Consider the following 137,159-nt stretch of genomic DNA (forward strand, 5'->3'; position numbering starts at 1 on the left):
CTCTTTCAGGGCGGGCAAGAAAGATGTGATTGTTTGAAAATATTTGGTTAATGATTGAGTTTGATCTTCAACAGTAGTTTTAAGTGAAAATACAGTCGGGTCAGAACACAGGATGGCTAAATGTCTGTAAAGTTTGATAGAAAGTTTTTTTTCATAACAAGCCAACAGTCACTATAGCTTACACTGTGAAATAACAGTTTTAACTTTCTTAAAATTAAAATTTGAACCCATTAACAATAAAACCCACCTTTGTTCAGTTAAATACACTCATGAGTAATTAAGCAAAGACATAAACACACAGCGCCGATCTGTAAATGTCACTTGTAGCCATGGGGGCTGCCCAGCAAAAGTTACAAAATCTCCCTTTTATATCTTTTCTTTTCATAGATCTTACAATAACTGCCATTAGAATACTATACAAACAAAACACAAATAGCATTTGTCCAGTTTGTTTATTTGAATTGAAAAATGTCATAAGTTTAAATCAACAGTGACAAGGAATTGTAAGTCAAGAGTTTGAGTTTCATGAAATTTTCCATTTCACATTCTTTCTTTTTATCCTTCATGCAAATCAGTAACCTCAGTATAGCTCATTGAATCAGTGTAATACCACACCAGTGTAAACATAAAGCCTGTCAGTCAGGTCTGACAACCCAATCAGCTTAATTAGTAACTAGTACAATAAATACTTGTTGGCAGGTATCGAGCCAAGCAATAGTAAACTTGTGTTTATGTTGCAACTCTTGTCAAGTGTTATAGATGGGCTGATCATAGCAGGGTGACAAGGAAAAGAATCAGTTTAAAAAGACATGATTAACACTTTTCTTTAGTACCATTTTTACCTACAAAAGAACATTACAGACACTTATTTGCATGAGGTCCAAATAGATTGAGATGAATGTATTCATTTAAAACATACAGGCCAGTTCAGAGCATTAATTATTTAAATGTGGAAGAAAATATGAGTGTCTGATTGTTAGAATATACTTTTCATTGCTTGCAAATGTAATTATCATCATCTAATCATATTAGACAATATTATATTATTGGACAATGGATGGATGGATAATATGAAATTTACATTGCAAAATCATGTGTCATATGTCATAATAAAGGAATATGGAAATATAGAAATTCAATCGAGAGACATTTTGTACCATAGCCAGACTGGAATGTATGGTTTTAGCCAATTTGATTGAATTAGAATTCCTGAAAAATCACATTATTTCATTACACTGATCTTATGATCCTGATCCAAAAATCCTATGAACCCAGTGTTGCCTTAAAGCAGTCTTATTCGCTGATTTCCAACATCACTCACATTGGCATAATACAACAAGAGATGATATCAATATAACAATATATAGAAAAATAGCAAATCTCTCACTTTATGTATTGACATATTGCCCAAACCTGAAACACTTTATCTGTAATACTCCAATAGTTTTAGTGGTCCTGGCATGCACTCCTGACAAGTTTACCATGAATCGACACAAAATAAAGGTCAGGTGCATGTTGACATTAACATCTCTGAATATCATCAACATGCACCATCTAGACTTTTACATTATTTACATTACTTTAACTCCCACCTCATAAACCACCAAAAGATCCTCACAAACTAATAATTTAAATTCAGATTTAATACTGTAAAACATGCCCGTTCTAAGACTCAGAGTAAATCCAAAACAGCTCAGCATCAATATTTCGAATTGCACCTGGTCAGCTCAAAGTTGTGGTCGTTAGGTGAAGAAACAACAATGTAGCCTTTGTAACAGGCTTGTGAGTGCAATGATACAATACTCACCATGCTTTATGAGAGTCAGGAGGACAACATAGACGAGGACTTTACACTGCATGGCCGGGCTTGTCTTGAGACCAACGTCTTATCATCAGGCCCTTTCGCTGGCTTATATAGAGCTATGTGATGACAGTGGGCAGGATTGTCCTGACAGATGGATAATAAGAAATATTGTCCCTGGGCCTCACAGGAGTGAAAGGAGGCCCTTGATATGTGTGTCGAAATAAGCAAACCTTAGAGGATTGATAGAGCGAGAGGGAGAGGAGGGGAAAAGGAGTTTGATGTGCAGGGACACACAAGTGAGGAAACTGGTCACTTAAAATTCAGACGGGCCTCTAGCCAAGGTTTTGGGGCTACTTTACATTGGTGCAGTGTTGCCATGAATAAACAGAGAGGGTAATCCCACTGAGTTTATGTGGGCAAACACTCAGGCGAGACTACAAGTCCTTTCTCTCTGGGGAAAAGTTAGTGTGGTGTTGCATTTAGGAGAAAAAAGGATAGGAAAGGAAAGGATTTTTTTCTCTCTGTACAGGCCCTCTATCTTTTCAGTCAGCTCCTGCTATGATCCATTCCTCTGGTTCAAGTTAATTTTTAACCAGATCAAGTGCTTGATGTTTGAACGAAAAGGTGTTGTCCGTTTCATCCCCCTCTGAATATTCATTAACTTGATTAGCTGTTTAAATTGTTTGACTTTGCACTTTAATTGATCGTAACACACATCAGTCAGTGGACATGGGTTAATGTCTTATTTGGAGATCACACAGGATCACTGCGTCAGTTGAAATGTTTTCTCTGACAGTTCTCCTTTATGTTCCTTCTCGTTTTGACTTTGCTTTAGCTGACAACAAAAGTGAAACTTGAAAGTGCTAAAAAAAAAAAAAGAGGTGATTAATGTGTCTCATTTCCTTGTTTGTGTTTGGTTCTCTATAGTCAGATGTGACTGAACATCTTGTTCTCTCACCTTTCTTTTTCTGACACTCCTTTCATCGGCTCGAAAGATTGAGTGCACTTCAGGTGGGTTGGAGAAAAGGAGGGAAATTAGGGTTTGATGGAGGGAACAAGCGTTAATGGAAAGATTGACATAACTTAACAAGTGTGAAGAAGTTTTCATTATCTTGTTGGGACATCATCCATGACATCAGTGTCAAAATGCAATCCCTGATAATTGGAAATATGAGGAAAAATGTTTATGATTTGAATACTATGAAATTAGAGTATATAAGGTGCAATAGGCTGCAGTGTTACACACAGTAACAGAAATGAGAGTTTTGTCCTAGCGTTGTATTTTATTTTGTTAGGGGCTTTTATGGATATGCACTGGCTCCTGTTATTGTCTTATTTCTTAATTGTTTTTATTTATTATTTGGTCATTTATTGTTCTGTGTGTAAGTGTGTGTAAGTGAGGGTTGTTTTTTTATTGCTTTTATTCTGTAAAGCACCTTGTGTTACATTGTTTGTATGAAAAGTGCTATATAAATAAAGTCTGATTGATTGATTGACAAAATAAATATATTCATTTATTTATTTATTGCTGCATTGGTGTTGCAAAATAAGTATGATAATATACCACCTTCAACCTGCATCTGTCTGTCACGCTTCAGGGCAGAGAAGCAAGGAGAGCAATTATCTTGATTTGAATGTACCGAAAAACAATTTGACCTCAATTCCGGGATTCCATTGCTGTTACCTCTGCTAAGCACAGACGTGACATTTTAATTATACATCTGTTGGGCTTTGTTTGAAAACAGCCAGAGCGGAATAGTTGTTTTAAAAGGCTACTTTTATCAGTCTCTCAAAAAGAAATTTCAGAAACATTGCATTTCAAGACTACAGTGATTCTTTATTATGCTTCCTGAGCTTTCACTATAGATATGGATGAACTTCTGATAGAAATGTGAAGATTTTGAGGACCACTACTAAAAAGCGGATATGTATTCAGTGTTGGGGAGTAGTGAACTACATCTAACTGTGGCAATTTTACAGTCCAATCAGCCCTCATCACAAATGAAAAATGTACAAAATCTTTTTTTTTTTATTCCAAATGTTCACATTTGAACACACAGAACAATAAAAACCTAAATAAATAACAAAATTAACTACATGTTGGCGCATTGTAAAAGGCCAGTGCTCCTTAACACATAAAGCCCCTTTAAATGCACAGTATGTAACTTCTACTGCTAGAGGTCTCTCATTCAAAACAATAAGAAAAGACAGCGTTGGGTGATGTTGTGACAGAGTTGCCACACTGCTGTAAGCTTCACTCGGTTTCGATTCCTTCAGAGTCAGTTGTTCAGCAGGTTTTTACCAGGAGCCGAATTATCCACGGAGGTCTTCTCCTCTCCAGAACAAACAGCCCCGGGGATTATAACCAGTAAAAACGCTGAATAAAACAGCTTCTCATTTAAAATCAGAGTTTCACTGGCACTATACAGTGGACACGAGACGTCAGGGAAAGGTTGCGAGCTGAGATTGCTGCTAACCTTTGTTTTGATCGTTCCTCTGATAACTTATGAACCAAACGTTCAGGAGGTTTTTAACAGCAGCCAAATTATCCACGGAGTTGTCTTCCTCTCCTAAATAAACAGACCAGGGGATTTAAACTGGTAGAAACCAAATAAAGCAGTTTCACGTTACAAATCAGACATCCGATGACTAAAATTCTTCCTCTGGTTAATATACTTAGTTGAAAACTCTTAACTTCTCTTTGGCTGGGAACCACAATGCTAACGCACGCGCATAGGGGATATGATGTGAATGACAGGCGACGAAATGAAATGGCACGTTACCATGATTAAAATCATGTATTTCTCTATGTTTGAGAATTGCTAGAAACATTTTGGATAATGTAAATACACAGCTCAAAAGTATATGACATAGGTTTAGTTGTTTTAGACATTGGAATGTGGAAATGTTACATATCATAACTTTAAGGGAGGTTACCTATCCCAGTGCTCTATTCGTGATACTACTGTTACAGTCTATGCAACAGCCTGCAGTTTTTTTTAATATTAGAGTGTTTGATTTAGATGCACATTGAGGAGCTGCTTGAATACTTGAACTTGAATTGCATAGTTGCAGTCTAGTTTAATGCAAGTTTAGTTTAATTATCATGAGAATGCATCAGGGAAGAAAGAGATGTGTTGCAAAGGAAAGGCAGTGTGGCTTCATCGATCAATACTTTTTAAGAAGTCAATCGAATAAGTCGGATGAAGTCCAGCGACAGGTAGAAAACCAAAGTTCGAAGGATATCAATAACACAGCTACAGAGGAGGAAGAGGAGAGTACAAGAGGGGATGCAGCTGATATTGAGGTGAACAGGCCAGTCAGAGAGAGAAATATGGAGCAGAAAACTAGAGTTAAATGGCCGAGGGCAAATAGAATAGTTATCATAGGACTTAGGATGTTAAGCTTAGGGAGCTATTCACTGAGTCTGGTCCATTTTCTGTATCACAAGCTCCTTGTGTTTACCTTAAATTAGATATTTTTTAAAATCTCATATGTACGCCATGTGCAGGCTTTACTGAAAGTGGTTGGCAACGCTGCTTCTGAGATGTCATTGCAAATCATCCAGGGAATGACATGGCCCCTTCAGAGAGATTTCCTACTGAGATGTAAGTTCCTTGAGGGGAGGGAGCTGCAGTTTGTCAGCCCTCTGTGGCCTCATAATAGTTTGGGACCCCAAGCAGTTTCCTGCCTTGCCTGTTCACAAGCTGTGCATCTGATAATTAACTAGTAGTTTAACAACATTTTGCAGTAGACTGCTGGAAGTTCAGATACATTCATATGTGCATAGTGATTCAATTAGTTTAATTCCTTTTTTTTGTTGCCATTTTTGTGTGTTAAACAACTGACACTACAAACAATTCAGGGCCATAAAAGGAAATTAATTAACATTATTTCTCTACTGTAACTGAACAGCCTTTAACTGTCCCAGACCACTGTGAAGACTTAGCCAGGCAATGCATTTGTCATGCAGTCACCACCACACACTTGGCCTTTGAGTAGTGCATGTGCAAAAGCCAAGGGTGGGAGTTGCTCAACACTCACACAGAAACAACATCATGGTGGATAAGTCTCCCTAATCTCAGCATGAAGACCATCACCATGGCAAAACTTAAACATTTATTGTATACAAAACCAAAACTTGACATTCATTGCACTTTCCTATGAATAGTGAGATATTTTAGTTTTTGTGTTTCTGCATGACTTGTGAACAATAAGGCACTTGCAATGAAGGTGGAAACAGCTAGCCTGGCTCTGTCCAAAATTAAGTCAAATCCTGCCTGAAGTCTGTAAAAGAAACCAAAACCAAAACAGCTGTTCACTGTCTCAACCAGGACAAAATAAATTAACATAATACTGTTAATGAAATACCATTACACACAACCTGGCTGACTTGTATGACAGCATACTAAACAGTACACAGACTGGCAACTTGAACTATTTGCAGTTAAATTGTTTAATATTATGGCTAGTAAGTTAGTTTAATAGTTTAAAACAGAAAAAAGCCACATACAAACTCTGTTCATTCCACTTTTTTAAAAGTTGTTTCTTTTTGATCAAACATTAAGTATGTTGTGGAGTCATACAGTAATAAACTCAACAAAAAGGCATGCTGGATGTTGGTATGAGGAAAAGATTTCCTACTTTCTTGGACACAAAGTAGGTGCAATTGAACAGAGCTGATGAATGTATACCAGAGGTACTGACCAATTCTTACTATAGGTACCCATTACTCCGAACTACTGAAACAGGTTTGAGTAGGGTGTGGTGGCTTGATTATAAATAGAGTGTTTGTAGAGTGACAAAGAGCAACCCTACATCGGAGAGACTGTGCTTACTGGAAACAAAATATTAATGACAACACAGAATGACAGCCAGGACTGCACTGATACTCTTGACATGGACTGTCCTCACTGGGCAAGGTGAGCTTTTACACTGAGTTAGCAATTTATTGCACCTTTACAATCTATTTCAAACCATAAAATTCCCTTTTTTTAAAAAAAAAAAAAGCTAATGTTTAGTTTTTGTAAAGTGTTAGAGAGGTTTTCATTCAACATTAATTTTGAGGCTATAGTTAATGGTGTTGTACTTAACTGTATTTTGTTAAAATGCCTGTCTAATGATTTTCCTTTTCTTTTACACTCAGTAGAAACTTTTAAAAAACCCTCTAAATATGATGTGAATACAAGCTTACAAAGCTGTTGTGTTGTACATTATGCAAAGTATTGTACAACTGCGTCAAGCTGTTGTTTGGGACGCTGACTTGGTATAATGACTTCCCTTTTTTATGATTCACAACAAAGTAATTAACACCCTCATGTAGTAGTAGCACATGTAGATTAATTTTACTGATGACCTCACTGCATAATGACACAGCTAAAACCTAAAAATCCACTAGAATCAACTAAGGAAAGTGGTCACAGACTGAAATTATAAATTGCAGGAATATGGTTTGAGGTTACAGTATTTAAAAAAAAAAAAAAAAGAGCAACATATATCCATTACTATCACCATTACTGTACATAGTAATGATTTTATCCTGTTCTATGTATCTATAGACTGAGAAGCACCAGAGAAAACTGTTAAATTGCCATTTTGGGGACCTTTCATTCATTAGTTAACTTAGAGAAAATAAGACACAATCTTGGGATTAATTGATTTATTACATTTGAAAACTCATGTGTGAACTGAAATATTGGAAACAATCCACAAGTAACCTTGAAATTGTATATTAGCTAACTGTCTTCAACAGTGAATACAAATCAGTACAAGGAAGAGATACAAATCAATACAAGGAAGAGATACAAATCAGTACAAGGAAGAGATACAAATCAATACAAGGAAGAGATACAAATCAATACAAGGAAGAGATACAAATCAATACAAAGAGGTACAAAAACAAGCAGTCACATAAAGGGAAATTATTATGGCTATGAGATGATAACCTGTTGCTTGTTTCCTCATAACTAAAGGTGTTATTAACATTCATCGCCTGTGGCAGAGGGCACTGTAACATTTACTTGCATGTCACCAGCATTTCCTGAAATCTGCAAAATATCCACCTATGATGGTACAATATACTGTAACTGCACTGCAGCTGTAAATAAGCACCTGTGGAAATTACCGACAATGACCATTTGATTTTGTTTTGTTTGGAACATTAAGAAGACAGATACATATAAGGGAAAAGAAAAGATGATACAAAAGATACAATTAACCATATAAAACGCCTAAATGGCAGACAAATATGACTGAAATTAATCTTTCAATAAAAAAAACTGTATTGTGACAATTTAAATCAGTTAAAAATAAACAAGTTACAGTTTGCAGGTAACTGTTTTCAGTCTCCACTTCCCTCAAGGAAGATACATATTCTACAATGCAGGAAATTTGTATAATTTCATAGATCTATAACGACCACATGTAAATGTAACAAATTAAAAATATGAACAAAATACTCATAGTACTGTAAGTACAGCTCATCCAACATTCAAAAAGAGGAAGCAGCTGTAACTCTAGTGCCACACTGTGGCTGTAATTACACATATCTACTACACTCAATCAATACTCCTATCCATGGGAAGATGTGTCTGGTCTAAGACTTTAACACACATTGGAGAATATAGATTTATGTAACTGTTTCATCTCTCTCTCCTACAGGGTCAAAGGCTCAGGGTAAGTGCAGTCACATATATTCCATACAGCCATGTGAATGCTTTTGATGATGTACATGCTCAGGTCATGAACTGTTTTCAGCAACCATGAATCAAAACAGCTACAAAGGAGAAACCTGTTTAGCTTCACAAATTAATCAGCCTGACTTAACTGTATGTACTGACACACAATTGTGTATTCTCTGTCAGACTGTGGAGTGGCACCTCTGAACACAAGGATAGTGGGTGGTGAGAATGCCACAGCTGGGTCCTGGCCCTGGCAGGTCAGCATGCACTATTTGTCTGCTCACTCGTGTGGAGGGACCCTCATCAGTGACCAATGGGTACTCACAGCAGCCCACTGCATCCCATCGTAAGACAAACTAATACTCATTCAACTAAAATCCCCAAACCCTCAAAAGCAAAGTCTCACTTCAGTTCTTGTTTCATGGAAACATCAGAGCCTTCAAAGGTTCAAAACATGTGTACTCAAAGGCATAGTCTGCTTAACCCCTCGCACCATTATCACTTCTTTTGTGGTGCGCCACCCTGGACAACGCTGTCTAAGAAAGCAGTGCTGATTAGACTGAGTTATTAATGAGCCCGACTCAAGGCCTTAATTTCAAATATTAAATATAGTATTCAGCTATCTGACAGTCAAGAGGGAGGTTTTGAAAAGAAATTGAACATCTTCTATTTTAACAGTCCCTTGAACCCTTCGCTTGCTCAATTTGACCCCATCGGCTAGCTAACAAGTCCAAGTGGACGTTTGAACCAAATTTAAAGAAATTCCCTGAAGGTGATCCAGAGGTGTCCTCTTCATAAGATTGGGACAGACTAACATACGAACAAACGGACGACCAAAAACATAATGCCTCCAGCCACGGCTGTCGCTGGCCCGAGCAGTGAATTCTATTAAATCACACTTCTGCTGCTTGTCAATTTTCACTTGTTCTGACAAAAGGCTGGGTGTATACTGGACTGTGTTGTGAGGGTGATTGATTGAACTGCCTGAACAAATAAGGAACATCTTCCTTTCCCTTTTTTTTTTTTTTTTCGTAGACGTCCGCTTTTACATAATTGAGGAACAGAAATTTACTCATATACCAGAAGTCTAATTCTGATACTTGAGAATTGATGCAGCCTGTTAGTCACTTGAACGGGTGTGATTGCCACAAAAAACAGGATCCTCCTTTTTTTAGCCTTAAAAGACCAAGCCACACTGCATTCCGATCCCCCTCCAATATATAAACAATACCTTATCAGCCTTAACATTATGCTGCACTTCTGCATTTTAAAGTTACTCATCACAGATGGTGTTTAAAGATCATGTACTAAACTATTACTTCTGTCTCAAATCCTCACAACCCTCTGAAGCAAACCAGACGTAGACAGTAAGCAAGCTGTTTAATTAAAATAAAGAGCAACATCTATCCATTATTATCACCATTACTGTACATAGAAATGATTTTATCCAGTTCTATGTAACTACAGACTGAGAAGCACCAGAGAAAAATGTTAAATTGACATTTTGGGGACCTTTCATTCATTCTTTTCTGCCTGTACTGACCAATTTAATGAGTCTTTGCTTTAAATCCAGGAACGCAGCTAATAGATGGGTACTCTACTTTGGAAGAGTGAATCAAAATGGCCCTAATGTTAATGAGGTGAAGCGCACTGTGTCTGAAATCATCGTCCATCCTGACTACAACAACACGTTATTCAACAATGACATTGCCCTAATGAAGCTCAGCAGCCCTGTCACTTTCACCGACTACATCAGACCTGTCTGCCTTGCAAGTAACTCCAGCCAGTTCTACAACTCTACCCCCTGCTGGGCCACTGGCTGGGGAAGAGTCGGAAAAGATGGTGAGTTTACTTTCAGGTTGTATAGTTGGGGGCAGACGAAGCATTCAGACAACATTTCTGCCAGGGTATTTTTGTCATTTAAAATTTAACTTCTGTTTCAGTCCTAGTTTGAGCTATTATTAAATGTCTTTTTTAAGTAGTTGCAATTTTTAAGATTTTTTTTTTTTTTTTAAATTAGGTATAAATTAAAGTAATTCTCCATCCACACCTGTCTTTGTATGATACAAATCCATTGATAAACAATATTTTGGGGTTACTGAAACTAGACTGATTTCATACTCTCACTCCTGCAGAGCCCTTGGTAGCCGTTGAGAGACTTAAGGAGGTTCAGGTTCCTGTTATTGGAAACAAGCAGTGCAGCTGCAATTATCGCCCAGTAGACGAGGCAAACATCACTGACAACATGATTTGTGCCGGGCAAGAGAACAGAGGAACATGTCAGGTAAAAATAATTAGTCATTGTTGCAATACCTGATGTAGGAGGACAGACTACTTATTATGTTACTTGATATCCCTACAATACACTCCTCTAAACCACTAATCATAGTGTATAGTATTCAACACATGCAGACTTCACTTCTTTGAAGGTTTTAAAAGAAAACCAAAAGCATCTTACTCTCCTGTATACCCACATATAACGTTATACTCATTATATCCTTCATCAGCAACTTCAGCACTGAGATGTAACTATGGAGCATCACAGGATGAAACTATTTTTACTATTCAAATTTTACTGTCAGTGAGAATGTGTGAGGCTAGGCTACTCCAGTTTTATTCTGTACATGTTACTAAGAGTGTCAATTAACTGTTGTGTTTTGCCTTTTTTAGGGGGACTCCGGTGGACCTTTGCAATGCAAACAAGGTTCAGTGTGGATCCAGGCTGGCATTACCAGTTTTGGAGTACCTTGTGCATTGGCTGATTTCCCTGAGGTCTTCGCCCGAGTGTCTCAGTTCCAGACTTGGATTCTAGACCAAGTGGCAGGGTCCAGCGTTAACTTTGTGACATTCACCTCCAGAGGCCAAAATCCTGAAAACAACTTTGTGTGTCGTGCAAACTCTGCCAATTCAACGGCAGCTCCAACTACGGCCTCCATGGCACCAACCTTTGCAATTGAGCTTACACATGTTGTCATCTTAGTGTTCCTGCAACACATTTTAGCTCTATAGCACAGTTTTGCTGAACAACTTTTCAAACTGAATGCAGACAATGGTAGGCTATAAAGCCGTCCATGTTATGAGTTGCACCACAGTGCCTTAATATTAAAATTAAAATGAATAATTAAAAAATATATTAATATGAAAACTAATAATGAAACAAGGTGTCTTTTATCACTATCAGTTACAATAGGTTGAAATAAATTACTCTTTGACTCAGAACTTACTTACTAAAGAACTAAAAACTAACTAAAGAAAATTTAAATGTCTGAATTGGTATTGGTATTACTGACAAGTAATTTTTTTTTATTAATAAATACACATATAAATAAGGTGGAGAAAAAATATAACATTACTGATGTAATGCGTAGAGTAACATTTCTTTTGGTAAAGAAATTGACTTAACACCCTGTTACGGTACAGGGATGCTGTTTCTGTTGTGTTTTTGGTTTTTAGTTAGCTTTGGTAGCCAGCCTTGGTTTTCCTTTCACTTTGAATTAGTTAAATGATAACACTGATTAGCTCCTAGAGAGTCCTCCTTTTGTTATATTCTGTTTTAACCATTATCTTTACAAATTTAAGTTACAATAAACAACCTTATACCTGTTAACAACTGGGTTTTGTGTTGCGTCCCTTTCCCCTGTGAGCCGGGTTGTAACACACCTTTCCACCTCTGTAAATCATGATCATATGAGGATCCACGCTAAAAAGCAGATAGTCAAAATTAAGAACAAGCAACCAAAAGCACCACAAGCAGGGTCAGACTGGAAACTAAATTATTTTATCCCCAACGTATCACAATTTCAGGCTATTTATAACATATAGGCAAAGCAACAGATATGAAGGCAGCTCAGTGGTTGTTGCAGAATAATGGACAGACAGAATCCATGTTTGTTGTGTGTAAATCGATGTACAGGTCATCTTGCAGAATCTGTCTGTGGTTGAATATTGCTATAAACAAAACAGTGAATGTAGTTCCTTCCTCTTTTTAAAGGATTCTTTAAAAGTAAAGCTACACATACTGAATAAAGTTTTGAGTGTTTTTTTTCCTAGTCATGCACGTTTGGTGCCAATTTAGCACTGAAACGCTGTCTTCATAATTGTATTTTTAGTGTTTGGAGGCTAAAGCACAAATCGAAGTCGCGTGTGGACTAGCTCTGTTAGCTCTGCTAGCGCTAGCTCCGGTATTTTCTCCACATACTCTGTTAACACTGGCACTACATGAAGATACCTGCGAGTCTATCATGTCGCTCGTCCTCGTCAGCGGCCTCCTCCTCTTGCCCCGGGCCCTTGTCTCCATCAGCCTGAGTACAGAGTCTTTCTTCCTCTTCATCTGGCTCCGGTGGACGGTTAATATTATTGCAGCTAACGATAACGCTGACACCGGCATTGCTAACTTTAACTTATTTTTGAAAACATTTGTTAACTTAAAACATTGTGCTGCATCAGCCTCGAGTTTTTTTCTGCTTTTTTGACGTGCTCTGCTCTGCTCCACCTTTTCTTTTTGGGACCTTTATCCAGCTCATTTATATTTTATCCGTTAACTTAGCTTCTGTTTGTCTTTTGATATTCTCCGTCCTGATCTCTGACATTACGTGGATGGACGCAACCACTTGAAGGGGCCCGGGGGGAGGTGAAGTCGTCCTTCACCTGCCTGGAAGTAGGTCAATACCACTGGGCGGCCTATTTAGCACCGTGTGACCCCTAATCAAACACATTTTCCAAGAATATTTTATTCCCATATTGCTGGTGGCCTTGTGGTCAACTGGTGACCCATCCGGCATTTTCCAGATTTGCCAGTTCTAGCCTTTCTATAAGTAAATAAAACAAGAGTTCACCTGTGAGATCATCGTGAATGCACTAAACAATGGATGGGAAGTCCACATGAGTCACATGACAAATAAAATGTCATGTGAATCCACTCATCAGTTTGGATGTATTAGTTGACAGTTATTGCAATCTTAACCAATTCTTTTAAAATATCTGTTTTTAAAACAAGAATTTACCTTTGTTTGTAAAAAAAAAACATCTTACTATGCTATAATGGGAACAATCATTTTTAAGTTGGGAATCATTTACAACCATGTATTTTATATGCAAATGGAAGACACCCTAATAGGAAACGTACAACCATACATTTCAGATAATTGTAGTTTTCTTATAAAGTAAATAAAGTGTGTGTGTGTGTGTGTGTGTGTGTGTGTGTGTGTGTGTGTGTGTGTGTGTGTGTGTGTGCGCGCGTGTGTAATGATATTTGATATTAGGCTACATGTTGCTTCAGCTTCCCAACAATAATGATGTGCATTTACTCAAAATCTAATATAATTCCTGAAAGAGGAGAGGTAAGGCTTTTCTTCCCTTTTTTTACTCAAAAAGATAGTAAAGCAAAAGCTCAGTAAGAATGAAGTAAAGCCAAATGTTAGGGTAAATGCTTTATTCCATGATAACAGTTTTATACTGCACTTGGTGGAATTAGACCAAGGAAAGAATAGCATATGGTTGTGTAAAAACAGTGTGGTAATCTTCACCTGAAAAAAGGTGTTTAAAAATAAAAGGTAAGGGAATGGAGGCAGAACTTTTTTCCAGAATCTCCTGGCTACAGCAACAACCTAAAGAAAAGTTTTTTCAAACTTTCCTTTCTACCAAGATGTTGTGTTAAGATGTTGAAAGTGTTATTGTCAATAGCAGAGAGACCGTTTCATAGGCAGTGTCTAAGAGGACATGTTTTTTTTTTTGTGGTGATGTAATAATGGTGGGAAGATGGTGGAAGGGGAGCAGGTGAGTGTCCATGCTTAATAAGCGTGGTTGGCCACGAACAGTGACTCTCCACCGGCAGCGCTGCTTCCACTATGCACATATTTGCCAACGCAGGCCTGGCTGTTAGCCTGTAAGAGGGAAAAAGGACAAAGTTATTGAATGCACATTACAGTACTGAAGTTCTCTTAAAAAAATCGACTGCAGCATATGTGTAACTTACTTTATAATGACGTACTTTCATATATTATGTTTCTATATGAACATTTGTATTTATATTCACACATACCAGAGCTCTCTTGATGAACTCCTCCTGGCAAGCCTTTCCATTCTCCTTCTTGCCACCCCATGCTTTGAGGGCAGAGGCCTGCAGGGCACGGCCATAGGAGAAGGTCAGGGCCCAGGGCCTGTGCAGAGGGCACATGTTCATGGCGTTCAGGTTGATAGAGGCTTCCTCCTCACTCTGGCCACCAGACAGGAAAGTAATGCCTGTACGGGAAGATGATGAGAGGTTAGCAACACACCTCTTGAGACATTTGTTGAAACAATGTTTATACAATAAAAAATTCAATCCTTTTATAACATTTTTTTTTTTATTTTGGGTTTGCAAAGTCTGCAGATGTATGCATATCAACATGAGAATATTTTGTACGTCCAGCTTACCAGGGACTGCAGGGGGCACGGTGCGGCGCAGGGCAGTCACAGTTGCCATGGCAATCTCCTGGTTAGTGTACTTGTGTGAGCAAGAGTGTCCAGCGGTAACCATGTTGGGCTTGAGCAGGGTGCCCTCCAGGTAGACATGGTGGTCAGACAAAGCCTTGTAGACAGCAGCCAGGACCTTCTCAGTAACGTACTGGCAGCGCTTCAGGTCGTGGTCACCATCGGGGAGAATCTCAGGCTCAACGATGGGGACGATGCCGTGCTGAAGGAGGCAGGGACAAAAGTCAGAACTACTATGTTAACAAATACCGACAGCTGAGAAAGGCAAGTTGGTCCTCTCACAGCTGGGTCCAGATTTTAAGGGGCTTTATTAAATTGCTTTGTTATTTTTAAAAGCAACAACAGAGACTTACATGTAAGTATTATAGTATGATTTCTTAATTGATAAAAAAGAGGCCAAAATGGAATTGGAGTTACTCTTTCAACAGTGCAGAAGGTTTTTAATATTTGTATAATATCCACCCAAAAACCCATGCTATGAAGAGTGTAAAATTAAGAGGAAAACCACCTATCTGTTGCGTCTTACCATCTGGCAGATGCTGGCATAGCGAGCCAGGACATTGGCGTTCTCAATGATGGCCAGTCTTGAGGGAGTGGTGGGGGTGATCTTCAGCACACAGCGCCACTTGGCAAAGTCAGCACCGTCCTTCTTGTACTGGGCGCAACGCTCATACAGTCCATCGAGACCTGCGAAAGAGGGAGAGGACACACGGGATAAGTTAGACAGAGACACTACAAGATATTGATGTATTTTTCCTTTTGTGTCTAAATGTGTTCTTCGCTCACCCTGGGTGGTTGTCTCGCCGTTGGTTCCGGCCAGGGGGACAACACCTTTGTCGACCTTGATGCCCACCACCATTTTTCTATCTTTGAGATGCTGGGGGAAGGTCTTGCCACCGTCGGTCTTCTGGTACATGGTCTCGTGGAAGAGGATTACGCCACCAATGCAAGGGGCAACACGGTCATCTGCGGTGAAGAGGAGCTGGCGGTACAGCCTCCTGTTCTCCTCAGTGTTCTCAGCATTGATGCTCTGGAAGCGCTTGGCCACGCTGCCTGGAGGTTGAAGAGAAAGATGAAAACTGGGTTGTGAAGTGCACTAGGGTGTTCGCAGACCATTTTCAGTTTCGTTTTTTAGAGATTTATATTTAAACCGGGCAGCCACAACCTAATTGTGTTCCTGATTATTTTGCTCAGTTTGAATAACTTCCTCTTCACATGTAGGCCTAGTCATGTCAGCTCTGTTATCTGATTAATAGACATAACAGAGCTTCCTTGTAAGATGAAGGCTTTGTTGAAATTGTTTACCGGTGGACTCGTCTGCGGCGAGGATTCCCTTGCCGGGAGCGACAATCCTGTGAGCAATATCGCTGAGCTCCTTCTTCTGCTCAGGAGTGAGGAAGGGGTATGCGTGAGGCATCCTGACTCTGGATAGGAGGAGAAAAAAGACCAAGAATGAGATGATGATGAAGGAAACACCTGACTATGTGGGAATATGCATGGAGGGCAAAAGTTCAACAAAATTCAAACTGCAATGGTTGTGGTTCTCGAGACAATGAGAAACTGCAAAGGTGGGGGTAACTAGTACGGATGTGGTGAAGCAAGAACCAGACTATATGGTTAACATTTTCCTGTCTGTCCTCTCAAACCAGCTGGTGACTATGTAGCTGCAGTTGTTGCATCTATAACTGCTGCAGTAACATAACGCTCTTTATGTGCTGGGGTTGCACACTATTCCCCAGGCACAATGTGCAGCAGTACAAAGTATCCAGTGTCAAAGAGCCCTCCACCCTCCTCTGCCCCATCCTCCACATTTCTGACCACCCTTGAAAAATCATGACAAGCATGTGGATGACCTATTCCATTTTCTAACCTCTTATCCCTGACCTTTCTGTCCCCCTTCAATGTCCTTTCCCTCCTCATTCCTCCTCTATCACCCACCTCCTCTACACACCCCCACCCTCTCTCTCCCCTGTCTGTGCCTCCACTATCAATAGGCTGGACTAAATATACACAGTGTGCTACTGCAAAGCAATGGAAGCATTATGGCTTAGCAAGAAGACATTACGTAAAGGAGAATGTGCAGCTTCACACCCTTCACTCGTCAGAAGTCATGTAGTCAACAGGAAGGTTAGTAGCTACACCGATATGACAAATATAGAAATATACATTTATAGAAAAGAGAGCAGTCAGACTGATGAGTCAAGACCGACAACAAAGCAGTGGAAACTTTGCATCACATAAATTGTTACATAGTAAAGCAAAGCAGTCAGGTCACTTAGTGTGTTGTGTACCAAGACTACATGTGAAAATATAAAATACTGAGGGAGAAAGTGTTAAAGCCAAATGTGGACTACAGTGCAAGTGAAGCAACTCATTATTGAATAGTGAAAGTATCATTGAAAACTCGGTTTGTTTTAGTGTATCAGGGTTAGGCGCGAGTGCATCTGTCTGTGGGTTAAATGTGGCTCTGGCTGTCACAGTAACCACAAATTTAAAAAAGCATAGGAGTAGGTGGAACCTTACATCTCTAGCATGTGTGAAAAGTTATGCGCCTCATGCCTCATAAGTACAAGATCTTCAACATGTAGCACAAAAAGCCAATTAAAGCAATGCATTTATCTCATAGTTGTAATGGTCTGTTCTTTTACCTTTGAGTTTAGGAGGAGAGCTGAGAGAAGAGAGAGGGAGGGAGAAGATCCGGCTTTCGTCTGCGACACCCCCTCCAGCCCGCTGGCCCTTGTATTTATCCTCCCATTGTGACCCCTCACATTTCAGCTGCCCAGCTATAAAAAGATCAGGACGCAACCAGAGATGGCTCGTGACATTCAGAGAGACTGTGGCTGGAGTAACATGGTAGTGAGGAACCAGTGAAAGGGCAAAGAGTATCAGTGAATGGCAGAGAAAGCAACAGAGAGAGGGACAGTTACTGTACGGTGGGAAATATAGGGATATACACGTAGAATTGTTGTATGAAAGTATAGCATAAATAGGTGGGCAGAGGTGTAGAGGATATTATTTGGAAATATTCAATAAAGAATAAAGTTTCTTACATCTTCCTTAAACAAAATTATACATTGTCCGAGCACATTGCTGCAACCGGTACATCCTAGTTTAAGGCAATTTTATAAAGTGTATGTTGTAATGGATAAATACATTTTTCATACATTATACAAATGCAGTTAGTTTAAAATGTGCTGTCTCAACTGAGAAGAGCATCTTGGCACCCAGGGGTCATTTGAAAGGGTATGTGGAGGAAGATAACTGGGGTACATGCAGTTATGTACTAATAACACGCACACACGCACACTCACACACTCACGTAGAGACTTGGAGAGCATGTGACAACATTGCTAACCTGCCCTTAGAAATCCAATCCAGACACAGCAACACAGTGCACTGATCCTTGACCTTTTCTTGACCTTTCTCGATCATCAGGATAGGGTCAAGCAGGGAGCCTGGCAAAGGTTGCACATGCACATGGTTAATTTGCACAACACTTACCTCATAGTGTTCTCATGTAGATAGGTTACATGAAACCACAAGCCACAGTTATCGAAAATGCTATGATGTGACACATTGCATGTGCACCGTGGAGATGGTCAGAGAGTTGTGCAGACAACAGAACTGGAAGAGGTTTACTTCGTGTACAAATTGTGGGCTGAATATTTCAACATGCAGAGTTGGACAAAGACACAAAAAAGCAGGGTCTCTTAATTTATTTATTTATTTATTTATTATTATTTATCTACCCAGCAGACAGGGTTCAAATGTTATTCCCTTTTTTTTTTGATGAAGTCAAGATCTAAGTAATTCTGAATTATGTGGGGGTTTTCACTACTGCAAATCTACAAAATCTGTACCCAGTCAACTAAATTTCCATCCTCCATTCATCCTTCCACTGCACCATTATTTAAGTCATAGTCCAAAAACTTGATGGTTTCACATTCACAGCAGGTACATCCATAGAACATCTATTATGATTTATCTATTTCAAACTTATTAAAAAAAACAGACATAAAGCCGTCAGATAGTAAACCCATCGCTATTCCACCAACTCATAGTGTTAGTGCTCAAGTATTCTAACAGCTGGGATAGGACAATACAGAGGAAGTCAAGCAAAAGGAGAAATGAAACTTTTTATATTTAGAAGTATTGCATGGCTTGTTTGAACAGTTGTTTGGTTTATGCCTAATCTCACTATGGTAAGGAGAAACAAATAATAGATTCAGATCTATTGATATAAAATGTCACTTCCTCTCTCCCTGACTGGTCTCGCATTCAATGTGTAAAGGTAATTCCCTTCATACAGTCAACAACTAAATTTCCTTCCTGTTGTATATAGCTATATATACATTTAATCTTTATTAGAGCAGTGGAGCAGGTTGGCTGCTGGGATCCTTGGCTCCCTCGAACCCAGGCTGCGTCAGGAAGGGCCACCGGCTTGGTCAGTGTATTATGCTAGATGCAACAGAGCTGATCCTAAATGAGACGCACTTGTCATCCATCAACGTGGGAGCAAGTGACTTCTAGGATGAAATTATGAGAGGATTAGCAATGCTATTTCAGTTAGCAGGAGCGAATACTGGAAATCCTGGAAGTATTTTACCAACTGTCTTGGCAAAGAGGACGGATGATATGCATCACGGCCAGGCACAAGGAGAGAAGGCTACTAACTTAATTGGAAAAAAAATAAAGTTTTGTTTAGGCAACTTGTAAATCAACGTTATCAGCTGTGAAATCGGTGCCTATTGGGTCTGTGTCTCCTGTTCGGGGTCCGTCGTTTCCGCATGGGTCCAGGACGAAAGTATTCTTTCTCCAACCCAAGGAACGACGCCCACTTCCGTATGACGAAAGCCTCGACAGAACTACGGAAGCCCTATCCCTAACCTTAAACAACATATGTTGTGCGTCCATCACATCATTCTGGGTATATCATAATGCTGCTTGCTCTGAAACTAACTTGTAAATGAGTTCCTTCTGCTCAATAGTCGTAGACATACGGGTCTTTGAAAAATAAGATCTTGAAGGACTGAAACAGAATTAAACAATGACCATGCTTTGTGCAATCAAGTGACAGCATATAGTGTCCCCACACTAAATAGAAGGTTTGTCAATATTGTAACCCCTCCTACATGTGAGTTCCTCTAACTAGCTATCAAACCGCATGATTTCTGCAGTTTGCTTGCGACATTAACCTCTCTGACAGTAGAAGAAATACCTGTCATAGTTTCCAAATACATTCAGAGCTCAGAGACTGCATCACACTTTTTCATGGGAAGAATACAATGGACTTCATAATTACTGCTACAATATTCTTGACGGGTAAGACACGTTTGAACCTCCTGATTTTGTCTTTCGTTGTCTCTTTAAAAATATTTGTTGCCAGCAATTTTATTTAAAGACATATTTAATTTACACCGTCTTCAGCTGTGAGTTATGCATACCAAATATCATAAATTGTTATTTTATAAAAAGCAACACGACTAGAAGATTAATGACTACAAATGTAGAAAACGTAATGTAAAAAAAAAAAAAAAAAAGCCCTTAATATTGAATACAATTGAATTGCAAGTATTGTGAGAAAAGGCACCTGTTGCAGAAATTCCATCAAATATAACAGTAAAACTCAGTTATAATTAATATATGCCATCAATAATGAAGTCACTTTATAACAATTAAATGACACTAGCAAGACTGGCAAATAATCACAAGACATTATGAGAACCAATTATCAACCTATTCATTATGTACATCCTGTGGGTGGGGGGTGGGGTGGGGGTGTACTGACATTTCACCCGCTTAACAGGCCACAATCTTTAGAGGCAGACATCCTACATTATGTTTGAATGCAAATTGACCATAAAGAAGCTACAGCAGCAATTACTCATCTCTTAAAAGTAATCTTGCTGAGCCTACTAAACTTGTGACACCATGACAAATATCACAACCAACACAGCACATCTGTCCCACTCAGAGGGTATGAATAATTTACCATTTCTGCTGCCGTGTGTTTTAAACTAGCTCAGTATGTATTTGACTTGTACAATCAAGAGCAACTTTTTACTGTTTTTCTGATACAACAATGGCTACAGAAACCTAACTAAGGGTGGAGTGACAAGAAAACGCAGAACCCGAGTAAATGATGCCAAAATTGATCAATATCTGTCAGACATACTTGACCAGTGTCAGTCTGAATTTCAGTCTATTCACACAATCTCTTATTAAGTTGTTGACCATAAGAAAATATTCAGATTTTGTCAGGCAGTTAGAGTTTGTATTGTATCTGGCCAAATAAGGAAAAAAAGGAAGGCTTTACTTGTGCAATGAAAACACTCAATGTCAGAAAATCCCATATCTATCAGGAAGTCCTACATGTGTCCGTGTGAGGTAGTACACAGTATTTTAGTATAAAAACAGTCTTTTCTGCTTTTAAAGAAATATTAAGGAAGAAGAAATATCACATAGAATAAGAATCACAAGTTTACAGGAAGGAAAATAACTGGCTCAAGAATGTAATTCTGAATATATTTTTTAAATGAATAATTTTTTCGAGCTATGTTTAGAATTTGACCTTTTTTTTGACCATGGTGCTCCCTAGTGGCTTTATTAGGGAGGCAATGTATGTTATAATCACATTAACAGTCTGTTCATAGTGGTTTTAAATCAGATTCTGATCTTTTCATTTCTCAGTGTTAAAAACTGCACCTTGTTTCAACATCGAACCCGTGGCTTGGAAGTCCTGGAGTAACGGAGCCGCAGGTTTTGGCTACCAGGTGGTGCAAAGACAGTCAGAGTAAGTCAGACACATGTGTCAGAGCACTGAGGACATGAACAGATAACATTTCATAATACAGAAGATATAGGCTTTATTTAGCTACACTGTGCTCACCACGCACATTTGTCTGGTTTTCACTTCCTCAGCTTGCTCGTCAGCGCTCCCCTTCAACAGAATTCACTAAATGAAAGGGGTGAAATATACAGGTGCACCACTAGAGACAATTCATGCCAAAAATTGCCCATTCCAGGTAGGTAACTATTGATTTCTAAACATTTCAACAGAAAGTCTTGAAACTTACATGGTGAAGGTGTTTTTCCACCAAGCATGTTACTTGAATAGTATATTAGTTCCCCCCACCCCCCACCATAACTGTTTACAATTCAGTGCCAGCGTTTGCAGTCAACATGTCCCTTGGTTTGACAATGACGAGTGATCCCGCCAATCAAAACACTGTGGTGAGTTTGTAAACTACAGAGATTTCCACTACATTGTTAATATCAAGGCAGCAATCAGTCAAAATTCCCCTTAAACCTTTTAAACTTCTTGCAGCTTGAAAGTGTTGTTTAAGGTGACAGGAAAACAAATCAACGTATTGCCTGTTAATGTAACTGTGTTATCTCTTTTCAGGCATGTGGCCCGACCATCCCAAAGGACTGCAGGAGTATCACTATGTACAATGGTGTGTGCTTTGCGATAGACCCTTCAAATAGTTTTGGACCTCCTATTCCGTCTTCTCTTGAAGGTAAATGCCATATGCAGAGTTTGTGAAAAAAATACCCATGATAAAAAAGGTAGGGGAGAAAAATATTCATAATAATATATCTCAATATTTTCATGTCAACACACACACACACACACACACACACACACACACACACACACACACACACACAGGATCGTCATTGACAATGCATTCCCTAGCCCCTTCAGTAACCTTGACTGTCACCACTGCATGCCTTACCCTGACCCAACCCTAGCTCTAACCCTAAAAGCAGTCCCTTAGCCAGAGCATTCATATCCATTTAAACTTGTGGGGTCCAGCATTTTGGTTCCTACAAAGCTGTCAGACCCCACAAGCTGTTGGACCTCACAATTAGAATAAAAAAACAATTTCTGTAATATATATAGTCTGTGGAAAGAAATACCAATAATTAGCACACATTAAATCAGTGTATTATCTATAAACTGAAACAATAGTGAATAAAATTGAATGAATTTTAAACAAAAAATAAATAAAGACAACTTTGACATAAAACCTTGTAGAAATAAAGTCTCTTACCACATGTTGTCCTGGGCTGAAGCATGTCATTGTTGATCATCTTTGGCTTGTACTTTCAGAACACCTCTAGAAGCATGTCTGGATTAAATGGAACAAACAAATACCAAATATGTTCCTCCTTTTAATTCCTTCCTCTGGATTGTTATTCATTGTGAAACCCAACCCACTCACCTCCTTTGCCTCTCATCAAATATGTAATGTAAAAAAACAAACAAAACAAACAAAAAAAATCTAAAATATATATATATATATATATATATATATATAAAAAAACATTTCAAAATAACATTTACAGTAATTAAAAACACAATATATAATATTAACATAGGTGTATTAAGGCCACAACAGTCAGTGTGGGTTATCTGCCATAACATTTACTAAATTCTAAAACAAGGAATAAAGAGCAGTTGTACCACAGACGGAAAACCAACTACCCACTCACTGAGCAGAGGAATTATTCTACCTGAGAGAAATGTAACACAAACCAAAACTAACTTGAAATGAAAAAACACACTAATAAAATGTTTGACCGCAAACCATATCGCCATCAAACGTGAACTGGAGGCCACCAGCAGCAGCAGCAGCAGCAGCAGCAGCAGCAGCAGCAGCAGCAGCAGCAGCATTAGAAACTACTAGAAATGAAACTATGTGAAGTCAGTTCTACAATGAACCATGATAAAAAAGGGAATAAGAAATAAAATACCTAATACTAAAGTTTGCAAAGCTGAATTAATACATTGCAAACCTCAGCACTAGGTCATCCATCTCTTTTCGATATATATTCTATATCAGTGATTAAAAGATACAGTACCTCGGGGTGTTTGCACGCCTACAGTATCCATCAATAAAAACACAAAAATAAACATAAAACATAGTTAACGATGAAAGATATTTGGCTTACCAGACCCACAAGTGTACAAAACACTATCAGCCACATTGAGAGAGATACACAGCATCATTAGTGTTTGTGGAGGCAGCTCGCGGTCTCCACACCTGCTGGCCATGAGCCTACTTATTAGTTTGGCCCACTCACCTGATTGGCTTTTGCCACCTGCATGGTTCCTGGTGTCCCTGTGCTGCATAATGATTTTTGTGAACTTACACAAAATGAAAAGGTTATGACTGATGTAGTCACCTAGATAATGCAGGTATAATGAAAGAATTCAAAGGTATGTTAAAAGGGAACTTTCTGTAGGTGTTAAGTATCCACAGAATCTGCTTGCTGCATACATACTGTATATTTCATGTGATATATTATGTGGAAAAATGTTCAAATGAACGCTTAACTGATAATTCTATTGTCTGTCTTTGACAGATTGCCGAGCCGAAGCAGATATTGCATTTCTCTTGGATGGTTCAGGCAGCGTATCTGATCCAGATTTTAGAAGAATGAAGGACTTCGTGATAGATCTGGTCCGCACACTAATGGGAAAAGGTAGACAGGTAAAGTACTGTGTTCCCACTGTCACTTAAACTACACTCATTTGTGGTGCAGTGTTGAAGAAAATGCAATTCCATTTGTAAATATAATTCCACAATTTGTAACGGTTTCCAATATTTATGTTTCCACAATTTTTCTCCTCTTTTTTCAGTTTGCTGTTGCCCAGTTCTCTTCGTCACCCCATATCCACTATTACTTTGATAATTTTTTCACATCTGGACAATGGGAGTCTAACATTAAGGGAATATATCAACAAATGGGAGCAACTTACACAGCCAAGGCCATCAGATATGTGGTGTAGGTGCTGACATGATACTAAAGTCAGATAATGTAATGGTGGTTTGAATTGAATTGTAACAGATGTACTATATACTTTTCTAGTCCTGAAAAAACAACAAGTTTGAAAGCACTAAGAACTGTGTAGACTTTGGAAATTTCTGACTAAGGCAACTCCTACTTGGGATGTCAAAAGCTATAGTTTGTGGTGTTGTGTACTGTCTCCTGTGCAGTGGATGGGAACAGGGCTAGACATTAAAATTGTTTTATTTACATTCCTGGACAACTGGCAGAACTAAATGTGGAACATTAAGCCAATAAACTTGCATTACTGAGATAATGCACATATTTTGAAACAAAGAAACTGCAAGGTGTCAAAATTGTTCACAAATGTTGATGTCTCTAGAGATATAGTCTTATAACATGACAAAGAACACAGTAAAAAAGTGTCTTAAAAAGATATCTTTCTTGTTTAGGGAAAATATTTTCACACAAAGAAGAGGTTCCAGACCAAACGTGAAGAGGATCTTGATAGTCATTACTGATGGAGCGTCTCATGACCGGACTCAGTTGCCAAATGCAGCTCGTTCCGCTGAGCAGAAAAAGATTGTTCGATTTGCAATTGGGGTAAGTTGTTCAGTTAAGTCAAACGTGCAGAATGTATTTTCATAAAAAGGCCTTTTTTGTGTTTTATACGTGTAACCAAGATATACGGTGAATACTGTCACATGATGCTATTTGACTACTTTAAAGGCCAAATGTCCAAAATCTAATTTCTCCGATCCTGTCAATTTGTATTATACTTTCTTATATAACCAGCCCAGTTCACAAACCTTTGTAAAAAAAAAAAATTAATTTGAGAGGCGTTATCTTGGATTTAGTTTCTGTCAAGTTTAGCTTGTCTATTTAAGACCTGTCAGTCAATTTGCGAGTAATTAATACAAATGATATTTTAATTATATATATTCATTATTAAATTATATAATTTAATGAATGGCCTTTTTATGTGGCTAAAACCTTTATCTTATCAACTGTATATTAACAAGTAAACAAATCAACTCTGTTGCACAGTATAAGAACTTAAATATTTTTTCTCAACATTTCTAGGTGGGAAGTGCATTTTTTGATGTCAGTGCAAAAAATGAACTGATTACCATTGCATCTTCTCCCTCGAACGACCATGTGTTTCAAGTGGAGAACTTTGAAGCACTTCAAAAGATAAGGCAGAATTTGCAGGACAAAATCTTCTCTATTGAAGGTACAGATGATCATATTGACATTTTCAGTTGAAAATACTATACATGCGTTAGAGTCCAGTTTCATTTATTCAGTTGGAATATGTTATTGAATTGGAATATATGAAAATACTGTTATAACAAACAAGAAATGATAAGTGCTCATTTCTTTTGCTGTTACAGGATCTCAATCCAGTGGAGAGACACTGAAAATGGAAATGGCTCAGGGTGGATTCAGTGTTGCTTTTGTGCCTGGGGTAACTAAAAAACAATATACACCAGCAATTCACTGGACAATATAGTCTGAGACACACAGACACCCACTCACTCATGTCTCTATATGCCAGCCTTTGTAGCTACAGAGCAAACAGACAGCTGCACAATTTAACAGAAAACATATTTTGAATCTATAATGCATTTAGCTTATTATTTTGGTGATTTATGGGAAACATTTTCTTAAAATGTCTGTCTATGCTGCAGGCAATTCAGATGGCTGTTGTTGGTGCCAACCAGTGGAGAGGAGGCTTCCTGCAATACCCAGTCAGAGGCCAGGCGCCTTTTGAGCCTGCGTTTATAGAGCCTGACAGTTATCTGGGTATGAATAACATAATAATACACTAGAAAACATATACACGTGATTTGTGTCAGGTTTTAAAGTTATAATGGACCCAAATGCAGACCATCCAAGAGTAAGTGAAATCTGTCATTTATTAAGTGAAGGAAAAACAGAAACTTACAAAAAACCAAGAATCCAAAATACACCAGCCAGGAACAAAAAAACAGAAAAAAAAAAAAGAACAAAAGAAAAGAACAATGACCGGGAAGAAAAAGCTATTTCAAAATAAAACAGGAAATGGCAATGACCAAACTAATTTAAAAAGTCCAAACACAAAGAGTCCTTAAGGCAAACCATGACAGAGTTGTATTTGCACTGATCTACTGTAATCCTCCCACTTGTCTTTTGGACATACATAGATCAAATGTGAGTTTGTAAAAGGGACATGAAGAAGGCAAATGAGGAATAAGGAGTCAGTAATTTGAAGTAGTAGTTTATATGCAAGCATCTTTCATATCAGTCAAGTGTTTTTTTTCAGCTTACATGTATTTTATGTCACACATAAAACACTAAAAAGGACAGCATTTTTGTAAAAGAATAATCCATCTTCTCTCTCATTTATTTAATTTAAGTTTGATAAATAAAAATCACCAAAGTTAAGAAGAACACTACACCCACCACTGAGCATATTGGTTAAGATTAAGAGTTTTACAAAAGCCAGTAAGATCTCAGCAAGGATTTGCAATCCCAGGACTTGAATGTTGGGGAAAATTAGGTCTCAAACATGCAGGTCACACACTGACAAGACAAGACTATTATGAACTGGAAGGCTCCTTCAAGAAATATTGGATAGCCTGAGACTCAAAGAAGTTTTTGTATTATTTTATCTTTTTTTTTTTTATGACTATTTGCTGAAATATCTAATTTTCAACTTTTTTCCCTGCAGCGCTAATGATAATGAAAAATATAAATACATTGGCGAAATCATGATGGCTTTGACTCTCAAATTGTAGGTTACTCCATGGCAGTTGCTATAACCCGGCGAAACAGCCCACTGACAGTTGTTGGCGCTCCGAGGTATAAACACGTAGGGATTGTGATGGCAGTTGACAGTGGACGAAACCAACAATTGATTGACCCCTCTCCGTGGCAGGTGCGTGTTTACCCATAAGATAGATAGACGATCCATGTGTAGAAGACGAAAAATGTTTTCTCTTGAATAAAAAATGTTGTTTTCTTCCTTTATTTGAATTGTTTTGTGATCATTTGTTGCTTCCTACATCAGTTTCAGACTGGTGAATATTTTGGTGCAGAGGTTTGTGCAATGGATATGGATCGCGACGGCTTCACTGACCTAATCCTCATATCTGCCCCTATGTACAAGGACTCTGATAGAGAGGGAAGAGTTTACGTTTGCATGTTAACGGGTTCGGTAAATACCAGTTTAATCTAGTGCCATTAAATTAATCTATTTGTATTTTTTTTAACGCTCATGCAATCACTGACTCTCATCCTTATATTTTCACCAGAATGTTGAGTGTCGCTTAGATTCTCCGGTGATACTGAGAGGGGCGGCGTCTGACAAAGGAAGGTTTGGCTCGTCTCTTGCTGTACTGCCTGATCTTAATGAAGATGCTCTCAGTGATTTGGCAGTTGGAGCACCTCTGGAGAACGACGGTCAAGGCAGCATCTACATATTCCTCGGCGAAAGAAGAAGGGGAATCAATGATACCTACTCGCAGGTGAGCGAACTCAAAGAGCCAGCAAAGATTTAACACATCCAGTATGACAGGCCTTATGTTTGCCAAGGTACTTAAAATTTATACAATTTTAAATTCGATGAACTAAAATGCTTCCACTTACATAGAGAATTGCTGCCTCTGAAGTCCAGTCAGGACTGAAGTTCTTCGGTATGTCGATCAGTCGGAGGTCTTCTGACCAGAGTGGGGACGGACTGCCTGACTTAGCGGTGGGTTCAAAGGGCAAAGTTGTCTTACTCAGGTTAGTACAAGATACTCCTCTCATTCATTATTATGGTGTGTTTTCATCATTCTACTGTTACGCTTTCAGGAGTAACTAAACTTCCACTTTGCAGTGTGTGTGTAGAGCAAAGAAATGTTTAGTCATTGAGTCTCTTTGTACTAATTAAGGACAAAACTGTTTGTCAGTAATGGCATGAAGATACAACTGTTATCAGTTTGGTATTCTGTTAGATTATTCATCACAAAGCCAAAGTCTTTTTTCCTCATGTATTTTCCTGCTCTGTCTATTTCTAGATCAAAACCTATAGTAATGGTAGTAGCTACGGTTTCATTCAACCCAAACCAAATCCCTACTCAGCAGTCAAGCAACGACTGCAAACAACCATTGAAGAACTCTGCTGCAATCTGCTTTACAATGACCAGAGAGTCTACAGTAGCCACAGGTGACTCATTGTCCTCACTTTTTCCTAACCAAAGAGCCACTGTCCATCTGTTTAAATCCTTGTATGTGTGTACATGAGCAACATGTAGATTAAACTCTAATTTATTCCAGCTCAAGCAAGGATTAATTATACTCTAACACTGGATGCCACTCGCAAGGCCCCAAACAACAGAGCTTACATCACTGAGAACCAACAAGAGAAGACTGGATCGATTATTCTTGTCTTAAATGACGAAAAATGCCTCACCGAGAACTTCCTTATTGATGTGAGTTGTTTAACATCTTTAACAATAACATCAGGGAAACTTACCACAACCCAAAGAGGTTCAGACTGGAAAACCCCAAAAATCCTATTTTTTAAGCCCATGCTATTTTAAAGAGTCCTGCAATAAGTCACTGAATCCAGTGCAACCTTCACATCTTTGACAAAGAGTACTTCATAATTGTGCCCTCTTCTTGCAGGCTTGTCCAGAAGATGCTCTCAATGTACTTTCCAATGAGCTCAAGTTCACCTTTGATGGTCTGCCCTCTAATACAGATCTCAAACCAAGTCTCTCCCAGCAGGCTCAAACCACAACCATTCATCCTGTAAGTGACCTTTAAAGACACCCTTGTCTATTGGTCAGTTTAATACTTGCTAACAGTTCTTACACGTGGTCTTCAGAATATTAACGGAACAAAACCTAGTTGTCACGGGTTTTTGAAGTAAGTAAGGTGGCGAAGACGGGGTATAGATAAAGAACACAGCTTCACTTTGACTACTACTTTTTGGGAATTCATTTCCAAGTTGCATCACAATTGACCACTTTATATTAGCTACTTTGGCGAGTTCTACAGCGCTATGAAATGTGCAGGAATCAATATTGTAAATTTATTTGTGAGAACAGACGGACAAACTTAAACTGCAATGTCTTTGCTGTAACACTTTCTGAATAAATATGTTCACGCTCTCTTCCACAGTTAGGGTTTGAGATCAACTGCGGCAATGACAACAAGTGTGTTGATAACCTGAAAGTGGATTTCAACTTCACAAGGTGAGATACAAAAGTGACACCTAACCTGAGTGTGTGAACACATGTTTACTTTGTTCATTTCTGCAAGTACAAAGAGTTCAGACGTTTCAGTTTTGGGGTTGCAGGCACGGTAGAGAAAGAAAATAGCAGGGATGTCGTTTATCAGTCAGTCGGTCAGTTCAGGCTTAAATATCTCAACAAGATAGAACATGAATCCTAGACCTCATAGATCCTTTGTCTTTCTCTTTATCGCAACCTAGAGTTTCTAATTTGCTTTAACTTAAAAAGCTTCAACAGCTGGGCCATGACATTTGGCGCACATATTCATGTCTCTCTCAGGATGATTTATTATCATATTAGTGATCCCTTAACTTTTCATGCAGCAGTTCTTTGGTTGATGATCAAATACATTCAAAACTAATGACACTCCCGTGAGCCTCAGCTGTACTTTGTGTTTTGTGCTAATTGGCAAACGTTTGCATGCTAACACACTAAACTAAGATAGAAAACATGGGAAATGTTATACCTACTTACTATCAGTATGTTAGCATTGTCATTGAGAGCATGTTAGCATTTAGCCAAATTGCTGTGCCTACGTAGGGCCTCAGAGAGTTGCTAGCACGCCTGTAGTCTCTTAGACTTGTTTTCCTCTCCTGTCACTTTTCTCTTTTTTCATAATCTGCCAGATCCTCAGAGGTTAAAGTGGGCATTGATGAACTGTTGAATGTCACTGTAACAGTGGAGAACAGTGGTGAAAACTCCTACAACAGCCGCGTTATCCTCACATACCCAGCTGGGCTCTCTTACAGGAAGTTCACAAGTCTGCAAGTAAGGCATGAGGATGTCTGTTTCAGTTCATCTCTGGTCGGCTCCTCTCTTAGGTCATGCAGCAATTGTGGTTGATGTTTGGTTTTGTGTTTCATATAGGGAAGAATTGAGTGCAACTCATTGGATAGTGAGGATGGATTATCACGAGGAAGGACAGACTGCACCATAGACAAGCCTATTTTCAAGAGCAACACTAAGGTTTGTGTTTTTTTGTACAGCAGCATCTCTTCTCATTGCTGCAGAGACAGTCGATCAAACTGCGGAGGCAACCTGATCTCTCTCAACTCTTTCACGTTAGGCTTCCTTCATCGTGTCCTATGGGATCGAAACCAACAATCAACTTCAGAGGAGGATTTTTGTCACTGCAAATGCCACCAGGTATTGTTCAGCTGCCTGTGAATAAGCACAACACTATGCACCAAGCCTGTAGGTATTCACTAGTCAGTTAATTTCACTTCTCTCTTTTAGTGGCAATCAGGAACACACCAGTTCAAATGAGCTTTACAAAATGAGAGAGATTGATGTGAAGTACAGCATTTTCGTCACAGTTGAAAGGTTTGTGTTGTTCTGTGTGAGACAAAAGGAATTCATTTTAAAAAAGTAATCATTTTAAGTTGACACTGTATTAAGTAATATTAAAAAAGATGTTTAATATGTGTGTGTTTAATCTGTTTAGTTCCCTCAGCTACAACAATTTCACTTATGGAAAGAATGATTTGCAGAAACCAGTCCAACAATCACTTGTGGTAAAATATCTTATGATATGATAGTATCAAACATGATGTTAATGTTCATTACCTTGATTCTGTCTAGGCTTGTTTAGAGTCTTAAGTACCAACCATTTCTTTTCACCCTTTCTTTTAGGTTACAAATGATATCAGAGCGCTGAATTTCACTGTTGTGATCAAGGTGCCGGTAAAGCTCGGTGATAAAGACATCTGGGTGGATTCAGACAGTTTGCAGGTAATGATCCCAAAAATATGTCTTTTTGTGCAACTACAGCCTCATGGACGGGCAGATGGATGGACGTGGTTAAATGTAAGGACCTGTTAAACTGACATGAATCGGCTCTATTTCAGATTCCAGACTGCCAAAGAGACATGGATGAACAAGCTAGTGTCAAAGATTTTGTTGCTCAGATACAGAAAAATAAAGTAGTGGTAAGTACGCCTCTACCATCTACAGTCTGGCATGTATATTTAGAAATGTACATTGCACTGCATTACAGCTTTCTCTGCTTTCTGCCTTCTCTCAATCGCTCACAGGACTGCTCCATAGCCAAGTGCAGAGTGTTCAAGTGCACTAGGTTCATGGGAAGACTGGAGAGTAGGAAGTACAAAATCTCTGCCAACCTTAGCTCAGGATGGATAGAGCAGGTAATTGATGTGCATGTGTAATACTTAACAAGTGAAGTTATGAGTTTACATTTTATTCACATTTTAGGTGCTGAATTTGTAAGTATTTCGATTACAACTGGTCCCAAATATTACATATTTATATTATATTCAGAAATAACAATTAATAAAACTGAACATCACTGCAGATCAAGTCAAAATGCTCATCCTAAACCCCTGTATTTCTCAAACAGATTGGACTTAAGTCTGCCAAATTCCTCTTGACCAGCACGGCCAGTCTGGAGTACGACAGGAACCAGTTCATCTTCTTTTCAACAGGGTCTAATAACAACCCTCCCATTCGCAAGGTGATTACACCTTAAAGTTCTCTTTATTTGTGCTCTTAAATGAGCTTGAATTTGATCCTCATTGTGTCATTTCACCTCACAGATTGAGGCAGAGGTAGAAGTGTATCCGGAACCAGACTTCACCAAAGAGATCGTCGGAGGATCCTTGGGAGGGTTGGCTCTACTGGCTTTACTCACCGCTGGCCTGTATAAGGTGAAATACTGTATATACATTGTTTCAGTTCATTATACGGCCTCATGGAGACAATGAAGTCACTATAAGGTGTGCTACTGGGTCACCATTACTGCAAATTGCACCCAGTCAGTGTCTTTTCATTTTCAAATATTCAGCAGTTGTTCCCTCATCTGGTTTGGTTCTTGTCATTTGTTTATGATGCAGCTCTAATGCAGGATTGCAGTGTTTTTGGATAATTTTCTATATTTCTTTCTCTCAGGCGGGATTTTTCAAGAGTAAATACCAGGAAATGATTAATGACGCAGGAGGGGAAGGTGCAGGGGCTGGTGAAGGTGGAGCCACACCAGACGAGGCATAACATCTATTTCTATCCCACTGACACTGGCTGTTTCCAGATCCAGCACAATCCCAATGTTAGCCTGCTGATTGCAGCTGGTCACAAAACAACAAATCTCCAGTGGCATTTTTACTACTTTTATCATTCCTTCACTTTTGATTCATTAACTAGAGAAGAGCTTGGCTGTGTCCTGAAATCACTCCCTCAATCAAATGAAACAAAGGAAAACCACACATGTACCATGTGACAAGAGATCAAAACTAGACGAAAAGGTTGGGAACCAGATTTAAATAAAGTGGCAGAAGGTTAATGTCGTGCATTATATATATTACATGGGGAGAGATTCTGAACACAGCCCAGGTGCTTCAGGCAGGTTTTGCAAAGTGACATTTTGAACTAAACAGCCGACTGTTGGTGTACAGTGAAACATTTCTGTGTTTCTATTTCTGCTAAGTATGTATGTTAATTTATACATTTTGTATTAATCATGTGAAAAAAAATCAACACGGTATGATCGGCTGGATTCGGGTTTTCGTCACATAAGGTACTGTAAAACTGTTATGCTTAGGAGCTGCTTGCTAAAAATAACAATTTAATGCACTTTTTCTTGACAATCTGAATTGCTTTGTTTAGGGACAATTGATTAGATATGTAATATTGAGCAATAAGTATGTAGAATTTATGGAAAAGACATTTGTTTTATGCTTCATCAATATTTATTATATACTGTCACATTTCATTTGTCTGAATCATACATGACTCAGAGAAAACAGGTACAATATGATGGAATCGAGAATAAATATTATGAAAAATACTGTCCTTCATTTTTTTCCTTCAGGATTAAATGAAACATTTTGAAAAAGATATTTCCCTGTAAAATTGTATTACAGTAAAATGCCTTCTGTTGTTATAAAAATATAAACTTATTTGTAAGTGCCTCGTGATGCATTCTCTTTAGTGTGACCTGAGTATCATTTACAGTACACAATATAAACGTAAGGAAGAGTGGTCAAAGCTATCGGTCAGCTTGACTTTTGAGTGCAATAATGAACAGACCTACTATCACAACAACAGGAATATGGAAGAAATGGGGACAGTGAAAGCGAAGAATAAGGAAATTGTGAAACCTGGTGCATTTCCTGTTGTAGCTGCTGCAGGAGAGGGCATGTCACCAACTGTCTCCTTCAAGAACGACCCAAATCTTGAAGTCTTTGCAAAGACCTGAATGTCTGCACGGACTGATTTACTTCCGCTCATCGTTACAACGGCCACCTGGAACCAAGATGAGTCCGACTTGCACAGTAGAGGGCTGCCCGTATCCCCCTGCGAAAAAAAAGGATTCATCATCAGTGAGGTCCTGACACTCCTAATTCAAAAGAGTACAATGCTTTTCTTTCCCCACTTTTTTTTTTTTACCTGCTGAAGGTCCATGGTATGAGTGCAAATGTTCTCCGAATCAGAAACGTTCCCACAACTTGCCACTTGAGTTTCAAGGTCCCGAAGACCTGAGCCATCTTTATCGGCACCTAGAGAAATCCCATTTACCCACATGAGTACAGTTTGTGTGACTCATCAATCTCACCTATCAAAGATCAACTGAAATTACACTTGTCACAGTATATAAGTACAACTTGTAAAAAACACAAAACCTTAACAAATTCTTACCTCTGCTCTTACTCCCCTTCCCCCAGCCTGCCACCCAGCATGGGCTACCAATGGGGAAGGATCTGTCATTGCTAATGTCCACACATGCAGGCTGGATATAATCACTGTAGCTGACTGGTTTATCCAGCTGAAGCAGAGCAATATTGGAGCCCGCAATTTTGCTCAATGTAATGTTCACAACATCCAAAGACATCTCAAATTCCTCAAAATTGTTTACGCGTCTCTGGCCGAGAAACACGCTCCACTCCCGGACATTTGGATTGAGGCTGTAAAGAGGATAAAAGAACTCATGAGAAATACATGTCCACTGGTTAATACCTTCAATGAGTAATCAATACAAATTACTTTTATTCTTACGTAGAGAAGCATTGACCACTGGTGAGGACAAACTTATCAGCGATGAGGGTTCCTCCACAAGTGTAGACCCCATTTTTGTGGAGACTCACCATCCAGGGCCACATTCCTCCAGGCACTACACTACTGTCACCAATAGAACGACTGTTCATGGGAGCTTTGCCACACACTGACCCTTAAAGAGGATATTTGATAAATGAAGAGATACCGAAATAAATTGCAGATAAAGGAAAATAAATAATCCAAATTGTATGAGTGTAAAAGTTTTATTTGAAATATGCTTACTGGCAGGACTGGCTACACTTTGGGTGATAATAGTTGGCCTTGTTGTTGGTGAAGGTGCTGAGGGAGGAGGGAGATCAGGACAGTTGTAGATGCTGTCAGCGTCCGGCCCACTGGAGCTGAACTGGACAAAGCCTGGCTTATCAGAGCTGATGAAGGAGTTGATCCAGGACTGGTAGCGGGACACTCTGGAGTAAACTCCTGGCAGATTGGGACGAGCACAGCCAAAACCAAAACTGACTATTCCAGACTGGACCCACACGGAGCCCTGTTTGCTCACCATTGGACCTCCTGAGTCACCCTGAGGAGATGGAGAGGACACGTCTGAGACGGCGAGGAAATCCTAAACACATTTACCAACAAGTGACAAATGAAAAGAAGCAGCTGACCTGACATGAGTCTTTGCCTCCTGCCAGAACACCAGCACAGATCATGTTGTCTGTGACTGTACCGACTCCATTGAGACAGTTACACTGTCTGTTTCCCAGAACTGGCACCTCCACCTCTTGTAGAGTTTGAGGGAACGGTAAAGACACTGAGAGACCAACAAGAAGAGAAACAATTCATGCATCCACCTACACTTTATGTGACTGATCAAACTGTTTTACAGCAACAAGCAGACTCACCTCCCTCGTTGACTGCGCCCCAGCCAGTGACCCAGCTGTCAGTACCGTTGTTGAACACACTGTCACTGGCTGCCAGACACACAGGTCTGATGTAGTCTGTGAACATGACTGGTGAGGAGAATCTGAGCAGAGCAATGTCGTTGTCGCTGCTGTCGCTGTCATAGTTTGGATGTAAAATGATTCTGGCAACAGTTCTGGACACTTCATTTGGGTTTGTGCCCTGCAGGTTCTGACGGCCCAGAGAAACCTGCCATCCAGACGTACTTGTACTAAAGTCAAAGTGACAAATATGAATTAGTTTGAAGATGAAAATCATCACCAAACACAGACTGAGACACACACAAATACATCCTCTGTTATATAGTAGTTACCCACCTGGAGAAGCAGTGAGCAGCAGACACCACCCACTCTCTGTTGATGAGGGAACCGCCACAAACATGGCCGCCAGGCCTCTGCAGACTGACCTGCCAGGGCCAACTTCCAGGTGGAGCATCTTCACCTCCAACTATCCTGTTGTTCAGGGGAGCAGTGCCACACACTGGAAAACAGATCAGTGAGGCCACATGTGAGAAGCAAAGTCTGTCAAACTACTAAATCAATTAGTCAAAGAGATATTATGGAAATGATAAATAATATTTCCCAGGTTGTCACAGGGAAAGCAGATGGAGCATCTTGTTATAGGGATAATAAATCCCAGCATTAAACAGTTGGAAAACTTCAAGGAAATGTAGAATTAAAAAAAATGTCATACCATCAAGCTGAGCATGTGATTCTGGGAAAGAAGCAACACAAATGGGTTAGTCATAGTTATCTGACTATTGTAGCTTTTTCTAGGCAAACGCTCCAAAAGAACAGAAATAGATTATTTTCTTCAGTTACAATAAATAAATAAATAAATACAGTACATAAAAAGTGAAGGCTTCTGTTTATTCTCCTTTGGAATCAGTGTCAAAATGTGGTTTAAAATAAATTGTTCCTTAAATTATCCTTTTTTATAAAGACTATTTACATTGTGATCCATGACATTTGCACTTAACTGATGGTACTTGTAGCAACTTGGATTTATAAAGCTATAAAGTCATAACTAATTCTACTTCTTAATCATATTTTAATGCTACAACATGTCAGAAGTTCACGTTTCTTGCAGCCAGCTGGCAAAACAGTTTCCAGCCCGACAACATCAGTATCCACGTTAACACAGAGGGATCATTTCATGTAAGATACATTACACTATAACAGACTGCATGTGATAGATGTATTTCCATACTTACTAATTCTGGTTATTCAGCATTTAAGACAGAATAAATTGGCAGAGATAATAACTGCCAAGTAATCACAAAAGAAAACACTTGTGAAAGTGCGAAAGATTGTGGATGCTGCTGTTTATCTATGAAAGGAAAATCTGTAAATTATTTCAAGCTGGTACAACATAAGAACCAAAGTTCACCTACTGCCTTAGAATGATTTAACTAAGCTAAAGTTAAATAATTAATTCATAGTCATATCTTGAATTTCGCAATTATAAGATCAGTTGTTAACAGGATTTAATAAATTTAAGATATTGAATTAAATCAACTGTTCAGTCTTGCTTACAAATGTTACAGACATATTTGCTTTACATTCACATTTTCTCGGTTTGAAGAATCTGTTTTTCATTTCACCTGAAGAACTCAGAGCTGTGGCTGCTCCTGCTGGAACACAGTCAGTAAACATACATGGGGATAATGTTCATTTTTAAGTTGGTCTACCCACGTTTTGTTAAACAAGTTTCCCAGCATCTGCTGATAATCAAAGATGCTGAGCCGATCTAAAGTTTGACCTACCTGCAGGCAAAAGACTCGCCAGGGTCAATACGCAGAACCATTTCCTCAAAGCCATTGTGTGACTGAACGGTTTTTGTTTGTCCCTCTTTATATGCTTGGCTAGACGGGTCACCTGCCATGAGGTGTGCCCCTCCCACTGTGAGAAATATTCAACATCAATTGAGATGAACAGTTTCCTTGTTCCTTCTGCTTAATTTTTGTGGAAAAGAGACCAAAGCATTCCAGTAATGTAATTTCATACTGTTTATACACAGCTTGGAGGCCACTGTCCTAACTACAAGTCCTTTAACTGCAAGAATTAAAGGTGTTGTGAGGTTTACAACACACACACACACACACACACACACGCACGCATGCACACACACACACACACACACACGCACGCACGCACGCACGCACGCACGCACGCACGCACACACACAATTTAACTGTAGAATAAATATTAGAATTTTTAATTTTCCTTTTTTATTTATTTTTTTGATGATACCTGGAATAAAACTTGGTTATAAGCAGTGGTTTTAATTCTGCCCCTTTCATAGTCTGAGCCTCATTTAGTATCAACAGCTTGGAATGGAAAAAACAGTCAAATATGAGACTTTTGCACAACCCAGCGTGAGAGACAGCAAATACCTGACATGTCACATGCTTGTACAGACGGCAGTGGAACATTTTCACAAGAAGTGACAAAAGTGTCTGTTGTCGCTGTTTGTGGAACAATAGTACATTTCAGCTTCAGCTCCTTGGCTTGAGATTAAATGGTATTTCAGAGACAAAACATGTCATGGTTATGTAACTGGTGTCATGCTCACTACCTGTTGTAATGCAACGGTGGCAGGACGTAGCATTCAGGCTGCTCATGACATTTATAGCTCATTTAAAAATACACACATTACTAATATATCTAATCAGATTAAAAGGAATATATCTACAGTATGATGTCAATGGATTGAATAAGTAATGCGTGCTTTCATGTTGAGTAATCCAAAGTAGTCTACTCTAACTCATAAAACAAACTACTGGCATTCATCATGATTAAAAATAATTATCAGACAGGGGTAATGGGGTTTGTTGGACAGAAAGGGGTTAATCAGCTGCAGTGTTGTCATCTCAGCACACAACCAAACATGTCAAATGTGAATGTCATTCACAGATATACTTAAACATTTCTACCAGCACCTTTTAAACTACAACACATCACTGACAGCATGTATTTGACCTGTCTGTCAGCACAATGCATAAAAAAAGCTCCACAAAGGAAGAGGAATTCAGGGAGCTCCTGCTGACATGTTGATGACGTGACGCTCACGTAACAACAAACAATCGGTTTCCTAAGTTCATGTTTAAGCTGAAACCATTTCACCTCATCCATCATTTTCTATGTTTTGTTTAAGTACAAATATGCATTTTGACAGTAAGGAGAAAGACCTTTTCAAATGCAGTTACATAACATACCTTGCATACTGTTAGCTTGAAACTTGGGTTAACTTAATGGCCAATGAATTGTCATGTTCGGACATATTAATGACTTTCGTTGTCATTTAGCACAGAAAAGTGTTTAAAACACCGTTAGTCCAGCTTCCAATGAGAGAAAAAATGCACAAAACACTTTATTTTAACACAAATTCATGTGCAAATACTACTACTGTCCTGAGATGTAGAAGACGTAGATGGCCACATGCTGAAGTGGCATTGTTTTCTGTTTTTTTATTCAAGCGAGAGAAAGTAACAAAGGAATAATAATTGGAACATGTTGCGATGATTAGTTTCTACACTGCAGAGTGGATCTCAACTCACTTGAGGAAGAGAGAAAGGAAGAAGAGAAAACAGGGACAAAAAAGTGATGGGAGACTGTGATTTAAGAAGTGACTGTAGAGGACGAACTACCAAAGGAAAAAAAAATCCACATTTTGTTAAACAGGACATTTACTGTATGTAACTTTCTTGGTCTGACACGTTATCATCCGTCACAAATACTAATGTTGTCACAAAAATCTGGATGTTGTCACAGAAAATCTGGGGCCTCTTGCAGTGGATGATTAAGCTAATTAAACTCGAGAGATTTGTACATACACACCCAATGAAGGAAGTTCAGAAGTTCAGTCTCGCCACTTTATTTCAGTGGCTGGAAAATGCAAATGTCATGGTCACGATTTTACACCAGACCACTGTCTTAGGAAGAAGCAAAACACTCAACCGTTGTTTGTGATCATTATTTGAAATGAGGACAAGCAGCAATGTCATGGTGATGTGAGTATTCACACATGACAACTGAGTGAGTCACCCGTTATTAAGAGTCCTCTTAGATTTTATGGAAAATTTCTCTGAACAGAAGGAAAGTGCGTGAGGGGGTTAAGTAAAAGAGTAAATAATCATGTGAGGGTTTCAGATCATCTTACAATCAGAGAAAAAGCTAAAGTTAGACACGAATGTTTATTTGTCAGCAGGATTACACAATAACTACTGAACTGATTTGCTCCAAACCTGGTGGAGAGATGTGGCACTGGCCGGAGAAGAACCCGTGAAGACTTAGGGCAGACACAGATCATTTACTAAGAATTAGAATTTTTTTTCTCTGATGTCTGACGTATGTTGTTTGACGTTGGTCTCGGTGGAAGTCTGCGCTGGTTTTGTTAAAACAACAGTTTTTGTTGATTTTCTCTCAAAATGCCATCTGTCCACACTACAAGCCAAGCGGTATGAGGAACACTGACAATAGCCACTAAAGCCCACAGCTGACAGTCACCTCCGCTAAGGTGTAGATTCAAAAGGCATTTTGTGAAACACCCTGTGTGAGCGTTCACAGCCATCCATTCATTTCAAGTATGTGGAACGAACATGTCATGTCAAGATGTCACCTTGTCATATCATTCAATCCGTCTATTATTTCCTCACTTGATCAGCTAATTGTTTAATGTTTCAAATATAAGAAAATGGATAAAAATCCGTCCCAGTTCTCCCAGGGTCACGGTGACGTCTTTTTTTATGTCAATATTAATTTTACAAAGACATAAAGCAGAGAAAAGCGGCACATTTTCTTCTTCTTTTTCTCAAAAAATGATTGATCAATTATCACAGAATTTTCCAGATAATTGTGATTACTTAACTAATCTATCTAATCAATCTAACTTTAAGTATCAAAATAATGTTTTTCATGTCAGCTAACAGAATGCAATACGACCCATGCCTTTACACTTCCATAAGAGCTGGATATCTATTTTCTTTTTTAAACAGTCTTACTTTAGATTTAAAAAAAAAAATGTTTTCAGTTTATTAAAGATGCTTCACCCATCTACTTTCCATCATCTGCAGTGTTTATTTGCAATGTGATAATAGCATAGTAGCAGAATATTTTTGCAATAGTCACATTTTCCAGGAGAAAATGCTGTTGTAGACATTCTTTTTATGTTTTTTATCTTGTTAGTCTTTGGTTTGTTTTCTTTATTTAATAAAGTGGTTAATCAGCCACATGTTTGTGCAGTGTTGGACTCTGCAGTCTGTTAATTCAGATAAAAGAGCATTGTGGACAATGGACAAGCGGACAATGTGATTACTCATTAAATGCTCTGATGACAGACACAGCGGTCTGTGGTAGCAGAGGGGAAGTCATACAGTTTGGCTGATATCCTAAACTACTGATGTAATAACTAGGATGACTGGACAACATGATTCTAAGAAATAGAAATGATTCACATTTCACCAGAATTAACCAAATGAAAAGTTGCAGATTTATAGGTAAAAGAAGGTGAACAAAATAAAGCAAGAATTAACATATAGCCTACCGCTATCCATAAATGGATATCTGACTGGACAATAGAATTATTTAAATGTGAATGGATTTATCCATAAATGGATAAATTCATATTTGGACAAAAAAAAAAGAAAAATCATTAAAAGAATTAGAAATAGGAATCAGTTTCTGGAACACTTTCCAACCGTTTCATTGACACCTGTGGTTCTCTGTACAATGCATTATTAGATTGTCAGCTCACTAGTCAAATAATGTTGTTCAAAAGCGTAAAAGGAAAGCAAACATTTCTGCCTTTAAGTCTCCAACTGTAGTTGAGTTTCCTTTTCATCTTTTATCCTGCACTTCATATTTGTCATGTAGCTCCAGCTGTCCATCTAGTATTTGGTGTTCATAATTCTCATTCAATGCACAAAGCACTTGATAGTTTAACCAATGATGTTATTCAACTACTATAGCAAATTCAAAAGGACTAAGGTGGAATAATTAAAATATACATTCCTACATGAGTGTTGAGAGTGTTGAGCGCTTTGGACACTCTCAGGTTCACGCCCATGTCCAGCCTACACCACTATGGGTATGAGGGGTTACAGCAGCAGTGGTTTACACCTGCAGATGTGGACAATGCACCACCAATGTGCACCATCTCAGTGACAGCTTCTGCAAATTTGACACTTGAGCTACATGCAAGCAACGAGTGTCAGAAAACCCCCCCACCCTCAAGACTGCTGCAGCTTTTTTTTCAGCTATTGTTTCTCCATGTGTGACTAAAGTTCTATATTCACTATATACGCCAGCAAAGTGTGAGTTTTCGCACTTTGAGCAACTTAGCTATTGTATACAGGACGGACCTTATATATATTATCATGTGTTACTGTGATGACTGTGCAGGACTGTGCCTCTAGAGAGAGGGTATGAAGCTGCATTCAACAGTGTAACTTGCTAAATGTGATTGAGCAAACTTGTGAATATGTGACTTCAAATACAAACTTGTTCCTTGAGGCGCCTTTTATCTTAAAGCTTCTAAAAGGCCTTACTATTGCTTTAGGCTTATGAAAACAGAGTTTCACAAGACTTTTTGTTTTATCCTTGTTATTTTCAGCCATATGTGAAATACAAATACTAAAGCTGACCATCCATCACCATGAATTACATGCTAATACTGATTTCATGGCTGAGTCCATCAGGTATTATGAAATAAGACATTTCCCTCACAAAGGGTAACTGTCCTTACATCTTTAGAGAAAGCAGCCAAACAGCTCTGGTGTTATTTGAATTGAATTGAAATAATATTCTGCATTTGGCTCCATCTACTGGTAAGACTGGGTAACTGCATGACACTGTTTTTTTGTTTGTTTGTTTTTTAACCACCTAGTAATATACTGTACACTAGTGTATTCAGATTTAGGATTTATGTGGACTTCACAAGCCAGGCTTAAATCACATGAGACAACAGGTCGTGTTGAAAAATGTGTAATTGGCATCAAAATGCAAACTGATATACAAAAATCACTGCTGCTTTATAAGGTTTGTGTTCTGAAAATCATCTTACAAATCTCTGTAGATGCACATCCAGTCCTGTACCTCAAAAAAAAAAAAAAAAAAAAGTACTGTGGGAGAGAATTTACTTTTCAGATCCAGTGTGGCTTCAGCTGAGCAGAAAAAAAAGAAGGTGTTGAATTTCACAAACTAGCACGCTCTATCCAGCCTTTTCCTTCATTCCTTCAATTGCCCTCCGTCGTTTGAGGTTGGTGAAGAACAATGCAAAGTTGATAATATATGTTGACACGCAGACCATGCAGAAATCCCCCAGAACAAAGGCAAGAATAGCTGCGAGATAGAGCGAGCCGGCCACTGACACCCAGGAGGAGAAGACCAACAACAATGCTGCTTTCTTGGACAGTGACAATCCTGCAATAAGGACAAAAAGGAGGATTTCAGTCCATCAATAAAAGACACAACAAAGACAATATTTGGGAAATTCTACATAAACTATGACTGATTGCTTGACTTAACTGCAAATAATAATTTTGAGTAACAATCAAATATAATGATTTGCTTCTATCTAACCGTTTCAAAAGACAAAATATATAACGAAATATGCAATACTGAAGTATCAAGAGTTCAATGCCAGTCATGGTTCACAAGAAATGCTGGAATAGAGACAATATTTCTACCTAACAACACAGCACTGCACTATAATTTACAGAGGACAATGACAGACTAACCAAGGCCCATCTGCAGAGTGTAAAATATGATGCCAAGCAAGCTGTTGGGCTGGTTCAGAGGATTATCTTTGGCCACGAAGAACTGGACCAAACCAAAGCCACGTCCCCATCTGCCAAGAAAAGAAAGGGGAAACAGTTAGAACAGCACATTATTGATAAGATAAGACATCACTGCTTTATAATTTGCATAACAAATAATCAGACATGTTAAAATTATTTTATGAAAAGCAGTTTGACAGGAAAAGTTAAGGGATATCCACTTGGTATTCTCACAATGTAAAATAGCTGATGTGAAGCACTTCCAGAGGAATTTAACACGTGGCAACGAAAGAGGTTGGAGCTGCCATCAAATATTCACATTTCACAGTTTACAGGCAGAATTTAAAAAAAAGAAAAAAAAAGAGCATTGCTCAATAGAGAAGAGGTCGAGGTCTGTTGGTTCTGCACAACAGCGGACAAATGAAACACTGAAGCAAAATCTGGAGTAAAAAGAAATTTTAAAAAAAGAACTTACCTAGAGGTAAAAACCTTGGAGCAGCTCACAGACTCCCCCAGGTCGCACATCGCCCTGTAATCTGGGTTTCTCTCTCGGGACAGCTCGACGTGAAGCGCATAAACAGACAGAACCAAACCAAAAACGCACAAGAATATCCGCATTTTTCTCTCCCATTTAGGTATCCCCTGGTTACCAGCCGCTGCCATCTTGTTATAGACACTTTAGATTTATATCACGACTTCAGAAAGCTATAGGAGATGAATAAAAAGTCGGATTCAGGGTTTCCTTTCAAACTTCAGTAAGTTGTCCCTCAAAGTGAAGTCGACGTGTTAAAAGACAGATTCTTACTTTTGATTGGTCCAGTCGACTGTTACCGCTGCCTGTCATTGGACAGCTGCGTACAGATGTTGGACCAGCCAGAAGGGTGTCTCCTGTGTATTTACTGTGGACTTCAATCTTTCAGGCCTGTGGGGAAAATGTAAGTAGTGCCCTCACTGTTGGTGCTTCAAAACATCAGCACATAATTACTGCACAATCTGCTGTCCAAACACTGTCCCTCATGTATAATCAGTAGTAGTGGTGGAAAAAATAGGCCTACTCAGATTTACTTAAAAAGTAGCAATGCCAAAGTGTAAAAATAGGCTACTCCATTACAAACAAAACTCCTGCATTCAAAATTTTACAGAAGTTTTATCAGCTAAATAAATAAAGTTACAAAAGTCAAAGTATGCTACTCAATATGCATTACATTACTGGATATTACATTACTTCCTTACCAGTTTCAGGAAAGCTGGAACCAACCAGGCTCCAAAAAGCTCCAGGTTCACTGTCAGCTGGTTATAATTAATTTGATTATCTGGTTAAAGAAAGAAAGAAAGAAAGAAAGAAAGAAAGAAAGAAAGAAAGAAAGAAAGAAAGAAAGAAAGAATCACCTAGAAAATCAGCACCTCTAGGGAACAATAACAACTAAGATGGGTCCTGCATTTTAATTTGGCAGGGGTCTTTTATGTAGTTTATCATGCTAACATGGTGCATATTCATAAAATAAAATCAATCAATATATCAATTTATCTATCTATCTTTTCTACTGTCTACCAGGCTCTCTGTTTATGATCCAGTACTGTTGTAATTGCAATTAGATAAGTTATTAGGTCTACTTTTTATTCGTAATAGCAGTGGAAGGTAATTGGTCTACACGATTATTATTCTAGGTCCATCACACATATAAACAGTGTATGTAAGTGCTTTAAGTAATTTTGTCCAAATGTAGCTCCTCCTAAACTAGTTAACTTCTGGAAAACATCGTCACCACAACCCAAAAAACAGAGACCCTACTATCTGCGATGGACTCCACCCTCCCACCACGTCCTCTGCTCCTATTCGACAGTCTCTCGGACGTCACCTCATCTGATTGGTCCGCCACATATCACTCAAACGGAACACGGAACTGTAACGAGGAGGCGGTAGACAAAAACAAGACATAGCCGCGTTACTACGGGATTAAAAACATGGTTTCAGGTGTCGTGGTTGGTTCAAATGGTGAAAGTCTCTTCTGTTGATGAGAAGCACGTCCCCGTGATGTTGCGTTTTGGCCATATAACCGAGGAATAAATGGTTCAACGTACCTAGAAAACCCGAGCTTCAGGTAACTAGCCTACGCCCCTGCGTCAAAAATAAAGTGGGTAAGGTCTTTATCATGGAGTTAGTTTATTTAATTCCTCTGTTGTACAGAAAAGTAGCGGTACCTGAAAGACAGCTCCTCACGGACTTGCCCTCTGTCCGTTTGTAAGCAGCTGTAATGTAGACGCGTCTTTCGACCGAGAGCTACAGGTTTTGGCCACTTGACTGCCAGGCCTAACGGGTGTGAAGTCACGCCTCGTTTTTGTCCTATCAGCTCGTTTTAATGCTCACAGGTACTACATTTTGCCTCATTGTTTCATAGCTGCTGACAAAGCAAGGATTGAATATTGAAGGGACACAGGTAAATGCTGGTAACTATCAGACAGCCATGGGTCACTTTTATGTATTTCACGTTTTCCCACCAGAAGGTGCTGCAATGTTTTTTATCGACTGTGACACTTTCACTTTGTGCTGCAACTAAATTATTATTTTCATCTTTGATTGATCTGCTTTTATTATCATGTTTATTACGTATCAAAACATAGCAAAATATTCCCCATAGTTTAAAGAGTCATACAGGGCAAACAAGCAGGAAATGCTCACATTTGAGAAACTGGAACAAGATATTTTTTGGCATTTCTGATTGACAGTGAAACGATTCATCGATTATCAAATTAGTTGCCAATTCATTTTCTGTTGATCGACCAATTGGTCAATTAATCGCATAATTATTAATTATTTCACTTCTAATCTGGGCACTAATTTCAAATTTCCCCCCATTCTTTATTGCTAAATAGCTCAAGCTTTGTCAGGTTGCATGGGTGGAGTGAGCAGCCCTTTTCAAGTCAAGGCACAAATTACATTAAATTTTGTGACATAAAAAAACATGCAAACTTCCAAGGAGGGTGAATACATTTAAGAGGCACTGTAATTAACCCTAATTGCCCAGCTCCAATTGTATTTAACAGCACTAAAAAAGGATTACAAAAGTGCCAGACTTGCACACATGAGCAGTAAAAATAACATTGGCTCACTAACATTACATAACCTGTAAGATGATATCAACAAATACCTCTCACTTTTCTATTTTTGATTCTTTACAGACACAATGTCGACGAAGGAGGGTGGAGAATGTAAAAACGGTCAACCTGTTGCCATGTCACCCGAAAGAATGGCGACCGACAAAAGCAGAGAGAACCAGAACCAGCGTGGAGTTGAGGCAACGGGAGGCACCACAGACACCAGCACAACAGCAAAAAACTTGGCTTTGCTTAAAGCACACTCTCTGGATGTGAAGTTCGACGTTGGAGAGGAGTACGATGTCATAGAAACCATCGGCACAGGAGCGTATGGAGTCGTTTCATCTGCCAGGAGACGGGACAATGGTAGGGCTGATTTGATGAAGAACACACTGTAACTCATTCTGTGTGTAAATTCACTGACCTTGACAAACTCAGTTGTACACCCTGTCCTTCTATTTTTTTTTTTCTCTGAATCATTTGTGTTTCACAGGCCAGCAGGTGGCAATAAAGAAGATCTCCAATGCTTTTGAAGTGGTGACAAATGCCAAACGCACATTGCGTGAGCTCAAGATTCTCAAGCACTTCAAACATGACAACATTATCGCCATCAAAGACATCCTGCAGCCAAACCTTCCCCACTCTGCCTTCAAGTCTGTGTATGTACACACACACACACGTACACACACACACACACACACACACACACCTCAGACCAGGATAGTCTGCAAAACTCTGTAGGTTTACGTCAATGAATAACAACTACACTTCCATCAGACTATTTAAATAGCTCAGTTTTCTGCTCATCGAGAGGATTCAGTAAGACTGATCAAGTATTATTACAAAATTTGAATCTGAAAAAATGTATGAATTTGGAAATTGAAAACATGAAACTAACACAATTTGAAACCATTTCATCAGTACATCAAAATACCTCAGTTCTGATCGTCATGTGAGCAGATTGTGCACCTATTAAATGAAGCTCATCTCACTTTAACATTTCCCATGTTTGCAGGTACGTGGTGCTGGACCTCATGGAGAGCGACTTGCACCAGATCATACACTCTGCCCAGACGCTCACCCCAGAGCACACACGCTACTTTCTATACCAGCTACTCCGAGGCCTTAAATATGTGCACTCTGCCAACGTCATCCACCGTGACCTCAAACCCTCCAACCTGTTGGTGAACGAGAACTGTGAGCTAAAAATCGGCGACTTTGGCATGGCGAGGGGTCTCAGTTCGCACCCTGAGGAGTCTCATTCCTTCATGACTGAATATGTGGCAACTCGATGGTACCGTGCTCCTGAACTCCTGTTGTCTCTGAATCACTACACTTTGGCCATCGACTTGTGGTCTGTGGGCTGCATCTTTGCTGAAATGTTGGGGCGTAAGCAGCTTTTTCCTGGGAAGCACTACGTCCACCAGCTCCAGCTAATTTTGGCCGTGTTAGGCACTCCTCCTGAGGGTTTAATTGGTGCTATTAGAGCTGACAGAGTACGCTCCTATGTTCAGAGTCTTCCATCACAGTTGGCTATGCCTTTGGCCAAACTCTACCCGCAAGCTGAACCGCAGGCTTTGGACCTCCTGGGGGCCATGCTGCGCTTTGACCCTCGTGAACGGATCAGCGTGACACAAGCACTGGAGCATCCTTACCTGTCCAAGTACCACGACCCAGATGATGAGCCAATTTGTGTGCCAGCTTTCGACTTTGAGTTTGACAAGCTTCCCATGAATAAGGAACAAATTAAAGAGGCCATTCTGATGGAGATCCAGGACTTTCATAGAAACAAACAGATCTGTCGTCAGAGGTTGCAGTTCAGGCCTTTGCCGAGGGTGAACGGCGGAGCTGCAGCACAAAGCAGTAACCAGTGTAATGCTCAGGCCTCGACTGTCAACCTGACCAAATCCACATTGGTTCCCATGGCACAACACTCACAGGCAGCACAGATACAGCAGCAGCAAATGAGTGAGGTGAAATCTCAACAGCAACAAGACCGCACACCAGCAAAAGTGGGCTGTGCATTTACAAGTCAGATGCAAAACTTTAATAAGTCCACATCTCTTTTAGAAGTTGCCCCGCCTCGTGTGACCCACAACTTGCCTCTCCTCTCTAAAAATGTAAGTGTCCCAGTCGATGTGGACATGCCCAGTGCCAACTCAGACAGCGGTCAGCCAGAGACTATAGATTTAACAACGCCAGTGTCAAGTCAGGATGGCCCCTCAGAAACAATGAGAGACAGTGAGGCACAGGAGCAGCTAACCAGCAGTCAAGCTTCTCTGACTCAGCCCACCCAGGGCCAGTCCATGACCCCAGCTCCCACCAGTATTCCTGCAACGCAAGCACAGACCCTGACACCCCTACCCACCACTGTGCCTTCCCTTTCTCTCTCTGTGGCACAAGCCCAGTCACTGTCTCAGTCCCTTTCACAGTCACTGTCCAAGAATGCCAGGCCTCCTCCATGTGCAGGAGAGGGAACCAGAAAAGAAGGAGCAATTTCAGAGGATACTAAAGCTGCACTTAAAGCAGCTTTATTGAAATCAGCTCTCAGAAATAAATCCAGGGGTGGTAAGTTTATTGTATTCAATGTCTGTTTTTTTGTGTACTATTGCACACGTCATCCTTTAGCTTAATTTGATGTCTTCATTGCAGATGGAGGTACGTCTGCACTGGGCATGGATGCTGGTGGAGGAGGTATATTGTCCTCCCTGTCGTCTGTTCCAGAGTCGCGTCGGCCTGTCACAGCCCAGGAGCGTCAACGAGAAAGAGAAGAGAAGAGAAGGAAGAGGCAGGAACGAGCAAGAGAGAGGGAGAGGAAAATGAAGGAAAAGGAGAGAAGAGAGGGAAAGCAGGGGGACTCGCTGGGCGGGGTTCTGCTGAGTGACAACGACAAAAGCCTTTTGCAGCGTTGGACAAAGATGATGGACAGTCGCAATGAGAAATCTCAGATTTCTAGTAACGATGGAGCAAAGAATAAGGACTGTAATGTGACCACACACCGGGGCGTAACTATCGGTGATAACACTCAAGGTGCTCTGAACAATAACACGGACAAGGAGGTGAGGATTCAGTCTCATGAACAGTTAATCTCACAAGTCAAGCCTAACCAGCCGAGCTTGTTTCAGCCTCCCAGCACCCAGCAACCATCATTACTTTTCTCCATGAGCCAGAGGAAACCTCCAGCGGATATAGTTGTTGCTGTAAGTGGAGGGATAGATATAATGACCGTCACTGGTGGCTTTGTTAAAAACAACACGCTCAAACCTCACAATGAGAGCAACGGACAAAGTGGTTTCAACTGTTTGGGGAATTGGAGCGGCCAGCAATTAGAGACAAGGCCACTTCAACAACCACAGCAAAACAGGAAACAGCAACCTCTCCCGTCGAGCTTTCTTCAGCCACAGCTACAACCTCAAAGTCAAACCCAGCCGGACCCTCAACCTCAGTCGCAGCTGCTTCCACTGGAGAGTTTTCTGACTAAAGCTCCAACACTTACCTCCAGAGAGACAAATGGGAATGTTGATATCAGCGGCCAAAACAACCTCAACTCCCACTCGACTACAAGCGCCGGGCCGATGGAGAAGCTGTGTCCCACTGCAGGGGAGAAATCGGGGCCACAGACCACAAACCCTCTCTGTGGGGCTTTAGGAGTCCCGTCACAGCCTCATCCCAGCTTGGGATTCACAGATACAGGACAGCAAGGGCCTTCTACTGCCCCTGACATCCACACAGTAACACTGCAGCTGTCAAAGTCCCAGGTTTGTGTTTCTTTTGCTGTGTTTTGATATATTCTACTGTTCTTCTGAAGTAGGATTTGGCCTAAGAGAAGTGACAGTATATGTAATAATGGAGCACTGGTGTTGCTTTCATTATAGATGTACAAAAAGAGGATTTTCTTCTACATATATACAAGCTTTAAATGTCACAATTTTCTGCTGGCCTTGAACAGATGTGAAGGATACAAAGTACAGTTGACCTAATGTTTCCCCCCTTTCTCCTGTCAGGTGGAGGACATTTTACCCCCGGTGTTCTCGGTCACCCCTAAAGGCAGTGGCGCTGGCTACGGCGTGGGCTTCGACCTGGATGACCTTCTCAACCAGTCTCTCACAGACCTGCAACACTGTGACCGGGACAGGTGAGGTCTACAGCATGAGCTTGTTTCGATACTCTGAGTTTTATTACCTGCAGCTGTGTATTTAGTTGTAGTTGAGTAAAATGTGGCTCTGCAGCTGAACTGTGGTTCTACTTCAGCTGCAGCTAATCCAAAGAATTTTACCAGATCTTGTGTAGCTGTATGCTTTACTTTACCACCTTCTCTCTGAGGATTTCATGGTGAAAAGAGAAGTATACTTTCACATTTTTCCAAGTGTATCTTAATACTCACATGCCAATATGTACATTAAAACAATTACTGGTTACTGTAATTGTTCCTCCTTGTCCTCACTGGCTGTAAAGACATCCCTTGTTGAAGCCTTTTCTAATCTTTTAATAATATTAAGTGAATATCTTCCAAAGTTAGTCTTTTTTTTAGTACCAAAATCCTGCTTTTTGTAACTTTTGCTTACTATGTAAGCAATGAAGCAAAGAAAGGAGACCAACATGGAAATATATAAGCTGTGAGGAACAAAGATTGCCAGGGTTCAAAATACAGTGGCAACTCTTGTGCCAAGTACTTTAGAGAGATGTTGAATCAACTTTATGGTCATTTTGGCATCTACAAATGTACAGTTGAATTATACCAGTTATACTGAGAGCTGTCAGTAGGCCTAAAATAAATTTTAAAAGAAACACTTTCCAGTATTAGGTAATACACCACAAACTGCAGGCTCTAAAATGAGCAGACAGTTGAATTAACACTTAAAATAGTTTAAACAAAAACTGACCATCACGAAAGGAGGATTTATTGCAGGACTGTTATTAGACTGCATTAGTTTAAGCTTGGTGAGTATATGATTCGAGTTTGATTTTTCCAGATCAGAAACGAGAAAAGATTTTCTGTGGAATATTAGGGTTACAATCATTCTCTCTAGTCATGACAGAAACTCTTAACAACTGATAAGACCCGAATTAATATTAGTGGGCCATTCATTAATATCTTAAGGTTTCAAAGAAGTCATTATACAAATAAATTAGCTGGTGTTAGATGTGTATTAAACCCAGGTCAGGAGCAGGGTTTCATGTTTTCCCATTTCATGATTTACTTTAAGTGATTTAGTCATCGACTGCTTAATAAGCTACACTGTAAACGACTTCTAAAAGTGTCAACGCAGCAAAGTGTAAAGTGTATTTTATGAGCTTTGACCAAGCACTGAAAAACACCTGAAATTTGAACAGGGCTGCAGACACACATGACTGACTTTCAGTGGTGGGTCAATTCATTATGAAGATATTTTTGTATGATTAAAAGTAGCGCCACTCTTCATGCTTTCTCCATTTTTCTCCTCCATCAGTTTTGACTCGGCGCCCCTCTCGGCCTCCCTCTTATCTGATTGGAGCGAGGTTCACCGCATGACTCCAGCTGATCTGGAATCACTGCAACAGGAGTTGCAGCTCGGCTCTCCCATGATCCTCTCTGATACCATTCCCCCTGACGCCTGACTTTCCCTTTCCTGGAATTTGAAAAGATAACACTTGGATTTGTTTATATTTTTTGGAGCATGAAAACCTTGAATGAAGACTTATCAAATTAATTTAAAAGCTAGCTTTTTTTTAATAGGCACTACCAGTCAGACGTTTTTTACCATTATGACTTGCTGTGCTTTCTTTATAATAAAGAAATCTGTGTCATTGCCCGTCTCTGCCTTTGGATATTCAATGAACTACACTACAATTCAAAATTATCTTAATTTAATTTAAAGAAAACATTTGAAATAACACGTGGGTTGTGCACTGAAAATGACTTTTCCTAAGAACAGGTTTGTAATATTTCATGTCATGTATTGAGAGTCGAGGGCTGAAGATTCAGTCCAAATGTAAAATGATACAAACTCAGTTAGCAGGGGTTGAACAGAGCACTGAGATGATTTTAAGAATCAAATTAACAATTTATTTTAAATACAGAAGACATAACTTATTTATCTCATAATTCTGATTTAAAATAAAAACCTATCAAAGCTACTTTGACTCAAAGATCATGATGTAGAGTTTCAGCTATAAAATTAAGATTATAGTACATTTCTTGTTCAATATGGCTTCATGTGCATGTCAGATACAGTGTTCTAGTTTGATTATTCAGGATCACATTGGACTTATGTCTGATATTACTCTCCTTCATTTGGCCTGGTTTACATTCTACCTCCCAGAACTCCAGTTTTCAAAGTGGTTTATCTCTGAAGCAGGATGAGTAGAGTGGACAGACAGCTGACCAGCACAGCAGCCCTCCCACACCAGTTCCTATCAGCTCGGCCATACAGCCTGATCTCTGGTATCGTGTTGCCGATGAAGCTTGAGTAGGTAGTCAGTCTGGTGTACACACCCGGCTGGTTTGCGTGAGCACAGCCCAGTCCGAAACTCACCACCCCAGCCTGCACCCAGGTCCCATTCACCATCTTGCAGACAAGAGGCCCTCCTGAATCACCCTGGAAAAACAACACAAACGGACTCACTCAGCTTTCACCACTGGGAGGTATCAAAGTGCAGAAAAGTAGCAATCCACGTTTACCCAGTGCAGGTTCTTGTTTTGCTCATCCATACAACCATGTATTTGTGAATGTAAACAGAGCAGCACAAACAGCTGATGCAACAGTACCTGGCAGGAGTCCTTTCCGCCCTCCTGGTATCCAGCGCAGATCATGTCATACAGGATGTCCACCCTCTCCGTCGGGTTCGTCTGGTACATCTCCTGACAAGAACTCTGAGAGATGATTGGCACTTGCACTTCCTGCAGAGTCCCGACTCCTTGCAGAGGGACTGAGTGGGATACGAGAACAGATGGAGGATGGAGAACAAAAGGAGCGTGAGACTCTTGAATTTCTGCAACTGAACAGGTGGCCAGTGAGCTTTCATCTACTATATAGTATGGTTCAAAGGACATGTGACCTTTTAGTATTTTTTTGTTCAGTGTAAATCATCAAGTAAAAACACAGACATACATTCTTTGTTGTCCTGTTCTATAGTTTTAATGTTTTTGTCTTCATGTAGACATAACCAGTTCTCTTGAATCTGCGTTCTTTGAATAGTGTAGTATTTGCAATTGGATACTGTGTGTAAATATTATTTATGTGTGTATGATGTCAGATAAAAACCAACACAAGCCAACATGGATCAGAATCAACTGCACTCATCTAAAATATCCACAAGACACTGATCTTTGCACGAGAAAGAAATTCTAGGGATTGATAGCTGAATTAAATATCACAGTATTTTTCATTTGGTACATCTATAATCAAATATGACAAATGTAGGCAAAAAAGTGTTATTGGAATTCAATCCAATTGTGCTCCACAGTCGCGCAACACAACAGACTGAATTCCTCAGGTGTAAAAGCTTACGACCGCTCATATCAGTTACTCACAACTTGTTTGGCACCATTTTGAAAGCAGCATTTAATAACAGTCCGATCACGTCACGTTACAGCTCCACTGAAATTATGATCCAAACATAATGATCTCTAGATATTACTTCCTGGTGAGAGACTGGCTTCTATAACCCATCTGATATGTAGACTATATACCTCTAGCAAAGAGAGGGAGATCATTCATAGCGTATGACCGCTTACTGTTTTCTTTCTGACACTCGCCACCCGTTACTTATTTTGAAAAAGCAAAAAAGGATCATGAGGGAAAGCAGTCATACAAACATGGAAATGATAATTCATTTGCATTTACAATCCAGTCCACAAGTATTTGGACAGTTACACATGTTTTGCTCTGCTGGTTCTATGCTTCAGCACATTCAGGTAGAAATTAAATAATGGATGTTACATTAAGTGCCATGTCTCAGCTTTAAATCTAGCAGGTTCATGTCAATATCGAAAGGACTGTGAGCGAGATATAGCCCTTTGAACACAGAGCCCAAATTACAAGGGTTCAAAAAGTTGACACAACAAGGTTCCTTGGGCAGCTGTGATATTTCAACATTAGTTGTTCGTTGTTGAGTAAAGAGGTGACCCATGCAGGTGAAGCTGATAATAATTAGGCTCAAAAGAAGCATCAAAATCAGGTGGTTTGACAAAATCAACAGTCAGGTACATTCTAAAAAGCAGGTGTGGCCTGGAGGATCGAGGAGCACAAGTCTTGTTGAGCAGAAAATGAACGGCATAGTGAAAAAAAAGCCCCTTCATGACTGCACAGAAATTCAAGCATGCTGTGCAGGATGCAGGCAAACATGTTTCCATGTCAACAATCAAGAGAAGGGTTCATGACCATAACTAGCTCAGAGGATTCACCACAGAAACAGAAAGGCCAGGCTGCAGTTCACAAAAAACACACAGAAAGAAACCAGTAGAGTTGTGGAACAAAGTTCTATGGACTGATGAAACAAAAAGGTTTATCTGAAGAATAGCTCATGGCCCAAAGCCATCACCTCATCTGGTTGTTCTTGTATGGGCTGGACATGTATGGCTTCAGTGGAACAGGCACACTGGATTGCTATTTGCCGAGTCAGTCGCCTGATCTCAATTAAAACTGAGCTGCATTTCACCTGATGAAGATCAGAGTACAAGCAGAGAGACCCCACAAGAGTCAGCAGCTGAAGGAGGCAAATACAAAGCATCTGCCGACATCTGTGGATCAAAGATGTCAGGCAGTCGTTGACTGCAAAGGATTCTCCACAGAATATTAAATATGATGATTTTGTTTGACTTCATGTGCATCTGTCCAGGTACTTTTCATCACTTTCAGCACTATGTGTTAAACAGGCTTTATCTCCCAACTAAAGCTGAGACTCAGCACTTCAATGTCGCATCTATTATTTCATTTCAAAGTGATTGTGTGAAGCAAAGGGCCTGAAGAACAAAAAATGTGTAAATGTCTAAATACTAATGGTCAGGACTGTATTTCCATGCCAGAATTCTAGAAAAATAAAAAAAAGCTTTTTGGTGACTGATGAAACATTAAAGTGCTAAATAAAAGTAGTCGGCACAAATGCTAAAATGATGTAAAGAATTCAACAAGCCCTACCATCATCCCGGATGTTCCCCCAACCGGTGACGGAGCACAACATGCCACTTGGGAACAGAGTGCCAGATGCGGGCAAGCAGACGGGACGGACGCGATCTGACCAGAGTACTGGGCTGGACAGCTGCACCAGCGCCAAATCCTTCCCGCCGTGAGGCTCGCTGTAACCTGACGGGATCACCACCTGTCTCACACGATGCGATGACTGGTGCTGGTTAAAACCGTTCAGCTGGTACCGGCCAGCGTAGATGATGTAAGAGCTCACATCCGATGGACTGAAAGAAGAGGAGGAACACTGAACGGGAAGGGGAACTTGAAATGCGAAACCTTATAATTTTATATTGTCAAAGGGCATTAAATGGATTTAAGGCAGGCAGGTGTTCCTTACAATGGGCTTAATGTTTGTCATAGTCTAGGAAAAAATTGTTTCAAAAGAAAAAACAAAAAAACTAAAATCATGTGCACCTGTGCTTACTTTATTAACAACATTATGGTCATCAGACCTTCATCAGGTAAAATTTAATGAATTAAATGATAACATCTGCATTTTTTTTGTCAGTTTTTGATCTGATGCAACCATTTTTAAAATATTCTCCTTGAATAAATAAATATTGCTGAAGGGCTTTAAGAAAACTGCACTGGCCGTTACCAGGATTCCAGTAAAATGATTCAGACATCTCACTAAAGAAGCAGAGAGCCTGTGGATCGGTGCCCAGCCGTGAGTTCACCTGCTGATTTTTGTCTGGGTTGAGTTTTCTTACTTGGGGAAACAATGAGCGGCTGATAGGACCCAGGACTCTGTGATGATGGAGCCTCCACAGATATGACCGTCACTGACTGTCTGGAAGCCGAGGGGAGAAAGAGAGTGAGTCACCTCTGCATCACAGGCAAATCCCTCTCTCAGCAGGTCACTTTGTTAAACTAAACCCACACTGAACCACATATGTAGATACCCACAGGCACAACTGACACTACAGAAGACTTAGATGCTGTAAATGACGGACGTGCCCGTTTCAGAGGAACCCACCTGTATATCCACCTGCCAAGGCCAAGCCCCATCTGCTGCGTTCATCCCTCCCACAATCCTGTCCTCCATTAATGGTGGTCGGCCGCATTCTTGGGCGAAAGAAGCGAAAAAACCTACAAAAAAAACAAAAACAAACATAAATTACATTCCTGACTCAGTCACACCGAGGCAGCGGAACATCTTACAATACTACACACAAAGAAACTCACCTCTACTGCGTCAGCTGAGAGAACAAACAGTGTGTTTTATAGGTGGACAAAGAAACAACAGGAGAAGATGGGAGGGGGTGCACGATCGATACTCACCTGTTACGCACCAAAAAATAGCTGGAAACTGTAATGTCGACAACATTTTGGGAAGTTTCGCGGCAGAAAAATGTGTCCCAGATTTTACTGAAACAAAACAAGAACTTATATCTGAACGGATGTCGAGGTTTCTTTCTGTAACGTTACTTGTACCTTCCCGCTTTTTCTGATATCTTTGTGACTGAAACTCAGGCAATTATAAATTTATATTAAAACAAACCAACTAAACAAAGTTATTATATCATTGAACTGATTTGTTAAAATCCCAGATCCATGCGTTTTACCGTCGACACGATTCCTAGACGGATCAGCGTTTCATCTTACACGGTTTCGGATAATAAACGCGTAGCTCTCTATCAGCTGGCTACCTGTGTCCTCCCAGTCACCCAATCAAAACTCCTGTCCCGCCCCCATCAACCACCTGTGCCAATGAAATGAAAGGAATGTGTTGTGATACTTTACGATAAACATAACCGTCTTAAAGGGAAACTGTATTATCCTGAATAGAACTTTTTATCATTGTGTTTACTTTTAAGACAGGAGTTGTCAGAGAGGATCGCAGTGACCTTCGCTGTTCCTCCACTACAACCAAACATTATCTATGATAAGGCCTGAATCGAGTCTCTATTGCGTCTGTCTCATTTCAAGAATGTGGCCACTCTCATATATTCTGTGTATAAATTCTGTGTGAATCTTGCATTCTTTGAACATTTGCACTGCGAGCTCTTGTGTGTAACTTGTTCGCTTGCTGCAAGAATAAAAATCCTACTCTTGTGAATTTTCAGACAGTGTTCCTGAGTTTATTTGATAATTTAATCAGATTCTCTTATTCGGTAACAGGTAAGCTAAATTTTCTGCTCCACTGCTGAATTAACTGGTATGTTCCGTGTTTGATCTGAGCAGGATTATGAGCAGCGGTTTGCACATTTATGCATTTTCTTCTTCCGCGTGTTGTTTACAATCGTATCCTACAATCCAAGCCAAGTGATAACAGAGTTACTCCATGTGTTTTTCTTATTTTTCCTAAATAATTACCGGGTCAGCTTCAGTGTGGAGTTGCAAGGTGCAATGTTTTTTTTTAAATAACATGTTCATATTTTTTCTATAGATTTGCAGATTGACATGTTTGTAAGCAGTACCTCCACATTATGCTACTCGAACCTGGAGGGAAATACAGACCAGTTGTACAGGTCTCAGTTAGAGGTAAATAAACTGAGCACACACCCACAACATAAACACCATCCTGTTTATCAGGTAAAAGGCCCAGGTCAAAGGTCGAACTCTGTCCTAAATTGAGTAGATGTGTGTATGAAAGCAATAAATATGTGTTTCTGTTGTTTCCAGTGCTACATCATGGAGTTTTGTTTGTCTATAGCTGGATTTGGATCATTAACATAAGTCATTTAAATGATTTTTAGAGTGTGCCACACATCTGGGCTGAGGTTATTTTTCCTAATATGACACCAAATATTTATTCCTTCTGTCTGTCTATAAAGCTGTTTGTCTGTCTCTCTTTTTCCCTCTCTCTTTCTCTCTCTTCCCTCCCTCCCTCTATCTCTCCCTCCCACCCTGCCTCGCTGCCCCAGGCAGTGTGTCTAGTTTCACAGAGCAATTGAAGGTGACAGGGACAGAGAGAGAGGGAGAGGGAGGGAGGGACAGAGGGAGGACACATCACAGTATCGCCTGGGGCCACACAACAGTAGAGGAAGAGCGAGAGATGGAGGGACAAAGAGAAAAGAGAGGAGAGACTCACGAAAGTACTCACAGGGAATTCCATAAACAGGTAAATGGAAAAATAAAGTTACACCAAAACAGCTGAGATGTGTGTTAGTGCCAGCGAGTGTGTGTGTGTGTGTGTGTGTGTGTGTGTCACATGCATTTGCCTCCAGGTCAGCTGATATTCACTTTTTTTTTTAATCACTAACGGCATATTTGTGTGTGTGAGCCCTTTCCACTCTGCTCCTCTCACTCATAATATATGAACACATTACAGGACCCAGTCAGTAAGAGCAATTATAATGCACTCCCGTTTGTTTTTATTTTAACGACTTGATGAATATTTGTCGTGGCATTGTAACCATGGTGACTGCCTCCACCGCCGCCGCCTCCCCCTTCCCTCCCCTCCCAGGCCCCGTCCACCACCCCTTCCCCATCCCCCCTTCAGCGCTGAAAAAGCAAGGGATGGCGAGAGAGAGAGAGAGGGAGAGAGAGAGAGAGGTGACAGGAATGAACTAACAAGATGCACTAAAAAAAATGCATGTCCTGGAGCTACATGAATCTTTGCAGTGAAGCACGCGCCGTCACACACACACACACACACACACACACACTCTCACACACACATTATTGCACTCAGCACATAGGGATCACATAGGTTAAGCCACATTCCAACAACTGGAACACAATAAGATGCAGCCATGATTTCTGAATAGAGGGAAAACAAAACCAGCCAGAAAAACAGGGAGTGGGAATAGAAATGTGTGTGCAGAGTTAACATCACATTTCTAGGCTTAGTTTTTAATTAACCAAGCAGTTTTGTTACTCAGCTTTCCCTCACTTACTTTCTTTCTTGTCTCCTGTTCCTGTCCTTGCACTCAGTTCAGTAAAAATGTACTCAAATAGTACAAATTGTGACTTACACTGCCATTCTCAGCTTCTTCATGCTTCTATTTCACAACATTTCAGAGGGAAATGTTACATGTTTTACTCCGACACGTTTATTTGTTATCGCCACATTGTAGCTTTTTGATTTTCCACAAACATATGATGAGTTTATAAAACGTGAATCATCATAATAGATGAAACTACTCAAAAATACAGTAAAGTATCGAGCTCCACCTTAACCAGCTATAAGTATTGAAATGCACTAATTTGCACTGATTTTGATGCTTGATGGTGAAGTACATTTTGCTGATAATACATATATACTTTTACTTGCTGGCCTTGTACTTGTACTTGTACTTGTACTTGTACTTGGGTATTTTAACAACGGGATTCTGGCTGTTTTACTTAACTAAAAGATCTTTTTACTGCTTTTTACCTTTGAACTTGTCAAGTCCTTTCCTTTCTCCAAGGCACGTCTCGGAGGGAAGTAACAGAGGAAGAGGGGGGGCCGAGAGACAGAGCAATGGGGGCAGCGGAGAAAGAATAGCAGAGTATGAAAGAGAGAGGGAGCGACAGAGAGAAAGGGAGCGCAAAGTCTTGTCAACCGGAAATAAAACAAGCTGGCACCCTCCCCATCCCCAAGCCCCTACACCCACCCCAAAGTCACATACTTCCTCTTCACTCTCTCTATCTCTCTCCTCTGCCTCCCTGCTTCCATCTTCCATCTCTCTCTTCTTCTCCTCTCCCTTCCGCTGCAAAGAGATATATTTAAACCCCGGTTCTACTCCGCTCTCGCTCTTTGACTCTACCATACATACCGTCATACCTGCGTCATTACTTACGCCTGACATCAAACCTTGTGTGTCTATTGTGGTGGGTTTCTGTATGATGCTCCTTTAACCCGCTTTGGGGCCAGACAATGCCTTTGTTTATTGTCCCACAGCTTTAAGCTCAGTGTGTTATAGCAGCAGAACAATACCTCTGTGGTCTGGGGACAATACCCAGGTGCTCTGGGAAAAGCTGTAACTCAAACGCTGCACAGTGTTTTTAGCTCTTGTATAAAAAATAAACTGTGGTCACTTTACCTGCCCAGCTACAGCATCTTCACAGGCCCAAAACACTGGTGCAGGGCTTCTGTAACACAGACAATATCTCATTAAGAAAAGAACATTGCAAAAACATTTGAGCTGAAGCAACTGGTCAAATAATCGATTAGATGATCAACTGAAAAGTCATTTTTCAAGCAAAGATTTGTGCTTTGAGTTTTGGACTGATTACCAAAAAAGGCAATTTGAAAAAAAAAAAAAAAAACTGATATGAAGATTTTTCAATATTTCCAGTGTTTTATGAAAAACATGAATCAAAAAATTAAGAAAATAAATGAGTATACTTTTCTAAAACAGCATCTTACAACTGATACAGTCCATTACATGAATTTTGCTTATTATTATGTACACAAAATTTGTAGCTTAAGTAATTAAAAATCAAATGTAAATGTAATGTATTGATATTAGTCATCAAATTAAATACAATAATTCAATAAAAAAAAATTGCCCGTCTTTACCAAACAAACATTTGGTTATCAAACAGTTTAATGTGTTTTGATAATTAATGATACAAACTGTAAATGATCTTTTGTGTCTCAAATAAATTGGAAAATCTAAAATATAATGTAATGTTAAGCTTAATATTAATACTCTTCATTATCTAGAAATATGTTTTTACAGCATAAATGATTCTTATGATACATAACATTTTTGTTGATGTTTGACATCATATCATTGGCTCAAGCAAATAGAAAAATCAATAGAATATGTATTATTAATACTATAACTTAACATTACTGAGAAATAACTCTTAATTACATGATGTATAAACATATTTAATATTTCAGGGGATTAACCAATATAACACTGTGTTGAGCCCAATATTAATGATGGTAATTACTAATAATATTTTATTTAATATCTGCTTCTATGTGCAGTTTCAGAATTTTCCTGTAACAATAAAGTAAATAATTCAACAGTAGACGCATGTGGACATGTCAAAGCTTTATCAATGTTTTAAAAATGATTTCTTCTAAGTGTCCGAATGAGGATCAATGGAAATGAGTCTTTACTAATGTGAACGTTAAGTTTAATCTGATACTGTCAGTTGTCTGGTTGCACATGTTTTTGTGTAAAAAAAAAAAAAAAACTTGACTCGACTTGACATACTTGACCGACAATCATACTCAATACTTGTGTGCAATTTATGGCTAAAATTGAATTCCATCATCTATTTATCATCCACTATCTCTCCATTATCTGTGCTTTATGCTCCACTCTCTCGGCCTCCCCTCCTCCTCTCGCTGGCATTAAGTTCAAACTTGACACTGATGTTGACTCACTTTGTCACCCCTCGGTGGCTCTCTCTCTCTCTCTCTCTCTCTCTCTCTCTCTCCCCCTCTCTCTCTCTCTCTCTTTCTCTCTCCATCCTCCATCGCTTGGAGGACAAGAGTGCCCGCAGACGCATTTCTCTCCAGAGCCCCCCCTCTCCCTCTTTCACTCTCTCTCACCCTGTCTAACTCTCTCCATCTCTCTCCTACTCTCTCCTTTACACACACACATTATTGTCAACAAAGCTGGAGAACAAGGGACGTGGGGGGAACAGGGGAATAAAGGTCCACAGAAGAGGAGAGTAACACACGGGACCCCCGCATCATTTCACCTGGAGAATCGGTAAGTTTGCAAAAAATTGCGTCTTTTGAGTGGTTTTGTTCTGTGCTGATGTCACTTCTTCAGTACTGACTTTTAATGGAGGCTTTGGGATCGACTACGCCGCCAACTGTAGTCATAAATATTTTCTGGAATTTAATGATAAATTAATTGTGGTTCAGGGGCTGCTTTATCCAAATAATTGATGTTTGACCTTTGACATTGTGTTGCTGCAATAGTTTTTTACCTTTGTATTCCTGTCTGACTCTCCAAGGAGCTAATTTCCCCCCAAAAAATGGGAATGCAAGATAAGATGAGAGTAGAAGACAACAGCTTTTATTCATCTCAGACTTAGACACATATTTACTGAGGCTCATAATGATGTTTATGGACATACTTCTGTACTTATGTCTTATATTGAAAGTTAAATATGGGTTTGGTTTGATTGTTTTATAGGAGATTGACTGTGTGTGTGTGTGTGTGTGTGTGTGTGTATATGTGCGTGTGTGTGATGCCAGTTTGACTACATATAAATGCAGTGTCTTTTCATGCATACGCGTGTGTGCATGCACGCTCCGGCTTACCAGCAAAAATAGAGCTAAAAGCAAGTAGCATGATGAATGTCATGGCTTTCAGAGTGGCTTCTAATGTACCCCAGCTCCCCATGGTATACTAGCATACCAATGTATAACACACACACGTTACGACAGCGCACATGTAACTAACTCCATTTCTGTCTGTCATCATGAGGCTAATTCACCACAATGCCGACCATGTGTGAACTCATGCGATATGAACCCCTCCTTCTTCATCTTCCCCAACCCCCCCACCCCCCACCCTCTTTCCAGAAGGAAGCAGTTGAGGATTGAAAGGAGGGAGAGAGGAGCGAAAGGTGACAGTAAGCAGGGGGCAGATACACACAGGACAGGACTCCTTTATTTCTCTTCATGGTGTTTTGGACACTCGTAGTATGTATGAGAAGTTAACCATGCTGAACCTGCAGAGCGGCTCAAACTGGAGCGGGCCTAACAACTGGTACCATGACCCCACCGGAGTCCAGACACAACACAGCACAGGTGAGGGGAAATTTTCAACATGTCACCGCTCCCACATCATCTGTTAAGTGTCGCCAAATTCAAACCGCAGAGAGAGGTAGCTTGGCACTTGTGGCTGTCTCACCAACTTCCTGTTAGTTCAGGGCATTAATCTCACAATCTGTGACGCATCATTGGAGGAATTTTCTTGGCACTCACACATCTCTTTTGTCACCTTTCGTCTCCTGGCAGTGTCTGAGGGCTGTCTGCTGGACACGGAGGGCAGCATGGGGGGAGAGGCAGGGGGAGGAGGAGCGGGCAGAGGGGGAGGAGTCCCCGTGGAGCGGGACGAGGGCGAGGAGTCTCAGCTGAGGCTGCAGCTCAAGAGGAAGCTGCAGAGGAACAGGACCAGCTTCACACAGGAGCAGATCGAGGCTCTGGAGAAAGGTCAGGCCATGCAAGCACGCACAGCGCTCTCCTTGCTTTCCAGCCAATCGGCAGGCTCCAGAGTGTGTCATGACGCAGCTTGTCCTGCTGCTTTTTCCCCTGCCAACACCTTTGTTATTGGATTATACTCTTTATACCTTGTTTACATCTTTTTTGAAATGGCAGGGGATTTAATTATGAGAAATCACAAACATTACACAAAACAGTCAGGTGTTTTATCAGGTATTGTGCCTGACTACTGATCTGAAGTTTTTCTTTTTAGGAAGACAATTTTTTATCAATCCCTGCTAGAGACAACAAGCACTGCCACCCGTGATCACTTCCAGATGCAAATTATCCAGAATCTTAACTCTAAATATTCCAGATATGTTCCAAAAAAGCCTCTGGCAGCATATACAGCAGAGTTTTGATGATGCATCTATTATTGTGGTTGTTTTATGCAGTGAGATCTGGCCCTCGTAGCCTGATATCCACTGAGAGGGATCAGAAAGCCACCCTTGACTGGATATGGCTGCAGCAGGCCCTTGAGCTAAATAAGGACGCAATGTCCACTGTGCAGCCGAGTGGAAATGTATCACTGTGGTCACTCTGTGCAAATGACATTAATGAGGTACACTGACCTCAGTGCACGGCCAAGGCACAATAACAATCATGTGTTGACACAGACGCCAATTATAACCAAGCCAATTATAACAATTTGCGAGACAGCCTTAATTTATCGTGTCATTGTTGTTATCTCTGTGCAATATGGATTCATTAACCACGTGTTACCGGTAGGAACTTTGGTCTCTAGTTATTTACAGCGGTGGTTATCTGTTAATAAACACACTGTAATTATCCACCCTGCTGCTATTTTTCATATAACCACATCTGTTTTAAGCAAATGAGATGATTTATTGCTTTGGTTTCTCTGATGACACATTATTCACATGCTACACAAATGTTAAGCATTGTGTCACAAGTGCAGACAGTTGGATGTATAAAAGGCGTCTCTGTTACTGAACTTGAAACTTCAGAGTTCATCAGGATGACTCACACTGTCAGTTAGAAGGAGAGGCATATTCTTGTTTCCACTTGTCAACGGCACAAATGTCACCAGTTTGTCAACTATAAATTAACTGCCACAATAAGAAATGATACTCTGATACAGTAAGTCTCTGTGATGTGAGCACACTGTTGTTCAAGCAACTTCAGAATGACGAATTAACTTAAATCAAGTCTCTGTGTCTGTTATATATTATAATACACTGTACAGACAGTCACTGTACCAGCTACTACTGATGATTTTCATAGAACTCTTCATGCCAATAAGTCACACAATATAAATCCAATCCCGTTTGAAATATTCAGAATTAAAAAAGATAAACGATGACAAAAGTAAAACCTAGAAGGATTTTTTTCTTCAGTTTAGTTTTAGTCAGCCTACTTTGAAATAAAGTGCCTACGCAGCTTCTCAACTTGAATCCTTTCATTTGAACTTTCTGCGTGTTCCATAAGGATAAATAATTTATACAAAGTGCAACAGATAAATATTTCAAATACGGTTGTAAGGATACATCTCTGCTTCCTGGATTTGTATATTCCAAGAAAAGATAATTAGTGATGCTGATATTAAGCAGTAATCCCCCCCGATAAACAGGGTAATATCGGTCTAAATAATGAGATTGCAGATAATTGATATTGATATTAAAATTCATTTTCATTTGAATATAAGCAAATTTTTAAAAATGCTTTCATTTAAATTATCAGATGCACAGCAATCCAAACTATATTAACACCATGCAGGACGGGGTATCAGGCGAGCTGCTCTCCAGTAGTCCTGTCATCCTCGATTAAGACTCACACTGTGTGTTTGACATACAGCTAATATCTTCCACAGAGTTTGAAAGGACACATTACCCAGATGTCTTTGCGAGGGAGAGATTGGCAAACAAGATTGATTTGCCAGAGGCCAGGATACAGGTAGGGAACATTTCGGTCAACCCTTGAATCTTCAAACCTATAATGTTCAACCTATAACAATACAACAATACATGATGAACAGGCCTGACAGAGGTCTTTGATTGACAGGTGTGGTTCTCAAACCGAAGAGCCAAGTGGAGGAGGGAGGAGAAGCTGCGCAACCAAAGGAGGTCAGGGGGTGTGACTTCCTGTTCACAGAGCCAAGCCCCTCTGACAACTTCCTTCAACACATCTGTCTATCATCAGCAGCACGGCAGCAGTTCAGGTAAACACCTGGACACTGCACAGCAGGATGAGCCTTTAATTCTTGTCATAATTATTCTCTCCAATGAGAGTATAATGTATGTGTTCACTGGCTCGTCCGCACAGCACATCAGTAATGCTGAAATCAAGACTTTACATTTGGTCTGTATTATTTATATATTTGGTGAAAGAAATATTTTACTAGTTTATAATTACAAATCTCAGAGCTCCCCTACTTGACATTTGAAGGCAGGGAAACCATTAGAGTTTCTCCATTAGAGCGCATCTATATTACAACATTTCCACGTTGAGATGTTCCCAACACATGTGTATGTATGTGTTTGTGTGTGTGTGTGTGTGTGTGTGTGTGTGTGTGTGTGTGTGTGTGTGTGTGTGTGTGTGTGTGTGTGTGTGTATGTGTGTGTGTGTGCGCGCTCACCATCTCGCTCTGTCTCTCTCTCTCCAGGGTCCATGTTGAGTCAGGCTGAGTCGTCCCTGCCGAGCTACAGCTCCCTGTCAGTTTTCTCATCTGGAGTCCAGGTTGGACTTTCATCATTCATCAGCATCTTCCAAACTTAACCAACGCAGGGTATCACCACAGAGCAGAACCACTTTACTGGCCTGTTTATGTCAAACATACCATAATGAAAATGAATAATAAATGAATAAACACACTTACTGTAGATATTAGTACTACCATCGTGACTGAAAGGTCTAATATTAACAATAATAACATAATAATAATGATACATAATTTATTCCGTCTTATCATAACTGTAATAATTGCTGTTGCGCCAGTCAAATTACTCACAATGATAATTTATTCACAACAACTAATAATGATAATGATAAAACAAGGTAACATAAATATAATACACAAATCTGAAAAGAAGCAGGAAGAAGATTTGCTGCTTTTCCTTGTCATACAGTTTCTGACAGTAAATGAAATGTCTTTTTTTTCTTTTTTAGAGAAAACAGTTGCAGCCATATAAATTCTACAGTGATTTTTAGTATCATATTAAAAAACTTATTTCTCAAATCTTGATAATATCTTATGATGGAAGGTGATGGAAATGAGAGCTCATCACAGTTAAGATGCAAGTGCCACCTCTTTGGTTCTTTAAGCCTGTTCATTATGTTTTAGAGCCCAGCAACATCAGAAACTGTAACACCGTCTTTATAAGTCAAGATTCTCAAGCAGATTTCTCAACATTTAGAGTCCGTGGGGTCAAAAGGTTAGAAAGCTGCTTCATCAATTTCAATTTATAAAAGCTGGAGTCACGAGGCTGACAGATATTTTATTCGAGGTTTTATAACAAACTGTTTATCATCCACATTGCTTTGATCATACCGAATTATCAGCAGCATGAGAATGCATACATTTATTGTTTATGTTTTACATGAATGCACGGGCGCTTCAACTTTAAAACGGATACATAAGACAAGTCTGCTCACTGTGACTAATGCAGAAAATATTATTTAATTAATTAATGTTTTGTAATGAAAGAAAAAAAAAACCTATAATGTAAAGCAAAATTACACAGTATCAATGTAGTAAGAAAATGCAGAACAAGCTTGATAATACAATGAAGGTGTGACGCTGCTGCACTTTACTCCTACCATACACTACTCTAGCACCGCCATGTGGTTAAACTCAAATCATGCCGTCTCTGCCTCAAACTGCCTGTACAGCTATGAGTGGTGTACAGCAATGGATATATACGATTTTTAAAAGGTGGTTTTCCTAGATAATATAGTCATTTTTTTGTGGTTCAAATATAAATCTAATCCAAATCTTTCCTTTCCTTCACCCCTCCACTCCTGCGTCCACCCTCAGTCTATTTCTCCCCAGTCGGCTTCCTCATACTCCTGCATGTTACCTCCCTCCCCCTCTGCCCCGCGCAGCTTTGACTCATCGGCGTACTCCTCCCCTCATCTGCAGACTCCACCCTCAGCCAACTCCAACACCGGTGAGTGTTTCTGTGTTAGATGTGGGTTTATTTAATGGGGCGTGACACAAGTACTGTGTGTGTTAACTGACGTGGTGAAAACTGTTGCTTCAACCACAAACCGTTGTGTTTTCCTGTCTCATTCAGGGCTCATATCGCCTGGCGTGTCAGTGCCAGTCCAGGTCCCAGGGACTGAGCAGCAGAGCATGAGTCAGAACCTGGGTCAGTACTGGGCCAGATTACAGTGAGCAACAGACAGTCACTTCCAACAGGCAGAACTAAAGAAGAACGAAAAAAAGGGCATGTAAAAAAAAAAAAAAAAAGAAGTGTCAAGAAAACAATATGGGGGACACACAGGTTTAAAGGGAGCACAGGTCTGAGATAAAGAGGGGCCTCGATGAGTTGCAGACCCCGAAATGCATTAAATGTTTACAAATTCAGCCAAGAGCAGCTTTGGTTGCACCTGACGGTACTTTGGTCATACTGGTATTTGCTTAGTATTATCAGGTTGTTTTTTTAATAGTGTGTTAATCATAGGGCTGTGGTCAGGATTAGAAATAGGATCAGTTTTAGGCTGTGTTTAAGATAATAGAGTCAGGATTAGGATCAGGCAAAATGTGGGGTTTAGTTTACACTGTAGAAGTGCTACAAGTGACACTTTGTGCTATTTGAGAATTAGCATAAAGTTTTACCATATTTTATTGTGTCAAACATTTCGGTTTTATACAAAACTACAGAAAAAGGCTGGACACCTGCTTCAACCTTTAAATGAAGCGTGAGACGTGGATAAAAGCTAAGAAAAGCCAGTAAGTGGCCTTTTGAGCTGAGACTATTTTGTTACACGTTTTAACAAATTGAATCCAGAGGTGGCAGGAGACTGAGGTTTGAATTTTAAATGGTTCAGAAGATTGACCCGACAAACTCTCAGCCCATGAACGGAAGATATACCGAAATGTCTCTGAAGTTTATATTAAAAAGTTAATTAAAAAAGTGTTTTGTGAAATGTAGCCTTGAAATGTTCAAGTATCAAAAGTGGCGAATGGCAAGATCTGAACTACAACTCCACCAATGCCGAAATGATTCAGTGGTACTAAGTAAATGCCAGCAGATGTCTGTATTGTGAGGTGTAACCACAGTTTCTTGTTACTTGAGCAGCTCAATGATATTGTGATAGCTAGCTTGTTCCCTGAGCATAAGCTGTGTGAGGCTACTGTGAACTTTAGACTTGCTTATGGCAATCACTTTTACTAAAACTGAAAAACTTACCATAAAAAAAAAAAGTGTAAATCCTGCCTATTCCTGCCAGCAAAATTACACTGAGACTGAAACTGCATATTTTTGTACAGACATCTGTGTATGATGAAGATAACTGTGGAAATATTGTCAGATGTTATTGGAGGGAAGAATGTAGCACGTTGTGGACTCAAATCACCCTCAAAGCACAAGTTTCATTTGTCATAAAAACATTAATAGGAATGCACCATATCACTATTGGTATCAGATATTGTCTGGTACCAGGCTGAACATACAAATATTACAGATTATGTACAGGTATTACAGATTGTTGCCAAAAATTACAGTTAAGCAATTTCATTTTTTTCTATTTCATAAAGACAAGGATGTTGTTTTTTATCAGAGGTATCAAAAAACGAACAATCGAATTCAATTAGAGCCCCTTTTTGCTTAGTGCCCATCATCAATCACAGCAGTATGAGCAGTGATCACGGATGAATCATATCCATCAGCCAGTGACAATCAAGCATTGTAACGCACCAAACAAAAAGACTTGAGAGACTGACAATCAAAGCTGGAGGTAGAGGAGATCAAAATGAAAAAAAAAAACTGTGAAATTATTGCAACACTGTGGATACAATAGCAATGACTTTATCAACTGTGCATGACCAAAATAAGCCGCTATAGACAATCAACTATTTGCAGAAAAAACTGTTACTGTACTTTGCAGGGTTTTAACCTCTGCTCACTTTCCTCTGACTATTGGTTTTGTTGATGCATCTCAGTTCGATCTCATATGAAATGTCTTTCAACTCTTATTTATTTGTCTTTTCACTTGTTCACATAAGTCCTCTGTGTTGTTTCTGTTGTTGCTGTGTGTTGTGTTAGTACTGTATAGCTACCAAGAGTCAACCCTTTTGTGAAGGCCTTGGATCCCTTTAATGAAAAATAAAACTGTGTGTAATGAATATAAATTCAAAAGTTCTTTATTTGTGATGTCATATTACATTTTACTCACTGTCCACGTGGTTCAAGAAAAGAATAAGCTCAACTCGACTTGACAGTTTGACTAATATACATGCAGATGACGGTTATGTTTGACAAATGTGATGTTTACAATACCATTACTGTCACCATTACCCAAATAAAATGCTTTTTTAAAAAAAAAAAAAAAAAAAAAGAATTTCTAGACATGTCCATAAATCAACATAAATGAATATAGGGTTGTTACAATAAAAAGAAAATGAACAGAAATCCAGCATGTGAAATGTTGGTTTACTTAAAGCTGATTTAATTTAATTTTTATATTAACAATGAATCACATGACTACTTGAACGTAAAAGGGGTCGCTGATCGTCACCAACTCTGCAACTCTGTAGTTCCTCTGAGCTCTATGGAGCATTTTACTTTGTTTTAGCTAATTGTTTTCTTTTTCTGGTCTGCAACTTTACCACCAGTGTTTGTTTTGTTTGTTTCCAGTGAATAAATAATTTTAAAAAACTTAAGCATAGCATTTAGCAGCTGAAGAGACAAATACTTCCCACAGGAGATTGAATACTTGCATACTGTACTTGCATTTGGGTGAATCCATACCAACTCACCCAGGACCTGCCAGTTCATATCATGGATTTTCCTTGAAGAAATTCATGTAATTGGTCCTGCATAAAGAATTGAGTGCCACAGATATTGCCAAATATACTGTAAATGAACTGTATTTTCAGAGCAGGGCTCCACGATCTCACAATCACATCAAACAGCTTCATGATGAAATGAAGTATGATTGCACTCTATGTTGCAATCCATTTTTGAAATAATCTGTGTAAGCCGGTTTTCCATTGGAATTATCTCACACCTGCTTTATTGTTTTCTACTAGTCAATAATGTGAGAAATTAGTTCAGAAAAGTTTTGAAATTGGAAAAAATAATATGTGTATTGAGCTATGAGGACCTAAGATTAATATTTTGCCCAGACACCCGGAACAAGATGACAACATCTAGTATGCAACAAACCAAGCCATTTTAAACTGTAATTTTCAAAATCAAATTTTGGTTGCAAGAATATAAAACTATAGGTGATATTAGTTTTGGGAAAAAAAACAAAACAACATTCAACAACATTTTATGTGAATACACGTTGCAAATTATCCTATGAGATGTTCAGGACAAATCCAAACCCAATCCAGTGAAAAATAGGCAAGTAGGCCAAGCACCTGCTGAGGCTTAGAATATCAAACAAATCATGAAAATTAGCTCAGAGGGCCAAACTTCAAAAATTCATAACTAAAAAAGTATTTGGAGTAGAATTATATGATTTTGCAATGACCAATGAATCTGATAGAATTTTTTACTTTTTGTCTGAAAGAAATCAATGATATGAACTGGTTCTGAATTCTGGGTGAGTTGGCATGGACTGACTCAAACAACACTCCAAATGAAAGCTAATGATACTGTGCTAAATCTAAGTGTGCTTACGGCTTGTTTCCGCCCCTGGTGCCCATAAAATCAGTTAGTTCAGGTGGAAGATATTCTGTTTGTTAAGTATAAAGATGTAAAATGATGATGTATAAAAGATGAATAAATAATGATAATAATAAAAATAACCTTAATATGATGTAGGCCAACCAAAAATTGCAAACCTGATATAAATATACTAACATTGGAGTGTTCAAACTTGGATTCACTTTCTTTAGCATCTGTATTTGTGTGTTTTTGCAGAGGAGTTAATCTGTCATAATCTCAACCACTGAGCAGCTAAAGGACTTTCATGTGTTTTCCACCGGTGCAGCGACACGACGTGGACATGATGGAAACCGGACAACCATTAGCACGGCAGCATTTTGATTTTTTGCTAATGGCATGACTCACTTGGTCCCTAGAGGATGGACAGAAATTAAAGATGAGAGAGCAGCAAGACGGAAGGAGAGGGAAGATAACACCAGAGAAAATGACCATGCAGACCCATGAACATAGTGGGGCTCTAAGATGTTATGTGAGATGCCAGTGCACTCCAGCGTCATCAGTTTTCCGCCAGTGTATTATAAGCACTTTGTGTTGAAGACTGCTGGCAAAATCATTCATGTTGAAAATGAGAACTAAAAGCTTTTTCCCCCCATAATGGTAATTATGGAGGTCCAGGATGCCAATATTGAAATGAATTCATATTAAAATTTCAATTTTAATTTCTGAAACAAAAGACAAATTTAGACAAAAGACAGAATTAGCATTTAAGTTTAAACATCAGATTTTCATGTTCGGAAATGCAACTGTTTCAATTAACATGGAAATAAAGACGTCACAAACAAATCATTTTCAGTGCACTTCAAAGCATAAGAGTGCTATAATGATTATACAACTGAATAAGAAACAGACTTCATTTCCAATTTCAAGTAGACAAATAATGCGCAACATAAACCTAAAAACTAAATTGTATTTTTATGTTTTTTGTATTGATTTGAATTAATTCGAATTTCTTTTCAAATGTAATTTTAATATTTTTCATTTCAAATGACTCTTGTGATATTGGTAAAAGTCAACCATCAAACCCTCTTTTCCTTTTCTAAAGATTTGTTTGAAAATAAAGGTTCAGTTTTCTGAGTGTTTCAAATTTAAAATTGTAATATCATTTAATTTCATTATGGTCAGGCCCAACCTTCCTTAGGTTAACACTATGTCAACTATAACATTGCAAAATACTTTAGAGCAAGTCATTACAAACAGAGAGACAAGTGGGCAGCCTGTAACAGGTCTTGAAAGACATTTCACCTCTAGAGAGAAAGCCAGATCAAAGTCTACAGGTACAGGTGATGCATAGTTTTGTTCGTACCAGACTCAGAGAGCATGTCAGCCAAAATCCATTTCCTATCAACAAACTGAAGGGATTACTGTAAGAACCATTTAATTCTATAACATTTACAATAGATTAATACAAAGTTTTATCCATAATAATAGTCACCATTATGCTATAGCTACTAATGCTGATGTATAAAGCACTAGTAAATGATGTATTAACTAGACTAATAAAGACATTAGTTAAAGCCTATAAACCCACATTAAGCCCCGATTTATTTAGTTCAATATAATTTTGATTTTGGAAAATATCACAGTCGACCAGGCGGAGGAGAAACTTACTATTGCTGTCCTGTCTCATAGAAATCTCAACAGCTGTACAGAGGTAGAGAACAAGGACTGTTGATCGTGGTTGTAAAAACAGAACTAAAGTAGAGTTTGATGATGTGCACACATCTCTTTAATCCTCTTTTTCTCTGCACCTGCAGCAGCATGTCCCCATGCATCACGCCTTTTGTGATGTTTGATGACGTGGGGCGTAGTTTGTTGGTAAAGGAAAGACACTCTCTCACTGCTGTACAGTGAGAGAGTGAGGGCGGAGGCAGAGAGAGTTCATTGATCTATCAGCCCAGCCTAGTCCCAAGAGAGCAGACTGAAGCATCACAGCAGAAACAACGGTGAGCTTTGTATCGCTTCTCTTTGCATTTCAGGAAGCTGCTATTATAATTGAGGAACATCTGTTTCCTTGAAATGATAAGTATCGTTGTTATAATGGAGTGGTTTTCTTGCAGTGACCACAATGGAACTGGGTCTTCTGCTGTGGATGGTTTTGACCTTAACGGAAAGCACATCAGCAGAGGCCGAGCAGTACAGCAGAGCGGTGGTGAGTAGGAAGCAAATATTACAAAAGTTATATATAAATAAATATGTAAATAATGGCATATAAAGACAAAATTTACTTTTATGAGAAGTTTTAATTATGTGTCTGGCCGATTGAGAGTTTTCCTTTGATTTTGTATCGATTCTATAGGTGATAGTGTGATTGAGTATTATATTGAACTTTATTTACAAATTTTCTAGTATAAAAAATACAAAAACATACAATTGTCTCAGGTATGATGTGTGGCTCTTGCTGATCAGGATTTTCTTTTAAATTGTGAGCGAGTGAAGCAGTTTAGATATATTCATGTCATTTTATTCACAAACATGTTTTCTATCCAATTACATGTTGAGACAAATCACCTTGCCAACGTGCATGTGTGTTTTTGTATTATAAATGTGAACTTTTGTTGGCCCGCCTTTACACCAGGCATTCACACACTTTTCTTATATGAGAGGGGTGTCATACGGAGGGAATGACAGATGGCAGAGAGGGTGGCGGGTGCACATAAGGCACTGTCCAGATGTCCCATGAGGTTCATAAAAAAAAGATAAGACGTCATATCTGTTTGTGGATTTAGATGGTTTTTACTGACTCTTTTCATTTTAAAAAGTGGATAAACAATAGAACAATTAAATTTGGCTTTGTGGGAGTAAAAAAGCAACTTCAGGGACATTTTCTGAAATCTTTTGCATCGTAAAACCACTGTTGGTGGAGCCAACACCTTTTCTTTTCCTGTTGAGAGTGGAGGTTTCAAAGGGACTTTTAAGAAACTGTTATTGCAGCAATGATGCATAACAGGAAAAGTGTACAACAGATGTGTTCCTCTATTCTCTATTCAGTTATAACAGCTTCATGCGGTATGCAAACTGTAAATGGTACAGAGCCTTTACCCCATCAAGCAACTCACTCAAGGGTAGGATCATTTAATATTAATGATAAAAAAGGCTGACACTGCCCCATGAGGGACGTGCTGCATGGGTCAGACTGTAAACTGATGATCTGGAGTCATAACTGGATCTTTAAGTTGACTCATCTAAGAGATGGATTTCAGCAATATTGTTGGTGGAGTTTGTTAATGGTGCTGAGATGTAATTCACCACCAAAGGAAATAAATGTGTTTTTGTTTCTTCTGTTCTGTCCAGGATTGGTTGAACAGATATGGCTACCTTCCTCCTCCTGACCCGCGCACAAGTAAACTGCAGACCAAGGATGGGATTGAGAAAGCTATTCGTGTCATGCAGAGATTTGGAGGGATCCAGGAAACTGGAATTCTTGGTGACGCCGTCTTAACTTCTGCCATGATAAGATATTATGTGTATATTACATTTCACATCTCTGGGGTCACATGAGGACTCAAAACTTCCTGTAATCTGCTCTTTAGTTTCAACATCCAACATGTGATCAACCTCTCTTCCAGACAGCAAAACTATCCAACTCATGTCTACACCACGATGCTCTCTCCCTGATATTGTTGGCAGTGAAGACATGCTGAAAAAGAGGAGGAAAAGATATGCCCTGTCAGGCCTTAAGTGGCATAAGACAGACCTCACATGGAGGTGTGTTTCCTGTCATGTTACACTGTGACTTTATCACTTCCCTGTATGAATGACTGTGCTTTGTATATTATCCAAAAATGCTTCAGGCGTCTCTCACATCAAGGTTACAGCCATCATTCTTAGTGTCAATCAGGGAATTATTACCTTTCAATATACCAGGATCCATCTTTGGAACGCTTAGGATAAGGCAAGGCGGGTTTATTTGTATAGTACCTTTCAACGAGAAGGCAAAAAGGCATCAAACATCTGTAGGTCTCATTCTGTTGGAACCATGAATGTCTGTACCAAATTTCATGGCAACCCAGACCAACATTGCCATCCAGTGCCTAACAAAACATTCCACAAAGGGTAAAATGTCCATAAAACCCCAATCAAGAGGCTTAATCTTCCATCTGATAAAGTAATGTGATAATCTGGTACTGATGTGCTCATGCATAGGGGATTTCACAGGTCTATTTCTATTTTTTTCTGTCTTAAAAAAGACTTTGCATCCTGTATGTCAAACACCCCTGGCCACTGACAAGAATGTGGGTTGCATGCAAAGTTTTTCTAGTGCTGTCATCCGCTTTCACCAGCTCTTTAGCGTTGTCTCCTGTCACCATTCTGTTGCAGATGTAAATGAAAGCAACGTAAAAAGGCAATATAAAAAGACGCATTTAAATAGGATTTATTTGACTTCCTACCACAGATAAGGTCATCTGTGGCACTCAGCCCCAAACCCATTTGTTCCCTCTGAAGACATAGACAAGACGACTTGTTTCATTGATGGTTTTGGTCTTTTGATTGGATTTATTGACTCTAAGAGAAAAACAGATTATCACCAGATTATAATGAATTTGTGATCATGTGGCAAGTGTTTGGTGATAAACAAAACACTAAGAGGGTAACAAGGGGTAAAAAACCAAAAACCTCACAGACATTGAACAGATTTTGAGAATTACTTAAAACAGAGAAGTCTACAACTTTGTTTTAATACATAATCTTGTCTGTAGTGTCCACACTTACCCAACGCCCTCCCTCTCCCCCGGCCTGCCTAACCATTTGGTGGAGAGCATCCTGACTCACGCCTTCAAAGCCTGGAGTGACGCGGCCCCCTTGAGATTCCATCGGCTGCTGAATGCGGCTGGGGGGGACATCAGAGTGTCTTTTTCCCGTTTGCTGCATGACGACGGCTACCCTTTTGACGGAAAGGGTGGCACCCTGGCCCACGCCTTCTTCCCTGGCAGGGATGAAGTGGCGGGTGACACACACTTTGATGATGATGAGATCTGGAGCTACAGAGGTATTTACTGATTGAAACCATGATGGACAGATGATGGCTAGACGACCTGTCCTACCTTAGACATATAGTGTAATGAAAGAGTGATCAGTCATAATCAATAAAGAGTTCTTGGTGAATAAAAACGAAAAGAAGACATCCGCATATTCAGTGACATCATACCCCCAACTTATGATTGTTTACATGATCCAATAACACTTTTGCTTCACACGTCCACAGGTGACAGCAGCAGCACAGACTTGTTCACAGTCGCAGTGCATGAGTTTGGTCATGCGCTAGGCCTTTCCCATTCCTCCACCGATCCATCCATCATGAGTCCGTACTACCAGGGCCCTGTGGAAGACATCGTCAACTTCCAGCTGGCCCTGGACGACAAACTGGCAATCCAGCAGCTTTACGGTCAGTTACCGGCCTGAATCAGAGTAAATCTCTGATTTATGTTTATTTGTTATATTCATGTTATGTTTATTACATACCACCTACAGAAGTTGTTGATATGGCATGTGTTTGTCTGATAAGAAATCATCTGAGGAAACAAACTCCTGTGTGGGGCTTAGAATGGCTTGCTATTGTCGACAGTTTTAATTAGACTATTGTTTTAATTTGGCTAATCAAAGTATTGACATGGAATCGAATCCACAGGGAACATGTGAAAAGAGGTATGAAGTAAAAGTAAACCTGAAAGGTCATAAAATGTGGGGAAGTCTACAGCTAGCAGCTCTTTAAGGCTGTTTGTTGGCCAAGCAGTGATTTGAGCTAAGTGCCAAAGGTCATCAAGCTCACATGCTCACAGTGACAATAGTAAGATGGTCATGTTTAGCAGGCATGATATTTACCATTTTCACCACCTTTGTTTGGCAGAAACTAAAAGACTGGACAATTAAAATTTTGACCTGGGACTAGGAAAAAAAAGGGATGACCTAAGTCACAATTTACACTCTAGGGACCTTGAATATTACTAGCAAGTCTTTCTAGGGTTGTCAAGATATTTCTCTGAAAACAAAAGATGTCAACCTCAGGGTGGCGCCAGACAACTTTGGGATCACCAGTCAGTAGGTTTCATTCTGTTGGAACCATGAATGTCTGCACCACATTGCATCCATCCAGGTGTTAAGACATTTGAGTCTTGACCAAAGTGGTAGACCGACTGTCAGACTAAACAACATTGCCACCAGCATGGCTAAATGTCTCTTTCCGCTTTTCGTCCAGCCCACAGTTAGGTAAAAGACTGTGACTGTCGATGTGAACATAACCACTGGTGGTTTGTAGTAGGTTATGGCCTTGTAATTTGGAGAAGTGGCCCTGCACTAGTAGAAAATCCCTCTAATGGTTATATATTGTTTATAGGATAATAGGTTATATTTTATATTTGTAAGATAAAATTTCATAAACTTCCCTAATGTTTCTTTCCAATATCCATTGCAAGTGCATTACTTTATAGCCTCATAAAGCATTACACAAAGGATAAAATGTCCATAAAACCCCAATCAAGAGGCCAAAACTGTGATAAAGTAATCTATTCATTAGTGTGTAAAGTTGCACTAGTTTCACAGAACTATTTCCTTCCATGTCTCAAAAAAAAAAGTGTTTGCATTCTGCATGTCAAACCCCCCTGGCGTTTGAGATGAATGTGGGTTGCTTGGTTTTTCTAGTGCTGTCATCTTCTTTCATCACCTCTTCAGCATTGTCTGCTGTCACCATTCTGCCGTAGGTGTGAGGGACGGCGGGCCATCAGGTGGTGTTGATCCGGACCTCCCACGCCTGCCCACTCCGCCACTTCCAAGACCAACACAGCTGTGAGTGCAGCCAAAATGCTACTGCACATCCATATAGACAATAAGCACTCTTTCATGTATTTGCTTTAACAAACTATGAATATCCTATCCATGCACTCAGTTTACTCATTGAAGATGAGTAATTTAAGACTGGTGATGCAGATAAAAGCCTTCTGATTGATCCATGCTGCGAGTGTTTGCTCTGTTGCACCCTCTACTGAGTTTTTAGCAAACTACATCCTTGAAAATACATTTTGACTTCACAATTTGAGTTTTATCATTTATTTTTCCATCCAGTCCTGGCCCGTCGATCCACGAGCGCTGTCAGGGAGGCTTTGATGCAGTGGCAAATATCAGGGGAGAAGTCTTCTTTTTTAAAGGTAAGTAGAAACCATGAGGGAGACACTCAAGTGATATTTCACAAAATAGTTTTTGAAAATCTCAAAAATCATTAATTGCCCAAATTCATGAGTGTATATTTGGGCATGGGCTGTTGGGACATGTCGCTAACAATGTGCTAAATTGTCCTTGACAATATTCTTACCCCTCCCCAATGAGCTCGCCATTTTAAGTGAGTTGAGTGTTTTCTGCTAAATTGTGGTATTTATGATAAAGAGTTTTCATACATATATTTTCTTGAAAATCTATCATGTCAAGATTTTTTATCAACTTAAAAAAAAAAGTAAAATATCTGTTTAAAATCTGAAAAAAAAAATTAAAACCTACGCCCTTGCTTACATTGTTCATGTAACAAAAACATATTCAGAATTGTCAGGTGATTTAGTTTTATACACAGACTTGCTGATCCTATTTATCATTTATACCGTGTTTGAAGATACAGTGACACATTGGTCCTGTTGGTGTCATGTTCCCTCTTTTTTTGGAAAGGTGCACAATTCTGGAGAACTAAGCGAGACGGGTCTTTAGTGTCCCTCCATCCGGCTCAGATCAAAAACTTCTGGATTGGGCTCCCGCCAGGAACGAACAAGATCGACGCTGTGTATGAGAGGAAAAGCGACAGCAGTATCATCTTCTTCATTGGTGAGAAACCAAAATCCTACGGTTACGTGTCTCTGGTGAATCAGAGAAGAAGGTGGGAACATACTTCATTCTTCTCATGTCTTCCTTTGATGTTATTTTGAAGTAAGTGGTTTTGAGCATCAACAAGAGCTTAAATAAACTAATAACAGCATCAGCATGAATCTTAAACAGAATAAATACTTATAAAGGCAGTAAATCCAGTAACTACCAGAGACAGGTTACATTTGTTTTGTTTCTGTTTGTATCTGTTTCCATATTGTAGCTTGAAACAGATGTGTATCTCCATATGTTTCCTTTTGCCTCTCTCACACTGCAAAAATGACAAACTTCAATTTGACTCTAATTTGCACATGCAAATTCTGTGGTGCTCCCTCTCACACTTTCCTCCATCTATCCAGGATCTCAGTACTGGGTCTTCATGGACACGGTAGCCATGAGCGGTTACCCTCGGCCCCTCTCTGATTGGGGGATGAGGACAGACGGCAATGCGTTCGTGGACCGGGTGGATGCAGCCTTCATCTGGGCTCATAACGGCAAGACCTACCTGTTCAGCGGAGGGAAGTTCTGGAGGTTTGACGAGAGCCGTAAAGGTGAACAGGTGATCAGGGAGCCAGAGTTAGGCTATCCACGGGACAACAGCCTCTGGGTAGGAGTGCCCTCTCACATGGATGACATCATCAGCTGGGGAGAAGGTAACATTGTGTTTAGAGATATAAATGTAAGAAATTTATCACACCAGTGCAAGACAAACAAACAAAACCATAGAGAAGGTAATTCTTGGGTGGTGACATTTTTCAAGAAGTATGTACAAGCATGAAGGTATGAGGTGTTTCCAACGTGACTAAAAGATCTGATCAAAGTCATGATAACAGGTAATAAACATCATTAATCAACTGTCTGACTTCAGTGACAGCCAACCATACGGTCAGATACAGAAACCAGACTGAAACTAAGATTTGAGACTGTGACTGTTGTTGTGAACTGGCTCAAAGTTCAGACAAAAGGAGAAAGAGCACACATGCTTAAATCAAAACGACACAATTCATCAAAGTAACTCATTTACGTAACGGAACCAAAATAGGACGTCAGATCAGTGAAATCAGTTGTGTATGGTACCGCATGGATGAAAAAAGTAACCAAACAGGCCAGGCAGAGCAAACAGGAGTGGCACAGTACTTAAAATACAGTGCAGGATTATGCACAGGAATGTATCACATCAAAGTAATCTACAACTCGATAAATGTTGGCTTTAAATTTAATTTTATAATATTTGGTTCCATTTTGTGCAGCACTGGAAGAAGTATTCAGATAGGCTACTTAAATTAAAGCAACCCAGTAGCACTTTTGAACAAGTGGTAGCAAAAATACACAGAAAGCATGAGTCACATCCTTTTGCTAGTTTCATGCTATTCCTGTCACAACTGATGCACGAACGGTAGCGAAACACAAGGCAAAGACGCAAATGCCGAACTTATTCCGTTCAATTATTTACTATAAGACACAAATGAACAAATGCTTACAATGTGGTGAGGCAAGCAAGAGTCCAAAAACCAGGGGGGGTTAGTCCAACCAGACGAACAAGTCCAGTAAGTAGTGGCCAAAAAAAACAGAAATTGAGAAAACAGGCAAAAAGAGTCAACACACAGGTATGACAGGGTGAACACGAGGAACCAGATCATGAAGCAAGGTGTAGGCGGCTAAACACAGACCTCTGCTAGCTGAAAGCGGGGAAACACAAGGCTACAATTACACTGGACACTATTTAACTAATGAGACACAGCTGGCAAAGAAAAAATTGCGGGAAAAACTGTTTTCTTGTAAACAAACAAAAGCTTTTTCTTTCTTTTTTTTCATTCAGTGCGCGCTAACAGACGTGTTAGCATTTACACATGTTTTACCTGCAGTCTTCTTCACTGCCTTTGTTGGTGTATTGCCCCCTTTCTTTGTTAGTTACCACCACCTGCAGATCAGTGAAGCCGAGTGTTTGGAGGTGGATTATTATTATTGATGCATTAACATGTACGCAGCATTTTCATGTCGTAGCTGAAAGGGCTTGGTTTATAATTGGCTAATGTTTTATTCATTGTGTGATGAAAAACCAAAAAAATGAATAATGAGTGAGACTAACACTGCTGCTCCTCCGCAGGAGATGCTCACTTCTTCAAGGACAACCTCTACTGGGTTTTAAAGAGCGGAGGACTGAACCAAGATGTCGTCACTCCTAAATCCATCGCTGTAGACTGGCTCAGATGTCCAGCTCCACCTTCAACCACCACCACAGCCAATCCTCGTTTCCCAAAGCAGTGCCACTGTGATTTAAGTCGATCATCTTCGTCTCTAAGAAGCAGCTGGATCCTCCTGATCTCCGTTTTATCTGTAATTAATGAGTTTATTAGAAAATAGAAACCTGAGTTTGGAATTTGTTTGATGCGTTTGTTGAGAGAGGCTACAGGCCGGTTTTGTACCACTCCTCATTACACTGGAGGGTAACAGGCTCTTTACATTATCATATACTCACAGCACATAAAAACCCACAAGATGGTTTCAAATTACATTCTAGCATCATAAAAGGCCTATGTTAAAAACCTGCCTTATACTTTAACACCAGGCCTATGTCAGCATAAACACTTGCCTTATTAAAACATATTGCTGATCTGTAAAAAAAAAAATTAAAAATAAAAATAGTCAATTTAGGTACTCCCTCCATCCTGCTATAGAATATCACCTCCTTTTTCTATACTAAAGTATTGGATTACATGGCGCCTGTATAGGAGAACGCATGGAAATTCAACACTGCAATCCAGCATAATGAGGTCTTACACAACAACCTTATGTTTGGACAGTTAACAGGCGACACACTTAAGCGCAATAGTCGGGTTCTTTATAGGAGCTCCTCTTTCAAATAATGCAGAGTACATCTGTGGGTGTGCCTACATATAAACAGTGAAATGCTTTGGTAAGTTAAACTTGTAGACAGTGCATTGTGAAAAGGTGAGCTTGAGCTGTGGTTTGTCTTTGTCCCATTTCATATATTTTGATTGATACTGGATTTTAAAGATGTTATTGTTATGTGTAAATAATTTTCACTGGAAACAAGGATCATTACCGACATGGTACATGAGAACAATCAAGCAAATTAATGAAATTTGCACCTTATTTTTTCTTTTTTTGTTCTCTTAGACTTTATTTGACGATTGAATTTTCTTAGGGCTGTGTTTTTACAATACAGGATAATAATGCTGATCTGTGACTGTGGTGCTAAGACCTGGAGATGTCAGGTTAGGCCAGATGTAGTTAATATAAAGTCATGTATGTACAGTATATCATAATGTAGCTGCAGGCCTGTATGCAAGAAATCAACAAATGGAACATGGTTACAATTTTTAAGTGATTGATTTATTAGAAAATATCATTAAAATGTCATAATTCTTAATATAAGTTTGCTTTTTTTGTGTTGTATCTGTTCCCCTGACTACACTTCATGAATTTATTACAAAAAAAATTAGAATAATATCTCTTGATCTCACCACCCTCAGCCTGTAGCTGCATTTTTGCTATGTTCTTATCTCATGGTGCACATTCATGACTCACATATGATACATCTTTACAATCTTTACATGCTGGTCATTCTCCAGTGACAGTCCCGTATTTGTCAACTTTTGAGCACTGATTTCTATCTTTTATAGGATACCTCGCCTTCTGGGCCATGACATACATACTGTTACTGCTGGTCATCACTATAGAGGAGGAAGAGCACAATGAAGAATGTCTCATTGTCGTTTAGCCTGAGGAACTAGTATCTATCGTTTCTCGGGCTAGGTTCACATTTTTGTTCTGACTTACCTAAGATGGCTCGATATGAGAATGATCAGCTTGGATTTTACAGTGAACAACTGTGGTAACTCTGAATCTGAAAGTAAAGTCATGTGGAAAAGGCCTTTTTTTTATATGATTGTCTCTTGTCGTAGTTAATGTTACTTTGATTCTAACCTTACACTGACATGAAAAATTGTGCAAGCTTACTTCAAAGGCCTTCATCCTTTCTTTTTAACTTTTATTTTTTAGTATTATATTTAGTACTAGTATTTCATTAATAATCTGTCCAGGAACCATTGAATCTTTTGTTCAAAGCGTATTCAAGCTATTCCAGGAAGGTGTTTGCACAGGATTATTTATTGTTCCTTAAGTGGGAAAATGTTTAGGTAAGCTGTAAATGGTACACGTCATTTGATAAGGTTAAAAGCATAATTTGGAACAACTGTATCCCATCCAGTTACTTTGACTTAAAGGGTGATCTTTTAAATGAAAACACACCCACTTTGACAAATATAGCAGGCTTTTATGTAAACTAATACTCTGTGAACTATAATGTAAGCCTTCAAAAGCCATGACTCTATTGTCTGGTCCAAGCACAGCCCAAGTTCAACAATAGGGATTAAATTTCACACCATGACAATGCCATTAAAGAAACAAAACTAAATAAAGAAAAAACAGAAAGTAAAACTAAGAATGCTGAAAAGTGACTGACATCAGATCATTTTTAATTTAGAAATATTTAATAAGAGGTCAGTTTTGTTACATGTGCAAGTAGTTCAACACAGGTTTAAAAGGTAGTGTATGCAATAGTGATAAATAATGGTGTTCATTGTACTGTAACCTCAGTCCTTCATTACACCAACTGAAAGAGGCAGCATGGGTTTCAATTGGAGTGTTCATTTTGGCAATTTGGCTACATTTCATCTGCCGACGGCAAAAATCAAAAACACAAAAATGAACAAAGATAAAACTACCATATTCTGCAACAACTATTGGTATAGACTGATTTTAAACTCTCAATGTATAAGGCAGATTTAAAATGCAACTAAATAACGACACACTCCAATTTCATTAATTAATTCGATCACTTCTAAACAACCATTACAACAGCTACTCAGTAAACTTAGTGCAAGTATATCCCTTTGTCGGGCACCTGAATATAGCTCTGGCAGCAGACATGAGTTGTGCCGCAATAGATCGTGTTACACAACAAAAGTCTAAATTTTCGTGCAGACCATGTTTAACAGAAGTTGTGTTTGCATGATGTGCAGCACATACAGATTCAAAATTTAAGGATGAACAGTTCTTTACCAAACATCATTACTATGAAAACTACAGTATGTGATGGAGAACCACATTACAGCAGATGCAGCCATCCTTACATTTAATGTTCTTTTAACTATTTCATGATACCATTGTTAATATATTGCACTACAGTCAAGTGGTTGCAGTGTTAAGGCTCAGATTCGCTTGATGTGAAAAGACTGATCATATTACATTGACAGCACTTAGAATAAGTAGTTCAGTGCATACTTTTATGTATTAACTATTCAGACAAAATCATATGAGGAAGGGGAACAGGATCTCCAACACAATAACTTGTTGAGACATGACAAAAAACTTCATCTCTTTTTTGGCACTAATGTCTCCCTAGAACATAGCTCATGGCCATCAGCCCCAGAGAGTAGCAGGTTCTGGAGGCAGAGCTGGTGGCGCGCTCAGTCTGCGTTGTGACTGGCTGCGCTGGCTGGATGTTTCTGAAGACATTGACCATAAGAGGCGACGAGCTGTTGCTGACGTGTACCGTTGTGCTGAAGAGGTCAATCTGGGGACAAGATATTGAGACAGCTGTGTGAAGCATTTCTGATGGCCATTGTACTTAAAAATGGCACACGAGAAAAAAAAAAAAAACTCACCAAATCTTTGCTGACTTTGATTGACTCCTTGAAGACAGTCCAAACCACTGCCTCATTGCAAGCGGGTGTGGTCAAGGAGCCACGGTAACGGTAATAACTGGTGCGATCCACCCCAGCCAGGAGATCATCCAGTGAAATCCCAGGTGCCATTGAAACAGACTCACCTGAGGACAGACACACGATCTCTGAAGGGGCTGCAGCTGACACATCAATTCATTACAGACCAGTGGATCAGGTTTTCCACATGAAAGTAATAAAACATCTCCTTACCGCCGTTTGTGATGTTGGACAGATAGGAGGTCAAAGTTTTCCAGCTTGCGGGTTGGCCAGTTTCATTTCCTGACATTACCTGAAAAAGTATTGTTTAATTATTATTATCATGATCCTCGTTTTGTTTTTTTAAGCTGAGTGGAGGGATGGCATAAATAAAGAGTGGAGTGAAAAAAAAACAAAACAAAACAAAAAACAAAAAAAAAAAAAAATGAATTCATCCTCTAACCTCAATGAAGAAACCGAGAGCAGCAAGTCCATCTGAGTCAGCAATAGCCTGAGTTGTGTTTCCATTATAGGATGACTTGCTGTTTACAATGTGCAACTGCAGGAGTGAAGTAGAGAAAGAAGAAGAAAAAAGATTGTACTATGAATGTATTGCTGCATCTAATTTATAGCTTAGCATGAAGAAAACTGCATATAGTTTACAGGCCTACCTCCATGGGGTAACGCTTGCCATCCACAGTGTGCTCAGAGCCAGGGACAGAGGCACCATTACCCCAGTGCAAGTGGAACTGCAGGCTGTCATAGGCCTCAGGCAGATCTCCTCCTGAAACCCTAATACCACTTGCAAGGGCGACTTTGACTGGGGGGGTGGGCAAAAACAGGATGGACAAGAAAGATCAAAAACTGTCGAAAAACTGGAAAAATTTGTTCAACTGGCCAAGTGTTGTGACCAGTGTTGTAGAGAAACAATGTGAAGAAGCACAGATTTCGAAAAACACATACCTCTCACGTAACCAAACACAAGACACAGAATCTGGCACCATATTAGAGGGTTTATGTCCCCCCACCGCTCACCTGTCTTGCCGGTGTTCTCCATCTTTATGAGCGCGGAGGTGCTGCTGTAGTTGACGAAGGTGAATGCAGTCAGGTTGGAGTTAGCTGTGGCAGATGCTGAGACGATGTTAATGGGCGACTGTCGGGTGCCATTGCAATATTTAGGAGCAATGATCGGCCAGGTGGTGTCATCTATAAATAGAAACAAGACGATGAGAAACTGAAGAGGAGCAAGCAGATAAGATGTTAAGATGATGCTGTGGCCATTTAGAGATAAAAGGTGATTACTCACTGCAGGTTGGCAGATGATAACACCAGGCTGGAGGGAAAAGAACATATAGTTATCACTTATTCATGACATACAGTCTCCATAGAGACGCAGTGTTCAACCAAGAAGCCATTAAAAATCCAAGATGGAAAAAAAAGAAACACAGTTCAAATACCCACCAATTGCGTCTGAGGCACAACGGACGCTTGGCACGAGGGCGCACACAGCAAGCACAGCTACTACAAGACACTTCATCTAAAAATAGAATTCAAAAAGTCAATCACCATTTTTTTTTCTTTAATTAAAATAAAAGACCATCCATATTAAATCCTCGGTAAGAAAATAAATCAGTCATTGAAATAGATCTGAATAAATTAACTGTCTAGCGGAAATCAAACAAAAACAAAGAAAAAAAAGCTACGAATTTGTCATTTACGCACAATTTTAAACATTAACTTAAAAAACAAAAATAAATAAATAAAATAATCACAAACCAATGCAAAATGTTTAAATGCTATAGTCTAAAAAGAAAAAGACAATAAAAAATCAGTTTCAGACAATCAGGGGAATAATCTGTTGCAGCTGAATCCAGTTAACCTGAGCACCAAAGTGTCTTACCTTCGACGCACTTGTACCTCCTCTTGGTTTTCTAACACCTGTGGAGCCTCACCCTCCCTCTTTTTATTCCCTCAGCCCACCCAGCAGCTCGCCTCAAAACACTCCTCCCTAACAAGAGTCTCTGGTGAACATAGGAATTTCTTTCTTTGTTTGGTCATACGGAAGTTTTCAAAAAGATTTACACTCCCTTTTAGCAGTGTTAATATTTCCATCATCAGAAAAATGCAAAAAAAAGAAAAAAAAGAAAAACCCAGGCACCAGTCAGAAACTGATATATATGATTTTTAGGTACAAAAACAACTGAGGTTTAGAGATAGATCATGATTTGGTTTAAGATAATGACTTGGTTAAGGTGAAACATCATTTGAGTTAAAACTATAAAATAAGGTTAGGGGATGACACTGAATATAGGTAGGGAATTGGAAACTAACAGTGATCTCTTTTGCAGACTTTCTCACAATATAATAATGTCACACTATTTAGTTCCTGAGAAGTTCCTCGAGTTATTTATATCTCATTTGTTTGAGTCAGATGTTTTCAGTCAAACAAGGAAGCGCTGATTATGGAAAATAGTTTTGCAAATTCAACTTAAATGTTGTGAATCTTTTTTTTTTATTACTAAATGCCATGTGTGCACTTTAACTACAGGTATACTCAGCTATACAGTGAAGGAGACCCATCACCCGCCCATACTGTGACAGGGGTACAGATGCCTTATCCTGTGGAAAACTATGTTTGGGTGACATGAGAATTCTTTAAACTGCAAAGACAGAGATTGACATCACCAAGCAAAGGTGCAAAAGATGCAACGTCCTAAAATCACAAGATGTCAGGAATGAGGCTGGGCTGGACATATAAAATGTAAGCATGCGAGAAAGAAAAACTTTGATGCCGTCAGGATTCTTTTTCTTTTTCAAAACCAGTTTCATTTGAATGGCTAAGTGACTTTCCTTAAAAAGTTCAGTGATTGTACAGTTCAGTTATGCCAGTCTCACCCACTGGTGTTTTTGTGAAGGCTCACAGTGACAATTCTGTTTAAGATTTTTTTTTTTTTAAGTATTATTGGTGTATTTCCTAGAAAACTACCAGTCCAGTACTCATATTTTACTGGAAGTTTGGCCTCTTGTAGTAGGTCTATTTACAAACACACATGACCTTCAGTTTAAAGCTCAGCTATTCCTCTGATGATTTGAGAAAAAAATGAAGAGATGAAAGTGTCACAATACAGCATCAGGGTCACAAAATGTCAAATTACCAGTACAGCATTAATCATAGTTTCATTCATGGAGACAGCATCAGTAAATACAGGCGATGAAAGATTAGCACAAACAACAACGTGAAAATAAGCTGCTGTCCGTGAATTTCTTATTACTTTTGATATGTAATAATGATTATTACATTATCATATTATGGATTATTATTATGATGTCAAATAACATAATTATTATTTGCGATACACTACATGTAAGTTACAATATTTAGAGGGGTGTGATTCTCTTTTCTCTTCTAACAGGCTCAAGGTGTTGCAGTGACGCGAGTCATCAGACTCTGTGTAACTGCCAATAATTCAACAGTAAATTACTGTAATAACTGGGATGCAAACATGCAATCATTACCCAATTCACAACACCCAAAGACTTTTCTGTCATGCTGGGTGTGTCCCATTTCTGAATGTCACTCTCACATACCATACTATAATTACATATGATAATGCATCACTTCCCTGTTAGTCCGTTGTCCTTATTGAGTTTAGAACCTGATCAAATGATAAAAACAGTTTTCAGTGAAATATGTGGTATCGAAGTTATAGCAAGAGATGTTATAGGCTCTATGTTTTAATGTTTAAGTGATACAAGGCTTTTTTCTTTCCACCCCCGATTTTCCCGCATTCTCATGTAAGTAGTACAGAAAATGTTAGAGAGGTATTTTAAGGATGCTTTCTGAAGCATGTGGAACTGCAGCCTGACTGATTTCTATGAATTTATATTCTGTCCTGTGTAGACTTCAGTGTGTTTGCTCATGGTTTGTTCCTGATTTAGGGGATTTGTTAATAAGAGCCTTTTCAGACGCAGTGATGGGAGTGTTTTTATGAACTCTTATAAAGTTTTGATTTCATATATACAGTATATTTTTTTAATACACATCTGACTGTTGCGGCAGCATTACATGTCTCCGAGTTTCAGATTAAACTTTATACCACTGTTTATATATATGTACACATAGCCTTTGTCATGTAGGCATTTCCTTTTGGACAGATTGAGTATTACTCATCCATTTCAATAGATTAAATGTCATGAGGCCTCATGTCCCTAAAAGAACAGCTCACATTGTTAGATCAAGCTGATGCACATGACATGTTACCTGCTCCAGGAAGTATTTTGAACTCTTGTTTATATAACTGGGCACAGGGGTATCAGTAAAATCAAACACAATGCAACTAGCGTAAAACAACTTCAGAGTACCTGAAGTGTATATGTGTTTAAAAGTTTTGAATGTATAGTTTCTTTTTGGACAAAAATCTATATTTGTAATAGTTTTTGTTTGCTTTTTAAAACAAAGCAGCACTACACTTGTGTAGCTGTTTAATTTACATTTGCGACATCGGTTTTTATATAATGTGAATGACAGAACAAACACTGATAAAGATAACCGTCGGATCAGATTCCAGTTAAAGCATACACACGCATTAGTGACGTTGCATAGTGAACAGAAACAAGTGTTTTCCTTCAAGGAAACACAGGCTAAGATATCAAATGTGATTCAGTATTCCCCTAACTCCTAGATCACAAGAGATCTTTTCTTTTTTTAAAGGAAAGTGAAGATGCATAAATTAAAGACTGCTGTAATCTCTGATCCATACAACCATACCGCTTTCATTTAGATTTCCTACATACAATATATAAGTAATGAACAAATTTGTGCTTAAATTGATTAAGACCTACCGAAATCTAGTAGATATAAACGCGTTTAGCCCACAACTGGTTTGGGGAGCGAGCGAGCGCACACACACACACACACACACACACACACACACACACACACACGTAAGTGACATGAATACATCAATTTAGATTTTACTCCTTGCAGTAATACATTTCCCATTGATAAAACGCTCAACACTCACAGGAACACTCACTACAATAATACATTTTTTTGCCAACAGTCCTGAATGACCTGAAATGTCATTGTATGTATTAAGCAAAATGAACAGAGGACAACTTTTGAAAAAGGCAAATGGGTATATGATTTAGATGTTTAGAAGTACCTGTTCCACTTCACTGCTAATTGTTCGTGTTTGGTAGTTGAAGTTGGGCAGAGGCCCTGATAACTCCCTGGAGTTTAATAAACCATGCTAAGGTTTTACAATTTCTTTATTATAAGATTACATAATTGCATATTAAAAATTGTCAAAATCATCAGGGAAAACCCCACATTGTCTTTTGCTAACACATTTTGAAATAATCTGAGCAGTGCAAAACAGATGATTAATGCAATAAATGATTATTCTTCATTAGGCAGATTCACAGACGCAAATTAAGTGGAAAGGCACAGAGACATGCCAGCAACAGAAACAGTATGATGGGTCCTGGGGCACCGGCTGCTGATGTGGTGCTGAAGATTGTCCTGTCATGAAGAGACTGCGTAGGCCGAAACACGTTGTGATATCCTGTCTGAATCGGGAACAGCATCATCTAGTGGGGTTAAAACAAATGTTAGCTTACATTTCTTTCATTTTTGAATTGATGTACATCTGTTTGAAAGATATGCATCTGCTCGATGGAAGATAACTTTAGCAAAATGTTCTAATTCATCATATGTTCAGTCCATTCGGGAAGTATGTTCCAGCCTCGTGCTTTTAAAACTCTCCCCTCCTCCCCAAGAGCGGCAAAGTTCATATCAGGAAGTGTTTGGGGTGGATGGATGGGTGAACAAACCAGTCACACAGCAGATAACCAATACGTTTCCTGAAAGTGATAGTCAGAGCATTTGCTTTAACCATGACCACTGCATAATATTTAGTCATTCATTTGAGGTTCGTAGCTTTACTGCTGTGCATTATCAGAATTCATTCAACAATACGTGGAAGTATGAATGGTCATGTCAACCTGCAGTCTTTGGGTTGAGCTGTGTTGAAAAATGCCCTCAGTGTGATCTTTATCAGTGTAGAGCAGAAAGAGATAAACATGTGACTGAGTCAACAGCTGACAACTACAATTTCAAATCATGGCAGGGGAAACTAAGCAGCGAAATTACCTGATTTCTAGGTGGGTACAAGGATCTCTGATAAGCTTTATAGTTTTAGCTTTGAATACCAGGCAGTTGAATGTTTGACTCTGAATTCAACCTTGACTGAACTTGTTTCACCAACCAGCAAACCAACACAAAAATAACCAAACCCCACCCTTTTCCAGTTACTTCCCACACTCTGAAATTGGGAGCCTGTGTATGAAAAACACTTGATATATTTATACACATTTGATGTGGATGTAAAGGCCCTAAAATGACGAAGCAATTTAGTCACAGCCATCGTTTCATTTCAAATCCTTCATACAGTCAGTGATGTGCAGCCATGTGCATAAAATATCAAACAAACAATCTTAGAGGCAGAGACAACAGTGCATGACAGGATAATCAACAAGATCGCTTTAGGAGTTTGTTTGTCCCTGTAATACAGTGAACAAACAGTTCTGATAATTGAAGATAATGAACTCACCACACAAGACTGGATTTTCAGTCTCTTATGCCAACTATAAATGTTGTTTGTCATCCTGTGCAGGTAATTATGCATTGAAGAAAAAAAAAAAACACTACACATGAAATCATAAATCTCTTAATTTGATTTACTGGAGTTAAGAATTATCTCTGAATTGTTTTGCATAGAGCAGTGCTAATCAAGATCATTGTGGAACGCCACTTGTCTGATATCTCTTCAGTACCAAGATGATGAGTAGCACATACCAGGTCTTGGTCCACCTTGACAGACTCTTTGAAGACCGTCCAAACCACTGCTTCGTTACACGAAGGGGTGGTTAAGGAGCCGTTGTACCGGTAGTATGCAGCTCGGTTCACGTTTCCGAGCAGGTCATCAATGGAGATCTCCTCTGTGACGCTGACCTCTGAGCCTATGTTGCAGCACAAAAAGAAAAAGAAAAGAAAATATCTCTACATTTAGGTCTGCACACATCTTGTTCTGTTATATAGTATGTTCTCTTTATTTTCCTTGTTCATTGTGTATTATGATTTATTAAAAAAAAAAAAAAAAGTCTGCACAGTGTTTTTAGGGTTATATGCGTGACAGCAAACGTTCACTCACTGATGTTGTGAATAGCTGAGAGGTACTTGGTCAGTTTTTTCCAGGCTCCCATATCAGACGTTGAACTTGATGGGGGATGTGTCTACAGATGAACAGGGTGAACAATTAAGAACATTTGACTATAGTCCTCTCAGTTAACAACATATAGGCCCTGCTTTAAGAAAAAGATACATCACTCACCTCTTGATGCTCTGAGCTGCCGCCACCGCTGCTTTTGGTAGTATCCGCAGCCTGGATAATAGACATTGAGAAAAGTCTTTCACACAATAGAAGTTTAGACTGAAGACAGATGGCAATATTTCATGTGCTGTCAGTCAGGCATCAACCACGCTGTAAATAAGTCAGCTGACATAAGTAGGTGTTACAGTTAATGTCTAGATATTAACCTCAGGACTGCATAGGTGTTAACTTCAAGCAGTGATGGGGCAAATTAGTATGCATACTGCCTCTGAGTACAATTTCTATCACTTTTCTGGTATAGACACTTAAAATTTACTTAGAATTAGAACATGCACTATATAATCAAAAGTTTTAGAACACCCCCATTTTTTGATTTTTACAGCAGTTCGAGTACAGTGAATATGCTTAAATGGTTCAAAAGGAAAGTGGATAAATTTCCAAGGTGGGAAAAATCATGCCAATTCAATAGAAAACACGTCTTTTTTCGGGATTTTTAGAAATTGGGTAATTTACAGATTTCCTTGATCAATTGAAGCAAATGAAGCCGTGAAAGTTCAACTCCTACATTCCAAAACGAAAAGAACCAGTGGCTTCACATGATGGAAGACCAACACAGTCTCCAGACCTAAACCCCACAGTGCTGCTTTGGACTGAACTAGACAGAGTGAGGTGTGTTGAGATGAACTTTGAACAATGTTTGATCTTCCATTGTAGAAAGAACGCAACAAGTGTTCGGCTGCTGGATGAGTCAAAATTTTAACTTAAATTTAGTTCAATAAGAAGATTCCTTGAGTCCTTGTTTTTAAAATCTCAAATTGTTTATTTGTTCTATGCTTTAATTTCAGAAACACAGACACTGGGGCGCCCAGCGGCTCACCTGGTGAGGCGTGTACCACATGGGCTCCTAACTGCAGCGGCCATGGGTTTGAATCCCCCCGGCAGCCCTTTGATGCATGTCATCCCCTCTCCCTCCCCAACCTTCCTGTCTCTCTCACACTGTCTATCACAATAAAGGCAAAAATGCCCCCCCCCCCAAAAAAAAAAAGAAACAGACATTGAATTATGTAAACTTGACAGCTGGAAAAATGTAGGTGTATTACGGACTTGCATCACAACTACTGACCTACTAACACACTGAACATTACCTCAATAAAGAATCCCAGTACTGCCAGGCCATTAGGAGTCTCTAATGCCTTATCCAATTTTAAATCCTTCCTCTTGTTCACTATGTGCATCTGGACAAAGAAACAGTTACTGACACAGAGTATACACTGAAAGCAAAATGTATTACAAAAGAAAATACCTTAGTACCATCACCACAGTTCAGTGCTTTTACAGTTACCTCCATTGGGTATCTCTTTGAATCCACCGTGTGCTCTGAGCCCTGAGATTCATGTGACACAGCGCCCCAATGAAAGTGGAACTGAAGGGTGGAGTAGACGTAACCCAAACCTCCCCCTGACACCTCCACCGTATCCTCCTTCAGTACACATTTCACTGGGAGTTGAGTGAGAACACAAGGACAAGTGTAAATGGTTTTCAGACTTAAATATATATATTTAAAAAAATAAAAAATAAATAAAATAAATAAATAAATAAATAATCTGGAGATTCATCTCTTTTCCATGACTGCAACAAATTCAAATTTTTAGGTGATAATGTTTCAAATCAACAATGAAAATAATAAAAATAAAAGTTGAGTAAATTTATCTTTGAGTTGACTTAGATTTAACATCCACAAAAACAGACCATAAAATTTAAAAAAATTTAAAAAGTCAAACCTGAGTGGCCTGAGTTAGTGATGGACTTGATGGTATTTTTGTCATCAAACTTTGTATAGGTGAAGGCATCAAGGTGTTCATCTATCACAGCCGTCTTAGTCACAATGTTGATGGGTGACTGCCGTTCACCACCACAGTGGGACTGAGGCAGCAGGTGCCAGAGAGACGAATTGTACGCTGAAGTTGCAGAAGAAAAACAAAGCTCAAGACAAACCTAAATCCTATTGCAACAGCACTGTGCAGTCAGAAGCTTTGCACAGTAACTATACATTTGCTGATACATACCACAGTGATGGTCATCATAGCACCATGGATGACCTAAAGAATAGAATGGTTGTATTTAATGTCAACGCAATCATAAATATTATGGGTTGTGTGTGATTTTCCAACTCACTGGGAGGGAGAGGAGTTGCAGGGGAGGCAGACACTTGACGCTCATTGAGCTCTTGTACAGGCCGGAAAACATTGACGAGTCCCGTCTCCATGGGAAACCTCTTGATCTTAAACAGAACAAAACAATGTTGTTTTAAACCAGCAGATCCAACGCAAGCTACAAGAAAAATGTTTAATGAGTAACAGCATTTGACAGACTGTAATGTTAAGTGACTACAAACCTGTGGATTTTGTCTTTTCTTCCAGCAGTCAGGGCTCATGCTTACCGGTGTCAGCACAGAGCACTAGACCATTGTGAAGAAGACCTCAATAAGCACTCAGGCTGTTGTGTCCAGTTTGTCACAACTATTTGCCCTTTTACTCTGTAAAGTCACAATTGCTCATTGCATTATTGCAAGCGTGTGACTCAAATGAGCACTGCACCGGTTTAGCACGGCACTCCTGTAACAATTGTGGGAAGGTAAAAACCCAATCCAACAAGATTATCCATTTCATGCCACTCCATAAAAATTGTGCCCACATTACCCACAAGGCAGCAGACAACACTGATGAAGCGAAATTCAGGTTCTCATCTGTGTTGTACTTCTAAATGTAAGTAATGGGTTTCAGCCCAGTTAAATAGGTCACAGTACAGGCAAGTTTTTGTGGAGAGAAAAAAAAAAAAAAAGACAGGAGCCTTAAGCACAGCTGGTGACGCAAAGCGAAATTCCTCTGTAGACCATCATCTCATTTCTGTCACGCTACAACAGCTTTCATAGTCATCATAGATGTGCATGTGGCCAAATGAGTACTGCACCTATTTAGCTGCCTCACACCGCTCACTGACAAATTGCTGTCATTATGATGGCAGATAGACAATATATAGTAGCTGTGACGGGTCTAACTCTATACGAGGAAGATTACAACTTCTAAATGCAAATATGGGTTTCAGCTCAGTTAAATAGGTCATGGTACAGGCTGAGGATGCGGCCCCACAACTCCACACCTTTTTTATGTTTTCAAACCAACACAAGTGACATCACTTGAGGTCATTTATCAAACTGTTCTCAGCTCCCTCTGGAGCCACACCAGCTCCACATTTAAATAAGGTGATAAATTCTACTGTTCTGAAGGATATAGATCGGGTTTATTTTATCCAAACACAATCGTTGCAGTTCTTTTCTTTTGGAGCATTTCATTTACTGTATTGTTGTCAACATCTACTCAAATACAATTAATTTGGCTCATTTTCATCTCTGTTTTATGCATTTTACAGATTAGTATGCTCAGAAAGGGGAGGTCAAAGAGTCAGACACCTGCTGAGAGACATGGAGCTCGCTGATGGCCGTCACATAGATAAGATGAAAGATTACATGCGTCTTTTTACAAAAGACATGACTCAAATTTTCTTTTTTCTTTACAGTCACATGCATTTTGCCCAGCATTCTCTGTTGTTGCCAGTCAACAGAGAATAAAACAAGCTTGATTATCAAACATGATTATCAAACCAGACACCAGCATATACCAGTATATTTTGCAGCACCTGTTTATGTCATGTGGCGACTCTAGCCTGCACGCATCATTGGCTGCTTGTGCAACAGTTTGAATGCAATTCCACTTGACATAGGTTGTCCCAATTTTTATTTATTTATTTATTTTATTTATTTTTTAGTTGTTCAGCTTGACAGTATATGACTAAGCAATGAATAACCTGTTCTTATTCAAGGGTGAAGAAAACTTCAAAGAACTTGGGCTGCTGTGTCTGTTTGTCAACTATTTTTCCTTTTACTCCTTTAAATTCACAATTTCTCATTGCTTTACTGCAAGGATCTGACTCAAATGTGTACTGCACCGATTTAATTGCCTCACACCGCTCACTGATTAATTGCTGTCATTATGATGTCAGGTAGACAATATATAGTAGCAGTGACGGGTCCAAATCCATATGATGCTCTATAAAGTCAAAGGAAGCTGAAGATTCATGTGATGATTCATCACTGCAAGCAACACTTTTCTAATTATGGTTTTCACTTTGTCATTTGATGCATAAATTATGAAAAGAAAAAAAAAGTGATTATAGCTGCTTTAAACACGAGATTTTAAATTTCTTGGCTTTATATTACATTTTGTTCTCAACCTCTGATTTGGCTGCTGTTATGCTGCAAATACAAGCACTATAAAAGTTTGAAAGGCCCTTACATTCCTCTCTCTGCTGAGGCGCATGTGTTGACTAAACATGCCTCTCCCTTCTTATTCCACAGAAGAAAGGTTTCCAGGCTGCTAAACTTACCAGTTCTTTGTTGACGTTGATTGGCTCATGAAAGACCGTCCATGCGACTGCTTCGTTGCAGGAGGGCGTGGTCAGGGAGCCCATGTACCGATAGAACTTTGTGAGGTCAACATTTCCAATCAGGTCATTAATAGAGATGTTATAGTTTGTGGTGCCCTCAGTGTCTGTGGAACGATGTAAGACAAAGGCTGTGATTAAATGAAAGGTGGCGTGTGGGTTTGAATGCACCAAAATAACAGCGACCTTTGATTTGATCCCATCATCATGATCAGAAATGGAGTAACAACATGAGTATGGCTCCATCACCATTAACAAGGCGTCTTATCTCAACCTCACCTGTTAATGACTCTACCTCTTACTATATTACAGAGTCACAGCACACACAATACTTTCTCACGCAAGTACATTGGCACTAAAGCTTAGGTATTTCCATTGGCATCATGCCAACATTTAATAGACCAGAAAAAAAAAAAAAATCTCACCTTTGTCTCTGGGAAAATTATCAGATATTTTTTTAATGTAAAACTCAAGCTTGAAGTGTTGCAGCACTTTAATCCAGATTTTATTAAAGCAACCACAATGCATCCTGCACTAGATCTCTACAAGCTCAGTCGCTGCAAAACAAGGTGACACACAAGTCCAACACCCACCTTTGTTGCTCATCAGGTGAGAGGTGAGCAGGTTCCATGGCCCTGACATATTTCCATCTTCTGTTGCCTTTAAAAAAGGAGAAGACATTTTGAATTACATTCGAGTACAATAATGTGCAAATTAACTCATACTGTACATGTAATTTTGTCAATTTTGTTCAATTGTCACTATTTGAGTGGGTTGTCCGTGTTTCAGAGAGCCAGTGCATGACCTCTCATGTCAAGGTGTAAAATAAACAAAACAAATTGAGCATACAAAACCTAATCTCATAGGCACAACCTATTTCCAATGAAAAAGCTGAAATTCTGCAGAAATATAAACATTTTAGTGCCATTTTCAGTGTGTATTGAAAGGCTTGCCATGATAAGATTTTCTTTGAAATAATTGTGTACACATACATTTATGAAAAATCCAAGAACAGCAATTCCCTCTGAATCCGCCGTGGCCTGTTCCACAGTAAGACCTTTCTTCAGACTGACAATGTGCATCTACAAGAGTTTATATTAATTAGTGAAATTAAGCAAGGTAAAAAAATAAATAAATTAAAAAAAAAATACACAATCCTAAAAGAGGAGCCACATCTCTATGAATACCAAACACCAAAGTACCTCCATTGGATATCTGTGCCCATCAATCTTGTGCTCCGAACCTGGGTGGTATTCTGTATCACCCCAGTGAAAATGAAACTGGACGGTGGAATACGTATCAGTGAGTCCACCTCCACTCACTTCAACTCTATTTTCCTCCAACGTGCATTTCACTATGGGAGAGATGGACACAGGTTTATGTAGATACAATACAGAAGTTTAAGCTTTGTGCCCTTTTTCCAGGACTCCTGAAAATTTTTTTAATTTTATTTATTTATTTATTTAATTTTATTTATTTATATATATATAAGATGTGTATAAGAGACAGTATATATATATATATAAAGTCAATTCAAAGGCAAGGACAAAAAGACACCTGGAGCCACTGTTTCTGTACCTGTATGGCCATTGTTTTCGATGGATTTGATGACATGTTTGGAGAAGTTGACAAAGGTAAAGTTAAGCAGGTTAGGGTCCGTCTGAACATGGCTGGTGACTATGTCAATGGGAGACTGCCGTTTTCCTCCACAGTAAGAACCATGGAGCTGTGGCCACTCGGATGGTGTGTGTTCTATGAAAGTTGGAGGAGCTCTTAATGTTGAGGAATGATGGTTTCATCAAAATCATTCAGTGAATCAGAAATCTGTCCTTACTTACCACAGCCATTATAGCACCAGTCACTCCCAGCAGCTGAAACAGAGATATAGCCAACATGCTCGTAATACTGCAGTAGTTCATCTTATTGGCCTTTCAGAGGGGCCTGACCTCTAGGTTGAGAATCCCTGAACTCCATCTAGCTGCCTACTTAAAAAACTATAGTGACAACGTCACCAGCTACGAGTAAATACTGTTCATACCTTAATTTTTTTTTTTGTACCAATACGTCATCAAATCATGTAATACAGAATAATACTTTTATTTTTGATACGAGTGCACAATACCTCTGGAGTATTTTAACTTTATTATTGTATATTGTTTCTTTCCTTGAGTGAAGAACATGAGCACGTCTTCCTCCACTGACTAATAAATACCACAGTCAGGAAACCTGGCAGGAGTCATGCAGTATGATGGACAGCTGTAGTCTGTGCTCCTTCAAACCACTTTCACGTTCAAGTAAAACCTAAATAAACTGCATTTTACTCTGAAATATGGAAATAACATTCATTAACAGATGAACTCTGTTAATGAATGTTGTAACACAAATATTTGCACTTTACTCACCAAATTTGACCAAAGCTCCCAAACTCAGGCACAGCAGCAGGGAGTGATGCATCTTCAGGAGGAAGGAATACATCATTAATCGCAGTGAGTCATCCACCTGTACTTTTAAAATTTGTCTAATTTAACCACTGAAGAGCCTAAAAACAAAGTTTGACTAATCATCCTACCTTGTGGTTCAGGTCTCGACCCTCTAAGGCTTGAAATGAAAAGGAAAAACAAAAAAAAAGAAAAAAAAGAAAAAAGGAAGGTATGTTAGTATGAGGTGTCCATCAGTGAGGAGAAGGTGACAATGTCCTAGAAGTTTATACAGTAGGAGGGACATGCAATGGGATATGGGGTGGGGGGTAGGGGGGTCACTGTGTATACAACACTAGACCTGTATGCTGGAGACATGCAACATGACCACAAGCTGGTCTTTACCTGGTAATGTTTATTTGTAACAGCTACTGTTGTTCCACACCAACACACACACAGACAGACAAATTAAATGAACCTGCTCAACACCTCACCATGTTGTCTCAATGCCACACCTCATTACGCTCAGCTTTTTTTACGAACAGCAGAGCACCCGCTGTTAAAATCAACAAGCATTTTATCCAAGTCAAATGACTCAGAGAAATTACTGTGTATGAATCAATAAGGTGGAAGGAAGTTTATATAACTTTTTTTTTTTTTTTTTTTTTTTTTAAAATTGGAACAGAGGCATTCTGGTTTTTAGGCTCCTACTATACCAGAAATGTGAAAAAAATGCAAAAATAAAAACCTTTCAGTTTTGTTTTAGGTCCGCAACTATAAGACATTATTTAAATGAAATCCAGAACTACCATTTGCAGTAGTAGGTCAAGAGGCCCCAGGATGGGATTGGACCCATTCTTCCAGTCAGTGAAGACACTTGTAAATTTCAAGTGTTTCAAAAGTTCACCAAGATAACTATCAGAGGCATCTCACGTCACCGCCGTGAGAAAAAAAAAAAAAAGAAAAAGAGTAAACCTTGTTGCCACACTTACATTCTGTGGGCTGTATCAATATTTCCATATCAAAAGTCAAAAGGTCAACACTGCCCTGGCTCTGGCTTGCATTGTGTTGATTCAACGACACACTCAAGAGATTTTTCCTCCTTTTTTTGCCAAGTCACTAAGACCTTTGTTTGTCCTTGACACAGGAGAGAAGCTCACCTGAAAACCTCCCAGCAGGAACGGTGACCAGTAAGTTAGAGAACGCTCAGCGAGAGAGATCACTCAAATCACTTCTCGTGACCTGAGCAGCAGCTTGGCCTCGTTTGGTAATCAGTGTGCGATTGGCTGAACAACTGACTTCATTACTTTCCATCAGGCTGTGGAGGTCACGAATCTTTCTAGAAATCCAAGTGCCAACTGAGCTGTGTGCATGTGTAGCTATGTTGAAAAGATGTGTAGCCCATACGCTGAATCAAAACACCTGATTTTATCCACAGAGTGGTTTGTTTAATGTTTAGATGGAGTGTTTTATTTTGAGGCCCTTTTACCCAACTTATTGACATTTTGTTATTTAACATAAACTTCAGGTTTAGGCCACAGGTGTGAGTGCATTCACAAAAATAAACCTGCCTATTAGAAATTAATTGGAAGCAAATTTGTGACAGCCACATTAGGCAAAAAGTGTTATAGATAAGGAGAAATTTATTGTCAGGTGAGAATCAGTAACAGTGCATAGCAACAGCATGTGTAAAATTGTACTGTAACATGTTACAAACTCAAAGGACTTATCCTGAGAAATGTTATATTTACATGTTACATGATTGGCATTAGACTTAATTTTTCTGGTGCATTAATACAGACTCCTGCCACAAAGATAGGCCTATAAACATCTTGCTCAGCTGCAACTACAATAATACTGCTACAAAAACAAAGAAAAGAAAAGAAAAGAAAATCTGAACAAATAATAGCCAGTGTACATTGAAAATATACAAGATGTAGGTCATTGAATAAAGGAAAAGAAATGAAATTCTTTCAGCCTGTAGTACAAGGGTATTTAAAAATCTACAAGTTAACACAAGAATAGGTTTTTCTGTCAGCTGTCAGATTTGTGAAGTTCTCAGGTGACAAGTGAGGTATGAGCAGCAGGACAGCCAGTCCTGAGCGCAGTACCGCCTGTGACCACGTGATGGCTCCAAAGGACAAAGTATCCTGGGTGCTCAGAGCAGGGAGGCAACAGTCCTGCAAAACAAAGGCCAGGGCATGAGAAAGTAGACCACCGCTGGGGTTATGTGCCTACCTACTATTCATGTCATTAAATGGATCAGTGCACTGGGAGAAGTGAGGAGTCTTACTGAAAGAGGGACCCAGTTAGCTCATCAACAAGGCCACCTGAAAAAAAAAGCGACACATAACTAAAGTTAAGGGGTGCCAGCGCTGACAAAACAAACAAACAAACACACAATGGTACATGCACAGTATGGCTAATTACTTGCAGTATTTACCTGGTGTGCATATTGTGTCACACAGTATGGGGCAAAGGTAGCAGGATGAGCATCCCTGGAAGACAAAAAGGGTTTCCATGAGGAGGCTCTCGTCTTAACCAAATGTTGTATATAATTAACAGTATTTACAGGACGGAGAAGATGCTTACTTGGCAGTGCTCACAGTGATCTGACTCATCTCCCTCTTCACAGGGACACTTGTCACAGTTGTTAGAGCAGTGCTAACAAGACAAAACACACACACAGTGGACAGTTGTGTTTATTAACTCATATACTAGACTTACTAATAAAGAGTGTTGGGGCAGTCCCTCCCACATCGTTTTACCTCACAGATGGAGCACACGCTACACAAAGAGCCAGAGTGGAATTGCAGCGTCTCAGTGGCGGCCTCCTCTTCACTTGTGTCCTCAGCTTCAGGCTCATCTGCGTAAAGTCAGCAGAGTCAACGAAAATTAGGCTTCTATATCGGCCAATGTTAGCTATATATATATATATATATACACATCAGTGTGTCCTTATAAGTAAAAAGAAACTGTAAAACAAACATATGTATTATTTTTTTTAAAAATCTTATTTTTTTATGTTATATGTTTATGTTAACTCCCATACATCAATATCAGTATCGGCCTTAAAAATCTAGTCTAGTTTTGGCTATAACTTCTCCTTCATGTAAACCTTCCTTTTACCACAGATCATGTTATTAGTGTCAGGTCGTGTTAAATGTTAATATGCTCAATATTTCAAGGGAGTCAGCTGTGAAACTCGAAACACTGAGAAAGATATATAGAGAAGACCAAATGTGCAGGTAGGTGCAAGACGTAACGTCCAAGTGAACAAAGTTCCTCCACCACAGACGAATTATAACCAAACACAACGGCTGCATTGTGAGGAATAAAGAACAGCTTGAACAGAAAAACCACTTGGGACAAATTAATGGTCACTATCACAGCCAGCGATCAACAAGTGTTTAGTTTTTCTGGACTTACACTTTCACAGTACTGGTTTTGTCCCAAAATAGCCACATTGGCTTAACAAAAGGCATGAATAGTTAAATACTACTGGGTGCCAGCTACCACACAGATAAGCCGGTCTATTTTAGGACTGATATGTATGACAGTGATCCTGCGGTAGCTGCAGCTAAAATAAACAAAGTCAGAGAAGCTACTTTAGAGTCAAGATTCGCTCGAGGGCCCCAAGAAAAATAATCATTGGTCATATTTTATACCAAATTACTTTGTTTAATTTTCATAAACCATCAATATATTTAAAATCTCAATATATTGAAAAGTGGATTTACCGTCATCTTCCTCTGCCCCAGCTGCATCCTCTTCCTCTTCCTCAGACTCATCCTCAGCAATATCCTCCTCTCCCTCAGCATCATCAGCGTCCTCCTCCACAGCTACCTCCTCTCCTTCAGGGTCCTCCTCTTCCTCCACATCTTCATCAGCATCCTCCTCCTCTTCTTCTTCCTCCTCCTCCTCTTCCTCCTCGTCCTCCTCTGCTGCTGCATCATCAGCCTCTTGTTCTTCTGCATCATTCTCCTCTTCCTCGTCTCCAGCCTCTTCTTCCTCCTCAGCAGCCACCTCCTCTCCGTCTTCCTCAGCAGCTTCGTCCTCAGCCTCCTCCTCCTCCTCTTCTTCCACAGCATCCTCCTCCTCCTCATCTTCCTCAGCAGCCTCTTCATCAGAAGCTTCCTCCTCTTCCTCCTCCTCCGCTTCTTCATCAGCAGTCTCCTCTTCCTCCTCCTCTGCTTGTCCTGCCTCCTCTTCCTCCTCCCCATCTTCCTCCTCAGCCTCCCCTTCTTCATCCTCCTCCTCATCATCTGATTCTTCTTCACTTTCCTCTTCTGCTACCTGTTCCTCTTCCCCACCAGCGCCATCATCGCCCTGAGTAGTTTCACCCTCCTCTGCCACGACATCATCATCATTTCTGGCATGGAGGTCTGCCTCTGCTTCAGCCACGTCCTGGGCACTCACCACCCCAGAAAGTGGCACCTGGGACGGGCACAGGAGCACCAGCAGGAGCCCCACTACCCAGCCTTTCAAAGGTGCCATCTTGGAAATTTTACACGGCTCTTCTTAGCTACAAATCCAGACCGGAAGAATGTCTTTTCCCTGTTTTTCCCGCCAAAAACCAAAACAATCGTTGGGTTTTCAACACTTAAAAAACATAAAATCCACAGGAAACGCAACAGAGTTTCAGAAAATTGAGGGATATTATTCAGGTCTTTGCTCCAGGCCGCAGACAGAGGGGGAGAGGAGGGCCGTGTTCACAAGACTGACAGAGCAGTGTGCCAGCCTTGTGCTGGGAACACAGAGGACACAGTGGAAGCACAACGGTGTGTGTGTGTTGTAGTTGTGTGGTTGTGTGGCTCTGTGTGCGTGAGTGACAGAGGCACATGTCCAGGAAGAATGCTCCTGATGCCCTTAACACAGTGTATTAGAGAGGTGGGTGTGTGCATATGGCAGTTGAGGGGTTTTTTGGACTGCAGGAGGGGTGGGAAAAAGAGAGGTCAAAGAACATATGGAAATGAGAGGGAGGGGGAAGTTTAATTGTTGACATTAAATAATTCAAACTGAAGTTTTCCTTTAATATGACCATTGTAGTATGACCATTGTGTAATGCTAAACTTCCAGGAAAGCAGCAACACTTTATATACATATATACACATACTGTATATATGTATATATGTGCACTTGCATGTTTATGAATTTTCATGTCTGTTATTTATCACTACTATTATTATTTTGTTTCATTTATTTATTTATGTATAATTCTAATTTCATGTAATGGTGACCCATGAAACTTTCCAATGTCAGTAAATCCCCCAAAGAAATGATCCACATCCATAAAACCTAGTCCAGTAAATAAATAATTAAATAAAGTTAAAATCGAACTGATGATTCTAAAGTAAAGAAGTTCTAAACACACTCACACACTCCAACAACTTTGACTTTGCTGTATATTTCAGCCCAGTAAAGCTGTTCCCCAAGTTCACCAATACTCCCCTATAGATGAATATACCATTTAATGTGGTTGTAACTCCAGGCTGCATGTGCACACAACTCTAATGCAGATTTGAATGCACACCCATTTAAATAAAAGCCTCACTGAAGCTCAGTGTAATAAAAAATATTTGGAATGACTTGCAAAATGAGGGAATGTAATGCTCTTTTAATGACAGATTATGAAATTACCACAGGCTTAAACCAACACCTCTGAGACACAGTCTCAACAGCGAAGGTAATATTTGCCTGCCATTCCCAAAGCAGAGCACAGCATGTCAGGATGATGTATGGAATGGACGTAAATAGAAGAAAATGGAGGTGATAGTGGTCTGCACATGTGCAGTGCGTTAGACGCAGACGCAGACTGACATTCCAAAGAAATGGTTTACATCTGAACATTTTTACTCCAGAGTTTTGATTAAGAGAGACAGGAAGGAGATGTAGATTCAGAAGCCGTCTACTGTTGCATGGTTGTGTGAACTGAGGAGCATTTACATTAATAAGACTGAGACACACAGACATGGGGAGTGAGTGAGACACATAATCACTTACATAGGTACATGTTTCCACATGCAGCAAGAGGGCTGGACGGCAGAGAGTGATGACAGCGCCTCTCTCGGTGCGAGCTGCTGGAGATTGACAGGTGGCCCAGCCGGCTATTTACAGTAAAGGCTCCTTCAACAGCGCGGCTCCACTATGTGACCTTCAATAGAACTCTGGCATACTGAAAATAAGCACTGGTGCACTTTTCACACTATCCATATCCTCTTGTGAAATTTACATAATTTGATCGCATGTCTTGTTCATTTCTACTGGTTTGTTTGTGCAGCTCTCGGCCCAACGCCATAGAATGTCAGAGCCTCCACATTATTTATCATTAAACGATTAGTTTGACATTTTGGGAAATACACTTATTTGCTTTCTTGCCGACAGTCAGATGGTACATATGGAGCTGGAGCCAGCAGCTGGTTAGCTTAGCTTAGCATAAAGACTGGAAACAAGGGGAAACAGCTAGCCTAGCCTAAAGCTCAGTAATTAACATGTCATTTCTTAAGCCATTCTAGCTGTTGCCCTGTTTTCAGTCTTTGTGCTAAGCTATGCTGTTTTTCTGGCTTATTAAAGTTGTATTGATCTTTTCATCCAACACAACAAAGTGAATACATGTATTTCCCTCATTGCATGAACTAGTCTTACTCCTGTAACAATAACATTAAACATGTATTCATTATATGTACAATTTATTGAACAGAATAAAATAATGTAGCAATACAAATACACAATTTAACATTTCAGACTGTGTAAAGCAACCCTTTAGCCAAAAAATAACTGAACACAAACGTGATACTATCTGCAACTAATGTAGCCCTGGTAACAACATCATAGTTTGAATGTAACAACAAAAACTATAAAAACCTTAAAAACAGAATTCCAGCTGCCATCTTAAAACTACAGCAATAAAGACATAATAGCATTGGTAAATAAAATACATATAATATATCATACCACATCATAAATACATGCTCTTGTCTTTGGCATTAAAGTAAGATAGATTGCACACTTAAATTATCATCTTTTACATTTGCTCAGTACTGTAATAAGAAGTGATGTCATATGATATCTGTTCTCTTTTTTAAATTAAGACTCACTGATAACCTTTGGTGAATGTGTCCAGTCTGGAAAACACTGAGACTGGTGGGTGCGTGGCATTAGAGCAGCCTAAGCCAAAAGCCATCCAGTCTTGTCTTTTACTGACCCTGAGCAAGTGAAGGCATCACGAGGCTGAATCAGGTGGAAGTGGAAGAAGAAGGGAACGCATCTGTGCAGAAGAAGAAGTACAGTAAGGTGACAGAAGGGAGACGTTTGGTATGAATGCCTCGAGGCAAACACACCTGTGGCATTTGAACATGCAGACTGATTCTCGTGCAAAAATGCATGTATGTCATTTGTAAGTACCTCTTAATGTCGGTGGAGGCCGGGGAGGTTTGAATGTGCTGCTTTGGTCCAAAGTTTCCACAATCCAGCTGAGAGCGTTTGAGCAATACTCCATCTGAAGAGAAGGAACATATTAAAAAAATGTACTCTACTAGAAAACAGTCATTTCCAAATGATATATATTATAACACCTGAGGGGGGAAAAAAAATCTTTATTTGGATTATGCCATACAGTAGGGTTTACATTAAAATCTACCTTATTTATCCTTACCTAAGTTATAAACACTGTCTTTCTGAAACACTTGAGAATGGAGCAGGAAATGAGAATATCACACAGTCCAGTCTGAACTTAAAGGAATAGTTCGACATTCTGGGAAATACACTTATTTGCTTTCTGGCAGATTGTTAAATGAAAAAACTCTCGTATCTGCCAAAATAAATATGAGGCTACCGTTTAGCCAGCATGTTATATCCTGTTTCACAGGCTTTACAGTAGCTATATATTTACTTTCCCGACATGAGAGTGGTACCAATTTTCTTATCTAACTCTCAGCAAGAAAGCAAATAACTATATTTCCCAAAATGTCAAACCATTCCTTTAACAAATGTGTGATTTTCATTACCAAAACACATACTGTGGCACAGTGTTGTAGTTATCATGATATATAGTCACCCAGCCCTGCTATATGTAGATGGTTGACATTTTTGACCTTTGCACAGACTAGGTTTGATCAACAAACACAATCTTTTAGCACCACGTATATACAAAGAAAACATTTTGATTTAACTTTACCTCATTCTCCAGAGCCCTTAGTCTGTGGTCAAAGTCTCTGCTTTCAGTCAGATGTTTAAGCACACCATCCACTCTAAGAAAGGAGATTTGCACCTCAGTATGGTGAAGCCAAAAGATAAGAATTTGCTAATGTGTAGGAAGGTGTACAAAGGCATCCTTACTTGACAGACATCCGCTTGAGCCTCTCGGAGTCGCTGCTTTTCTGGATCTTGGTCTGTGCAGTTAGGAAGTCCTCCTTCTGAATGGTTTCCCATGTCATTAGCTTGTTAGCTGCTTTCCCTCTTAACTGCAGTACTGATAGAAAAGGCAAGGATATTAATGAGTAGGCAAAGAGTTTTGGTTTCAAACAGCATTTAATGTGTGTTGGGCGATAACTTTATCACATTAATAAGACACACTTGAGACCATACTGACCAAAGTGGTGGATCTTGATCGAGGGCACCTTGCGGATGTTCCTCTTGATAAAGAGATTGATGTGAGAGAGGATGATGAAAGGGGGTGCCAGGGACGGACGAGAGTGGTACTGAACAACCAGGTTGTAGCGCTGGAACTTCCAGTAGATGTCGCTGTTCGCTTGCACTTCAGAGAAGGTGTAGCTGTGAGGACACAACCAGGGTTAGAGAGTGTTATGTAGAGAGATTGGCATGTCCAGTGTAGCCCCGGAAACAGATTGACGGATACTACTCTCCTTTTCTGTTACCTAAACATGGCGATGAGCAGGTTGATGAGCAGGATGTTGGTGACCAGCAGATAAACGACCAGCAGAATTACCACCAGCCAGTTACTGTACAGTGTTCTGCACGGCTCTGCACCGCCCTCAATCAATGTCACGTTGTGTGTGCAGCTCATGCCCCACTCCTTCCCCACTGGGATAGATATGAAAATATAGGGAAGATCATTTTAGCTAATTCTAATCATTGTGGAGAACTTTAAAGATGCAGTGGTTGTGCACACATAAACACTTATACCGTCTATCTCTTCCACGGGGATTTGTCCGAAGATGTGCAGATACGGCCTGTAGAAAACCCGGCGGAAGATGCGATCCAGGCGAGGGTCGTAGGAATAAAGTAAAGCCTGGTTGGCTACTCCGTATGCCATGAGCCACACCCCCAGGAAGAAGAGGAAGAAGAAAACATCCTTCATCTGAACAGGAGATATCAATCATCTTTTTGTCATTATAATGCCCATGTCGCACCGTATAATGTTGCTAAAATGTCATGTTATGGACATCGTTTGATATTTCTCACCATCTTGCCAACAATGATGATTTTTGGTCCCAGCTGTTTGTGAATGGCAAAGATGTGAATGAGGCGAAGGGTGAAGACCATGTAGTCCACACAAAGGACATCCCGACCAAATCCGTACGACCAGTCGAACATCCTACAACACAAAGAGAGTGAAGTGAATAAACTGTGGTGCGAGCAACGCCCAGTGACCAGCTTTTAAAATAACTACACCACTGAAAGTGAAGGGGGGGGGCATAATCCAGTAACAACAAAAATATACATGTCCTGTGTGCAATCACACCTGCAGATTAGTCCTATGATGAACAGCGTGATGGCAGTGAGGTCACACTTGTTCCACACATCCTGAATGTACACCCTGAACCTCTGACGCCAAGTCATCGTCCCCAAAAAGAAAGTCTAGGAGAAGAAAAACACCAACTTCATAGATACATATAACTTAGGACTGCATTGTATCCTATGTAAAGCACATACAAGCCTAGAAACAGAATAATGTACAGTGTTTTCAAGGATGAGTGAAATTCTTTTATTTTTTCAAATTCTGTTTTTTAACAGAATGGTTTAGTGTTTGGTGTGTCCAAATATATAACAAATACTTCTGAATCACTTCATTTAATCTGGCACTTTGTTTTGTTTTTTCTGCCTGTACTCTTGCAATTACAAAATGTAAAGTAGATGCGTCAAACACCAAGTATGACGCAAGACATCTCTGTGCACTCACCTCCCGGATCTCCTCACACACGATGGTGAATACCCAGAAGTACAGCACGTACTCGGTGATGGCCGGACCAGAGGGTGGAGGGGGCTTGAAGTCCACCAACAGCACGTAGGCGAAAAGAAGCAGGAAGAGGAAGTACATCAGGACGTTGCCCAAAAATGAGGTGACGGGTGCAAACCAGAACTGGCGCCATCTTGACACTATGAATGGACGCTTTGGTGGTCTGTGAGTGTGAGGTATGCCTGACGGGAAGGTCATTGGATACGGATTAGTAGCTGATACAATAATCATTTCTGCAATCAACCTTTCCTCTCCTCTGTTGTGCGAGTGACAACACTTTTTCCAGAGGTGCTGCGTTTAAAGAAGACTCACCTTTGATGGTTGCTGTCCGGGGAGTGAGTGCGTCTTGTGCGTCAGCTTCACTGAGACAACAGTGACACAAATTTAACAAATTAGTACACTACAACAAATGCAAAGCAGTGGGCTCCATTTAAAACTGCAAAGCCAATGGATCCCATTCACTTGCATTAACATGATAAAAAAAAAAACATACAGTAAAAAGCAGACACCTGAAGTTCTATATAATAGCTTGGGCTAATGTATAAGAGTATTACATGTGCTTGATGTCAGAGAAAGAAAAGATGGTGGTGCCATAGAGGCTGTCGCTGTCCCGGCCCGGCCCGTCCTCATTAGGCTTCTCCTCTTCTATCTGCTGGTCCTCGTGTTTCCTACATACAAAGTGTAAGTTTGTGTTGAAAATCAAATTGATGACAGTTCTGGGATCTCCAAAAAAAAAAAAAAAAAAGCAAAAATAAGTCTAGTGTGGAATATCTGGACTTTACCTGAAGGAGATAAGGTTGGTGTAGCAGAGGATGGGGCAGAAGAAGGTGAGCAGGAGCTTCCACACCTCCGTGCTCCTCTTCATGTCCCCCCACCAGATCTGGGACAACAGAGACTGGAGGAGGAGAGACCATTCATGTTATTTGAAATTATGGTAACACTGTAACTCAGCTTCCCTTTACAAGTTTAAGATTTTAATATGATTCTTTATCAAGAAGTGGAATTAAGTTTAGCTCACATACAACAACAACATACAGTTCTTAACATTTAAAACAGACTAAGCAGAAATAGAACAGTTTGAACTGGCACAATAAAGCAGTGACTTGGTTCCATTGTTGTCTTTCATGTGTCAGTCGAACACGTGTGAGCACAGCGACACACCTGTACTCCGTCATGGCTGAAGAAGAGCCGTGCGTCAGCGCTCATGCCCATCTGGAGGCAGGTGGTACCGCCCCAGACTGGAGACTGCCTGATCAGCAGGGTGAAAGAGCGACTCTCATTGCTCCGATAGCAAGAGCTGAAGATGTCTGACAAGTGAGGATTGAATAGTCATCATACAATGGAGTCACTTATTGTTTAAAGGGACATCAGTGGACGATGCATTCACGGTCTTACCATGTGCCAGGTTCTCAAACCTCTGGGCCAGCTCTTTCATGGACAGTTTGGTCTCATTCTCAATCTCCAGCTTGGACAGTTCTCTCAGGATCTTACAGCCGCTCAGAGCGCTCAGCACTGACTCCCCTGCCTGGGAGAAACAATGAGGGATATCAGAGAAACTCCTTTTGAAACAGGTACTGACAGGACCTAGAGCATTTTGCAATTAAGTCAGTAGTGATGGTCATAAACATTTGTTTTTTAAATCTGTCAGTTAGTTGGTTTTTCTGAAACTGCAAATATGCCATGAGCCTGTAAGTGTCAAGAGATTTACCATCTCCCAGAAGAAAGTGGCCATATTGCTGCGGTTCTGCAGGACGGCCCAGATGAAAAGTGAAGCCCAGGGGAAGAGGCAGCGTCTCTCCCGATACAAGCAGTCTCCGCGGAGCAGCTTACTGGCACGCTGGGGTGAATGGAAAAAATGAACTAAGGGTATATCGGGTCAAAGGTGAGAGACTAACATTGACATCTGGCTGTCATTCACTCTTGTCTTCTGAAATCATACATCAAAGGCTGATAAGCTTTGATATACATTGATAGACACTTATATTAGGTGCACGTGCAAAATCTAATATAATCCAATAAAAGAGCTCAGCCACAAAATCTTCCTTTACAAAGATAGCTTTGGTCAGTTTTTGTTGACACTGTCAGACAGGTTGCTAATTCACCTCTATGTTTATCATCACTGGGGATGTCAAACATGACTGCATTATATTGAGAGGCGTTTCTAATATTTTGCCCACCCATTTCTAAACATGAGGAGGGCGGAGTATTAGAAAAACACCTCTGACCGGGTTAACAAAAACTGAACATTATCAACTTTATAAAAAGGTAAATTTTACGGCTTTTACGGTTTAGATTACCCGAAGAGCCCTCCTCTTGGATGTGATCTGTTCTAAGCCCAAAGCATCATAGTAGAATGGCTTGCAGACATCACCCATCAACAACTCCAGGACACTTGACACCTGAGGAAGAGAGGGGGTAAACCGACAACACAACAGTGAGCGCAAATACAAGTTTTCTTCACATTATTTCTGATTTTATTTCAGTTAAACTAAAAACCATATATATATATATATATATATATATATATATATATAAATATATATATATAAATGAATAATAAAAAAAAACCTCAAAAAGGCTGATTTCCTTCACTGGCCCGCTCTGCATCTTCTCTGCTTCCACTTTAGAAGGTGAGCCTTGCTGGTTAGACGGAGTAGAAATTCCAACCCGCTCCATGAGGTGGCGCTTTAGCAGATGGTAAAGAAGTGTCCCATCAGCCACTGAGTGGTAGAGGCTTTCCAGCCTGCCATAAGTCAGGTAGTCCAGGATGTTGAGGCCGTTCTCAGTGAAAAGACGCACAAACTGCGGCTTGTCGTTGATCAAGGCATCGGTCATTGAGTCTTCCAAGTCTTCATACTGTATGAGTGGATGAAGGTGATTGTTTATAAAGCAGGTTTCAATACAAGGTCAATACTTCATTTCATATTTTTATTTATTTTATATCAACAATGCCACTGCACATCACTTAAAGTATTTTATTTGACACAAGTGGTACAGTACAGCTACACTAGTCCATTTACTTTAAAATGGTGGACTTCTGTGAATGTAACATATGATGTGTTGTGTTGTGTTGTGTGCCCCCCCCCCCTCCCTCCCCCCTCACCCTCCAGTGGATGTCTCCATTGAAGAGTTCGCTCTTGGCAATGTCGACCCTGTTCCATGTGACCGCCAGCTTCAGCTCTTCATTGTAAGGGCTGGCATCGACTGACGCACGGTGCTTACTGGCTGAAAGACACAAAAGCACACCACAAACATCCAAATAAAGACGCGCTGCCATGTAAAACATTTGAACTCTAAATGATATGAATTAGTTAGTATTAGTATTAGTAAGTACCTCCCACTAAGGCTTTGAGCAGGACTGTATCAAAATCATTTGGGCCCTCCTGCTCTCCGTGGTAAATCGTAATCAAATCTCTGTTCTGGTAGATACTCAGAGCCTGGAGACAGAAGAACGAATGAGGACAATATCCGGTAACACTGAGAAAGACATTAAAAGAAAAGAAAGTGATAAGGAAAAGATTTGGTGACAGAGGGTACCGTCAACCCCATGACATCATTAACTGCATGGCCGTCCCACACTGAATGAGCGGCATATCAGACATACGAAGATTTCATCACGGCATTTGAACCTAAGCACCGACAGCAATGAGTAGAAATGAATAAGATGATCGTGAGAGTGTGACTCCAATCATTCCCCAGCTCACCAGATAGCGAGTGACAACACGATTGGATTGTAAGCGCTGATTACGTTACTGTTTCAATAAACATTAGGACACTGATGAGCCACACACCTCTGAGGCAGCATGTGATGCTGGTGTTACATAAACAACACAGCTTCGTGTGATGAGCTGTGTAGCAGTAAAAACAGTTACATTTGCTTTTCAGTGGACTCTTTTATAACAGAGACGTCGCAGAGTGGAAAAAAGCTGAGAAACTTAACAATAGATTTGTTGAGCTAATGCAAGAATCTCGTCTGTTCCTGCCAATCGTCAAACTTCCATTGAAAACAGAGAGCACAGTGAGGATACTTTGGATACTGATATTGCATTCTGGAAATTTTCCGGAGTCAAATTCCAGTGTATTAGAGGGTGTTTTTTGGCTACGGATGTTCTCAGGAGACTGATACAGATCTAGTTAGTTGAATGTTGTTGGCTATATACTATACAGCCAATCCTTTTTCAGACTTTTGTGTTAAAAAAAAACAAAAAAAAAAACAACCCCATAATGCCACATTAAAACTGAAACTGAACTGTGCTTCCAAATCACACAGCTTGTGAGCGAGCGCATTGTGGAGAAGCAAGAACAAATGAATAACAGCCAGCAGTTTCAGGAATCTGGGACAAACTGAGGCCCAAAGTCTACAGGGCAACATGCTGATATTTTAACTGTTCTTAGAGCCTAAGCAGCAGTGGGACTAAAAATGTGAGCTTGCCCTGAGGGTTGTGCTGAAAAAGAGTCTATGGAGTCATAAAAAAATCAAAAGACTTCATCCACTTGTGAGCAAACATGCTCAGCAAATGTATTGGCCATCTGCCTATTACATTATGAAGTATCTTGTGTGACTAAAATTGGAATCATGACCTTACGGCGTTAAAAAACAACAGATCAAAGAGTCACTGATAACATCTGAAAACCTCTGAGGCCGAGAATATCACGGTTGAATTTCACAGCAAGCCGGCCAGTAGTCGTCCACAACAAAACACACCAGCTGTTACATATACGAGATGAAGAAATCCCTCGGGCCTGTTCTGTATGTCAATAACCGCACAACAATGACACACAAGGCTCTGCCCAAAGCTCTTACTCGTTCAACTAGTTTGTCCGTCTCCGCTTCAGAAGGGAAATACTTTTTAACCCGCTCTGCCACTCTGTCTTTCAGATCCACGCTGGGACCCGCCTCGCCATCACCCTCGCTGGAGGACTGGACCGTCGGGGCCGACGCCAGGTTCTCCAAGACATCACTCAAGAAGTCAGCCACGCCTCCTGAGCCCGCCAGCACCAGCCAGGGCATGTTGTTCTTCAGGGAAAGATCCACTCTCTGTCAGGAAAGGAGATGGATATTTACTCATGGAATACAATGGTATCATTAAAAAGTAAATTTCATTATTAAAAGCGACCTAATCATTTCGTGGATCATAAAGAGCACTGATTGTACCTCCAGCATGCTCGCCTCCCCAGACACCAGCATACAAAGGACAGGGATGTCAATGCTGCCACTGCCTACAAAAATGCAATCCACATTTTGTTTTTTTTACAAATTCCTTCAGTGCATTGGTAAATTCAAACTCATAAATGCAGATCAGCACAGGAACAACAAAAACAGCCTGTTAAATTTTTGGAAAATCTCTCTGCTTGATTTTACATGTTGAGCTGTGTATCAAATTCATGCACAGGCATGCAACTGCTTTCATCCAGTGGATACCAAAGAATTATCTTATCATCACATGCATCAGTGAGGGATTGCCACAAGAGGGCCAAATAGATTGAAACCAGGGTTGAATGAGAAACAACACATTCATGGTTGGAAAAGCTGAAGATCCGCTGTTTGATTTAGGCATGATCAGTTTTCAATGGTTGAATACAACATCCCATATCCAGTTCTACCAGCTCTTCAGATGAATAAAAAACAACACAATAGAAGCAAAAATGGCGAAGCCTACTTCCTTAAGTCACAAGTGTCATACTCTTTAGCTCTGCCACAGCAAGCAGTCTGTATCATCATTCTATATGTGATAGAGTAAATGATGTTGCATTATGCCATCTCTCACCCCAGATGCCTGTGCGCTGGTGGGAGATGTAGTCCTCCAGTTTGGCCCTGAACCCCGTATCCCCCCCTCTGCGCCCCACACTCCCATCGTCTACCAGCAGGAAGGCCTGGTAGTTGTTGTCCAGGCAACAGGAGTCCCGGGTCGTATTCTGGACGAAGTACTTAGCAGGAAAGCTGCCCTGCAAAAGAGGAAGATTATTGCACAAATTTTAAAATCTGAAATTACTCTCACTTTTTAAAGCTAATATTACAGTGAGCTTGTTGTACGTATTTTTTAACAGTGAAGAAATTTGTAAATATGTGAGTGCCAGTCCAACCTGAGGGTTGACGAGCTGCTGTCGATTGTGCACCAGGCCCCAGGGAGCGATGCCCAGCGCCACCACCTTGTTGAGGGACACCGACGAGGCTGCAGTGGCATGATCCCTCACCGCCTCTCCAACACATCTCCCCACACCCTCACGCAAGCCTGCCGTCAGGATCCACGCTCCTGGGTGGAAAAGTTAAACAGTGAATGCGACAAGAAATTAGAGATTGTGGAATTTTACTAAGCCTGGACAATGACTGTCATTTCATTCCACAACAACCTCTGTACTAATATGTAAATCTCTGTCATATTTCACCAGATCCTTGAACTTAACTCTTAAGAAAATATAAATTCATACATCTATATTTGCATTTCTAAATTATTGTGTAATTTACATATTTGTACACATGCTTCCATCACTTGGCCTTTATTAATTTCTGCTTAGGATTTATTGCCAGTCCTGAGGGACTGAATTGTAGAAAACAAAACGGATAACAAAGAAAAGAAACTGAAACCAGAAGGAAATGAAAGAAAGGAAAATACTTTGTGGATCCCAAAGGGATAGATTCAAGTGTCATAGCAGAGGAGATTGCATGTGTATGCTGATCTGTAAAAGAAGAAATTTGAAAGTTTGTACAAGAAAAACTCAATAGATACCATAGTAATGCAAACAGCTGTTGTATGTTTTTGTGTGTGACAACATCTTTAACATTTCTGCAGTACAACAGCAGCAAATGTGTTATCCAGCATGTTTATAATTATTCCATGTAGTACCATGTGTCCATGCCTGCAGCTTATGTATGTTCATGTGTACACCTGAATGTTTTTGCACGCGTCTTATTGTCGTTGCTTTGATCTGGGGCCTCTGAGAGAACAACTAGCCGGCTGGAGATCAGTATCACCGTGTGCCACCTGCACTTGGCACAGTAGTCAGGGGGAAAATGGCCATTGTAGTATCAAATTAGGATCAGACCCCAGAGAGTCATGTAGAGGAATGGTACTGCATTTTACAAAAGCTGTATTTTTCCTGTTTAAACCACAATGAGTAAGTTCAATGTGTTCCAAGAAAGAGTCGACTCATTATTTTACATTATTAGTCAGTTCCTTAGAATTATTTATGGGGTTTGCGATTTGACTTCAAGCAAAAAATAAATAAAAAATGTAAAACTGAAAAGTATGCCACTCTTTATGCTCTAATGTAAAATAAAAAATGATCCTGTTTAAATGGTACTATATCTTGTAGTTTTTTGTTGTCTTGACCTATAAAGAAAATTTTAATTTCAACACATAGGGGAGGTTTTTCACGGAAAGGGCCGAAAGTAACTTAATCTGATGTAAAGTGTATGACTGTAAAATTAAGTGTCATAATAGTATCTGTGTCCCAATTAAAAGGTAGCTACATCAGTCAAAACTGTCTGTAAAATCATGACAACTGCTTCACCAATTGAAGCTAACTGATATTATCAAGAGACTGCGAACAGTGTATATAGATGTAATCCTGTTAACTGGCTTCCAGCCTATGACCCACCTATGTAGAGGGTTTTTAAGTGGCGTTTTAGTTACTCCAGAGTTACGGTTTGTTTTCATGATGCGTTTACCTGTGCTTTGTGAGGCTTTCACCAGTCCCTGCCTGAGGACCTCCCGTACCCAGGTCTTCACTTTTGTCCTTCCTTCTCCACCCACAACAGAAACCACTAGATTGGGCGCAGGCAGGCCCCAATGGGCTGTCATCAGGGTGTAGACCATAGACGGGGATGTGTCCCATGACAGACGGAGGAACTGAGATACCCAAGAAAAACAAAATAGGCATTTGTTTGATTATATGGGAAAATTTTTCAAAAGAGGGAAAATGAGCCAAGAGACAAACGAAGACTTCAAAAATAAAAAATTGTGATCACGTCAGTATGATAATACATCCTAAATCATACTACAAGTGTCTCCAATTTGTTATGCTAAACCAACAGAGCCTCTCAGTACAGGTCTGAGATCTCACTCTCAGTACAGGTATGCGTTTGTTTACTCAAGTGCAGCGGCAGGTTAAAGGTTAGGAAAAGCAACCGCGCAGACTACTACAGCTTTTAGTGTATTTGAACTATTAATTGGCCTTGAACCTTTCCAAGCATTTGTCTTTAAAACACTAGCATAACACTGCAGATTTGATCACAAAGTCTACGACTATAGGAATAAAACATTTAATGAACCAGTCGGAGAAAATTTATCAAGTTGACAGAAAAGCACCAACATGGCTATGCCTCTTGCTGGCTCCTGCAAACTGCAGCTCTCCAAAGGCATCAGTTGGGTACTCAGAGGAGTGCTGGGCGCTGTCCCAGTGGTTGACGATCGCCGTGCTGAAATAGTCACCGAGAGCCACAGAGGCATGGGCATCTCTCGCACCCCCACACTGGCAAAGCACACCATTACTGAGAGAGGTGAAAGAATAACACGTCAATGTGAAAACATGATCGTCTTAAGATGCATCACCACAGTCATTAGAGAGACATTTTTAAGTCACAAAGAAATGTGCTCCAGGGTTCACAGTACCTGAAAGAATCTTCTACAAAGGTGGTGCAGACTCTTTTCTTTATGATTTTGGGGATCCAACTCTGAAAACATTTTCAACACGTTAATAAACTGCATTTATGTGAAGGCTGTTTAAATTTTTAGGAAGATTAATTCTGACAATGCCCTTGTATGCCTGGAAATCACATGGCTGCAGGGTGTAGCAAACTCTGGTTAAATGAGAAATGTTGACTTTGCCTCTGTGAAATACCTGATACCTGGCTGGTGAGATATGCTGCACCTAAACACCTGGCTGTGACTTCTGACGTGGTGCTGTAGTTTCAGCTCAAGAGACAGTGTGTGTGCACGTGTGTGGTGGGCACATAGGTATCCTTAGTTCATTCAGTACATTCTGCAGGACAACTGCAAACCTACTCATCAAACAAAGGGGCCCCAGGGGACTCTTTACTACTAGAAACTGGACTGGACTTTCTTTACTACTTTGAAATTTAACTAACACCATGAGGAGTTTCTTTTAATTTCCCAATCCACTGTTGTATCAATAACTGTGTGGTCACGTGACCGTATCTTTCTCACAGGACATTTCGGCAGGCAAACATCAGGAAAACTATCTGCATCTGCTAAAAGAATGGCTCTGTTCCGTTTAGCTGTGCCAGCAGCCCTGTCCGCGAGCCAGTGGGCACAACACCTGAGCCCTGGAGCTGGCACGACTAAACGGAATGCAGCCATTATTAATGTAATGAATTGCACCTGTGCCTGTCATGTGAATTTTTTTTTTTTTTTTTTTTACTTTTACACCTGTTGTATTTTTATCCTTTGGAAGCTGGTATCGCGATATTAACAGTGATTTATTTCAGTTTTAACTTTGTCCATATAATCTAATGGAGTGGTGAATATTATATAACCTTAGTTAGCTGGTGAACTGCTGGGCAATATTGTTATGGGCGGGTTCTCGTCTTTGTTCTACGGGAAGTAAACATTGAACTAATAAACCGATACGTTGGGAAACGTTAACCGGCTAATTATTCGTTAGTGTTGTTGCGGCAAAAAAAAACAAACACATTGGACAGTTTTACAACTTACAACGCTAACGTTAGCTTAACTTCCGCCGGTTTGACAACTGACTACACACAGTGTCAACAAACACGAGCAGAAACTAGCTGCCCTTCGTTACAACATGCCAATATGTTTACACACCCAGCTTCGACGCTGTTACAGAGCCGTAAGATTTCCAAGACCAGACCCTACATTGAGTATTACATTCCTACACGACCATTTGAGACGTGCTGAATAAAGCAGACGAAGTTAGTCCTTCGTCATCGTGACTCAGATCCAGAAGGAGTTACTGTAAGGCACAGCCTTCATTACAACTTGTTGTTTGTAAACTCCCTCCTCTTATTAATCTCTTCGCGACTGTAGCCTTTGGCAAAAACGCCACGCCATCACGAGAGTCACCGAATGATTTTACGGAATGCCTACCCACCTGGTCCTTCTCAGATTTACGGATTTTGTCTCCGCTGTCTCCTCCTTCTGTGTCACTCATTTTCTTTCCCCTTTGTTGTTCGACTCAGTGGGAGATAGGGGGAAAGACTTCAGGATTTCTTTCTGACCATTCTCTAGTGAATAGGCTAATGTACTGGACTGCTGAAGTTTAACATACCCGAATCTATGTAAATGCCATTTCCAAGTGTCTCTCAGCAGCCAGTCAGAGGAAACCGGGTTTGCAGAGCAGACACACCACACAGGTGAGGGTGTGGTTTTACAGGAGGCACACAGTTTGTAAATGCCATCCTCCAAACTTTGAAAATAGGTGGGGCCAGGCAAAACTTCAGACATTTACTACCAGGGGTGTGAGCTAGGCAGTTGCTGATTATAATCCTTTTACAGCATGAATTCATCAGAATGCCCCTTAATGGACTCCACACTATCAAGGGCAAGGACAGACAGATTTTTTTATAATGCAGAAACATTTTCAACATCAAATTTCAATCAGAATATTTTCTCATCTTATTAAAGTGACATACAAATTCAGAAGGAAGGACACAAAAGGTCCCAGAAACATACTGTGCAGGGCCACAATTTATGATATGTGATCCCAAAGGCAATATCTAGTGTAAGATTGTTGTTTTGGGGCCCTCTTTTTCCTTTTAAAAAAATAAATGAAGGTGCCCATCTAAGCAGAATTCTAGCTGTTGGCATCAATTTTTCATTTTTAGTCAAGGCTCCCAGAGCAGCTTAATCCAGGTATACATAAATTATACTTCCACATACTTGTTTGATATTAAATATTTATTGTAAAATACATTTAAATATTGAAACATTTTTATTTTAAGAAGTAATATGATTAGGCATTTCACACAGCATTCAAACATCCATATTCTATGTGCTTCATGAGCATAAATCCATAACAAGTACCAGTCATTCAGAACATATAAAGAGATATTTGGTTGTAATTAGATGGAGACTATGTTGAGAACCCTCCACCTCCTTAGTCCATTACTGTTGCCATTCCCCTTGGCCCTATCTGCCGTATCCCCGTGGGTCGTTGGCCTTTTTCGACTCATCTTTTCCACTTTTGCTGAAGATGAATAAAGTGTTGGCCAGATTGTGAAGCTGGCATGTCCCAAGCTGGCAACCACGCTGAGGTGCGCGTCGTGAACGTAATTTCACTGCCATGCTGCCAATGATAAAGAAGAGAAAAAAACAAGGTTAGAAGTTATACTTTGGCTCTCGAAATATGACATAAACTTTATGAAATAAAAACTTTCAGTTTTCAGTAGAAGTTGAATTTCACCTACAGCATTTACTTCCTACATTAGTAGCCAACTACAGACCAATTCCTAGCATACTCAGTACAATAAACAATAAATGATACAAGAAGGCTAGTGTTTACAGCCACTCAGGGTATGTTTTGAATTTCTTGCTCTTTCGTACTTGTGTTTCAGTGCGTCCAAGTCTAGATGTTTGTCTTCTGAATGAAACGGGATGATCTTCAGTACTGGAGCATGCTCCTGCCGTGTGTCCTCTGACCTTTTCACCTCCGAAGCCTGAACAGTGTCCCCTGAGAGGACAGTGTTTGCGCCTGACCTGCGGGTGCAACAGAATGAGGTATTGATTACTGTACATTTTATGAACCAAACAAATCATACAGATGTAAGATACAGATAAACAAATAGGGACGCCATTATTTCCTCCTGCCTAAAATTCTTTGTGTTTCCTTTCTGTCATTGGCTGTATATTTACTGATGTTTTTCACTCACCTGTGAGTTGGTCTAAGTGGTGAGGCAACAGTCAAAGGCACAGTCAGCAGCAGCAGAACAGTTATCTCCATACCGCAATGGCCTGTGGGAGAAAAAGAGTTAGTGATGCTGAAGAAAACAAATCATCCTGACCAAACTTATTCTCAATAAATGGTTTTCAGAACTCAGTAATACAGAGACATAAGCGTATTTGACCAGAAAAGTCAATAAACATGTCTATCATGCATTAGAGACCTCTTCAAAGAATAATGAACCTTACCACCAAGAAAATGGAAAAACCTGCTGTGCCTTTTTGAGTAAACCATCAATCCAGATGTGCAGTTGTAGTTTCTTGTTGATCGTTGGATGCCCAAGTCTGTTATCCCTCTCCACCTCTGGCCCTTTATAGTGTGATAGCAGGGTGCGGGGGTGTGTCTGTAACAGTCATTAGACAGCCAGGCCAACTCCCACACTCATAATGAATCAGTTACGGTGGCAGTTTTATCCTTTATTTACACAAGCTGCGATGCTAACGAAAACAACCTTTTAACAACCAAATACTACATTGTACTTATACCTGCAGTGACCTTGTACGTTGTGTGATGTTTACACTGATTATTATGTTCACTCTTTGCTCCACCACCCCCCCATCCTCCACCCCTCCACATCCTCCTCCATCCCTCGCTCTCTCACTCCACTTGCTGCTGAGCAATTGTTCCAGAAATCATTCTTTCATTTCCATCACCTGCAGGAAGCCCGCAGAGCCCAAAATAACCCCAATTCTCCTCCAGGCTTTTCTTTATCGCCCCCTTTTTTCCTGTGCCTTTTTCCCTTGAGTCACTTTTGCCGTCAATGTGTTTATTCCTGAAATGTCCTTCACTCACCCCCCCTCCCGTACAGTGTTTGGGAAAACAAGTGCTTGATCTTACCCCTTTCCTCAAAGATAATATTTTTGATTAAATTGTAGCATTTAGGATTGGTTTGTGGCTCTATTAGCTCACCTAAAAATGGTCACAGAAACAAAAAATTATGAACTTTTCAGATTTGGCACCGAGCCACATTCTAACCTCTCTCTAGGAAATGATCTCATAATTCATAATCTTTGATAGAAATCCATGAGCAGCCAGTGTCACGTTTTTCCAACATCCAGACGCTGTTTCTCTCAGCCTCTCTCCTTCTCTCTAAATCACAACTTCCCCTCTTGACTCCATTGTGCACCTTTCCTGTGACTACCATCTGTGCAGTTTGTGTTGTCAGAGTAGTGCACTGAGTCATCACTGGCGCACGTTCACACAAGAGCATTAGCAGTCAAATGATAAGGCAGTCTTATGATTTCCCATAATTAAGAACTAATTACACCAAGTCTTGTTTTATGAAGAGTTTGCTCATTGCTAAGCAGTTCCTGAACACATGCTGCCTGGTTTTGAGCAGATAATCATTTTTGACAAAAAAACATGAGCAAGGAAACATTTTAAACCCAAGTAAATTTATTCTACATTAGAAAACAAAGTTGGTGACGTCAATAAGACGTCATTCAATAGTGTCCTGGCACAACAATTATAAAAGTTATAATTGTTGACAAAGACTGTACATTAATAAAAACTTACACTACATTATAGTGTCTTATAAATCATTTATTAGATGTTAACATAGGGCTTTTAAATGCTTAATAGAGAGGGTTAAAGTAAATAAGTACTGGGCACAAGTACTCATAACCTGAACAGTCCATTCTCACTGCACATATACATATATATATATAAAAATAGCTGATTCGTTGAGCAGACTCAATACCTTACAAAAATTTTGCATTATATAAAATAGCCACACTAGGCAGGGACTCATCTTATGGGAATATATGCATCACACAAATACACACCCAGTGGATTGACCCTTGAAGGCCGACAGGGCTCATGACTTTAGGCTACATACAGTATTTTGTGTCCCAGGTGTTGTGAGAATGATTAAAGCGGATAGTCATGGATTGCATACGTCAGTTCGACGGTTGTTTTCTTTAACTGTAAAAGGTCACTGAGGTTCATCAGCCTCTTGTATTCCTGACTTGTTGATATCTTGTATCTCATATGCGTTTACTTCCAGGAGAGCACTTTGTCAGGACTCCTCTGACTTTTCTCCTGCTATTGCTGACGTAGTGTGCATCCTGTTGTTGTAAGCCTGCAGCTACCAGCCAGCCACTTCAGCCTCTCTGCCCTGTTTCCTCCACCCACTGGGCACAAGAGTGAGCATCCTGCCAGGAAAGCCTGTCTTTCACTCACATATCATCTTCTCACAGTTTTCATCTTAGTGGTCACTCAAGACACAGTCCTTCAGTTAACCTACTTTCAAGTATCATGCACTGACTGTAACCATTGAAAGTGGGTTCGTTAAACTTAAAACAAGAACTGCTTATTTACTGGAATGAAAGCAGAATATTTTATTCCAATATGTTTGCTGTCACCCAGTGGCACATACTGATTTCTGCTGCAGTTGCTCTGGTGTAGATTAGTGTCTTCTGTGGCTTATGGCTAGAGTACAATGTTAAAGTTTACTATGAACAGAAACCTTTGATAATACACAGTTACACATACTGTATTATACAAGATAAATAACCTCTTCCAAGTGAATTGACCATAAAAAATACCTCCATCTTGTGGGAGGAGACACAGACTTTGTTATAATGATTGCACAAAATGCAATTCACTGTGCATTCTCATTTATGAATGATTTTGCCAAATGAATATGCTGATGTTTTAAGATGTAAACTATCAGCTGAAAAATACTGATGTTGCCACAATGTTTTTCAAGTCCGGCTTAGCCATCAGTAGCTCCAGTGTGGTTATGCAACAGCTAGAAAAGCATGATACGAGCAAAATCTTAATGGTTTTTTTCTTGTCTCCTGAGCAATTAACAGATTTGAGCAAAAATAGTGTGTTAAAACTGGACAGAAAAAGAGAGAGAGAGAGAGAGAGAGAGAGAGAGATAGCTGTGCAGCACAAGTCTGGAAAACCTATGAAAGGTCGGAGGGTCAACACTGAGAGATATAAGCTTAGAGTCCATTAGTGGATTATAACCATAACCACTCCATGGCTACTGCATCTCTCATGGATTAAAGAGAGAGAGAGAGAGAGAGAGAGTTAGACTGAGTGAATGAGTGTGACTGGAAAGCAAGTGAACTGAGCAAATTCAAAGGCAGAACACAGCAGTCTGCGCATAGGTGGACTGAGAAACACGGGGTAACAAGCTGCAGTAAAGTTGGAGCGGTGACAGCGCTTTGTGCTGGCAGAGTCTACGGTACATCACCTGGCTGATAGTGAATTGTCCAAGGTAGGTTTAGATAGTTGTTGTGAAAGTGAACTCTTGTTATCTCTGTGTATCTCCATTTATTTATGTAAAAAATAACAGAATGCATTCCTGTATGATGTATGAACCGTCATGTAAAGAGATTCATCTTTCATTATAGCCAGAAAACATTTATCAGATCAAACTAATGTGACTGTGACAGTGTTGTTTTGAGTTGATAGTATGATGAGTATTTTACTGAATGGAATCTTTTCTGCTCTTTAATTTCATATTAACTTCATCTTGTTTCCATCTTACAAGCAAATTACAGACAACATATACTTCAGATGATATGTTTTTGTCACTATAATGCATAACCTCTATCACCGCCATCCTCATCATTGTTGTTGTGTAACTTTAATTTTGTTATGGCCTAAATGATTATTTCTCTCTCTCTTTCTCTCTCTCTCGCTCTCTGTCTCTCTCTCTCTCTCTCTCTCTCTCTCTCTGTGTGTGTAGGAAGCATGGACGTGGACGTGGAGGGGATTATCCATTGCATCAAGCAGGGGGATGAGAACGGTGTTCAGACACAGCTGCAGGAGTTCAACAAAGAGGTAACGCCGCACAGAAGCGCACACATTCTCATGTCTGGATGATACGCTGCTGCTTATTACTGCTGCAGACCATTTCTGTAATCATTTCTCTCCCCACAGTACGCCCAGTGCTTCTTCTTTGATGCAGAGGAGAGGGACCGAAGGAAAGTGAGCTGGTTTATATTGTTGCTGCACTCGTTTACAGAGACTGTAGTTTACTGTCCTATCCCTGCTCTCCTAGTGTTCCTTAACCCTCACCTCCGTTACCTCCCACCCCACTCCTCCATGTCTTCCACCTCTCCCTCCCCCCACTCCACAGTCTGTCTGTGATTAGTAATTCTGCTGTATCAGTTGTATCCCTGATCCTCTCTCCTTGCATGCTCAGGCAGATTGAGCCCAGGCAGAGCGATTGAATAACCAGCATACTCCATGTTAATCTATTTGACACTTTCCGCTCTGTCATTTGCAGCCACTGAACAGCAGATCTGGGGTTTTCACAAAACATTTTCTAATTGGCTGAGTTTGAAGAAACTCCTAGCTTTGGGACTCCAATACGTTTCTGTCTTAAAGTAATTCACAAAACAATTTTGAGCTAAATGTAAGTCCTACATCTAAGAGAAGTTAGAGGCAGTCCTGAGGACTCCTAAATAACTACAACCTGCTCACAATCATTGTGCTAGTGTTTTGGAAAAATACAAAAATAGTGACCTTTCAAAAGTCTGTGTATCTGTTTATCTTTTTTCATTAAATAAAATTCAATTTCATTTTTTACATTATTAAGTCAATATGATATGATTTTAATATGATTTTTTTTTAATTTAAATCAGTTGAATTCTTTTTAATTGAATAAGTTGATTTAATTGTTTAAATTAAAAAATAATCAATTTAATTCGATTTTTAATTAATTTAATTTATAAGTTTAATTTTACTACAATTTTTATTTTAATTTAGTTTTTAAATATCAGTTAGGTTTTTATTTTTTAATCTTGTCTTTCCCACTCAACTTCTTTTCATACTCCTATGTATTTATGACACGGACCACTCCCTGTCAACCAATCACTGCAGACATAGTTACAAATTAATTCAGCTCAGCTTAGGAGTTCTCTCAGTAAAAGTTGCTCTCAGCAGCTTTGTGAATTGCTCTTAAGAGGATTTCTAATAGTAAGGTAAGACACTTTGTGAATGTGGCCCCTGAATCAGAGTGGTGCTGTTTATCTCTGCTTTACGAATATGCGCTGATATCATCTCCTCTCTCTTCTGCTGCATTGCTCACTGAAATTGGACTGTCCACCTTCTAAAGCAAAGAAAACTAGAAGAGGTACAGTGCCGCCAGTTTTGAGTGTTGCTTTTCGATGCACACAAGAACAAGCCCTTAACTTATTCATAACCTGTAATAAAGTGTGAGACATTTGATCTTATGCATTCTATGCCCTGCTGTACCAGTTCAGGAAGAATAAAGTGAGGGAGTACGCTGATTCTGACTCTGACCTTGATGAGTACGACCACGAGGATCGAGGCCTCATCCTCAGACAGGTAACTGACACAGTCACTTTCTGCACACCCAGAGGTATTGTCAGTTGTTCCTCTGAAGAATACTGTTTAGCTAACTGTCTACTTCTCTGTTCCTGTTCTCAGAATTTAGCTGTTGTCCTGGTGAGGTTTATAAGAACAGGAGCTAAATGTCGTCTCTTAAGAGTATCTCTGCGCACCCTGAGGATCCTGTCCAGGGACAAAAAGGTCCTGGGGCCCTTGGTGACCGACAGCGCTTTGCTGACTCTGGCCAAACTAGCTGGTTTGACCACAAGTGATGCCAGTGATGAAACCAGTGACCCAGACTCTGATTTCTATGACAACATCATTGCTTCTCTTGCTGAGGCCAAAGTTTTGCAGTGCCACACCAATGAGGATGAAGGTGATGCTGAAGCCTATGACCAAAATGAAGAGTGCTCTGGCTTTGATGAGGACACCAAGAGTGACATCAGCATCGCCAACAGCGGAGATCTGGACAGCATCAGCTGGCTTGGGAGCCACAGGACCAGCATCAACGAAATGCACAGAGGCGGTGTCCATCACAAAGTGCTGGAGCGAGGGAGGAGGGACCGCAGGGAGAGCAAGATGGAGGGGGAGGAAGAGGAGGAGGACACAGAGTCGGGAGAGGAGGCTCAGAGAAAAGAGGCCATGAAGGTGTTGTGCAATGTGGTGTACAACAGCACCTGGGCACAGGAGAGGTTCAGTGGTCTCAGGTGGGTTTATTAATCGGTCGCAGACACACACAACAATCCAGTTAAACACAGCTGTTGGCCTTGCATGTCTGGGCCCATTTAGCTGTTTCTTATTGCAGCAGACAGTATGAAGGTTCTTATAGCTACAATAGAATGAAAGTAGCAAAATATAATTCCAATCAAACCCTGTTATTCATCCGTGGTAAATACCAAGCTCTGATGTCAACCCTTTTGAATCACTTCTTTTCAGCCTCAATATTTAGCACCAGCTTTCTACAGCCGCAAAGGGAGAAACCCACTGTAGAGAAAGCAGTGACATGACATGAGTGTTCGATAACTATTTGGCGATCTGGCTTTTGTGTTTCGTTAATTTCTCACAGCCTTCATTTGGCTTTTGTACAAATCTGCACCTTTCCTTTTTTCTTTCCCCCAGGCTCATCTGTGGTCTCACTGAGCGTCTATCCTCAAGCGTCAGTTGCTCTTCTCCCTCCAGTGTTCAGTTCTATGAACTACGCCTCATGTTCCTCATCACTGCACTGCGGCCAGAGCTCAGCACTCAGCTTCAACAGGTAACACAACCACACTTATGACAAAGTTACTGCATTAAATACACAGTGCAGAATATATTATGGTTGCAATAATAATAATGATTCCTTTTGTTTTATCACACTATCTTTGGTTTATTCTAATACTGATATGAACAGACCAAGATTCTTGTACTGTCCTTCCTGCTCTCACACATTGTTTTACTCTTCCAGGAGGGTGGGGTGTCCATCCTCACAGCAGCCATGGAGAGCTGCCTGGAGGTTCAGTGGAAGGAGCAGTATGAGTGTGTGCTGCACCCAGCAGCACCACCAATCTCTCTGGAAGCCTCTCAGCGTATCATAGAGATACTGAAAATCCTCTTTAATATCACCTATAGCACCCACAGGCAGGAGCCAAGCGAGGTCAGTGAATATGTGCGGTATAATCAACCTGTCATCCTTCAGGTGTAATAGAAGTAGCTGGAAGAAGTAGTTTACATGAAGTTGGAACATCTCAGATATTAAAAACGTTTGTTGTAATGATGGGGTTTTTTTTACAGCCTATCATTAATGTTAAACTTAATGGCCAAAACAATACAGCTAAGTGTTATTGTTCTCATCTGATATCTATCATTATCTCTGTCTCTCTTCGAGGAAATACATACATTTCAAATGCATTAAAGAACAGATTAACTCAAAACCTTTATTTTCCCTCAACTGTTTCGTATACATTATCCACCCAACTCAACTGTTCTTCAGAGAGAAATGTATTCTCATCCCTCAGGATGATGCAGCTCTTTACCGACACCTGGTGGCAATCCTGCGTCTCTGCCTGATGAGGAAGTGCATGCTGTCAGACGACACGGATGAACTGCAGGGGTGAGCATAAACCAAAGTGAAGACAGACAAAAAGAAATATGCAGTGACAAACATTATTAATAATGATGCAGATGCTTTTAAAGTTGCTGGTGTCAACATTTCATTCATCTCATTCTATATCTCAGTTTAACTTTATTACAGTGAATTTATCACATCTTTATTCTTAGTAGTATTTTCCCCACTCACTGGAGTTCTGTGTTTACCAGTATATAACTGTCTCTGTGCTTCCCCGTTCCTGTAATCGTCTGTCAATGCCACAGTCACACAGTCAACCTGTTGACAGCGCTGCCTCTCCAGTGTCTGGATGTGCTGCTGATGGCGCCTCCAGGGCCCAACTCAGAGCAGTGCCAGGGGGTCAACATGGACTGTGTACACAACCTGCTGATGTTCATGGAGAGACGTCTGGAGTCGGTGAGGGGCCAAAGTCGTATGGAGAGAATGGCAGAGATGTTTGGAGCAAGCCTTTTGTTCCTTAAAAAAGTTTACATTTTTGATTTTTAAAGCGAGACTGTTTGCTAATACTGAAATAACCTGAAGCCGCCTTCCTTGTTTGTTTTATTCTCAGGGTGATAAGATCAAAGAGAAGCTCACACCTATACTCAATCTTCTGACAGAGAGCTGCAGGGCCCACAGAGAAACTCGCCACTACATCAGGAAACATGTAATAACCCCTGTTAAAACATGACTCCTTTAGAAAGCTCATTTCACATTTTGCATCTCACAATATGTTGATTAAATTTAAAGCCAGATATTTTTTCAAATACCATAGACAATTGAAATTAGAATTTATCCCTATCATTAGATCCTGCCCCCTCTGACGGATGTATCACACAGGCCGGAGGAAGGCTCCACAGTGAAGAGTCGTCTGATCCGTCTCATGACTCATCTGGATACAGACCTCAAACACTGTGCTGCCGACCTCATCTTTGTCCTCTGCAAGGAAAATGGTAAAACCAGACCTTATCACGTTCTCTGGATTAATGAGGAGATTAAATGACAAAGTCTGGTCATAAAAATCAAAACAGCCGGTGTGCTTTGCTTTTGTTATGATCTGGTTTTAAAAAACTGATACAGATGCAAAGGTCGAGACAATTTTACAACTCTAGTAGTAGTACTCTTTTAAATCCTTCAATCCTTGTCATCTTCTTAAATTTGCTCTAAAATCAATTGAATCCTTGAATCTATGCAATGTTTTAAAAATATATAGATCTAAATTGCTGCTTGTACAATGGAATGGAAATATCCTTCTTTTGACTTTATTTACATTTCTTGAAATTCAACCTGACATAATCAGAAGCTTTGGGCTCTATGGTAGAATTTGAAATACATTTCAGTGGTTTTAGTTTTGTTGTCAGCACAACATTCATATGTGATCAATCACCCCCTTGTGTGGGAGTGTTGAAAATGTTTTTGTAGCTTTTCTAATTTCCATTCCATCTATTTTCAACCTCACTTCTTCTTCCAGTGAGGCGTTTTGTCAAGTACACAGGTTACGGTAACGCGGCCGGCCTGCTGGCCACCAGGGGTTTGCTGGGCGGCCAGGGGTCCAGGACTTCCAGCTCTGACGCCCAGTACTCCAGCGACTCTGACTCTGACACTGAAGAGTACCGGCAGGTCAAAGATCGCATCAACCCGGTGACGGGGCGGGTGGAGGCAGAGCATTCAGACCCCATGGAGGGCATGACGGAGGAGGAGAAGGAGGAGGAGGCCAGGAGACTGATCATGCTCTTTAACAAGCTGTCGAGGTCAGTGAAACGACAAAGACTTATAGATACTATATCACGTCTTTTTTACTAATGGTATTAAAGATGTAAAAGAGTCTTAAAAAGCTGTGACAAGGCAAATCTGACTCAATTGGTCTCAATAAATCCACGAGGAAACAATTACAGGGAGAAAGATTTATAACTATGCATTGAAAACACTGTAAAACTAGAAGTAGAGTTTTGCCCAAAAACTTTTTACTTCCAAACTTCATTTCAAACAAAGCAGAGGTAAGGTATTTAACTGCTGCTGGAAATATAACATAATCAAGAGGATGCAGTTTCTGTTAAATCTCAGTTATCAAAGTATTATAACATTTTAAAGACAATGGGACTATATTCTTTATTTCACATATATTAGATATAAGTCTGTTCTATCCCTTATGTTTTTTTTACATGTGAAATCCTAATATCTATTCATATAATACACTGAGTTATTCTGTATCTTTGTCACTATTTCCTCTTAATATTTGCAGACTTCGTGATGGAGCTGACACCATCAGAAATATTAGAGATCCCTAAATCAAGTTTATTTTGTATAAATCTTAATGGCAACAGGTTAAAATGAAACAGGGCCCTCACCAAAAAGACTGAGAGCAAGTATAGATCAAATGAGCACAAGTAGAACAATGTTATTACTGATGATTAAAGTGAAATGTGTCCATTTCCTCTACACCTCGTGTGTTTTGCAGGGACAGCATCATCCAGCCGATGGGAGTGGATTCAGAGGGGAAGCTGGTCTCAGTGTCGGGACTGAGGGAAAATTCCCTCACTGAAGAGGGGAGGTCTGAGTCAGAGAATGACGCAGAAGCAGAGGAAGGAGAGAAGAACTGAAACCTGTCAAATCCATTCATCCCATTTTCATTTCATTCATTTTTTGTAAACGTTCAGTTTCTAAAGTTTGACATTGCAAAAATATTTGTTGTAAATGTTCACACAACATGAAAGCAAGGTGATGTAGTTCTCATCCACACCCAGTCAGCCATGATGGAACTGGACAATCTTTTTTATTTCTTCTACATTGCATTCATAATAATAACAGAGTGGTAAATCACACTTTGAGATAAGAATAATAAGTCCTGAGTAAGAAGTGATGTCATGGTAATAACATGAAAATATCCTAAAATATTTGATTAAAGCCTTGAAATCTTATTGTAGAGTAAATTCCAACAGGCCACATCTAGTACACAGAGTCAGGTTAGTTGTGACCCTTAAATAAAACATGATGAAATAAACATCTGCACAGCATTTACTTTTCTCTGCACAGTCTCTGATGTTATTTTGGCACAAACCCACCTTGTGCTCAGGTGTATGTTGAACATATTGTACCATAAATCTCATGTGACACAATATAAAAAGCATTCAGACGATGCTCTGATCATGTTGTTGAATCATCTTGATCTTCAGTGTGTAATCTTCACTGTGACTGAACCATTCAGAGGCTTTAGTCTTTGTTACAGTATCTTCATCCTTCTGTTTAACACAGTACTTCAGGTTTGCTGAGGGGGATCCTCATGTACATGTACATCAATACCTGATTTACACTGCATGAATACTGTGAACAAATGAAGAAACTAAATCATCAACAAGATGACTGAACCTTTGGGCGGCATTTCACATTTCATACACAAAATGCACAATGCACAAAATGAGAGGAATGCACTTATTTCATCACAAACACATTATTAGAGCCCAGAGCAGAATGGGTGAACCTCTTGACCTGACTGACCGGGCTCTTTTCTTTAGCTCTTTTTTTTGCAGTGGGGTGTTTTGGGAATGTGGTCTTCATTTTTATGTAACACTAGCACCAATAACATCACTAATTTAAAGGAATATCCTATCATATCTGTCCTGATCATTATTTCCTGAAAAAATATAAAAAGGTGTGTGCTCATTTAGAGCCCCTTGGTACAAGTTTCACTTTAAATATATTTGCTTTGTTCCTTAGAGCAGTACCAGCAAAGTTGCACTAGCACTGGTGCAATTATTAAAATCATTATTATTATTATTAGATCTTTTCTATTGGGTTTAAAATCTGGATAAAAAATGTAAATAAAACATGTAAATATGACTAATTCTGAGATGCTCTAGTCAAGGGTAGGGATAACAAAGAAAGGAGTAAACAATGTCTTTTCTTCAGGCTCAGTAAAGTACGTCAGCACAACTCCATCATCTCCTCCAGTGACATCTGCAGCTCTACAGACTTCAGGGAGGAGGCGCCACCATCAACAGCCATATTCTTCAGTAACTCCATTGAAGTCAGCACCACCTGAGACCGAACGAAAAATACAACAAAAAAAAGACAAAAAACACAAGGAGCAGAAATCAGATGCCATGACAAGAATGACGAGACGGCAAATTTGAGCTTGACGTATGCCATAACTGCCGAGACGGTTTGAGCAATGAGATGTGTCGAGTTGGTTTCTTTAACGTAACTTTTTTTATAAGCTTTTTATTTCTCAGCAACGGCTCGGGAGCAAAAAAAGGCTTTTTACACCTGAGAGATCGGCTGTCACCACTGGTATTCAGGCTTTGTTCCCTCAGTGCTATTAATCAATACTGAAATAAAATTGGCCCCTGAAAAGTGCTGCTGACTACAGCTCCTTGAGTGGGCAATTTTTGGGGCTTGATCATTGATCATTCATGAAATTTGATAGAGCTATTTGCCAGCAAAAAAAAATATTTTTTTTTTTTCTGCCAAACTGAGATACTGCTTTAAAAAGGTCTGAGAGCACAACAGTGTCTGAGTGTTTTAAATAATTTAAAGGTTCTCTCACCTCCACTGTGATGAGTTTCTTCTCCCAGGGTCTGTTGTCTGGGTCAGGCCACTTCTCCCCGAGGCAGAAGAACAGGGAGCAGGGAGGGCTGTCTTTCCCCTCAATGAAGTCCAATATTCCTGGAGGGATAGGACAATCAGTCACTATATCAAGCCAACATATACTTCACATTTATTCACAGGCACGTTAATAAAAAGCTGCTTCATTTCTTCCTTTCACCCACCTCGCACAAACTCCTTCAACATGTAAAGTGGTTGAGGCTGCAGTTTGGAAATCTCTTGGGGCTGTCTGCTCCGATCAAACTTAGAGAAGCTCCAAAACGCTTTCATTTCACCCCATCGCAGGCCGTACACCATATGTCCCGACACTCCTATTTCCAAACCGTCGCCCAGCTTGTCCAGGATGCGTTGGGTCAGACTGGCTTGAGTTTGATCCAACATGGCCCCAGGACTTGGCAGATAGACCAAGGTCAGGCCTGAGCCGTGGTCCAAAACTTTCCCAGTGGGTTCAGGGCTGATGTGAAGACAACGTTTAATCATTTGATTGCTGAGATAATTGAACAGCAGCTTGTGTGACTGGCAGAGGCCCTGAGGACACTAAAGGAATAACTTTGAGAAATAAACTCATTCGCTCTGTTGCCACGAGTTACATAAGATTGGTACTACTAAATAATGAAGCTACAGCCATTCAACAAATATCTAATATGTAACTATGGCACTCAATTTGAAGCTGAACTGGAAATATTCAACATTTGTCAGACATGTTTCCTTTGATGAAAACTTTACTTTGATGTTACCTGTAGACTAGGCGGATGCCAGCTTCATTCTCAACCAGCTGCTCAGACACCTTCACTCCTCTGTAGTACACTGATATCCTGAACTCAGTCTCTAAGGTTTCAGAGAGAGGAGAAAAGAGGTGTTTCACAGCTCTGCTCTTCACACAGGGCAAAAATGTAACACCACACCAGGACATGTAGTTTTATGGAGTTAGTACCATTTTAAAAGGATATTCAGTTTTAATAATTCAAGAGGACATTTTTGAGTGACAGTGTAAATTCCACATCTCTTTTTTTTTTTTTTTACACCGACATCCATCAACCTACTGAAATTATCTCCATCGCTGGTCTTGATCATGGTATGTAGGAACTGCTCCGCCAGCTGCCCACCACAGGCCCCTCCTACAGCTCCCCCCATTGGAGGTGCTGGTTGCTCAGGCAACCCAGCTTCACCGCCTGCACCCTCAATCGTTACTGGATACTGCTGTTGCCCAGGCAACGCGTATCCACCAATCACAACCTGATTCGGCAGCTGCTGTTGCTCGGGAGGAGGCTCAAAGCCTGCAGTTCCCTCTGTGGAAAAGTTGAAGAAAATAAAAAACTGTAACTAGGAAAGTACCTTGGTTACTCTTTGTTTTCTGCTCATACTGCAGCCGTGAGGAGGTAATGATCAGCACAGATGATAAGTCTACCTGTTTCAGGGCCAATCTGCAGTCCCTTCAGACACTCCTGGAGAATGTCCTGATTGATAGTGGATTCTGCCAGAAATATTGATTGATTCAGAAATATTCAGACAGTGATTACACATTTTAACACCAAATTAATGAACATTTATCATCCTGTACATTTTCCTTCTAAGATAAATAATTCATGCCTGGAGAAAATAAATAGTATGAGAGGGTATCCATTACCTGAAAATACAGCTCCTCCTGGAAGGTAGAGGCAGTCATCAAAGCACGGGATAACCTGGCTCTGAGATCAGAACATACACATCGGTGATGAATGAGTTCATATGCAGTCACATAATTACACAGCATTTACAATTAACTTCCTGTGTTCCTACAAGTCAAGACAACAAACACAGTTACTTACCTCTTGTGTAGGAAGGACACAATCCTCGAACAAATCAAAGTCATCTTTGTCCTGGGATCCAGCAGAAGAGTTAGCTTTGAGAGTGAAAGCAAAGAACTCTGCTTACTATCTTTTAATCATTCATTCTGCTCAGAAACACCTCTTTAATCTTTTAATCCCATTCACAAATGGTATTCACTTGCATGCTCTGCATTTGCATCTCCCCTCGACAAATCTCAACCACAGAAACGGAAATCCAGACAGAAGTGCATGTAGGACGGATAGCGACGAGATCATCCAAATCAGGTAAGGAGGAGATCAGGTGTGTACTGTCTGTGGCCGCACTGATGGAAAGGTGCTTTGTCAGTTCAGATTCAAACATAACCCACGAGAGCACGTGTCACCTAATGCATTACCCGATTTTTGTATTTATCTAATTTGCAATCAACAACAGTACAGTAATATGAAGAATTAACTGATGCTGTGTTAATTAGATTATGTAAGCTAATAAAAAAGGTGCATTAAGCAGCACAAACTCCTTTCCTGGGATTATAGTTAAGACACAAGCTGAATTACTTTGCATGAATAAACCTTCAAGACAAACGGAAATGTGCGTTTGGATTTTGCAAAAGAGAGAGAGAGAGAGAGAGAGAGAGAGAGAGAGAGAGAGAGAGAGAGAGCAATCTTTTTTGTATTATTTCTGTGTAATTTTAATGCCAGGTGCCAGTGAATACATAAACATTTAATTCAGTTATTTTTTATAGTAGGTCATATTTAATACAGAGGAGAGACTCCTTCTTTTAACTTGTCTGTTATCCACTACATTAAAAGGACCAAATGGTGACTGTCTATGGACGCCGTGGTGGATCCTCACCTTCTGATGTCACCTCCTCCGGCCAGCGAAACACTTTATGGGGGTTAGCGGGATCGTTCTTGTTGTCGGTAACCATTTTGAAACCTTTGGCTCGCAGGGCGCTGCGGAAGTTCCTCTTCCAGACTGACGGGTCTCCCTGAGCCTGGCCATTGTTGCTCGACTCTGACCAGGCCTACAGGCAAGAAAGAAGGTGAAGGCAGGAGGGATTACACTACATGAACAGCCAAAGGTTTAATACACTGTCACTGTGTAAAATGCCATGAACACAAGGGATAAGTTCTGTCAAATTCATGGATATGATTATTTCCCATAATTCTGCCATTGATAACTTTTTATACTATGATATTTACGAGTGCTAACCTTAAAGATGAGAATGTCAGTGTCGGAGGAGTCCTGTCTTAATGCGTGTTTCCATGGGATGGAGAACTCTGTTCGTTCCGGGTTTGTCCAGTTGACACCAGGATACCTGCCGCTGTCAACCTGGGTCCGCAGCCACGGGATGAGCAGT

General features: G+C 39.9%; 17 protein-coding genes across 20 annotated transcripts in view; 6 read left to right on the forward strand and 11 right to left on the reverse strand.

The window, feature by feature from the left end:
* Positions 1 to 1,872, reverse strand: part of LOC111658688 (uncharacterized) — an 8,730-nt gene extending 6,858 nt beyond the window's left edge. For both annotated transcript variants that reach the window (XM_023411296.2, XM_023411295.2), the window contains exon 1: positions 1,808 to 1,872. In XM_023411296.2, the coding sequence (XP_023267064.1) occupies positions 1,808 to 1,859 (52 nt within the window). In that variant the 5' untranslated portion in view covers positions 1,860 to 1,872. The remainder of the gene's footprint in view (positions 1 to 1,807) is intronic.
* A 4,694-nt stretch (positions 1,873 to 6,566) lies between these two features.
* Positions 6,567 to 12,094, forward strand: LOC111658735 (chymotrypsin-like protease CTRL-1). Its single transcript, XM_023411379.2, has 6 exons — positions 6,567 to 6,726; positions 8,465 to 8,479; positions 8,668 to 8,830; positions 10,058 to 10,326; positions 10,620 to 10,768; positions 11,155 to 12,094. The coding sequence occupies exons 1-6, from the start codon at positions 6,672 to 6,674 to the stop codon at positions 11,491 to 11,493; spliced, it is 990 nt and encodes a 329-aa protein (XP_023267147.1). The 5' UTR covers positions 6,567 to 6,671; the 3' UTR covers positions 11,494 to 12,094.
* Positions 12,095 to 13,900: 1,806 nt separating this feature from the next.
* On the reverse strand, positions 13,901 to 17,738 carry aldoab (aldolase a, fructose-bisphosphate, b). The gene is made up of 7 exons (XM_023411378.2): positions 17,604 to 17,738; positions 16,261 to 16,379; positions 15,742 to 16,008; positions 15,482 to 15,642; positions 14,899 to 15,157; positions 14,525 to 14,724; positions 13,901 to 14,366 (listed from the first exon to the last, which is right to left on the reverse strand). The coding sequence occupies exons 2-7, from the start codon at positions 16,370 to 16,372 to the stop codon at positions 14,274 to 14,276; spliced, it is 1,092 nt and encodes a 363-aa protein (XP_023267146.1). The 5' UTR covers positions 16,373 to 16,379; positions 17,604 to 17,738; the 3' UTR covers positions 13,901 to 14,273.
* Positions 17,739 to 20,120: 2,382 nt separating this feature from the next.
* LOC111658703 (integrin alpha-M-like) lies at positions 20,121 to 33,813 on the forward strand. Its single transcript, XM_023411331.2, has 30 exons — positions 20,121 to 20,277; positions 21,646 to 21,748; positions 21,877 to 21,980; positions 22,118 to 22,188; positions 22,361 to 22,475; positions 24,328 to 24,455; positions 24,605 to 24,750; positions 25,206 to 25,356; positions 25,837 to 25,987; positions 26,148 to 26,221; positions 26,445 to 26,559; positions 27,534 to 27,673; positions 27,806 to 27,952; positions 28,050 to 28,262; positions 28,388 to 28,521; positions 28,797 to 28,945; positions 29,056 to 29,210; positions 29,407 to 29,532; positions 29,905 to 29,978; positions 30,644 to 30,785; positions 30,885 to 30,983; positions 31,084 to 31,163; positions 31,254 to 31,340; positions 31,462 to 31,531; positions 31,650 to 31,748; positions 31,865 to 31,945; positions 32,051 to 32,161; positions 32,374 to 32,487; positions 32,570 to 32,680; positions 32,922 to 33,813. Exons 1-30 carry the CDS (start codon positions 20,241 to 20,243, stop codon positions 33,018 to 33,020), a joined length of 3,426 nt encoding a protein of 1,141 aa, XP_023267099.1. The 5' UTR covers positions 20,121 to 20,240; the 3' UTR covers positions 33,021 to 33,813.
* Positions 33,814 to 34,060: 247 nt separating this feature from the next.
* LOC111658637 (polyserase-2-like) lies at positions 34,061 to 37,804 on the reverse strand. The gene is made up of 10 exons (XM_023411216.2): positions 37,750 to 37,804; positions 36,678 to 36,698; positions 36,302 to 36,464; positions 35,927 to 36,195; positions 35,690 to 35,835; positions 35,304 to 35,601; positions 35,022 to 35,193; positions 34,665 to 34,930; positions 34,416 to 34,525; positions 34,061 to 34,322 (listed from the first exon to the last, which is right to left on the reverse strand). The coding sequence occupies exons 1-10, from the start codon at positions 37,802 to 37,804 to the stop codon at positions 34,062 to 34,064; spliced, it is 1,761 nt and encodes a 586-aa protein (XP_023266984.1). The 3' UTR covers position 34,061.
* A 5,147-nt stretch (positions 37,805 to 42,951) lies between these two features.
* vkorc1 (vitamin K epoxide reductase complex, subunit 1) lies at positions 42,952 to 46,023 on the reverse strand. 2 transcript variants are annotated; one of them, XM_023411335.2, is made up of 6 exons: positions 45,964 to 46,023; positions 44,995 to 45,074; positions 44,567 to 44,683; positions 44,237 to 44,466; positions 43,723 to 43,832; positions 42,952 to 43,405 (listed from the first exon to the last, which is right to left on the reverse strand). In XM_023411335.2, the coding sequence occupies exons 4-6, from the start codon at positions 44,422 to 44,424 to the stop codon at positions 43,194 to 43,196; spliced, it is 510 nt and encodes a 169-aa protein (XP_023267103.1). In that variant the 5' UTR covers positions 44,425 to 44,466; positions 44,567 to 44,683; positions 44,995 to 45,074; positions 45,964 to 46,023; the 3' UTR covers positions 42,952 to 43,193. The 2 variants fall into 2 exon arrangements, with proteins under 2 accessions (XP_023267103.1, XP_023267102.1); XM_023411334.2 differs by lacking the exon at positions 45,964 to 46,023 and adding an exon at positions 45,554 to 45,642.
* Positions 45,667 to 52,646, forward strand: mapk7 (mitogen-activated protein kinase 7). Its single transcript, XM_023411332.2, has 7 exons — positions 45,667 to 45,863; positions 46,942 to 47,223; positions 47,351 to 47,516; positions 47,873 to 49,425; positions 49,510 to 50,615; positions 50,862 to 50,992; positions 52,308 to 52,646. The coding sequence occupies exons 2-7, from the start codon at positions 46,947 to 46,949 to the stop codon at positions 52,453 to 52,455; spliced, it is 3,381 nt and encodes a 1,126-aa protein (XP_023267100.1). The 5' UTR covers positions 45,667 to 45,863; positions 46,942 to 46,946; the 3' UTR covers positions 52,456 to 52,646.
* A 234-nt stretch (positions 52,647 to 52,880) lies between these two features.
* LOC111658705 (serine protease 33) lies at positions 52,881 to 57,668 on the reverse strand. Its single transcript, XM_023411333.2, has 6 exons — positions 57,306 to 57,668; positions 57,001 to 57,113; positions 56,735 to 56,814; positions 55,977 to 56,248; positions 53,606 to 53,766; positions 52,881 to 53,435 (listed from the first exon to the last, which is right to left on the reverse strand). The coding sequence occupies exons 1-6, from the start codon at positions 57,349 to 57,351 to the stop codon at positions 53,181 to 53,183; spliced, it is 927 nt and encodes a 308-aa protein (XP_023267101.1). The 5' UTR covers positions 57,352 to 57,668; the 3' UTR covers positions 52,881 to 53,180.
* Positions 57,669 to 62,418: 4,750 nt separating this feature from the next.
* On the forward strand, positions 62,419 to 70,697 carry pax10 (paired box 10). Its single transcript, XM_023411201.2, has 8 exons — positions 62,419 to 62,629; positions 63,454 to 63,681; positions 63,892 to 64,086; positions 65,966 to 66,048; positions 66,157 to 66,313; positions 66,758 to 66,831; positions 68,129 to 68,261; positions 68,388 to 70,697. The coding sequence occupies exons 2-8, from the start codon at positions 63,576 to 63,578 to the stop codon at positions 68,486 to 68,488; spliced, it is 849 nt and encodes a 282-aa protein (XP_023266969.1). The 5' UTR covers positions 62,419 to 62,629; positions 63,454 to 63,575; the 3' UTR covers positions 68,489 to 70,697.
* A 3,144-nt stretch (positions 70,698 to 73,841) lies between these two features.
* On the forward strand, positions 73,842 to 83,231 carry mmp25b (matrix metallopeptidase 25b). Its single transcript, XM_023411236.2, has 11 exons — positions 73,842 to 73,936; positions 74,051 to 74,142; positions 75,285 to 75,417; positions 75,560 to 75,698; positions 76,691 to 76,980; positions 77,197 to 77,376; positions 78,689 to 78,773; positions 79,050 to 79,132; positions 79,641 to 79,793; positions 80,192 to 80,485; positions 81,940 to 83,231. The coding sequence occupies exons 2-11, from the start codon at positions 74,059 to 74,061 to the stop codon at positions 82,194 to 82,196; spliced, it is 1,698 nt and encodes a 565-aa protein (XP_023267004.1). The 5' UTR covers positions 73,842 to 73,936; positions 74,051 to 74,058; the 3' UTR covers positions 82,197 to 83,231.
* Positions 83,232 to 84,313: 1,082 nt separating this feature from the next.
* Positions 84,314 to 87,542, reverse strand: LOC111658626 (carbonic anhydrase 4-like). 2 transcript variants are annotated; one of them, XM_023411202.2, is made up of 9 exons: positions 87,462 to 87,542; positions 87,023 to 87,098; positions 86,868 to 86,894; positions 86,597 to 86,767; positions 86,233 to 86,381; positions 86,025 to 86,120; positions 85,796 to 85,874; positions 85,526 to 85,689; positions 84,314 to 85,434 (listed from the first exon to the last, which is right to left on the reverse strand). In XM_023411202.2, exons 2-9 carry the CDS (start codon positions 87,096 to 87,098, stop codon positions 85,249 to 85,251), a joined length of 948 nt encoding a protein of 315 aa, XP_023266970.1. In that variant the 5' UTR covers positions 87,462 to 87,542; the 3' UTR covers positions 84,314 to 85,248. The 2 variants fall into 2 exon arrangements, with proteins under 2 accessions (XP_023266970.1, XP_087031481.1); XM_087175355.1 differs by lacking the exon at positions 87,462 to 87,542 and adding an exon at positions 87,338 to 87,357.
* Positions 87,543 to 90,814: 3,272 nt separating this feature from the next.
* LOC111658716 (uncharacterized) lies at positions 90,815 to 100,139 on the reverse strand. Its single transcript, XM_023411346.2, has 17 exons — positions 100,025 to 100,139; positions 99,858 to 99,909; positions 99,294 to 99,326; positions 99,034 to 99,207; positions 98,658 to 98,809; positions 98,448 to 98,537; positions 98,049 to 98,115; positions 97,399 to 97,562; positions 95,131 to 95,236; positions 95,022 to 95,054; positions 94,737 to 94,913; positions 94,298 to 94,452; positions 94,101 to 94,190; positions 92,956 to 93,006; positions 92,776 to 92,857; positions 92,421 to 92,584; positions 90,815 to 91,153 (listed from the first exon to the last, which is right to left on the reverse strand). Exons 2-17 carry the CDS (start codon positions 99,907 to 99,909, stop codon positions 90,983 to 90,985), a joined length of 1,761 nt encoding a protein of 586 aa, XP_023267114.1. The 5' UTR covers positions 100,025 to 100,139; the 3' UTR covers positions 90,815 to 90,982.
* Positions 100,140 to 101,495: 1,356 nt separating this feature from the next.
* Positions 101,496 to 104,718, reverse strand: LOC111658717 (uncharacterized). The gene is made up of 6 exons (XM_023411347.2): positions 103,613 to 104,718; positions 102,641 to 102,738; positions 102,465 to 102,536; positions 102,316 to 102,370; positions 102,166 to 102,202; positions 101,496 to 102,052 (listed from the first exon to the last, which is right to left on the reverse strand). The coding sequence occupies exons 1-6, from the start codon at positions 104,367 to 104,369 to the stop codon at positions 102,031 to 102,033; spliced, it is 1,041 nt and encodes a 346-aa protein (XP_023267115.1). The 5' UTR covers positions 104,370 to 104,718; the 3' UTR covers positions 101,496 to 102,030.
* Positions 104,719 to 106,544: 1,826 nt separating this feature from the next.
* Positions 106,545 to 120,396, reverse strand: LOC111658723 (transient receptor potential cation channel subfamily M member 4-like). Its single transcript, XM_023411362.2, has 28 exons — positions 120,145 to 120,396; positions 118,683 to 118,744; positions 118,384 to 118,561; positions 117,740 to 117,920; positions 116,155 to 116,324; positions 115,839 to 116,016; positions 115,226 to 115,290; positions 114,875 to 115,108; positions 113,405 to 113,507; positions 113,174 to 113,295; positions 112,639 to 112,926; positions 112,368 to 112,469; positions 111,779 to 111,907; positions 111,466 to 111,595; positions 111,232 to 111,377; positions 110,853 to 110,965; positions 110,625 to 110,738; positions 110,383 to 110,432; positions 110,014 to 110,252; positions 109,576 to 109,691; positions 109,296 to 109,428; positions 109,017 to 109,191; positions 108,749 to 108,914; positions 108,463 to 108,644; positions 108,210 to 108,342; positions 108,049 to 108,121; positions 107,277 to 107,370; positions 106,545 to 107,139 (listed from the first exon to the last, which is right to left on the reverse strand). The coding sequence occupies exons 1-28, from the start codon at positions 120,202 to 120,204 to the stop codon at positions 107,108 to 107,110; spliced, it is 3,768 nt and encodes a 1,255-aa protein (XP_023267130.1). The 5' UTR covers positions 120,205 to 120,396; the 3' UTR covers positions 106,545 to 107,107.
* A 536-nt stretch (positions 120,397 to 120,932) lies between these two features.
* On the reverse strand, positions 120,933 to 122,373 carry LOC147818830 (uncharacterized). The gene is made up of 4 exons (XM_087175356.1): positions 122,181 to 122,373; positions 121,922 to 122,003; positions 121,596 to 121,748; positions 120,933 to 121,338 (listed from the first exon to the last, which is right to left on the reverse strand). Exons 1-4 carry the CDS (start codon positions 122,224 to 122,226, stop codon positions 121,182 to 121,184), a joined length of 438 nt encoding a protein of 145 aa, XP_087031482.1. The 5' UTR covers positions 122,227 to 122,373; the 3' UTR covers positions 120,933 to 121,181.
* Positions 122,374 to 123,779: 1,406 nt separating this feature from the next.
* LOC111658713 (chaperone Ric-8A-like) lies at positions 123,780 to 132,389 on the forward strand. The gene is made up of 14 exons (XM_023411344.2): positions 123,780 to 125,221; positions 125,696 to 125,790; positions 125,890 to 125,937; positions 127,070 to 127,087; positions 127,213 to 127,302; positions 127,405 to 128,012; positions 128,425 to 128,560; positions 128,750 to 128,938; positions 129,300 to 129,394; positions 129,655 to 129,805; positions 129,960 to 130,055; positions 130,197 to 130,341; positions 130,860 to 131,139; positions 131,847 to 132,389. Exons 2-14 carry the CDS (start codon positions 125,701 to 125,703, stop codon positions 131,986 to 131,988), a joined length of 2,088 nt encoding a protein of 695 aa, XP_023267112.1. The 5' UTR covers positions 123,780 to 125,221; positions 125,696 to 125,700; the 3' UTR covers positions 131,989 to 132,389.
* irf3 (interferon regulatory factor 3) overlaps positions 132,140 to 137,159 on the reverse strand; it is a 6,482-nt gene continuing 1,462 nt past the window's right edge. The window contains exons 2-11 of the mRNA XM_023411345.2: positions 137,012 to 137,159; positions 136,652 to 136,823; positions 135,799 to 135,872; positions 135,618 to 135,678; positions 135,399 to 135,464; positions 135,034 to 135,279; positions 134,728 to 134,818; positions 134,155 to 134,444; positions 133,932 to 134,050; positions 132,140 to 133,423 (exon numbers count right to left, since the gene is read on the reverse strand). The exon at positions 137,012 to 137,159 is cut by the window's right edge and continues 19 nt beyond it. Of these exons, the coding sequence (XP_023267113.1) occupies positions 133,310 to 133,423; positions 133,932 to 134,050; positions 134,155 to 134,444; positions 134,728 to 134,818; positions 135,034 to 135,279; positions 135,399 to 135,464; positions 135,618 to 135,678; positions 135,799 to 135,872; positions 136,652 to 136,823; positions 137,012 to 137,159 (1,381 nt within the window). The 3' untranslated portion in view covers positions 132,140 to 133,309. The remainder of the gene's footprint in view (positions 133,424 to 133,931; positions 134,051 to 134,154; positions 134,445 to 134,727; positions 134,819 to 135,033; positions 135,280 to 135,398; positions 135,465 to 135,617; positions 135,679 to 135,798; positions 135,873 to 136,651; positions 136,824 to 137,011) is intronic.

Source organism: Seriola lalandi, unplaced genomic scaffold (assembly GCF_002814215.2).
Source record: "Seriola lalandi dorsalis isolate HSWRI2012SDOR001 ecotype SW California unplaced genomic scaffold, Sedor1 jcf7180002054464, whole genome shotgun sequence".
NCBI lineage: Eukaryota > Metazoa > Chordata > Actinopteri > Carangiformes > Carangidae > Seriola > Seriola lalandi.

Excerpts from the sequence above, each read along its gene's own strand:
- LOC111658735 (XM_023411379.2), top strand. The coding sequence starts at position 6,672 with ATGACAGCCAGGACTGCACTGATACTCTTGACATGGACTGTCCTCACT. Across the intron at positions 8,831-10,057 it reads GCAGCCCACTGCATCCCATC|GAACGCAGCTAATAGATGGG; the intron begins GTAAGACAAACT and ends CTTTAAATCCAG. Across the intron at positions 10,769-11,154 it reads AGAACAGAGGAACATGTCAG|GGGGACTCCGGTGGACCTTT; the intron begins GTAAAAATAATT and ends TGCCTTTTTTAG.
- aldoab (XM_023411378.2), bottom strand. The coding sequence starts at position 16,372 with ATGCCTCACGCATACCCCTTCCTCACTCCTGAGCAGAAGAAGGAGCTC. Across the intron at positions 16,009-16,260 it reads CGCCGCAGACGAGTCCACCG|GCAGCGTGGCCAAGCGCTTC; the intron begins GTAAACAATTTC and ends TTCAACCTCCAG. Across the intron at positions 14,725-14,898 it reads CGTGCCCCCTGCAGTCCCTG|GCATTACTTTCCTGTCTGGT; the intron begins GTAAGCTGGACG and ends CTTCCCGTACAG.
- LOC111658703 (XM_023411331.2), top strand. The coding sequence starts at position 20,241 with ATGGACTTCATAATTACTGCTACAATATTCTTGACGG. Across the intron at positions 26,560-27,533 it reads AGAGCCTGACAGTTATCTGG|GTTACTCCATGGCAGTTGCT; the intron begins GTATGAATAACA and ends CTCAAATTGTAG. Across the intron at positions 32,681-32,921 it reads TCACCGCTGGCCTGTATAAG|GCGGGATTTTTCAAGAGTAA; the intron begins GTGAAATACTGT and ends TCTTTCTCTCAG.
- LOC111658637 (XM_023411216.2), bottom strand. The coding sequence starts at position 37,804 with ATGGCTTTGAGGAAATGGTTCTGCGTATTGACCCTGGCGAGTCTTTTG. Across the intron at positions 36,465-36,677 it reads ATCACATGCTCAGCTTGATG|TGTGTGGCACTGCTCCCCTG; the intron begins GTATGACATTTT and ends TCTGTTTTCCAG. Across the intron at positions 34,931-35,021 it reads AGTGGTCAATGCTTCTCTAC|CCTCAATCCAAATGTCCGGG; the intron begins GTAAGAATAAAA and ends TCCTCTTTACAG.
- vkorc1 (XM_023411335.2), bottom strand. The coding sequence starts at position 44,424 with ATGGCAGCGGCTGGTAACCAGGGGATACCTAAATGGGAGAGAAAAATG. Across the intron at positions 43,833-44,236 it reads TCCAAGGTTTTTACCTCTAG|ATGGGGACGTGGCTTTGGTT; the intron begins GTAAGTTCTTTT and ends TTTTCTTGGCAG. Across the intron at positions 43,406-43,722 it reads CACTCTGCAGATGGGCCTTG|GATTGTCACTGTCCAAGAAA; the intron begins GTTAGTCTGTCA and ends TCCTTATTGCAG.
- mapk7 (XM_023411332.2), top strand. The coding sequence starts at position 46,947 with ATGTCGACGAAGGAGGGTGGAGAATGTAAAAACGGTCAACCTGTTGCC. Across the intron at positions 47,224-47,350 it reads TGCCAGGAGACGGGACAATG|GCCAGCAGGTGGCAATAAAG; the intron begins GTAGGGCTGATT and ends TGTGTTTCACAG. Across the intron at positions 50,616-50,861 it reads TGCAGCTGTCAAAGTCCCAG|GTGGAGGACATTTTACCCCC; the intron begins GTTTGTGTTTCT and ends TTCTCCTGTCAG.
- LOC111658705 (XM_023411333.2), bottom strand. The coding sequence starts at position 57,351 with ATGTTGTCGACATTACAGTTTCCAGCTATTTTTTGGTGCGTAACAG. Across the intron at positions 56,815-57,000 it reads CTTGGCAGGTGGATATACAG|ACAGTCAGTGACGGTCATAT; the intron begins GTGGGTTCCTCT and ends CTCGGCTTCCAG. Across the intron at positions 56,249-56,734 it reads GCCGCTCATTGTTTCCCCAA|TCCATCGGATGTGAGCTCTT; the intron begins GTAAGAAAACTC and ends CTCTTCTTTCAG.
- pax10 (XM_023411201.2), top strand. The coding sequence starts at position 63,576 with ATGTATGAGAAGTTAACCATGCTGAACCTGCAGAGCGGCTCAAACTGG. Across the intron at positions 63,682-63,891 it reads CCAGACACAACACAGCACAG|TGTCTGAGGGCTGTCTGCTG; the intron begins GTGAGGGGAAAT and ends GTCTCCTGGCAG. Across the intron at positions 66,314-66,757 it reads GCAGCACGGCAGCAGTTCAG|GGTCCATGTTGAGTCAGGCT; the intron begins GTAAACACCTGG and ends CTCTCTCTCCAG.
- mmp25b (XM_023411236.2), top strand. The coding sequence starts at position 74,059 with ATGGAACTGGGTCTTCTGCTGTGGATGGTTTTGACCTTAACGGAAAGC. Across the intron at positions 75,418-75,559 it reads CCAGGAAACTGGAATTCTTG|ACAGCAAAACTATCCAACTC; the intron begins GTGACGCCGTCT and ends CCTCTCTTCCAG. Across the intron at positions 75,699-76,690 it reads AAGACAGACCTCACATGGAG|TGTCCACACTTACCCAACGC; the intron begins GTGTGTTTCCTG and ends TCTTGTCTGTAG.
- LOC111658626 (XM_023411202.2), bottom strand. The coding sequence starts at position 87,098 with ATGAAGTGTCTTGTAGTAGCTGTGCTTGCTGTGTGCGCCCTCGTGCCA. Across the intron at positions 86,895-87,022 it reads TTGTGCCTCAGACGCAATTG|CCTGGTGTTATCATCTGCCA; the intron begins GTGGGTATTTGA and ends TTTTCCCTCCAG. Across the intron at positions 85,435-85,525 it reads TCAAAGTCAGCAAAGATTTG|ATTGACCTCTTCAGCACAAC; the intron begins GTGAGTTTTTTT and ends TCTTGTCCCCAG.
- LOC111658716 (XM_023411346.2), bottom strand. The coding sequence starts at position 99,909 with ATGCATCACTCCCTGCTGCTGTGCCTGAGTTTGGGAGCTTTGGTCAAA. Across the intron at positions 93,007-94,100 it reads TACTGGGATTCTTTATTGAG|GCTGCGGATACTACCAAAAG; the intron begins GTAATGTTCAGT and ends TCTATTATCCAG. Across the intron at positions 92,585-92,775 it reads CTCAGCTATTCACAACATCA|GCTCAGAGGTCAGCGTCACA; the intron begins GTGAGTGAACGT and ends GCTGCAACATAG.
- LOC111658717 (XM_023411347.2), bottom strand. The coding sequence starts at position 104,369 with ATGGCACCTTTGAAAGGCTGGGTAGTGGGGCTCCTGCTGGTGCTCCTG. Across the intron at positions 102,739-103,612 it reads TGGGGCAGAGGAAGATGACG|ATGAGCCTGAAGCTGAGGAC; the intron begins GTAAATCCACTT and ends GACTTTACGCAG. Across the intron at positions 102,371-102,464 it reads ATCACTGTGAGCACTGCCAA|GGATGCTCATCCTGCTACCT; the intron begins GTAAGCATCTTC and ends TTTGTCTTCCAG.
- LOC111658723 (XM_023411362.2), bottom strand. The coding sequence starts at position 120,204 with ATGAGTGACACAGAAGGAGGAGACAGCGGAGACAAAATCCGTAAATCT. Across the intron at positions 110,433-110,624 it reads TTCTCTGACATCAAGCACAT|TGAAGCTGACGCACAAGACG; the intron begins GTAATACTCTTA and ends CTGTTGTCTCAG. Across the intron at positions 108,915-109,016 it reads CCCCGTGGAAGAGATAGACG|TGGGGAAGGAGTGGGGCATG; the intron begins GTATAAGTGTTT and ends TATCTATCCCAG.
- LOC147818830 (XM_087175356.1), bottom strand. The coding sequence starts at position 122,226 with ATGGTTTACTCAAAAAGGCACAGCAGGTTTTTCCATTTTCTTGGTG. Across the intron at positions 121,749-121,921 it reads CCACTTAGACCAACTCACAG|GTCAGGCGCAAACACTGTCC; the intron begins GTGAGTGAAAAA and ends TTGCACCCGCAG. Across the intron at positions 121,339-121,595 it reads TTGGACGCACTGAAACACAA|CATGGCAGTGAAATTACGTT; the intron begins GTACGAAAGAGC and ends TATCATTGGCAG.
- LOC111658713 (XM_023411344.2), top strand. The coding sequence starts at position 125,701 with ATGGACGTGGACGTGGAGGGGATTATCCATTGCATCAAGCAGGGGGAT. Across the intron at positions 130,056-130,196 it reads GCCACTACATCAGGAAACAT|ATCCTGCCCCCTCTGACGGA; the intron begins GTAATAACCCCT and ends CCCTATCATTAG. Across the intron at positions 130,342-130,859 it reads TGTCCTCTGCAAGGAAAATG|TGAGGCGTTTTGTCAAGTAC; the intron begins GTAAAACCAGAC and ends TTCTTCTTCCAG.